The sequence below is a fragment of the Watersipora subatra genome, chromosome 3 (assembly GCF_963576615.1).
Source record: "Watersipora subatra chromosome 3, tzWatSuba1.1, whole genome shotgun sequence".
NCBI classification, from domain to species: domain Eukaryota; kingdom Metazoa; phylum Bryozoa; class Gymnolaemata; order Cheilostomatida; family Watersiporidae; genus Watersipora; species Watersipora subatra.
Window position 1 is genome coordinate 69,668,122 of NC_088710.1, and position 144,179 is coordinate 69,812,300.

Consider the following 144,179-nt stretch of genomic DNA (forward strand, 5'->3'; position numbering starts at 1 on the left):
TAGCAGGCATTTCTAAAGTGACTAATGGTGGCTTTGGTATTATGATGCGCACCACTAGCTCTAGATATGCCTTGTATCACCTAGGGTACTTTGGTTTGAACATATTGCTCAAAAGGTCACAGGTGGTTTATGTAAGCATTCTGATGTTTTAATAAGTCATGTGTGCCCAGGATTCTAGCAGGTTTTTAAGGAGATTTTTGCTAGCTAGAGGGACTTCATTTAGTTTGTAGTCATACCATAGTGAACATGATGCTTAATTATATTTGTGTTCGTTCTTTGAGCGGTTGTAACACAGGAATCTAGAATTAGTGCCCAACCAGCAAGTGCCCAACATACATCTTTTCGACATACATCTGCTCAGATGAACAGCACCCAATGGACAAATCCTCGATTAGGACATTTGCTGGTTGTTTTTGCTCCAATTTTTTTCTTTGTGGTAGACATTAACAAGATATAATAAAACAGAAATAAAAACAAAAGGATAGCGTTTTTATTTATTAATAAACAGTTAAACAATTAATTGAATATAGTTGGTAAAACAGTTCAGGCACTACTCCGAAGATACCATCACAAAACTACTCACTCAAAGATTGCAAGAGTTGTAGATCCTTTTGGTTGAAAACAAAAGCATACAGTTCTTACCAGGTCTACTGCCATATAGCAAAGTGCCAATCCATCTCATTGATTTTTAATGAACTCCATGGGTGCTTAAAAGTGTTCTTGAAGGTACAGTAGTTTTTATTATTGAACTACAAAAATCAGTCATGTATATGTAAATATTCAGGCAGTTCACTTTACTACTGGAGTTTCTTTATAGTTCAGTTAGTCTTACTGTTCCAGACAATGTCCTCATAGGGCAGTAGTTCTATTAGTTACTGTTCATTCCAGCAGATGTCTGTTGGAAAGATGCCCATTAGGCATTTGACCGTCGGACACTTGTGAATTAGGCTCTTGTTTTGTTACCATAATGTACGGAGGCTCTGTAATATAGGGCAAAGACCTTGCTTATCAACTTTAGTACCCTTACGATTGGGCTGTTTACCATCAATCATCGGTTTTACTTACGTATTCATATTCAGCGTGATGGGAAGTGGAGCCAGCCAGCAATCACCCAACTCATCACAAATTGTTGTCACATCATACCCGCAAACTGGGCAAACGCCTTATTATCGAGAATCGTTGCCCCCTTCTTTTTCCAACTATGCCGACACATCTAGAAGAGTGCCTGCTACTACACCTGCCAACCAGTTATCATACCCTGGATTTCAGCCTCCATATCAAAACAGCCATTTTTCACATTCACCGGTAACACCTCAATATACCTCTGGTATGCCTGCTCCATCATTAGAACAATCTCCCCCACCATCACCTCACCTTCCACCCTCAACAGCATCTCAACAGCATCGAGAAAGATATTCCACAAGTTCCGAGGAAGGTAATCAATATAGGCATATTGGTATGTTGTTGAATGACTTAATGTCAACTTTGCTCTCGAACTTTTTGTTGCTACTGGTTGGCCTTTTGGTCAGACGGTGTGTTGGTAGCAGTTGACTTTGTTAGCAACATTTCTAGCATATCATTTACAGTCTATTCTACTTGTGCTAGACAGAAAACAATAAGTTGAACTCTCTCTGCAGGTAAGATAGATGACCATGTTTAATTCGTAAACTCATAGTTGTCTTCTCTGCTAGGGTATGGAGAGCAAGACTACGACTTAAAAGAGATGACCTGGCCTATGCAGTCCTGTGATCTGCTACTCACAGATAAAGACTTGAGAGAAGGGGATGACTTTATTCAAGAGATGGAAGAGAAGAGAGTCGTATGTTATTTTTTGTTGCGCTGACATAGACTTGCTGCTGTATCTTCACTGTCATTGGTTATTGAAGGAGTAGCCATGTTTTAGATGTACGAGTCAATACAGACTGAGCTCTTGTCCAGACTGAAGACTTCGAATCCAGTAAACCTTGCAGAAATGCTGGAAATGTATGACATGATCACGGAACTCTGCGAGCTTAGTCATTTTCTCCATTCCGATACTGGTGATGAACTGGTGAGTGTTTTTTATCATGGTTTTATTACATATATACTGCTTCAGGTCTTGGTGGAGTTAAATTCTAGATTATTATATAAATTTTAGAGGTTGTACTCTAGTTTTGGCTGACAAAAATTTGATTTATCTCACAAATGACTGAACATACGCTGCTCTTAGATTTTTATCATGATCTAATCGTTTTGAAACATTATTCTATCTATTGTGTTTAAGGGAATTGAGTTCCTGCCTGCTGAAGACTCAGAAGAGGATACCTACATCTTGGAACAGCTGGAATCACTTACTAAAAGACATCATAAGGTATCGCTTGTTATTCTTGTCCTAAAAGCTAGCTTGTTTGCCAAAAAAGTTAAGCACACCAACTGAACAAGCTTATTAAGAGCTAAGTATGGCGCCTTACAGTGCCTCGCCTTGCGCGTTCACAACTCGAGTTGTACAACTCGAGTTGCCGTGTTGTACAACTCGGCCTGGGTTTTTGATGAACTCGAGTTGCGTTACGCAAAACTAACACGGGTTCGTAAAGAAAGCAAAGTGAGTAATTGGGGTGTCTCATTTACAGAAATTTAATAATAATAATTTAAATATGTATACATATTTAAATTATATATATATTGGCGAGATTTGCGCATATTCATTTCTATAAATTTAAAGAGACAAAAACAATTGTAGAATGTAAAAAGCAAACTAAAAACAATCTATATGAGAACCGAGCAGCAAAATTTTTTTTCCCAAACAGGTTTACATACGGCAGTAAAATTTGGGCTCATGATTGGCTTTAGTAATTGAGTTTTAGTAATCAAAACCTACATCATTACATTGAAAGTCAATAGTTATAATTAGAGAGGAACACAAAATTCCAAAATTTTATTCAAAATGGCTTTAATTAATGAGTTCTAAGTGAGCGCCTCTTACGTTTAAACAGCACTTTTTGAATGATAACATCAGTTTTGCTACGTTATTTAGAATTTTGTGTTCCTTTCTAATTATAACTATTGATTTCTAATGTAAGTTTTGGTTACTAAAACTCAATTACTAACGCCAATCATGAGCCAAAATTTTACTGCCGTATGTAAACCTGTTTGGGAAAAAGAAATTCGCAGCCAGCCGGGCAACTTCTTTTTCATTTGAAAAAAGGGTCATCTCTCTAGAATCTGACAAGAAACTGAATGAACACCGAAAATGAACATAGAAATTATTTCAACGGCGTTTAATGAAGCACCAAATTAAATTCCGTATATAGAAAATATAGCTAGAGAAAATAAAATGATGAGATGTTCTCAAGCCGAGTTGTTGAACTCGAGTTGCTGTTGAAAGAACTCGGCTTGGGTTTTGATGAACTCGAGTTGTGCAACTCGAGTTGTACAACTCGAGTTATATTTACAAACTCGAGTTGTACAACTCGAGTTCTGCAACTCGAGTTGTACAACTCGAGTTGCAAACTCGGCACAGTATAATTCCAATAATTCGCTATTAGTTCTAGTTTTACAGTACACACATAGTTTAATTTCTATTAGCTAACGGGTGCCTCTTGATGTACCATTGTTAATATAACCATATCTACGGTTATGCTACCGTAATACCAATATATTGCACCTTACTTTTGAAAAGTCGTGTTGCGCGTTCACAACTCGAGTTGTGCAACTCGAGTTGATCAACTCGAGTTGCAAACATGCAAGGCGAGGCACTGTAAGGCGCCATAGCTAAGACTAGGCACTCAGACTAAACCCAAAGCTCAGACAAGACACTCAGATTAGGAGTTAAGACTAGGCACAAGGACTAAGCGCAAAGGCTTTTTACGCAGAATAATCTTTGTCACTATTGCAATGTTTTTCACTTTATACTTTCCAATAGAGAATGTGAATTTCTAGTATGTAGTTATATCCCCATTGGTAATTTTGTGCTGCTTGGCTATATACTGCTCCTGAGACTTCCTGCAATGAGTGGTGCATTGGGTAAATATATGACCAGAGCACTCTTCTTCTACTTCTAAGCACACTTCACCTCGAACAAAGAGAAAGCAGCTGATTCCCAGGGTCTCCCAGAACAGATCACGTATATGTAAGGCATTCGTTTGTTCTCGGTACAAACTGCTGATCCTCTCTAGGCACCAGTAAAATCTGTAATAACAAGGCATGTTAGTTTGAGTTGCTGCACATGGCTAAATTGTTTGATCGATAGTTTCAACTGCGGTCGTTCCCTACGATGCATACGCTCTCATGTTTGTACTACTCATAGCAACATTGTGCTGCTGCAAAATTAGAAATTGTCGCCTTATGGTTAAAAACTCTCACCATATTCTAGAAACGTGCTAAGGTTTCTACTAAGCTACGGCAACACTCAATAGTTTTGGTCAGCTATGCCAGCGAATAGGCTCAAGTTGTATAATGCCAGTGTTTACGCATTTTTCCTTTTCTGTATAAAATGATTACTGCAAGATGGAAGATCATTTGGTAAATTTTAAATCTTTAAACCTTAAAAAATTTAGACTTCATTGTTTCTATTGCAGTAATAAATACTATTCAGGTAGTAGTGCGATAAACAAGCATATTAACTACACTGAATTAATTTTGTGTAAGGCAAACGCATGTAAGTTTTCTGCCAACCAGTCACATGTTTGGCTACAATAAAACGGGCTGGCAGCAAACTACGCGTAAGCTGCACTAGTCCATCAAGTTATCTACATTGACTAGATGATGGCTAAAGGCGTGCTTACTGTTGGTCACAATGACAGTGCGACTCTACTATAATGTTATTGTTGTTTGTGTAGCCATATATTGTTTCCTTAGCATAGATGTATAGATTACAGCTATCATGTTCTCTGCAGCAGATGTCTGCAGGATCCTCCCCTAGCTGTTGAAACTCTCCTTCCTGAGACCCTTTTCCACAGTAATTTGTACCTGGGAAGTCCAAACATAATTTTTTTTAAATCACTTTTTCTCTGAAAATTCTCTGCTGAATTCATATAATAAGGGTCAGAGAAGACTCTGTCAATTAAATCATATTCCACAGAGTTCATTTTAGTATTTGTGTATTTTAGTATTGGTAATAAAAAATTGAGCCAAGTCCTGTTTGATCCTGTGTGCTACAAGTACATAAGGTGTAAGAATGTTGTATACTAACCTATCCACATCTAGCAAGAGAGAGATGATTTCTCATGGTATTATTAGCGCTCCTACTTGATAAAACATTTGCATAGAAATAGTTTTGACCCAAGACACTCTTGTGACCTTGATAAATGGTGATCACCAAGTATTAATGTACTAAGATGTAAGTCAGCGCTGCTCGATTATGACAGCATCATGTTTTCATTCTCAAAAGGGATAAGCATTAAAATAGTTTAATTGTTAGTGCATTAAGACACAGTTGTAGCGCTAACAGCAGTTCAGAAGAGAGTACAAGACTACATTTAACTATAACATATAATCTGTTATCATGTTAACATGATAACATATAAACTGTTATCATGAAATTTTAGCAGAAGAGAAGTGACGGTGAAGTTTACCCTTTAGTCAAAAGTCATTAATCAAAAATTCGTTTGAAATGTTTTTTACATTTGTTTAAAAGAGGGCATCAAACTAAAGAAAATTACACTAAGTGTCGGCTTTCTAGATAAATAAAACCTTGTTACAAAAGTTTACAAAAACTGAGGTATAGTGAATAATATCAGTAATCTAGCAAATCTGGAATAGAGTTTTTTACACACCAAAGATTATGGGCACGTGCATTAGAAAAAGTTAGGAAGTGTAGATTTGCAAGCATTTAGGTATTAGTGCTAGTTATTCGTGCATTTTCATACACCATAATTGGCGACATGGCTTCTTCGCAGAGCTTTGGATTGTTCGGGAAAATTAACTTAATAAAAAGAGTTTCAGCTTAAACCAAGTTAATCACTTTTAAAGCTTGTCTTCTACTGTATTATATATTGAAATTTATTTAAAGGGGAAAAGTACTAATGTTGAAACAAAAATTGGATGTCATAATTATGATTTTTTTACAATATACATGTACGTATATGCACTAGAGTTGTCTACTCTTATTGTAACTAATCAATGCATAGTATAATTTCTACTGAATAAACATTTTTCACATGGATTACAATAGCAAAAAAAATTGCTAAATAAATTTGTTTCAGTACGACAAACAGTCTTTCATCACCTAACTTTACTGAGTTATAAGAATTTTGAGGAAATGTCAGATTTATAATTTGTTGGAGTAGCCTGCCCATTGCTTTTATGTAATGTGACATAGATTCAAGTCTCATGCAAGTGAGTAGATTTTTTACCAGGATATATCGCTAGTTGTCTTTTGGTTCTTTGCCTTTGGAAAGGTTTATCTGCAGCAATTTGAGGTAACGAATTGAAGCATTGAAAAGATAATTGTTGGAAGAGGTAAGCGATCTCCTGATCCTCTCCTTGTACTGTGCCGTTGGTGCTGTGATGATGCAGAGCTGCTGTCTTCCTTTTACCGCATCTGTCCCAGCTATGTTCAATCTGCTGGTGGCTCAACGGACTCCTATGTGTTATGAGTATGTAACACGGAGAGTTGTGAATCACTGCTGCCGAAATAAGTGTTGCCAAGTCCTGTGCTGCCTTTCCTCGTGCTTCCTTTACACAAATATCTGGCATAGCTCTTGTGAAACCAGCTAATATTACCCCTACAAAATAACTAAGTGATAAATTCATAGTCACTTCTTCCTTCCAAGCAAGTGCTCTCCTATTGCAGTGTTGTCTATACAGAGACGTGTAACTGTGTTCGGTATAGGTATGTCTGGTATGCTGAGCCTTTGGAGCTTGCTTTGTTTCTGTGAAGACATTCACAGGCTTTATTCAATGTTTACAACTTTTAATACTAAAACTTCAGTTTGCTATGTTGTTGCTATTTTCAAAGTAATCTCGCTGTTCCACATATGAGTGGCATTGGGGGATAACTTCTGACAATTACAGGTTTTCAACTTATTTCAATTTACGTGATATGAACAATTGTATAAAACCACTAACAATTATAATGAAAATATCATAGCTAGCTCCCTGAACAATGTTCCACCTAATATCCATTTAGTTAACAGAAAAAGGTATTTTAAACAGTACGTATCAATCCATTTATTTGATCTGTTGCCCTTTTTTGATCTGTATGGTTCTTGTAGGGCGTAATTGAAAAGCCATTTATGTTTGAAATAGAAGTATTGCCGATAAAATAATATATATCTATATGTTCTATTAAATCAAATCAAAGTTTCTTTAGAGCTGTGTCTATATGTAGCGGTGTGACAATATTGGAACTCTCTGCCGTGTCAATCATCGCACTAAATTGCTGTTTGCATTTCGACTGGCAGTTTTACTGGGTTTTACTGGAATACATAATTATGAATGGTGCCTTTCTGCAAATTATTACCATTAAAGGTAGATGTCTGTGATAGTAAAAGCTTGTTAGTCAGGTTAACCATCTTCTGAAAAACTAGCTCTGGAAACCTTAATAGTAGATTATTATGCAGCATCAGAAGTTGTTTTCTGTACCACCTACAGTATCTTGACCATAGTCATTATTGCCTGTCATACTCACAGTGATAGATGTTTCTAATACTTACCAAACCTACAGTGGTAACTCCGTGTACCATCTTCCTCCCCACTGTTTCAGTTACCGCCGCTTTTTGCGCTTCCTTTTATCTGTTATCAAGCTCAACGTGTCATTTCCAGGAGCTGAAGGACAGCGATAAGCGGTGCGCTGATCAGTTGCTCGAAGGGCGCGGCAGCAATATGACAGAACAAAAGTTGGACAGCATATTAGAGGAGCATATAACGCTGAGGAGTTACATGAGAACACGACAAACAAGAGAACAGATAGCCGCTTACAACCAGGTTAATAAGTTTGCAGGCACATGTCTGCGTGCCAAGTTTTAACCATGGTTATTTTACAGAATTTTGTAAAGAATATATTGTTTAATTTAGTCTGTACTAAACCTTTTTGTTTCTTTATCTGGTTGAAATCAGGGTATTGTGTAGATTTACCTTAAAACATGGTACAGTTATTTCACCTGTTAGAGCGCCCTTTAGCACTTTAGACTGTTAGCACAGTTTAGTGTGGTAAAAAGTGAAACAAGAGACTAATAGGCCTAAAACATTTCGGTAAAATTGGAATATTGATATCTGATCTGATAGACTGATATCTAATTTTAGCCTTTGTATGTATTGGAATGCTGCTTGTCATGTAATATGTGACTAGTACACCTGTAGGTGCTGTGTGTATCACAGTTCATATAATATATTATAGTACAGTACTGGTGACTAGTACACCTGTAGGTGCTGTGTGTATCACAGTTCATATAATATATTATAGTACAGTACTGGTGACTAGTACACCTGTAAGTGCTGTGTGTATCACAGTTCATATAATATATTATAGTACAGTACTGGTGACTAGTACACCTGTAGGTGCTGTGTGTATCACAGTTCATATAATATATTATAGTACAGTACTGGTGACTAGTACACCTGTAGGTGCTGTGTGTATCACAGTTCATATAATATATTATAGTACAGTACTGGTGACTAGTACACCTGTAGGTGCTGTGTGTATCACAGTTCATATAATATATTATAGTACAGTACTGGTGACTAGTACACCTGTAGGTGCTGTGTGTATCACAGTTCATATAATATATTATAGTACAGTACTGGTGACTAGTACACCTGTAGGTGCTGTGTGTATCACAGTTCATATAATATATTATAGTACAGTACTGGTGACTAGTACACCTGTAGGTGCTGTGTGTATCACAGTTCATATAATATATTATAGTACAGTACTGGTGACTAGTACACCTGTAAGCGCTGTGTGTAATATCGTTTATACTATATACTGTAGAAATTTTCATCAATTCAAGAAAATCCATCTGCGTTCAGCAAGGTTAGAAAAACACAAGCAAGCACTGAGGATTCGCAACCAGTTACATCAGTTGCCGCACATCCTATAGTAAATCGTCTCCCTCCAATCTCCCAAAGCAAGTTGAGAACGATTGGAGCGACTAGGGGGCGTACTCAAGTGGTTGACCAACATGGCCATGTTGTAAATTCTGCATCTACATCCAAACCAACTGACGCCAGCATCACATTAACTAGTTACGATACCGTTAGAGATGTTCCCGATATCAGACATAACCTAGGACAGGCCGGCGATATTAACACAGCATCTATATGGAGCAGAATTCCATCTGAAGATGAGGCTGGAGGGCAGGAGGATGTGGCTCCACCTCATACAAATCAACTGATCCCAACTACACTGCCCTCTTCTGCTGCTGCCAATGCAGAAAACCGGCTCAGCGACTCTCCTGAGCTGACTCTGCAGCAGACTGACCTAAATAGAACAGGTGTAATTTCTGGAACAGTGGCGAGCAGAATATCACAATTTGCGTTAGCCCCTGAGGAGCCGTACTACAGCAGTCACTCTGAGTCAGCTGAGGCTGTGTCAGAGTTGAAGATAGATGACAATGACGAATTAGAAGAGGAGGACGAAGACCTGGTGGGGCACTACCGACGCAGATTAGGCAAGTAAAGATTGATTTAATTCTGGCACTTATCCACATATTAAATTCAAAATTATAAGTTGGCCAGCTTCCAGCATGGCAATAGCTAGCTTACAAAAAGCTTTGTGTCGCTTGTCAAGCAGTATGTTTGCTTAATCAAGTGGTTAACACATTTGTGCTGAGTCATGCATTGGGTAACAGAGACTGAGTAGATTGTACTCAGTCTCTTACTCGCTCGACTTGGGTTCGGTTGATAGAAAGGCAAGAGTGGATAACTACGTTAGAACTGGTACAGCTTGATTAACATGTTAGTATAGCTGTTTTCCTCATTGGTCGCCATCTACTCCTTTGGACGTTATCATCTCTGAATATTAGCAAATTAGAGATACATGTAGCTGCTATTGTCAAGAAAGTCAATACTAACGTCATGTGTACTGTCTGACTTTTGGTTGACAGTGTAGTACTTTTTATTTCATATCAACAGTTGAAAATAATCGAAACAGTTTGCAATCTGTTAAACATTGAACTGTTTTAACAGCATTAACAGTTCATATGGTGATGTATTTCATTCTTTAGGCGCAGCTGTTCAACATATTTTTGTTTCATACGTTAGGTGGAGGAAACACAGAGGTTTCTAGTGATACTACAAGTGTCACTTTATCAGACAGAGCTGGATCACCGTTTCAGAGGTCTAGTGACACAGAAAGTGATCATGATTTTGACAATGGTAATAAGACATTGGTAAGGACAACAGCATTAAATTGAAACAAGGTTCTTTAGTATATATACAGTGTATGCTTGCAGCTGCACATTTTCTAAAATAACTCTCTTTGTTTTCTCAGTGAGAGATTTGAATAGTTTTGTTAAAAAGTTTAATAATACATAACGATTGTTCTGTTGACACTGAAAGGAATGTTCTAGACTATCTAATGGTCATTGGTTTAAATAAAAACTCACGGATTGTTTATAGTCTGCTACCCTGGGGAAAAAGTTTAAAAAGTTCTGGAGGCCTTTTTCAAGAGGGTCTAAATTTAGGTCTAATTTAGCATAGGAGCAATTGTGGTTGGATGCCCTATTTAAGACAACAGATTTTTAGGTGGCTCAAATCACTGCTTTACTGATCACAAGTTGGCACTCTAAGTACTGAGCCACAGCTGCTCCCTTGTTCATCACTTTAAATATTCTAACTGAAAAGCATTCAGAGGTCACAATTGTCCACATTACAAGTAGGCGTCACTGTTTGCTGTAGATGGCGAGCGCAAAGCTGAAACAGGAAGTATCTAAGGCTATATGGGAGAACCAAGATGAAATCAACCCTCAAACTTTTCATGAGCTGATCTCCATGTGGCAAGACAAGCAGAAGGATATTGCAGAAAAAGGAGATTATTCCGGTACAACTCCGACTGGCCGAGATATGTGGAAAAAGGTCAAGGAGAAAATACTTCATGCTGGTGTAGTAAGTAAATAATATTTACCATTACAAGCCTTGTTTTAAGTTGTTAAATGATTGTTTCACTTGTTAAAGTTTGGAGTTATCTAAACACGACACAGTACAATTAGTCAAAATCTGAATAAGTCCCATATTGCTGAAACGGTAAGGCAGTCAAATGTCGACTACGATCACCTCTACATATGATTTTTTGACATATAAAGTCAAATTTGAGCGCATATGAAATTATTTTCAACATACCATGTCCAAATTTTTTTTACTTATTGCAGTTTTAGAAGCAAAAGCAAACAACTGATAGAAATAAAACATAAGAAAAGCAGAATATATTAAGTAAGCTAATATCAGTTACATTCAGTTTAAGTTAGATTAAGTTGCACCACACATTTCTATCTCTCACTCTACTGTCGAACCCACACATTGCAGAGCCTACACTTCCCTTTTTCTATTTCTAAGAAAAAGTAACAAGTAAAACATAATTGTTCTATTTATCACATTATCGGTTTATTTTTTCGCATACTAGGTATTTAGCTTTTTACATTAATTTTTGTTAGTTTTTTATCCTGCATTTCTTCTAATGCTGTAGGTGGCTAATTTAAAATATTTATTATTGTGGCCTCTTGAACCAATTAAATAAAATACTTCGTACTTTTATAAGAACATTCGTTCCAACATATGACAATTTTGACAAACAGAGCTTATATTGCAATTGATTGACTTTCCACACCAAAGTACTTAATCAATTTGAATGTGCTAATAAACTTGGGACAAATCTTTTTTGGAAATACTTGAATAGTTGAATAGAAAAGGTTTTCTAAACATTTTTATCAACCACAAAATATATACATATATGTGTGATGCATTCTGGGGTTTGTTTCTCATATTCTGGGGTTTGTTGCTCATATTCTGGGGTTTGTTGCTCATATTCTGGGGTTTGTTTCTCATATTCTGGGGTTTGTTTCTCATATTCTGGGGTTTGTTTCTCATATTCTGGGGTTTGTTTCTCATATTCTGGGGTTTGTTTCTCATATTCTGGGGTTTGTTGCTCATATTCTGGGGTTTGTTGCTCATATTCTGGGGTTTGTTGCTCATATTCTGGGGTTTGTTGCTCATATTCTGGGTTTTTTTTCTCATATTCTGGGGTTTGTTTCTCATATTCTGGGGTTTGTTTCTCATATTCTGGGGTTTGTTTCTCATATTCTGGGGTTTGTTGCTCATATTCTGGGGTTTGTTGCTCATATTCTGGGGTTTGTTTCTCATATTCTGGGGTTTGTTTCTCATATTCTGGGGTTTATTTCTCATATTCTGGGGTTTGTTTCTCATATTTAAACAAGTGACATTGTTATCACATTTGCGTCGGAAGAAATACTGCAGTATTTGTCTACACTAAAGTGAACACTTTATCACCAATTATGTCTAAACTTGTTGAATATCCGGCATTGCCCGTGTAATAAAAGATTTTTTCAGAGAGTTTATTTTTATTTAACATATACAACATTTACCATTCTAACTATTAAACTTTATATAATAAGAAAAGTGTTTTGCACAGTTCAAATAAATTTAGAAAAAATAAAACAACTTTAAAAGTGTTTAAATGTAAAATAATTAGCGAGTAATGGCTAGATAGTCTATTCTACTGCCATGAAAAATTATTTGATATCGATACAATTACATGTAATACAAACTGAGAAAACAAAGAAAAATCATGAATGTGTTGCATTAATAATAACAATGAGTAAATAGAAGTGAGAATCTAAAAAGGTTACTGTTGCAGTAGAAGCTATCCATCAACATTTTGGATACAGCAATACTGGTACCTCTCCATACTGGTATAAACATAAAAATGAGAAATCGGTTTTTATTGTTTACAGTTTTTAGCGATTGCCCTCAGGACGAACCAGAAATTGAAGGTGTGTAATGACACATTTGAAATTGAAACAGTACATTTGAAAATGACAAATTAAAAAGAATTGGTGATGCTTACCCTATAAGGCTTTTAAAAAACTTTCAAAATAAAAGCAAGTGCAAAGGTAATATTAAGAATAAAAAGTACATACGTAGCTTGTAACCTGCAATTGCGATAAGGTAGATAAGATAATTACTATCGATAACAGCTTAGCATAGTGGGTAGAATGCCTGCAGACCCAAAAATTCTGAGTTCAAATCCAGTGCAAAGCAGCTTTTTATTGGTAGATTTAAATTGCTATAACTAGACACACGGATGACAGACAAACAACAAACAAACACTGATATATATATATATATATATATATTGTATACATGTACGTATATAGATTGTCTCACAAAGCATATTGCATATTTTCTTGCTTAACTTGAAATAAACATTGCAGCCAGAGTAATAATATGAAGTCAAGTGAACGAATTAATATTTTCACCGCCTTGTATTAAACACTAACGCTGTTTACTTCGAGGAATATATCAGTCAATAGTATATCTGCATCACAATGTAAATTGGAAGATGCATTACTCCTTAGATACATGTTAAGTTACTGTTGCAGTAGAAGCTGTATGTATAGTTGTATGTAATAGTTGAGTAGAGTTACATTACTCCTTAGATACATGTTAAGTTTATAGTATGTAATAGTTGAGTAGAGATACATTACTCCTTAGATACATGTTAAGTTTATAGTATGTAATAGTTGAGTAGAGTTACATTACTCCTTAGATACATGTTAAGTTTATAGTATGTAATAGTTGAGTAGAGTTACATTACTCCTTAGATACATGTTAAGTTTATAGTATATAATAGTTGAGTAGAGTTACATTACTCCTTAGATACATGTTAAGTTTATAGTATGTAATAGCTGAGTAGAGTTACATTACTCCTTAGATACATGTTAAGTTTATAGTATGTAATAGTTGAGTAGAGTTACATTACTCCTTAGATACATGTTAAGTTTATAGAACTCTCAATGCAAGTTTCCACTGAGTTTGCAAGCAGCCACTGAACTCAATAATGCCCTTTTGTATCAATTTACGCAGTATTTTTACATGGTTGTGTATTTTGACAAGCAAACATATGAGTTAAAGGTAAAAATAAGTGTGAATCAACTATCTGCCGATATTATGGAAAAAGAATAATTCAGATGATAGGTATCTTAAATATCACTTTAATTATATGGAGTTTGCAAAAATGTTCTTCAATATTTTTACTGATCGAGCATAATTAATAATCGGTTACTTCAGCGTGTTGAGCTGAGAATATCAACACCTTCGCCATGTCGCCAATCACTCTCACAAGGCTAGTATTCCATAAATTGTGTTACTTTTCAAAAAAAGCTGTCTTTTCAAATAAATATTTTGATTTTCTATTGATGCTTGCTCAGGTACATTAATGTTGATCATTCACATGCAAATAAATCATCCCAAAATCAATGCTCCTGTTCCTTTCTAAATATGACGATGTCTAATATACTTGCACCTTTCCAATCTTGTTCTGTCAGCAATGGTTTGTTGCTACTGTATAGTAAGATGGACAGCACTAGTAAGCCTATATGAGCAATCGTAATGCTATCTGAATGTCAGGTCAAGTAATCATACAGTTTCAATGGAAAAGAACAAATCTGATGTTTATTAAATAGAAATTCTTACTGCTGTTTTTATGCAGTTTTTTGTTTATTTAACTCATAGGTTTTATAGAAATTTTTAGGGCCTTTTAATTTTGTTTGTGTATTGCTATTAATATAGTATTATTAATAGTATATTTTACTTTGAAAATTTAAAGTTAGTGTAATAGAATGGTGCGTGATATCGGTAGGTGTATGAGTTCTGACAGCTAATCTAATAAATGAATATGAAGTATTATGTTATGTAAGAAACTGAATAATGGATTCTTTCTTTAGACCAGAGTGACTCATGATTCAGACTCTGACAGTGAGAATGAAGACAATCCTAACAGGTCAACCAGTTCTAGCAGCCCTATGACTAGTGCTTCAACGAGTGTCTCTAGCAGTATGCAGACGTCACTGACTCGAGGCAACAGCATATCTGTGCAGACAGATGCCGTCAAGTATGGAATGGATGCAGAGACCTTAGTTGATGAGTTTCTTGTTGATGACCAGGAAAAGAAGGTAAATGATCTCCTAAACTCAATAGTGACCTGTTCTTAGTTTTTGGTAAATGTGTGTTTGAATGAAGACATTCATGGAAATTGCTACTATCATGACCTCGGTGAAAATATAAAAGGTGCATGAAGCACTAACGGTGACAATGACACTCACAGTGACAGTCACAGTGACACTCACAGTGACAGTCACAGTGACACTCACACTGACACTCACAGTGACACTCACAATGACAGTGACACACACAATGACAGTGGCATTCACAGTGACTGTGATTTTGTGAGCTTTATCCTTCAGTCATACTGTTGATTTGCAGCCAAGTTGTCATTTTCGCAATCTCTCATATGTTTAAGCTATAATCATGTATTATTCGTTTAAGTTGTAGAATTAGTTCTCTAAGGCGCAAACACTCTGGAACATTCTTCTTAGGTGCATTAGTTACTCATAGTATACACTGTTAAATTTTTTTAGAAAATAAGGAAAAAGGATAGACAACTCCTGAACCAATTGACCAGCAAAGAATTAACTGACGATGAGCTTCGTAGGCTGCTGTCCAGCAACAGGCAGAACATAGAGAAACTGAGAAAGGAAAGGGAACTGAAGAGGCTTGTAGCCTTGAATCTTTTGGATGAGAAGAAAGCTAGAAGGAATCAGGAAGAGGTGAGAATTTCACTCTAGCTTATCTTAAGCCTTCGCGGGTTAACCAGCCAATAATTAGTGATAAGTTTTAACATTTTATAATTGGACACTTGAAAAAGCTACAGTAGGTTGGCTGAAATTGAATATAATTGTAATGGTAACATTAGGAATGGATCTCAGATGAGGAGACCAATCAGAAGTTAGATAAGATTGAAGAAAGGCTCACCAATAAGCTCCTGAAACACCGAGGTAAAGTCAGCGAAAACGATTTAAAAAATTTGTTGAAAGACGCTCGTCAACGGCAAGATGAAATCCTCAGACAGAGAAACATTGAAAAAGTACGACAAAATGAAAGAATGAGAGAAAAACTGCTAGAGAAGAAAAAGGCCAAGGTATGCACTGTTTGTTACTGTTCTTCTAGTTTTAGCCCTATGCCAGTTTTACATAGGTTATTTTTATTAAATTCTTATTTTTTAGGCTAAGCAAGTTGTTCTAGAGCGTCTTCATTTTATCAATATTATGTAAATGTGCTGCAGTATTTCTCATGTGTTGTAGGTTGATGCTGAGAAAGGTGGCAGCGGTGATGAGGAGGTAAGTAGATAGCTACATGCAAGTTATAAATATCAGCATGTTTTATATGGCTATGTAATTGGAGCACTTTATGATATGAGATTGTTTGCTTATACAGCTGTTTGATTTGAAAGACAAGTTCTATAAAGATCTAAAGAGTCAGCTGGCATCTGGTAACTTAAACCAGCAGCAGTTTAGACAACTTATTGATGAGCACCTTTCAAAGATGAGCAGCACCGCAAGCGTAACGACAGCAACAGGCAGCCACAAGGTACGCTCTAGCTGTAGCTCCAGTCCATACCTAACATCATACCTACCATAAATATTTTACAGCAAATCTATAGGCTGGTACCATAAAATTACAGTCACAGATGCTGATGTCTATAAACATGCAGTACTAACTACGCTGTAACCTAGTAAGGTGACAAAATAACAATGGCATGACTTACTCATTGTTGCTAAATGTGTAAAAAAGCTCATGGGCTATTTTAATATCCATATATAGGGGTAAATTTCTGTCATGAAGGAATAGACATGGTAGCCAACGCTTCATTTTGTGGATATTACATAGCGAAGTGTTATGGTTTATGTTAGCCTTCTTTGCTCATCTAGCAGGATATGAAACAGTCCAATGAAGAACTTGCTCAGCTCATCATCAGGCAAGGTGATAAAACTAACAAAGTTATTCAGGATGTGAGGCAGCGTCAGCGACAAAACGCTAGAAAAGAAGTTGAACAGAAACGACTATTGAAGAGAAAAAGCTAAGACTTGAGTAGACACCAGATGATGAAGGAATGTCTTTAACTAACTCTGCACCAGTATGTAATATCCTCAGAGTATACGTACTTATAACCACATAACACTCACATAATCTTATGTATCACTTTTCACTTGCTAGTGTAGCAGGTCTACATCTACAAATATTTTGTACTTATTAATATATTATTTTTGATCTATTGTTGACAAGTATTCTATTTTTTGTTTATATTCCTATATATGCAGTATGAATATATTTATATTCATTTGATTGCTATTGAGTGCTTGGTGAATGATGGATGATTCGAAACCATTGAGTACTGCAATTTTAAATGAATCCTTCTGTAACAGTGATGACATGGAAGTGAATAGTGAATATGTTACAATAAACTGCAACTACTGCTATAAACCAAGAAAATATAATATAGATCTAAAATGAGATATAGTATCAAATAAAGCAGATTGTGAAAGTTTAACATGCAATATTCTTCTACTTTGGGTACTGCCAGAGCAGTGACTGTGACATAAACCACAGACCTCTTATTTACTATTACTCAGTACTATGAATTGCTTGCAGTCTTGAAGCTTGAATACTTTTCATGTAGATGTTTCCTATAAGCCTGTGGCTTACTCCAAAGTTCTGCAGCGTGTGTATTCAGTGGACTTTCATTATTTGGTTCTGCAACAAGACACAATAAACACCTTTGGACAAACTGCCTTCTACAATAATCGACTCCAGAGTACGTTAAACCAGCTTTACGCTTGTAACAAAAATGAACAACTAAACCAACCTCCCAGAAGGCTTTGTATCGACATTAGCAAAGACTTTACATCATAGGCTGATGACCATTTCTCTTTCAAAATATCCAAGCAAATATTGCCAAACTTGTCTACATTGGGGTGATAGCAGTCTGTTATAAACTTGACAGTTGGGGCAGCATATGGGTAGTTGCTCGGGAATTCAAGGGATAGTTTATATGTAAGACCAGCATATACCTGAAACATAAATGGCTTCGCCATCTATGATTGCAAATCGTGTAGTCATGATGAATGAAATTTGACAGGTCATATTAGATGCGCATCCAGATCAGAGGGCTGCATCTATGTTATTTTATGAAGTTAACAACATCTTGCTTTGACTGAATGTAGATAGAGCTAAACAGACGTGTATAGAGCTGAGACAAATGATAAAATGTTAGGCTATGCCAGTAAGAATATTCCATCTGGCGATGTTAACATTCATTTAGGTAAAACTTTATTATATGCACAAATAATAATAATGTCGTACAACAGAAAATTTCAATGCTTAGAAAACAACTGTATATTCAAAGTAGTCCAATAACTTAACTGTATTCTCAGGGCCTTCAATTGTTCCAATCCACTTGAATAAATTATCACCATCCGGAAAGGCAGAAAGGCTTTTGCTACCACACATCATCAACGACATCAATTCTTGCTGTAGTCTAGCAAGTATATAAGATGTGATAGAATTATGTATGTTCTTAAAAGAGCAAACAAAACATTGGAAATAAAAGTTCATAAACCTACATCTAATATTTGCAAATTTATTACAAGTAGCTTACAATACAAAACACGAGCAAATTAAAAAAACGGGGTAAATCCGAGTGTAAGTAGATTCTCTAGACTAATGAGCAGAAAACCATTAAAGGTAGGGTATTAAAATTATAGTAAATAATAGTAAGGTAAAATATGGTTGATTTGAATGACCCCCACGCTTACTTTTTTCACGTTTACGGTTTACCATTAAATCACTGTATCAGGCTTTAAAACGCATTATATTACAGCCATTACGTACGACTTATAATAAGGAAATTAAGTTTCTAATTGTAGGCCAACTTATTGCGGACGGTAGTTTCATTTGGCAATCGTTCATTCGAATGTTTGTTTATTCTCACCTTTTACTGACGGAGTGAGTTTTTGACTGGGTGCTATTAGATGATGACGACTCCATTTTTTATCCTTACTATTGAACTTTAAGTTTTTAAATCAAGCTAGGATGAATGTGTGAACAGTTCAAATTTTATGGACGTTAAATAATTAGCGAATCGTTACATAGGTACAGATATAATAGGCCTACTTGAAGAATTCCTTTTTAGGATTGGTCTGTTAACGTCTAAAGTATAACACATCCGCAAATGAAAAGTGCAAATAGTTTTGTTGCTTTTGCAATGCGGAGATTACCATTTTTTGTAATGTTTCCGCCATGTTTATGATAAATATTTATACTTTTGAACGTTTTATTAGTTTAGCTTGGACATAGGTGTTTGGGGTGTAAGCTAAGCATTGCTCATGTTTATCAAGTTTAGAACGACTGTCAAACTGCACTAGAGTGAATGTAATGTATGCCCACCGTGGAATTGTGGGTATCCAATTGTTAACAGAGATAAAATAAAAGTTCCGCTTGCACTTTATTTTAATCTCTGTTAATAGTTAGTCTACGAGCAGACCTGCCAACCCAAGAGTGGGGCAATGCGTGAGATTTGGTTTTGGGGCAATTGATGTATCAATGATAGTATATATAAAATTGTGGAAATTCGGGCATAAATCTCACGCATGTTCATTTTTTCTTTGGGGTAATTGCGTGAGTCTCACGACCAATGCGTAAAAGTTGGCAGGTATGTCTACGAGCAGTAATCTCGGGCCGTACGCGAGAGGAAATTAGCACCCCAAATGAGAACGCGCGCGGGAGGTAGGAATAATGGGTTGTTGGGTTTACCCGGCAAGTACGCTCGTTATCGCGCTCTAAACTACGCGTTTTAAACTCGTACACTAAACTTGCATCTTCCCCATCTTGGAGAAAAGATTCTTTCAGCAAGCTTGAATCAGAACACAGAAGGAAACGACCTGCAACTTTATCAGCAATAATAAAGCATGTGAGTAGCAAGTGGTACATGCGGTGGAGTAGTTCAATTTCTGTTATTAGACGTAATTTTAGAGTAGGGTAAGTTGAGTTACATGGGAGATGTCTTGTGTCGGATTTCTTGAAGGCATGCAGTCCTATTGCTTAGATAGAGATCTTTCAAGAAATTCTCTTGGTTGAAGTTTTTCGTGGAGCAAAAAGTTACTGACCTTCATGAGGCTAATAATGCAGAGATAAGTTTAGCTCTATAAATCTGTCGTGATCGCTGGTGCTGTTTGGGATAACATCTGCCTTCAGTGGGGACAGGTTCTTACGTGTGATGATGGTGTCAAGAGAGTTTTGCCAGGGAGGGTTATCCTCGTGGGGCTTGTGATATTTTGTCTTAAATTTAGTCATTCTAAAAGTTCCAACATCTTTTTTTCTTGCTTTGGTCTGAGGCAGTGGGCAGTAGATCACAATTGAAGTCTCCCAGGATAACTGGAGTGCAATTTTTAAGTCCAGATATTTTTATTAAGCGTTCCTCAAGTATAGTAAGTTTTGCAATAATGACCTTACGGTTTTTTATGTATATATAATTTACTTGGTCTTTGCCGAAGGTGGGTGACCAGTATGAGGTTGTCATAGGGAAGACCAAGAGACTCGTCCAGGCTGACCTAGGTTTGTGTAGCTGCACTTATGGCAACACAGGAAACGTCTGTAAGCACCTGTGGGCTGTGATGGTGAGTGCATTTGAACGTGGAACAAATGAACACCACTACAAGCCACTCCAGCACCAAAGGGAGGATTTGTTTTGGCTTTCAACAGGTAATACCATGGGACTAATTACTGTTTTAAAATGATAAGAAGTCAACTAGTTTGCTTAGCCTTGTTAGATGTAAAGTTTGACTATTCACAGTGAACTCTCATAAAACATCCTAAACTATTTTACAGGTCAGAAAGCACAGAATGGCTGGTTGGAGCCGCTCCACCACAATACTTTTATAGATAATAAAACGATTAATACAGAAGGAGAAGTAGAAGAACATCTTGAATATGAAGAGATTGTTAAAAGGTACTGGCCTAGTATTAACCATCAATGCTTCGTAAAATGGAGTGGTCATGTATGACTAACAAAAGCCAGCCATAAAGCTTACTATTACTAAAGATTGGAATTTTTTGAGACCAAGAATTCATTCGAACCACTTGCAGTACGAATGTATAAATAATCTTTTTCAACTAGAACCTACTTGTGTTATATAATATAAAGTTTGGTCATATGTGGGTATGATTACTCAAACACTAAAATTTATTAGGTGGCTTGATATGTTACATTTTGTGAACAGTTGTTTTGTTTTTATCATTCTAGCGAGAACAGTTATTCAGAAGTGAATGTGATACCAAAGGTTTCTGAACTACAGCGCCAGAAATGGTAGGTCCCGAGACAAGGCACATGATCATCATATTTATACGTTTTTCATTTATAAGCTATTTTGTCACACATGCCTGTTATGACATGTCAGCAATCATCATGGCATAACATACCTGATGGTTATTATTTGCCACTGTTGTGATTGATTTGATAAAATCACGTCAGAAGCCCCGTGTCCTATGTTCTCTGTTCAACAAACTTACCACCTTCTGCTTCTTGCTTCATTACTCTAGTGGTGTGTTTACTCTCCTGCTCAGTTTATTCAGTAATGATTTTTGCTTCTGAAATGATTGTACATTTTATGATTCATGTCGAAGTAAATACTCTGTGTGAACAATGATGATTCAATAGTTAAAAGACAAGATTACATAACACTGGGAGATATTGCTGTTTATAATATGCACATCATGTACATATTATTGAGTTTTTTTTAAGGTAAGCAGCTATTGATGCATTCCACAAGAACATGTCGGATAAACTCGAAAACTACTATGAGGCGGCTATGTATGGTCCGGCCTTTGAGACCTTCATTGAACGGTGGAAGACCCGTACAGCGAGTCAGAAAATCACTCTCCTTAACACCCCATTGTCTTTAGGAGAAGGATAGTTTTACGCAAAAGAGGTGAATTTTAGGGTGAATTGGCAGGGTGTAGTATTACCAGTTTAGGTGACAAGTCAGTCAGTTATACATTAATGTACAAGCATGCCTCACATGGTATTCAATATTGATAGCTGTTTGATACATGCCTAACTATTAGGCCCACCCCCCAGCGGTTCTGGGACTAATAGTTTGGCTGGTGTCAGACACTCCTCATCAGATATTCTGGATAAATTTTTGTGATTAATCGAGGTATCATCAGATTTATACCATGTAAGACATAACGCAAAACATATTTCACATGAAAAAGAACAAATATCATAATAATTACAGGACTAAAATTGGAGTGCAGCCTTCAGCAGTGGCCAGAAGAAAAAGGCCACTCGGCACAACAACGAGCCAATGTGGAGGTTTCCATAGGAAGGCTGCTGAACATGCCTATGGGAAAAAAACCAAGAAGAACCATCCTGCCCCACATAGTTTATCATTCTGTATGGAAAGAACCATTTTTTAGGCAAAACTCACTCCAAGAAATGATACCGGTATGTTTATAGGTATAGAATAGTCTATGGCCGTGACTTGCGCTTTTAATTAACTGTAGGTACACACCAAAATTTATAAATGATGATGTCTTATGAATGATAATGGTTTCTTGTTTACACGTCCAAAGCTCTGTGAGAATGTCAGCAGGCCATGCATTTTTATTCACAGCTGTCTGATCCACATGTTTGAATGGAACATAGGTGTAAAATATTATAAATCTAAAAAACCATCTCCTTAAATCTTGTATCATTCAATCAATTTTATTGATCAGTTTTTGGAATTACTTTTCATTATTGTTGATAAGATGCATGTGAGTACATCTCAAGTCTCATTTGTTAGTTAACACTTTTGGATACTTTCTGTTAGTAACACTTTCTTTTGTTATTATTGTAGCAAATCTTATGACACACTGAATGATGATCAGTTGCCAGTGGCTCAAGAAGATACCATTACTACATCAGAAAATGTTCCAGCATCTCCCATATATGACATGGAAGCTCACCCCTTTGCATTATTTTGTTTTATAATTTTTGGTGTGTTAGGTGTGAGACTTCATCCTCGTACAGTCTGAATAGCATCTTACTGAGTATTTCCAAATGAGGTTTTTATATATTAAAACTTATTGAAAGAATACAATGAACATTCTGGATATACATTGTAAGTGTTTTCAAACTTAATCTCACATTTTATCACCTAATCCGCCACATCATAAAGCGGACATGATTCCTGGATGAGGCACAAACATGAGTCTTTTTAATGGTTAACACCAGACATTGTTAATCAAACTCTACTAATTTATGCTGTAGCAATAGTGAGGATTACGACGCTTTTGGGATTTGTAAAAAGATATAAAGGCACAGCCTGGCCAATTGTCCTACTTATATTTTTTGATACAGCTTGATAAAACTGAGCCTCTTGATGAGTTGATGCCTGCATTTGCGCCAAGAATTGTCTATATAGATCACAGCTGACTTGATTTGATCAAGAACTATTGGTTTGATATTGTTACTTACTATTACAACTGATCTGTTTCAAGTCACATGGTGAAGTGCGGATGTGTAAGTGAGTTGTGGCATGTAAAAATTCTGCACCAGTTGTATAGCAGCAGTGCTATTCATTCATCACTGTAAATAAATCCTTATTAGATCAGCCAAGCCAAAGGGGTTTTTATAGCTTACCACCCAAAGTGAGAGTATAAGTTCACTCCATTCAATGGTAGTGAACACACAAAAACTGAGTTAACTTTTGTTCTTTGCGCTGAGAAAAAAGATGATCAGTTTCCAAAATTTACATAATCTGCAGTGAGATTGATTTTTCTATAAACAATTGCTCAATCAAGAACTGAAGCTTAGAAGACAGAGTACCAAATATCAACAAAGCTACTTCCTTGTTCTGATCAGAGCCGTGTAGTTTCACAGAGTTTCGTGGCCAGCGGAAGCGTTTATGGGAGCTCTATTTTTATATAAGTTATACTGGAGAAGCCGCAACATTAACCAACAAATATCACTCTCATTGGCAGTTGCTTTAAAATTGATTGTTGTATCATACACCATTTGAAAGAAGACAAAATTTTCTACAATAAACTACAACTTTTTTTTGTAAAGAAATAAAATAAATGCAAAAAAGTGAGATGTTGAGAGCGAGGTAAGAATATTCCATTAGAGATCAGTATGTCGATCGGGTTTGTTTGGAAACAGCATTGTTGTTTCCGGTTCTTGATGCAGGACTCTGAAGCTATACGGCTTTGGTTGTGATAATGTCATATATCGCGGTATAATCGCGCTTTCTTGACTTCTCTCACGAGAGTTTTTGGGGTGCTAATTTCCTCTCGCGGGCCGTACATAGTACTTGAAGTCAAACTGAAAGAAATGATTAGTTTGCTCATGCGTTTTTCAATCAAATCACTTTTTCGTCAGCGAATCATTATTACCTTCTTATCGTTATTAGGAAAATAACTGACAGCAAACTCGGACAAGGTTGCAAAGATGATCAGATAATTAACGAGCAATTTTTTTAACAAACAGTTGAGTTTTTTCTTGCTGTTGGTAACAACACGTAGTATTGCAGCAAGAGTTGGCTGCAACACACTGTTGTTTTCAGCAGAGCACAAGTGAGCTAGTATCAGCTCCCTCTTGTCGTTCTGAACAAGTTGTAAAATAGGAAGTAATGGGTTCAGCGCACTCTGTTTGTTTTAACAGAGCGCAAGTGAGTTATTTTTAGTAGGGCACAAATGAGTTGGTTTCAGCAGGGCACAAATGAGTTGGTTTCAGCTTCCTCCTGTGTGTTTCAGCAATGATATATAGCCCCCCCAAGGATAGCCGACGGCGCTCATATGGGCGTGGTTTAATGATGGAGCTCTGTTGGGATTAACCCGAACACGGCACCCGAACAAACAAATATTCTGAATAAAGCACCTTGTAAATTCACAAATATTATGAACTAAAGTGGTTATTTTACTTATCCGTTGAATTCATTTTGTTGTCAAATAACTATAGTATCCCAATATTGTCACCGTTATGATTAGTCAGTTGCCATTCGCAAGCATTCGTGATATTAAAGATGTAGTTGCGTCAAAATTTAAGTTGATCTTAAAAGAAAGCATTTTTTTTTCTCTATCAGTTGATATGTTGTTTGTTGTGTTACGCGATCGCATTGCCAAGATATTTGAAGATTAAAACCGAAAAAATCTGATCGCCGTAAAAACGCTCAGGCCACAAAAACGTGCCCAGCCTCGCCAAAAATGATGTCACGCGTTTGGCAACCTGTCTCTATCCCTCGTATTCACATCGGCTATTTGCGATAAAAGTCTAGTCTTACGCGGCTCTATTGGCATATATCTTATTTTGTATTTGCTCATGTTAGCTAGAATAAAATTTTAAATCCTGCTACAGATGCATTATTATGAATGTTTCAAAGGCCTCAAATAACGAAAATTGAAAATTTGTTCTACTCACTTTCTCCAAATGTTGTTTAAACATTTGGGTACCGACTACCAATTCTACCGGTCTACGGTAATTCTGTCAAGTCACTTTATGTAGGACGCGGTCTTTGTATCAGCAGTTTTGCAGCTACGCTATACAGCCTCCCATAAGCCCCGCCCACATTATGTCGCCTATTACATATTGCCTGCGTACTAGTTTCTTGCTAGTAGCAATGATATACATTGCTGTATATCATTGCTAGTAGTATTCTTACCGAATACTAAATTAATGAAATAAGCAAGCCACCTCTTTGAAAAGAATATAGACAGGGATAGAGTTTTAAGGATGAGAAGTCTGCTGCAAACTGGATTTGAACTCACATTCTTCAGTTCTGCGGACACCCATATACCATATCCGATTCACTACAATATTCTGCAAATCATGTTTTGCATTATCTTTAACAATATTATTTTATTATATAATTTTTACAAGCAAAAATATTTTCATCTCGGCATAAAGCTTTTATTAAAGATATTCATCAAGTCGTGGCCACTCACATAGTATTAGCTGATACAATAAGACAAATTCATCTACTGCAACAAACTCAACAAAACATCATCCAGCACGCATTCAATTCTCGCTTTCTCCTTTATGGCAGTTTCCACACTGACAAAGCTTCTTCGGCTGGTGGGACGACATAAACATTCTGTAATCAGTAAAACAAGTAAATGTAAACAAAGTAGATGCAATAAATATGTCATTCATAGATATGTCATTCTAAAGCGTATCTATTGACAGCTTCCAAATTGGGAGTTGAATAGATTGCGAGTGTAATTTTAAAAACGAATAAACATTTAATAAAGGCGCAAGTACGCCAAGCCAACGATTCGAAGCTTTGGTTCTGGAAATTAAAGATTTGCAATGATCAATCGATTTTACCCACTTCCTACGAGTGAAAATAATTTGTAATCATGACTCTAATTTACCAAAGAAAATTCGAAAAAAATATTATAGCTAGGTAAAACGGCAGATAAGCTATGAAACGATGATTGGAGATAGCAAAGAATTATCATTTTATTAATTAGTACATGTATTTATGACTATAAAAAATATTACATTTACTAAAGTATAGAAGACTCTAAGTTAATTTACCTCCATTCTGTCTTCTTCTGCAGCAAAACGCTGCTGACGCCTGTCAGCTTTGGCCATAGGCTGTCTACTCTAATATTTTACTTAAAGTTGCTCAGAAAACTCTGAGTAGCGGTCGCTCGAACTTGAAGCCATTTTAAAACTATGTATAACTTAGTAATTGTTGAAACGCGTTGAATCAGAAACAACGATGAGAATCTTCGAGACCACAGACAACGCGTTTTACGAGTGATAACCTTTATTACGGCCTATATAAAAATTTCGCACGCATGATTGGCTAACGAATCGACCTCATTTTTATCGCTCGTGGTTTCGTTTCAGATAACAAGCTTGTTACGTCACGAAATTGGCACCCGCTGGAACGTGAGCTTTTTAACAGAGGGCCTCATTCAAACGCATATATCTCTGGACAGGGTTGGTCTACAAAGACAAAAATGGCATCAAATTGTAGCTGATGTTTTAGCCTTTTATGGGTCCTAATTTCATTTTTGACGCAACTACATCTTTAATAGTCGCAATCGTAAAATAGCTCAAATTCGGTTTTGCATTTACCCTACAGGATGAATTTATTCGCGGAGTTATATTTTGCGAAAATTGTCTTTTCATGCATATTCGCGGATGAATTTATTCGCGGCTGAAAACTGCCACTCTCTAGGAAAGGTTAACTCTATTGCGGCTAGTAATAGATATTCCTACGCATGCGCACACCGCGTGTTCCGGTTTATATTTAGCTTCTAACTGCGAGGCGATCATGCTATTCTACGGTAAACAATTTTTGCTGCGTCCAGAGGTTTTCACGAATATTCATCGCTTTGGAGGCCTTTGATAAGCCAACAACTTGTGGTAAGTAATGAGTTTTTTACATTTACTAAATTAGTTGAATTTTACTTTGGTTCTTCGGTAAAACGCAATACTAATTTTTTCCATCCCTACTGCTTCATTATTTGTTTTAGTGTGAGAGAGAGATTTTTCATCATACACCGAAGAACAATGATTGCAAGGGTGGTCGCTGTCATTCTTAGAAGATCACCAATCATTCAGGGAGGTCTGGATATTGAGGTTGAAGTGACCGCAGCTACTTACGAGAAGAATATACATGTATCTGTTTTTTAAAAAAGGAACAAAAACGCTTTTACGAGCACAAATCTTTCGTCAACCGGCAGAACTTTGCAATAGTAAGCCACGAGGAGAGTTCTGATGATAACTTCCTTACCAGCCATGTAGTAGCGAGAGAATCGCCTCCAACACCTACCCAAGACGGTGACAGCGACAGAGCTGCTATTACCAAAATAACTAGTCAGAAAGCACCATTACACGCTAGTATTCACATATCAATAGTACCAGTTTAATTTTATTGCTAGACAACTGCCATATGGACTAATCTGTTTATATTTACTCCAATCATCGTTTGTAAAATTTTATTTGTATTTGAAATATTTTATTTGTACACTCAAGTTTGTAATAAATTATAAAACATCTATACATGAAATAAAATATATAATTTGATCATGTTTGCTGCAGCGATATCAAGGAGTTGTTGTTGATCAAGGGGTCTAGGTTGACTGGTTGCTTCTCTGCCAATATTCCTGCCTTGATGAATATTACTACTTGTCTCTAGTTTTCGTAATCGGAGTAGGTTGTTTCATTCTCAATCTGCAGTAAACACAAAAAGAAAAAATATTAACGAGTGTTGAGGAAGTACAAAAACAATAGCTGAAGTATTTGATGAAAGCGATCAGTTTTTAAACAAAAGAATTAACTAATGCAGTTGATTATGGAAAAACGTATCTGCACTGCAAATCAAATACATACCATAATGTCCAGATCAGAATCATGATCGTCCTTGACTTCGGTATTAGAGATTGATGGAGTTGATTCTAATGTAAAAAGACTAGGAGAGCCTTTTTGCTATGCTGAAGCCATGCCGAATAACTTGTAAAAACCTTGAATAATTTTGTAAAGTTTGTAGCAATGGCAATAAAGCTCGAAGCCTGGCGATGATTTTAAAGAAGTTTTGGAACTCGGCTACGTTTAGTACTTCTGCCTCGCGGCTATTTTCGCGATGACGCCATTCTGCATATCTTGTGACAACCTCGAATAATTTTGTAAATAAATGTGATGCATTGCCAATGGTGTTAGCTCAAAGCTCAGGCAATGATTTTAAAAATGTTTTGGAACTCAATTACTTTTAGTATTTACATTAAAAACTAGGCTAGCGACTAGTTTTCAATTTGATGCAGTAGTTATTCTCTCTTGTGATTAAAAATAGAACTAATTATTCACTGAATTTAATAATTCGCAGATTGACTGTTCGCGAAATCGCGAATTTTTATGACCAACGAATATTTTCATCCTGTAGGGTAGATTTTGAGTATGAAAACTACACTGCACAGCTTTGCCTGCTATCCCATCTTATTGGCCAGGTAAAACAATGTGATAACGATGAAAGACTTTGTCATTTTATATTAGGGGTGGCAAGATATTAATCAAAGACTAGAAAAAAATGCCGTTGTTCGGGTAATTATATTCAACTTTAGGCATATACTACGACCTTTACCAATTTTAAAATTACTAAAGGTAGGTAATTTGAAATGTTTTATTTTGCATGGATCTATTATTTTAGTTAGGTATCACCCCTACATTGTAGAAATTCAAGGTTTTCTATTGTAAACCGCGGGGCCTACTGACTGAATCAGCTGATGAAACGATAACAGCGAGTCGTGTTTTTCAAAACCTAGCAAGGCAACGCGGTCGCCCCGCGAGAGTTGTGTTTGCTCCGAAAGCCAGGCTAGCACAACCCTAACAGAGCTCCATCATTAAACCCCGCCCATATGATAGCCGTCGGCTATCTTTGGGGCCTGTATATCATTGGTTTCTGCAGGTTGCTTAATAGGAAGCATTGAGTTCCACCTTCTCTGTTGGATTCAGCAGAGCACAAGTGTGTTGGTTTCAGCTCCCTTTTGTTGGTTTTAGCAAGTTGTACAACAGGAAGATCTGTGTTTAGCGCACTCTTTGTGGCTCAGCTGAGCACAAAAAGTTGGTACCAATAAAGAAACTTAGAGACCCAAAAAGTGAGAGTTGTTCCTACTCCATTTTATATAATTTTGCTTCAGTATATCAACACACCAATATTTTTTTCATTTGCGCAGTTAGATATGTAGATGTTTTAAAGTCAATGAAATTCCAAAACTGTTTATTCAGAACTAAGAAATAACATGGATACAAACGTTGACACTCAACATATATTATCAAATCTCTATTTGCTAGTTTTTTTCCCCTCGTAGTTTCTATGATTTTGTAAATTACATTCAGGGAACACATATAGAAATTCCTATTTCGCAGTTGCTTTGACATGTTACTGTCTCAAAGCATCTGTTATGACAAAGCAGTTGTATCTGAATTACCTAAATGTATCTCTAAATGCTTCATAATACATATTCAGGGTATTGTGTCATGATTCCTACTTACAAGTAGAACTTATAAATACCTAATAGGTTTTTCAACCACATACAGTAGACCCTCTTACAACGTAAATAACCCAATTTCCAGCAACGTTTAGGTTATAGTGATTTTACGTTATGCGAACAGTAAAATACATGTAAATTGCCTAATCTGTTCCAAGATCTTTGCACTCACCCCTTTGACCATACAAAAAGATAAGCTAGATTTCACTTTGTAATTTGTTGGCTGTATCGTAACTGTAGTATTATTAGTTTACATCAACAAGTTGTCTCCTTTTCTGATCAATTTCATAGGTTTTATAGACAATTATTGTGGTAATTTTACAATAAGTTGATAGGATTGACGTCCATTTCCAACGATTTGTTCATTTTCTCTAGACAGCAAAGTCTATTCTAGAAAGTACAACTAATAACAAATATTTTATACGTCTACAATAAAACACAACAAAAATATATTTTACCATAAAAATACCGGTGTCTGTCTACTTGTTCATTGTCTATCTGTATCCAGGGGTCAAGGTTAGGATAAAAGATAATTTTCGACGATACTCCCAACTCATGACATTCCGATTGGTAGACCGATGCTGTAACACCTGCACCAATCAATTGCCTTCAAGTATATATTAACAATTGTGTGGCTACTTATTGTCTGTTTTGTCGACACATCTGATGATCTATCACGACGAACTAGAATGTCATGGAAGTTGAATTTATATATATACAATTGTATATATCATAGATATTACACTAGAAGTATGTCGTTTTTTTTAAAAGCGCGGCGAGATATGTTACCATTTAAATTGAATTTGAGAAGTTGCATCTGTTTGTCACTTTATGTTGTATGGAATTTTTGACAGAGTACGACGCAAAAATTTTGCATAACTTTTTACGTTGTCTGGAATTCACGTTATAGGAGTGTCTACCGTAGTTTATATGGAGGCTAATTTTATTGAAAACCCATAAATATATATGGTGTTGCCCTAATTAGGTTTTAAAGCTTCTAATAGAAGTAATTTATTTGTTAATCACTTGGACAAACTGGCATTTCAAGTCAAGTCCAAACTCCCTAAAAGACGTCAATAATTGTCATGTCATGATGTATGCCGCGAGCCATATTGATCACATTGTATGCTCCAGTATACATTGTATACTCCAGTATACATTGTATACTCCAGTATGCATACACTTTAGCTAGTCTCCATATATTATACCTCATCTTAATGCTTTGCCTTGCCCAAAGATTTGTTGATATGTTGTTTTAAAATGCGAATAGCATTCTTACAGCCTATTTAAACCATAATTGTCACGTACACCCTTTACCGTGTTTTCTAGGTAAATCCGACAAGCTGATTTCGAATGTGTACTCAACATAAAGATTGGTTCACTACCCTTTAAAGTCATTAAGGCTTTTTTTAAAACGTTTCAATATCCATCTCAAAGACAACACAATTGGCATGACAAGCTCCGCCCATAAATATGTGACGATCCCTAGCTTTTTCAGGAATGGAAGTTAGGGATGTTTAGTCCGATTTAGAATAATAGAGATGGGTGTCTTAAAACCCATTATTATTTAAATCCAGCCTGTAAAATAATCTGTCTTTTATGAAAGGTGTATAAACTATTTAAAATTGCTCGTAGCATGTTACATGATGTTTAAATAGGCTGAATGCCGAAAAAAATGAGCTCAAAAAGTGCGGTTTCATCAAAGGCTAGCGTAATTATCGCGCTTTTTTGAGCTCATTTTTAAATATGCAACGTTAAATAGGTTCTCTACCTTTCAGAAAAGACAGATTATTTTAAGGCTGAATTTAGATAATAATGGATTTTACAACACCCATCTCTATTATTCTAAATTGGTCTAAACATCCCTAACTTCCGCTCCTAAAAATATAGGTTACGTCACGTATTTATGGGCGAAGCTTGTTGTGCCGATCGTGTTGTTTTTGAGACCGATATTAAAACGCTATAAAAAAAGCCTTCATTATTCTGAACGTTAGTGAACCAATCTTCATTTTGAGTACAAAATCGGAATCAATGTGTCTGATTTACCTTGTAAATATGATAAAAGTTGTACGTGACAGTTATGGTTTAAATATCCCATTTTTTAAGCGTGTTTAGGTTACACGCGTTGTTAACAACATGTTATGTCTTTCCATATAATCATCAAACTTCAGGGTATTCGAAGCATTAGTTTTAGTAATTGGCGTAAATGTACATAGATGCGTAAAACTTGAAAAATATCTACTTCTCTACTAGCTATTTGGTGATGTCTGTCCACCATTTTGTGCCATTGTTCACGACAGCTGACCAATGAATTGTCGGAGTGCCAACTATGAGTATAGAACAATCACACTAAACTGATGGTTGAATTTTTCAGCCATGCGGTCGAATAATGCTACATCACTGAATGGCGGAAATTGCACCAACCTGTCTTACTTCTCCTTGCATAATTTCTAATAATATGACTCTTTCAACGAGTCAGTATACTTTCAGAAATATACATTTGTTATGTTGGCGGGCATTTTCATTCAATGAAGCTTGTTCAAGTTCCTCTGAATCAGTATTACTTACAAAAATACTATGTCAAATAATAGTTTTTATTAAAAACATGCCTTTGATACCTGCACATGGCTTCATTTAAAGATTTGCGTGCCTTTTTATTTAAAAATAGTGAGTTTAATTCTGTTCTTGTTTTGCTACAGAATTCATGCACCTCACTCATCAATAAAAAAGAATGTATGTTTATTGTCACCTGTTTTCCTCCAGATCATTCTGTAGTCATAACTTACAGTACATTTACACATAAACTAAAATGTATTTGGTTCTCGTAAAACTAAAGCCTATATCAGGGAAGACACTTGTATGATCGGGAAGCAGCACATATTTGGCTTGCACAGTATTTGACATGTACAGTATTTGGCCATTGTGTGTCATTTATGATATTTGGAATGACTCTGCGAATGATTAGTCATTTTCTAGCATATTACCTACATTGTATATCGTTTACAAATACTTCACTCTAATCCATGTCTTTTGCATGTTCTGATTCACAAGTGTAGTTGTACATCATGGCTTTGACTAGTTGTTCTGGCATAAAGAAATAACACTTGGTTTTTTATAGATCTAGAACCCTGCCCTTGGTAATCAACATTATGCCAAAGGTCAAGAAACAGAAGGCTAGTCGTGATGCCGCTGCACCAGGAATCGTCTTCAACAAATCTTTTGGTCAGCATATTCTCAAAAACCCTCTGGTTGTAAAGAGCATGGTTGAGAAGGCAGCCATCAAATCGACAGACATTGTTCTAGAAATAGGGCCAGGCACAGGAAATATGACTGTAAAACTACTTGAAGTTGCTAAGAAGGTGATCGCGTGTGAAGTGGATCCTCGTATGGCAGCTGAGCTGACGAAGCGTGTCCAAGGAACGGCGATGCATTCAAAACTTCATGTTATGATGGGAGATGTTTTAAAAAATGAGCTACCTTACTTTGATTGTTGCGTTGCCAACATGCCGTATCAAATCTCATCGCCTTTTGTTTTCAAGCTTTTGCTGCACAGGCCATTTTTCAGATGCGCAATTCTTATGTTTCAAAGAGAATTTGCTCAGAGACTCGTAGCACAGCCTGGTGACAAGCTGTATTGCCGTTTATCTGTAAACACCCAGCTCCTGGCTAGAATTGACCATATTATGAAGGTCGGCAAAAACAATTTTCGTCCTCCTCCAAAGGTGAATAGTTTATAGGTTTCTCTATAATCTCTATACAATAAACCATGTATTTCTAAAGTTTGTAAGGTTGGGTAGTAGCTGGTAGACTGAAAACATTGAATTGTCCAATTTTAGGTAGAGTCAAGCGTCGTGAGAATTGAGCCACGAAATCCAGCACCCGAAGTGAACTTCACCGAGTGGGATGGTTTACTAAGAATAGTTTTTGCACGCAAGAATAAGACACTCGGGGCACAGTTCAGAAATAAGAGTGTTATAGACATGCTTGAAAAGAACTATCGAGTCCACTGCTCCATGAATAACCAGCCAATAGAAAGTGACTTCAATATGAAAAGCAAACTTACTCAGCTCCTCACAGATAATGAACTGGATGTGAAGCGTGCGAGAATGATGGACACAGATGACTTTTTATCATTACTTCATCTCTTTAATTCACATGGTATTCATTTTACATAAAATGTTATATTTGTCATTAATTAAAAGCCATGATTGGAAAGCTAACAATAGCAGTACAGTTGTGAACAATGTATGAGGAATTGTATAATATTTCTGCTTGCCTATCTCTTTCAACCTGTTTGTTGAATTAGTATATACCAAATTAACACTCATTAACACTCATTTGCAATTTATTTAGGAAAAACTCCGAACCCTACTAATTAATGTAGAAATTATGAAATTTAATCGTATAAAATGGCTAGGAGTATTCTATGTCTAGTTAGCAGTGTGTCTCTCTAGACTTCTTCACCAGTCATCTTCGTCAACATCAAAATCACTCAGCACCTAAACACAACAAAAGTCTATGCAATAAGTGGCACAAATGAAAAATCTAATGAAGACTACATAGTATTCTGCTCAGAATCAATAAATGAGATTTTATCTCTAAATAAGCTAATAACTAAATTTTTCAAGGAATTCCAAGAATTACATCGTGGCACGGTTTAACAGCACTCACATAACGCATAGACCTTTCACACATACAAGAATACTGAACAGCTACTAGTAAATATGTAGATGTTTGAATCACTTACCTCAATATCGGCTGGGTCATTTAGCAAACTGTTGAGTCCACTTACTTCTTCAAGATACTTGGCATCATTAAACGCTCGGAGCAGGAACTCAAAGCCATCGTGTTGATATTGCTTTACAACCTTTAGTAAAATAAGCAGGATAAGATAGGTATATATAATAGTAAATAGTCGAAGGGTTCAGTCTGCGAGTCTCAGAATGTTCTCCTAACTGTTGATATGGTAATACCTAGGTAAACCTTAACAAACACCTCGGTGGTAAATATGCTGTCGGAGAGGCTATCGATCCACATATTGTATGTAATGCATAGGTCATCATTCAAAGTAACGAATAGTGTCACACAAAAACATGTAAGGTTTCCTGGCTGAGTGACCAAGGCAAATGTCAACAGTTTATTCGAGAACAAAATTTAGCTTTTGTTGCATGTGATTATGCAAACTTGTGGTGCTTATGATCACATGTAGTTGAAGAAATGGTAACTAGAGCAAAAGCTTAACATTTTCCCAAACAGATAGGCATGTAATAGGCTTTGATGCTGTACAAAAATTCCTATCCAAGCAAAATAAATGTTTGCTACATCCGCTTCCAATTGATTCAAACTAGTTGTGCTAATTTTTAGCTGTGTTACCTTATACTCAGCTTATAGGTATTTGTCTGGCCTATTCCAGTTAAAGGTAATGATTAATAATTGATCACGGAAAAGCACTTTGTTATGATGCTGGAATAGCAAAGAAAAAACAGTTTTATAAATATACCACAAAGTTTTCATGGCCAAAGCAATATCTGTCTGTTACTAAACCCTCACTATATTATAACAGAGAATAGCCTGGATAAATGATTTTAAAGTTCATATTAGAAATCCACTGTGAACAATTTACCTTTGCACATACCGTAAGACCTCTAATTGAATGCCACGGCGCTCTATCTTTTAACCCGTTTTTGTAGAGGAGGTCAATTGAAGGCCACGTTCAAATAGAGGCTGGCGGTATATTTTTTAAATGGTTCGTCAAGAATCTTGGGAAGCTAAATTTAGCCCTTTTCCTGGCTAAGCAAATGTCGCCTATATTTTGCTTTCTTTTTCCGGTGAAGCGATATTAAACCTTTTGTATGCAATAAATCTTCTAACTTACTTCCAACTTGTCAAAGATCTCTTAATAAATATGCATTGAGAAACCAAGAAATATTTCTACTAGTTGATATCTATTGGTTACGATTAACCTGTGATGATCTAGCCTGTGTCCTCTGCAATTTGTTAGACCTTTTAATTTTTATTTCATTCTAAATTTGAAGAAACTTTTATTTTATATCTATATTTAACAATGTTGCATAAAAGCCCATTGGGATCATTGTTATGTTTGCTACAGTTTGCAGCCAAAACTAGCTTTTCAAGTGCAATAGAAGAGGAGTTACGAGTGTCGATCAATTGTAAGATCAGATTACCGCAATCACGCTATCAAATAATATGCTTTAAATCTGAAAAATTTAAAGTTATATAATGATAATCTAGCGAATGCTACAAATGTATATTCATAAACAAGTGATATAAACGAACCATACTTATATTATATGCAGGAACAAAAATTAATGTTTTTAAAACAAAAATATTTGCGTGGTTTGCTAGGATAGCTGCGTTCTCGTTTGCGTTCTCATTGTTGTTGTCGATGCAACGAACATCTTCTGGTTGTCCAATACCTTCTACAATGTCATCTGACCTCAACTCTTCTTCTGCACTGCTGAACTAGTCAATATTAGCGTTCAAACAATTTTTGGCAGAGCAAAACTTTCACGCGTTGCATTTAGCACAAATGCAATGTGTAAAGGTTTTGCTCGTTAAACGTAACCTTCAGCCCAAAACTTGCAAACTGTTTTTATACACACTGTACTTCGAGGTATCAAGACCGCGTTAAACAAGGAACTACTGTTAGCCTGAGACAGTTATTAACTATTTCTATGGTGATGATACTTTCAAGGTTCATCTACCATCTTTGCTTTTAAAGTTTTAACAGAAAAAAAGCGAAAGGTTTTGGAGTTGGACAACGAGAGAATTGAATGTTATTATTGTAAACGATTAATTAGTAATACGATTTTTTGGACACTTTTCTACTGATCACTTGATATTATGGGTTCATAAAGATCAAAGATAGCCAAATGGCCAATCAAAGTGGCGGTCAAATAGAGGTGGTGTTCAAATAGAGGGCGGCGCTTTATTTTTCAATCTTCTCATTGTGGCGGTCAAATAAAGGGGACGTTCAAATGAAGGTGGCGTTCAATTTGAGGTGGCGTTCAAATAAAGGTGGCGTTCAATAGAGGTGGCGTTCAATTAGAGGTTTTACGGTACATCGGTTTGTTTCCAGAATGCATTGACTGGTACTGGCACATTAGTACTGACTCACTAAAGTTTATTGCTTGTCGCCAGGCATGCCTGGTTAACACGGAAACAAATTTCAAACAAAAACCTAGAATGAAACTAGTTTTGTCCAGGTTGTCACACTCAGCCAAAATCCTAGCAACTTTGTCCGACTCTGATTTAGCAAATGATAACACAAGTTACATTCTGTGTGAGCCTAAACACAATTACTTTCGTGTTAACAACAACGTAGATCTAGCTTAGGGGTTCCCAAACTTTTTCATTCAATTTCTCCCTTATGCCTTTTTATAAATTTGATTCCCCACGCACTTTTAACCCACATAATTAAAAACAACCGGTACAAATTATAATCCCATTTAATTGTACATATCTAAACATATAATGACATATTATTTATTTTTATACAGCACGCGTGCAACACATAACAATACATGACCTTCAGCATGGCGGTGAATTGGTTTATGACTAGTTTAACTTACTATCCAATCAAAATCTGAATGATGTGTTCACATATATCTGGGTTCTGACTAGAAGCTCATTATCAGCAATTAGTATTATAGATAAAAACCGAAATGCTAAATGATGAAACCCAAACTCACACGGCTCTGCAGAACATAAATTAAAAATTGAACAAATCAGACATCTCCCTGTTCCCCCTTGTATATTCAAAATTCCCCTCTAGGGAGATATTCCTCCCTGGTTGGGAACCCCTGATTTAGCTTCATCCAATAGGGTGACAAAGGTCATAACTACCCTATCATATTGATCCTCTTCCCTAACTATTTTATGAAGCCTAACATTGCCTGATCACCACAGACCCATCACTTTGACTCAAAAAAATTTCATTACAAGTTTCCATTCTAGGGTCCGCAGGGGAGTTGTTCTCGCGCGAAATAGGCATTAATCTAGATAAGTAAAAGTTACGAAATCAAACTATTACAAATCCTTTCTGGGCTTGCATAAAAACAATTTGATTTTATCAACTAGTTTAAAGTTGATAAATATCCGTGCACCAGGAAACGTATCGCGTGCAAATATAAAAACCAAGTATAACAAAAGTCAGGCAAGGTCCTCCAATCCATATTAATAGGAAATCATAAACTCATCTGTTAGATTTGATGAGAAGGATGTATATAAACAATAAACTGAAATATGGAAAATTAATCACACCTGTGCAGAGCATGCTGTGCAGTGGTCGAACTTTTTCCCTACTGGTAAAACTATTTGATACTGCGACAGGTATCCTCGAATCTGGTGGGGTAAAGCACCCAGTATGCTTTCATCTGGCTGGCTGTCTTCATCAGCTGCTAAATGGGCTGGAGCAGAGCCTCTAAAGAAGAATAGATAGGGTAGTTTGATGTCAAACAATTCTAGCAGAGAATTCAAAGAACTACAAGGGGTGGTAGCATGGCCCACCTGAGTGGATGTTGAAGAAGAGAGACAAAAAGCTCTACAATCAAAGCTGAGCAGAGCATGGATAATCCAGGACGAGAGACTGTACACTGCTGGTCCAGAGCACGGTCTTTGGTTGACTGCAAGACGTTATTAGGTACCAGTAATCTTACCAATGCAGACCTCGAATTATGTCACATATTATAGGAAATGTACATCTTGTGTATTATCTCAAACCACATTCAATACATGTACATGTAGGTATATAGAAGTGAAATAAATACATCTCTTGGAGCAACAACATCATTGCAGTAATAACAGCCAAGGTCGGTTCCGGATATGCTTTCCTTACTGGTTGGTACTGTATCACCGACATCCTCGCTCACTAGCACTGACCTGCCATGCCTCATTGCCAACCAGGTATCAAACCCCAAAGCTGCTGTCATTACTATCTGCAGTATTTTAGAAAGATAAGAGAAATATATTGAGTCGCATAGCTAGTCTGTCATATGGAAAAGTAGGCTACACAGCCGTAAAGAGATCGGATAGCAGTGTGTTACGACTAAGAACATAAAAGTTGCACAGCAAGAACTTTTCACAAGAGTTGAAGTGAATCAAGAACTATCCATATCTAACGGAGAGTGCCATAGACAAAAATACTAGTTTCAGTTGAAATTTGAGGGTAAACAAATAACATGTATTACTAATTTTGTGGTATGGTTTGCAGCTGCCAGCAGCAAATGAGTCTATGAATAACCTTGAGAACTTCAGTGTAGAGCACTAATTTGTACTATTGGAAAACAGTCGTAAGTAGATAAAGAATATTATGATGGTTCCACCAGCAGGTACTCAGATAATGTAATGCTTGCAGCAAACGACATGGAGAGACAAACGATAGATGCTGGAATATAGAGAACCAAACAACTGAATGAAAATGTAGAATTTCACGTACCTTGTCTTTAGCAGCTCCAATAATCGATGGCAGCCATCGGCTTTCCCGTGTGTCCATAAGCAGGAACACTGCATCATGCTCTTCTATGAGAGCTTCGAGAACTTCCACATCCTTCTGCACAGCCTGAGCAGAGTTCGGAGTTACTGGGTGGCCGGGCATGGGTATAGCCAGTGATACACCCTTGGCATTCTACAAGCATTTTATCAGGTGTTTTTATGAACTACTTTGCAATGTACGGTTTTATACATGCACCAGGAGTTTAGAAGCTGTGATTATCTAGGGCCAAACAGATTATATCTCCTCAAAATCTTATAACTTCTCTAGCAACCCCATGGGTACCTGCTGACATGAGTCTCAAGAGACCCAATGGCTACCCGCCGACACACTTGATAATAAATATTGCAAAGACCAGAATAGCTGGGGATAATCAGCAAAAATGTCAATCGAATGAGTAGTCCTTGTAAAAGCCAAAATCACAGTTTTGATTTAGTAGAGGGATCTGTAAGATAATGGAAGAGTATGCTGAAACTTGGTGACATCAAGTATTGCGTGTAAAGCTTTAGTACATCAGTGGGCGGACCAGAGAACACCTTACTCACCACTCCAGGAAATATCAGCTTGAGGCTTTCAGCAGCGGTTTCTGCTTTGGGTAGACCTCCATCTTTGCAATGCTCAAATGTGAATAGAGATTGTCGAACAGGGTTAGAAAAAGACACAGTAGAATTATCCACTAACGTTATGGTTCTAACACCCCATCCCTACAATGTTCAGTAGCCAGTCACAATGCAGTCATCCTAGGTATATCCGTGGATATCTAAGATCATGATGTAAAAATGCTGAAATCTTTGTGTAAGTCATCAACACAAGCGCAGTCTTCCAAGCCTTCAGCAAACATTGATAAAGCGCTATAGTCAAAAGTTCGAGAGTAAAGAACAGCAAAATAAACATCAAGTGTCATAAAGAGTTGAGCAACTTGCCAAGTCGACAACGTGAGACTCCATGCTACTTTTAATCAGTATCTCAAGGAAACAGTTCAAGTATAGCATATCTGCTATTTATATCATTCGACGCAAATCCAGTGTACTTGCGGTGAGGTCTAAGCATGTAAATGCATAGATATAAGGAGGAGCAGCTCACCAGGAGATTACGGGCTACATTACAGCCGAGTGTACCCGCTCCTAACAACAAGCATTTTGTTTTACTGATGGAAGCAAGGTCTAGTTCAGGCAGCAGTCGCCATCTCATCAGTTTTAGATTGAGGTCAACGGCTGACTCTGCCACGTGCGCTGGATCCATACTACGACTCATATCAACAAAGCGTGGCAGCAGCTTCTGCTGGTGGTTTTTCTCCCAACCAACCACATTCCACATCACTAAAAATGAGCAAGCACTCTACCAGGAAGGGTCAACTGTGGAGGCTAACAATATACATTACAATATAAATGTAATTGCAATGTCAAACTTATATACAGAGTTTGACATTGCAACTACATTTATGTAGTATATTTTTATTAACTTATATACTTTGCACAGTTTTGAAATGCAATATACTTATATACTGCATTTCAAAACAGCAAGTGTGCAATCTAGCAATGCATGTTGAGGCCAGTCCACATGTAACAATTTTGTTTGCATTATGGGAGGTTACTTGTTCTCGCTTCAACTTATAATGCCTTCTCTGGTGACAATTGCTATGAACACAAGCATGCTGAGCTGTGGCGCCCTGCATTTCTTTTTCATGTGGTGGTTACAGTTTAACCATGTTTATGATATTTAGCCCAAATGTCATTACACCCTATTTGGTTTCTATCGAGTATAGCAAAGTCACCACTGAAGCGGTCATGGCTTGCGGGTCTAAATCACCAAGACTGAGACAAACAGGTTGGGATTTGGTTCCCAAGAAAGGCCACTAGTGGTGACAGAAAGGGCATCTGAGCTTAAATTAGTCCCTCTGCCAAATTAATAATACAGTTAATCTACATGGCCATCTAGGTGAGATTTGTAATAAAGTTATGCTTCTGTAGTCCACCTTGATCCGTTGGTACCATAAGCATATTTTCAACAATTTAAAACAACTACTAATATTAAAAAACAACACAAGCTTTAATTATATCACTTTACTTTTGACATAGTTTAACTTTAAACAAGAGAGCAACTTCTATTCATATAGTAGAACAAAAGAAGACCTGGCTATCGGGGGACAAAAGTAAACCGTGAGAACATGCGACTTACCTGACTCTGGTGAGAGTGGGGAGACGAGTGGCCTTACGTATATGCTATGACTTATGTCTCTCTTTCCATCAACTGTCCGATCCCTCAATCCAAGTAGCTTTATGGTGCACTTCTCCTTCACACTAAAACGAGTATCGCTGCAGCAAACTCACAAATATAATTTAACTGCATGACCTATGACCCCATTTCACTGCGACTTATATTTCAACAAAATTTCTCGACGACTTCCATCTACAGTGTCCACCTCTGACAATCTAACTCTACGTGAGTTGCTAGTGCTTATGAATAACATACATAACAGGTGCATAACACGGCACAGATGTATACTCTATGTAAATGAATATAGAGTGGAAACATTATATAACCTACAAGTGCCGGGCGATAAGACACAAGAAGTTGCGGAGAGTCCAGCCAGGGTGGCCGGCCAGGGTCGAAGGGTCAACAAATACAAAAACCAGCTGATCAAGCTGATGAGCAGGTTGGATAATCTCGTGAAGCCTGAGGAGCTTGATGGACTGCTCTCCATTCAAGTAGACAGCAAAGTACGGAACGTTGTCTGGCTTGAACTGACTGTCATACTGCAGCAACATCTCCCTTGTCTTCAATATGCAAGGTTTTATTTCAATAATGTGGCAGAGAAAGAATGGAAAAATACAGATATAAAACCTTACTTTAAAGCCACCCAAAGAGCTTGAATGCTGGCAAGTTTATACACGTACAGAGAAAATAATTACAAGACTATAGGAAAAAATTTGTCCCGAGCAGTCGGAGTCTACCTACCCATTGCGTACCTGTTCAGGGTTCAATATACCATCAATGCTCGAGTTTGACTCGGCCACCTCAACTGGTAATTGTGGACATAGAGCTGGAAATGCAAACCAATAGTGATACTGATGCTTCTTCAGGTTCTATAACAAAAAACATGAGATACTCCTTCGTGACATGTACTACAAGTCAGTCCACCCATGACTGACATGTACTACAAGTGGGTATCCATGACTGACAGGTACTACAGGTGAGTCCGCTCATGAGTCATGACTGACATGTGTTACAAGTAAGCTCATCTATGACTGGCATGTGCAGATGTGCTACAAGAGAGCTCTACCATGACTGATGTGCGCTACAGGTGAGCCTACCCATAACTAAAATGTGATACAAATAAGCCCACCTATGACTGACATGTGCTACAAGTGAGCCAACCCATCCCTGTCATAAGCAAAAAGTGGCTTCACTCGACTGATATGAGCTCCAGGTAGGCTCACCAAATGCAGGCATAACCTAATGGCAAACTTCAACATACAAAATCAATCTGTTCTAATATTTGCTTCGTATGTTGAAATCTTCATGTTGGAGTAAATATTCTCATACGAATGCTTTGCATTTCATTGAATTCGTTTCACAGTGCAAAAAACTTAATGCTAAATCCTTCAAGTAATTACATTCAGCAAGAAAACAATCGCATTTTATAAAATTGTCAAGAACTAAACGTGAAACTGAATTATTTGTAAAAACAAAATACATGAAGTAATAATCAATAAGAATATTGATTTTACTGAAAAAGACAAATGAATAGAGATGTCGACATGATAGTTCAGGAGGTGGACAGTGTCTAAATAGAGATGCTAATAGCGATACAAATCTAATCCAATTTATACAGCATAAACTTAAATTAACATATTTATATTTTCTTTTATTCTGGTTAGTTTTACATTTCATCTTTAATTAGGCCTCTCCACTTTTACTCTTCACTTTTACTAGTTTGAAGCTGTTTTTTTCATATCACTTTAACTTTCTGTTTCATGATAATTTCTAGATGGTATAGCAGATGTTTTGAAAACCTGATCCAAAGATTCCAAAGATGTTTGCTCAGGTTTACTCTATTAGTTGCTTAGTTATAAGAAAGTACTGCCTTTTCCCTTTTTGACTACTACTACTGCTCATACAATGCTTCTTGGACTCCATGATTTCAAAACCAAATGAGGAAGGAATAAAGCCGTTCAAAGTTACCTAAACTTCTGAAACCTGAACTGTATCACCAAGCTGTATGATAGAGAACCCCTGTGTACATATTTACTGATTCACTGCTATGAAAAATTTTGGATATGGTGCGATGGTAATCCCTCCGTGTGTCAAGGACAAATGCTCACATTTTACATTTGTAAGTTGAGGTGATCATAATCAGAGGTTTCATGCTATTGATGATTTCTGTAAGCTACACAAGAGATGATCTTATAATGATTACGGCAACTTAAATTTTGGAAGCAAAATTAAAAACGGCCATTATAGGCCTATTAGTAATTAGTAATATGCTTTCACATCTAATAAAATCTGATACGTTAACAAAAAGAATTTAAATAATAGATACCATTCTAAAAAACTTACCGCAAAAGTCAGTAGCGAAAATGTATTTAATTGTTTAGGATCTTCCAAAGCTTCCCCAGACATAATTGATTTCCATATCTAAAACAAGAACATACAAAAAAAGTTACAACTATGAAGGTAATATTCTTTCTTTATATAACCTAGGTGCATTGCACAATCAACATTAATACATTATGTAGGATTAGAGCCTATCTTTAAGCAATGCATAAATTGTAAGCTATCCAGTGGAGCTTCATCTATCATCATATAATATCAATTGAAAAGAGGCTGACATGAGATGAGCCAAGCTACTTGAATCAGAAGCGCTGCTGTGACTGTACAACCAGCAGTGTCAGCCAGCTCTGAAAAACACTTAAATGGGGAAACTCAACATTTAACTGCTGCAATTTCAGTACAAAGAATCATAGAAGCTCAAAACTATAAGCTTTTGTTTAGATTTTATAGAAAATTTGGTTTTGCTATAAATAAAAAAACAAAATTTATAGTCAGGAAATGGTAAGCAAAAAGTGTGACAAAGAGTGTCTTACAAGAATCTGACCTTGAAGAGAATTGACCTAGAGCTTATATTCTAATAGCTTGCATACTATTAAAAATAACCTTTTCTCCAGCGGTTCTGATGAGAGCAGATTTGTCATATGTCTTGAATTGATCAACTGTATTAGTGTTGACAAGAGTTCCCTCCAATACATATTGTCCGGGATGGTGATGACCTTGCCTATAGGAAACTTCGATGTTATTGTTTTGCAAAAGATGTGGTTTATTTTGAGAAAATAGTGAGAATTTATTAGATCAATGAGCATGACCAACTCATTGAATAAACTTAGCCAAAACACACCTGTCAAATGATGCATATTCCAAAGTGAAGAGGGCAGCTAAACCTTGAGCATTGGCTGAAATATAGCAAAAAATATGTATTATATCTGTGTACAGTAGATCATAATAAAAAGGGGAGGGAGGGACAAAGCAAGTAAAGAAAAGAAGATTAGATCTATAGACAGTCATAACAATGCATTAGGCTTTTGCATGGGCCAAAATCAACTTTTCAACTGTTTCAAGGAGAGCTTCAAATTTTGTCTGTACACGTTTGCTGCTAAATTTATCAGACTGAGCAGGCTTGTGGCTTTTGATAACATATTATTTATATTTAATATTCTTAACTTCTTTTATAAACTTGTCAATTTTTTAGTATGACTTGCTGTGATTAAGTACTGGCAACACAGGACCCCACAGTCTAGCACTTTCTTTTTACTGTGAGATGTGAGGTTGATAAAGTCTAAAAATTGACTATATTGTAGCCATTCATAGCCATCGCATTTTGTGTTGGAACGTGCATGTATTTTGGGAAGTTTTACCATGTTGCTCAACAACAGAAATTAGTTTTACTAAACTTAATCCAAAGTAGATAATAGATAAATCTCTACAAAGAAAATGATTGCTAAACGCAAAATAGTGAATTCTACCATAGCCATATTCTACCAAATCTAAAAAAGATGAATACTTTATCGTTTTATTTAAATGCACATGTGGGCCTATAAGTAAAATCAATGATATACAGCCTATATATCATTGGTAAAATCAACATTACTGTAAATATCACGAACATAAACCACTTACTATTGCTGTAACAACCGTATATAGAAACCGGTTCATCTTTTAATTTATACTCGTCTAGTTTTTTTGTAGAAAGTGCATGCCAAAATCCTGCGTCTAAAGAACTAGTAAAAGGCAAAAATTGCAAATTAGACATTGCACTACTAAATATTTCTTTCAAATGCAGGCAAGCTTTGACCGGAAGTTGATAGAAGATAATAGTTGCCTCGCTAACTGTAGCAAATCGTAACTTGTGCGGAAATGTTAGGCTTAGTCCAGCCTGTTGGTTGTACAGCGTATTATATTTCTTTTAAAAAGTGAACAACTACACAGTGGTATAACATCCCAGAGTCCTTAATAATAGACAGTTATGGGTTTTAAGTTTAATCAACATTAGATTGGTTTTAATTTTTCATCAAAGTGCAGGCGAAGAAAACTCTCTCTTATTGAAATTCGATAATCTCGGTCACATGACCATAACAAGAGGATAACTCCAACATACATGTATACGTACAATACATAATTATGCTGATTTTATGGCCTGTTATCAGATTTTGTTTGTATCTGTATTCCCAAACATTATTCTTTTAATAGTCAAACATTTTTATTTTTCTGTTATTGTAGTGTCGAGTAGATCTTAGATGAAAAGTTAAGAAAACTAACAACAAACTAACATTGATTAAGTCATACAAACATCGAAACAAACACATATACATGTACACGCATGTATAAATCAAATTAGAGTTACCTTACTGCACTCTACAATGCGAATCAGAACAAACATCTACAAGCTACTAAGCCTAATCATTGTCATCTACTGCACCAGCATATTAATGGCAAAATTATTTTATGCATGTGTTTTTTATAGATGTTTAACCCTGCTAACAATGGCCAGTGTGAGTCAGTCTTTTCATGTCTAGCGTATTTTAATGAAAGTCATTCATTCAATCAAATCATTACAAGCTGTTGGTTTTTTAGCAAGACGGTTAGATGTGTTATATTATTGGTAGATGTTTCAGATATAGTAGGAGGTCAATAAATGGGAAGCAATCTATGAAATAAGCAACAGCAAAATGTTTATTGACAGAAAAGCACAAAATGCTTGCCAATGGGACAGACTAAAGTATATCTATGGATATACTAAAACAATAATGGAAAAATAACTCTAAAGAACACACTACAACAAACTGGCTACCTCCATTCACTTTACTCAAAACCACTCTCAAAACAATAGATGAAGATGGCATTCTGTATCTTTTGGTGGAACTCCGCTGTTACATATATGTATAAATCATGTAACAGAAGAGCTAATTCCTCAAAAATGTTGATGTTAAAAAGGAGCTATTCTGTTTTTTTATTAGTTATAAGTGCATCGGCCAAGATGGTCAGCTTTTAAAGGTTGACTTGCAACAAAATTCACATTACAGTTATTTGGTATCAAAAGATTCACCATGTCTTACTCTGCTGTGTAGTAGGTGCAAAATATGTGGAAATGTGATTACAAGCTCTTAAAAACTCAAAAAGGAACAGTTAATCGCCGCTATCACGAAACCGCCGTAGATTAGAATCTCTTTCCAAAATGGCTCAAATGGGGGGCAGATGAATGAGATGGCTTCTGTTTACACTTTCATGCAACCTCATTCGTCGAAATATTTTTGCAAATATACTTCACGCATTCAATAAAACCATGTCTATTGTTCTTACGCGTCTATTTCATCGTCATTGTAATGCTGTCACTTTCAGCACTGATATCTTACAACCTATCGTGAAAATTCATTTAATTTTCTACCTTAGCCCGAAGGAGTACATATCATTGTCTGATAAACATGACGAGCCTGTTGGTCCCCTGTGATAGTCGAAAAATGCTGCAGAAATTATTCGCGCTGTTTGGCAGGAAGTATGAGTCACATGATCAGATTACGACTTGGCGATTAGACCAAGCCGAAACAAAACTGTAAAGTAGCGAGCATCTATATTTGATACGGGGTCTTCGGTAAAACCCGAAGTGTTTGTCATAAACTAGTGTTACGAGGCATTTTATATTGAGCCTTTTATTGGCCTTTCAATTCACGTGAAAACATCACGTGTCAAAACAATAACCAAATTGACTAACTACGTCAGAGAAATAAACTGGTTCCGATCTACGGCGGTTTCGTGATGGAGGCGATTAACTGTTCATTTTTGAGCTTTTAAAAGCTTGTAATTACTTTTCCACATATTTGGCACCTACACCACAACAGAGTAAGACATGGTGAATCTTTTGATACCAAATAACTGTAATGTGAATTTTGTTGCAGAAAACCTTTAAAAAAATCTCATCAGTTTGGCAAATAGAGATACATGTACCTTTATTCAAATGTTACCACAATCCATTTGTCTCAATAAATCTTTTGCATTGTTATTTGTCAATATATATTTACCGTATTAGATATAGAGCATTTACCATGACCATAATTAAACTCAAGTTGCACTCAACTAATACTGCTAATAGTATCAAATACATAATAAATGGCAGCGCGTCATTTGCTAAGCATCGTAGCAAGTATTCTATGGCAATATTTTTGCCTGACTTTAATTTTTTTAACAAATACATGTGGTATTTTATCTCACTAAAACAGAATTAATGCTTTCTAATGTCTTGAAAAAATTGACTATTCTTTAACACATATTTACAAAGCTTGTTACAAAAGTTCAGGTTATTTAAATTGTGGAAATTCATCAATATTCATCAATATTCATCAATATTCATCAATATTCATCAATATTCATCAATATTCATCAATATTCATCAATATTCATCAATATTCATCAATATTCATCAATATTCATCAATATTCATCAATATTCATCAATATTCATCAATATTCATCAATATCTCACATTGAAGAAAAAACTGAAAGTACCTAAGCTAAAATTGGGGTGAATTGGCTGACTTGTCAAAAAGGCAACAAAGTTTATCTCTGTGGAATAAAGTATGCAACTTAGGGTTCTGCCTTCCTTGCAAATGAGCTTAAAAAACTTGTCGTATGAACTCTCAACTTTCTATAGTAGTCATAACTCCAACTGTATTACTTAAGTTATAAACTATTTCAGGAGTTGTCTACTAGTTGACCAAGTTGAGACAAACTCTACAAACTGATTAGTGGCTTTCTCCTTTCCTTGCACACAACATTACAAAGATTTTGTGATAACTCTGAAACTATATTTAGGCAACAAAAGTTCAGACACATTGGTAAGATAGAATTGTCCACCAACAAACTAATTGGAATTTCAACACTAGTCTCTGAATGTGGGTGCAGCTAATAAATAATTCATAAGTCTATTTTATTATTTTGTTGATGTATTATTCTATTTTGCAGATGCTTTTTTTGTGTCAGATCATTCAAGTACTACAATATGTAAAGAATAAGAAAAAAGTATACAAAAACAAATAATTTCCCAAATATAAGGCCAACTCACTGTCATTATTGTTGTTGTTACTTATCATTATTGTTGTTGTTACTTGTACATGTTTTTTAAACGCTAGACTTGTAAGATTATCTGTGGAGGAAGTCATCACCTGCCCTACAGAGTCACAAGAAGTCATCACCTGCCCTACAGTGTCACAGGAAGTTATCACCTGCCCTACAGAGTCACAAGAAGTCATCACCTGCCCTACAGTGTCACAGGAAGTTATCACCTGCCCTATAGAGTTACAGAAAGTCATCGCCTGCCCTACAGTCTCACAGGAAGTTATCACCTGCCCTAAAGTGTCACAGGTGCTGATTAAAGTGTAGAGCAGGCGAATGTATGCTAGCGGTTACTGGAGGCTGCAGTCTTTGTAAAGTTGATACAGGTAATAACAAGTCCATTGCCAAACCAAAAACCAAACACTACTGACCAGAAGTTTTCCTTGTAATAACACAAAAGGCGTATTTTGGCAACTCAAGAAGCGTATACAATAAGAATGTCAAAAAGTTTTTGTAAGATAGTTCGTGCGATAGTTGCATGCGATTCATAAATTACGCAACAGTTTTTAAGAAGATAGAAAATAAAGACCTCCTGTTTTGTTGCAAGTCAGCTGAGCTGTATAAGAAGATAAATCTCTCAGCCACACGCATTTTCACTTTACAAAAGCATACAAAGTGAAAGTGAGAAGTCTAGCTAGTGCAGTTTTTCAAATAGTAAATTAGCATCTGAAAGTGTTGGCATGGAAAGGTCATTTAATGTTTAGATTAAAATGCAATAAGCTGTTTAATTATATGTCTTGATGTTTCAATAAACGAAAAAGGTTGCAGCGTCTCAATAGTACTATCAGGCAAGTATCAAGCTTAGCCGCTGCCAAATCTAGCTGACGCTTAACCTAGTGCAGAATAGCTGCACGTGTAGTTAAAAATGGTCTCATTCTAAGGCGCAGTGGAGCTAAGGCAGCACTGTGGCATCAGTTGTTCACAGAGAGACGTTTTTATAGTATTTTTCTAGCATTCTCAGCAGACAGCTTATTAGGCGTAAGTCTGGTTTGAGACTAACAAGATGGGCCAATAGTAGAAGTCATTCGAGTGTTATGTATTTGTTATGGTTAAGTTATGTTAAGCCTAACAAGTGTTATTTAAAAGTGACATGAGGAATTTTATATCCAGACACTTGATTGTCTAAGTTGAACTATAAAGTATGCCACCGATTGCCTCAGACTATTTGGGCCACAGAATAAGTTCAAAGCGCCACATATTTGAAGTAGCCTGCTCTTACAGCTGATGAAGTATTCAGGGATGGTTTGCTATGCTACTTGTGACACCTGTGACACTTGTGTCAACTGATAAGGTTAGCTCGCTGTCTATGGTCTTATGACTGACCTGCTGGCCTGCACTAAGGCTACATAGTCTTCCTGATTCACACGATTTAAAAGCCTAGAAGCTTACCACATTGTACTTTGTGGGTTGAGTCTTGAAATAACATTGTGCAATAGCTGCAACCTCCGGATGTTCTCTCTACCCTCACTCAGATGTGCATCATAACAATTGTATTTTTTACGCTATCCTTGAGCTCATGTTTGCTGCTGCCAGCTGCTGCCAATGATCATTGACGTGAAGGTTGAATTGCAAGAATAGTTGTTATTTAGTGGAAAAGTTCTTTCGCATATTTTACTATATTTAGCTTGCTGCTTTCGCAATAATAATATTATAACAATTATAACAGCATTCAGCTCTCCTTACAGGACATGATGCCCGATTTTTTATGTTTTGATAAAACCAATGATCCCGAAGGTTATATTGTTTTGCAGGATTGAACTTTATTTCGCACTTGCTTAATTGCCAATTCTTGGTAAGCGATTAGCAACTACCTTTGTCTCATCAACTGGCCAACCAGTCATGTGTGTCCAAGTATTTTTATTTGATTAAACTGCAAATATATGTATCGGGCACTTGAAAATAAATTATATATTTGCAATTCAAATTGTGCTGAGGTCTAGACTAGGATTGCTGATGAGCTTGGGTTTATTTATACACGGATGCTTGGTGCAGTTATTATAATGGTAATTTTGACATGAATATGGGTGTACCTCTGCATTTAGGTGACTCAGAGAGACGTCTCAGTTCCAGAGCGTATGCATACCATTACTAATGCATGCTAACTCATATTGACATGCATACCATTACTAATGCATGCTAACTCATATTGACATACATGCTTATTGAAATTCAATTTTTTTGGAATTGATCCGAAGTTATATTTTTGTGTTGTGTGTGTTTTTAAACTAAATAATATTCTCAGCAAGTAAATAAAAAGCTTTCTGTATGTTTATATTTGCTTATTGCTAGTATCTAGCCATCTCTATAGTTTGTTATTTGTATAAACATGATCATACTTTTACATCAGGTAATTAAACTGAGTGAAGTATTTAACTGTGGAGAGATTAGTGCATTAGTGTTGGTATATGCTATTTGGTTACAATGATTTGGTTGAATAATCTTTCATTACAAACAGAAATTATGCTGTGAAATAATGATAAAATATTGCCATTAGCGACATGCGTGTACAGTTGTATCATTAATGTGTTTTTAGCATTCATGCAATCCAACGAGTAACTGAACATAAAATAAATTTAAATAAGAAATATGTCTAAATAAGAGCTTCCATGATTCAGGTAAATAATTTAATAAATTAATATATTTAATAATACTAAGTTATTCTAAAGACAACAAGTATTGGTTCATTTAAGGATAAAGCTTATTTGACAAATGTTTTGGACCGAAATAAACTGGCCTTTGCAATCACTAACTCTGAACTCTGAACTACCCAACTTGTATATTTGTTCATACGAAGAGCATAATTTCTCCAAGGGAAGTTTTGTTGTTTTAATGTTTGTTCTTGGGACTTGTTTATGGAAAACTTGGTTGGGAATTTCAATCTTTTAAATTTTTGAATTGTAAATCATATCTGTAGGAATTCTAGTAATGACAAATACTAACATTGGAGTTGTGGATTACTTACAAAATATTGAAAGATGATCTACTAATACACATGCCAATGTTGTCATAACATAGCAAGTGAAGTGGCTATCAGCATAACAATAAACAGTTCAACAGTTCAGTAGTATCATAGAATTGACCTATCATGTATTTGTACATCTAGACGGTTTGGAAGGCCACTTTCATCTAGGAATAAAAATGTTTGTCATTGATCAATACTGGATAGATATATACATGTACCAGTGGAATGCTCGGCGTTGCATGGGCATTAAAAATTAGCTTATAAACAATGAGAGGTAATGTAGTTGCCTGCCACTTGCTATTAGTCTGGCACATTGCCAATGGCTAATGTGAGTAAGCTTACTAATAAAAGCTAACTACTTGCTCTCATGATTGAGCACGCATAAAAATACCGCTCTCCATGACGTTGCGCCTTCACGTTGTGCCGTAACAGAGAGCGGTAGCGTATTCGCATCCATATAACAACATATATCGCCCAATTAATCTATCAAGCTCGTGTGGCTTAATTGGCAAGGGTTGGGCTGGTGAACAAGAGGGTCTGAGATCAAATCTTCTGTGCTTCGGATTTTTTATTCCAAAGATTTTAATAGCTAAAGCTAATCAAACAGACACATCAACTTTGAGAAATATATAGATAAGTAAAAATTCTCTGAAAATGTATATTGAGAAATACATGTTTAATAAATAAAATAGTTCTAGCCCCTCAGCTTTTCACAAGACCATTGACTATGGATCTTGCCAAGATATAATTACTGACTAATTTGCCATAAAGCTGAGTGCATAAATCACTGAAACGAGTTCGGCTGAGTCATAACAGAGCAAACCAACAACATCATCTATGATCAAAAACAGCACAAGAACCATAATCACTAAATCTTTGCTAAAAGTTTAAAATTGCATTGCCAAGAAATTAGCTCATAAATCTGACCAACTTCAATCTAAAAGGGTTCAAATACTATAAGATTATTCCGTTACGTTGAGAAGATAGTGAAAGCAGCAGCAACAAATTACCATTTTATTTTTGCTGAACAAAGAATGATGCTCAGCTTTACTTGTCAATAATTTCTAGACTTAGTAACTTCTTTATAAATGCAGAAGTTACTGAGGAGTTTCATATGTTTGATACAAAAGAAGCTAGTGTTATCTGATTGACTTAATTATCTACATATATTTGTCAACAAGTTTTGCTAATGTTTTTATTAGCAATAAATTACTGCATTATTTAAGGTTGACTCTACAGTTTTAAATTACAATGTAAGTGCAAAAAATTTAAGATATTGTAGAAATTCAGCCTAACTAATAAAGAAAATTTGACACTAGTCAATTATACAAGAGTATAAGTGTTAACATATCTTGTGCAATACTACAGTAACGTTTACAAATCAGTTCTGGCACTAGAACATGAGTGTAGTAGCAGCTCTCGTTCATGATTCATTCTCTACACACGTTTCAAGGATCTTAGATCTTTTTCCTATCAGAACATCAGCACACGGAGATGGCCTGCCCTTTTTAAGTTTTCTGTGTTCTGGACATGGTTTTTTCAGGTAAAATTCATGGTACTATTGAGTTGTCCCCTCATTAATGCATGCATTCAACCTACTTGAGTGCGGTACATAGTTCAGGTCTCAGCTCCACCCGACAGCTGCATACAATAACTCTATAGGCCTTACATATACCAACAGTGGAACCTGCTTGTTTCTCCTCAGATAATTCTGCGGTTTTCCAAAGGGGGCACAAGCATTTCCTTTCCTGTAACTAAGTTCTTTATCAACCCTAGTATTACCAAATACAGTGCTACCCAGGTATCTGAATCTGCACAACGAGAAGAGTGCCTCTCTATCTATCAGAATGTCTGTGTGTTCTGGTGTTGAATTTAGGAGCTTTACAGGTTGATAGTTCTGTCTTCTTAATGCTTGTTTGTCTTTGTGTTGAATCTCAACATTGCTCTGGCAGAAGAATCTACAATCAGTTGCATGTCTTCACCTGAGTAGTCAATCAGAGCCCTTTTATCAACAAACAACATCTCACTGACAAGGAATTTGGATGCGCCTCATATAGATTTGAACTGAAAGACTCTGAAAAGATTGGTATTGCATCTTGTCTGAATGGTGACTGCTTCATTGATGCCTTTAAAAACAGCCTCCAAGATAGCACCAGGATGTAGTAAAAACAGGAATGGTGCCTATACCAAGCCCTGCTTCACACCATCGGGTCTACTGCAAATTTATCTCAAGCTAAATTTGACTGATCTACTTGGGCTTTCATTCCACTGTGTAAAGATTCTACCCGTTTACCATTTTGCCTACAGCCAGAATTGCTCTGAAGTATACAAAGACCCTGTTTTGAGATTGTATCAAAAATTTTGGTGAAACCAACGAATATTTTGGTTTAAACATTCGTCCAGTACTTGACAAGGTTGAACACTAACTATATTCATTGTACTGCTCTCCTTATGAAGACCACACCGAGTCTCAGGCTGTACAGTCGGAGATTGTTGCATGATGGGTTTGTGGGACTCAGGCTACATTGACATCTGAAATCATGGCAGTTGCGGGTAATCACGGCAGTTATGATAAGTTGATAAAGCCATGGAATTACGTGGTACTGGGCAGTACATAAGCGAGTGAAAGAAGATGCAACGTTCTATGTGACTATACATATGAGTACCTTTCTTCATATAACAATGATGTCACTGTATTGCTCATGTTGATGTCTATGACCTTTATAGCGATTGACAAGAGAGATATACTTCCACAGTTTCCGAAGTCTTTACAAGAGACACTATTCAGACTGATAAGAAACATGGGAGAAAATGCTACTGGATTTGGATGCCATAATTCTACCTGAATCTCAGAAATGAGGTCAAAACTTCTATAGTGTCCTTATAGAGATAAAGAACTCCGTCCAACTGATTCAGGTTCATGTTGTTTATTGAAACCCAAACCGTGAAAGTGAACATCGAAAGCATGACAAGGCGATTTAAAATATTTTGGTGTATGTTTATATAGTGTTACGCAAGCAGGCAATTTATAGCAATTTCAAACATTGTGAAAATCCCATGTCATTAAAATTTTGACAGCTAAGTATAAATACTGTTTAATATAAATCTGCAGAGCTTATGTGCTAGTGGCTGAAACATAAACAACAATACAATTTGTTGCGCCATGATTCTCCAACAGCTGGAGTTACTAGCCTTTGCTAAAATTGTACAAAAAGAGCTATAAAAGGGACAATTTGAATCACACGCAGCATCAGTGCGGTCTACATGCATAGATTATACAAATAACCATTACCAAGCTTTTTATGTTATTTTATTGTGGTTAACTCAATAGCGATCTCACGCCAGCATCATAGTCATTGCGTCAGTGAAAGGTGAATAACAGTTTGTTTACTACAACTTCTGACCACCATATTTTCATATATCGTTATTATTGACATTTCTACATATTAATGTAAAATGTAATGTTCGCAATATACATTCTACAATGTTTCATAAGTTTTTTAATAATTTTGTTTGTTAAATTTTTTTATGTTAATTATATTTTATTATTTTAGGTTGATTTAATGTTGGTCATAAAACTAGTAATTTTCTTTCAGAGTTTTGCATTTCCCTTTAACGTATACTACTCAATGGAATCAGCTAACCAATGACCATCACACAAGTATTCAATTCTGTACACCTCATATATGAGAATAAGCTAGAGCTTATAGCTCATGTCAACCTCAGTTTCAGTGTATGAAGAACCATCAGTATATTTTCCAAATATCTCTCAAGCGTGAAATGAGAGAGAGGAGAAAGTGAGGAGAGAAGAGGGAGAGGGAGAGAAGAGGGAGAGAAGAGGGAGAAGGAGAGGAGAGAGCGAGGAGAGTGAGGAGAGCATCATTATTCAGCTCAACATGTTCACAACAAATTTCCTACCATGCCTTACCAATACTAGATTTAAAAAACTAAATTTAATGTTTGGTTACGGAATGTTGTATTCAGCTCTGAGAAATAATGTTACCATTAAAGTGAGACCATCATGATAATGAGCCATACAGAATATATAAGTGTTACTATTAAAGATTGGTTAGTTTCAGTAATATTTTTATTGAGTATTCTGTGTGTTATTCATAATCTTAATCTTCTGTAGTAAAATACTAGTTTATGTGCAGATTCAAAGTTTTGTACTTGAACCATCAGTTTTGGATTTCTTTATTGTAGATATATCTTGTAATTCTGTAATGATTGAAGTTGTTATGAATGACTTCGATTGCCGAGTCAACATGATTTGTATTTCCCGTGAGGTGAGTGTGATTTTCAGGTGGGTGTTTAAATGTTAACTATGTCTATTCTAAGACATTCATTAGAGGCTTCTGATGATATCGAATAGCCTTGGTTGTCCGTTTGTCCATCTGTCTGTCCATTTGTCTGTCCGTCCATATGTTCGTTCGTTCGTCCATCCGTCCATCCGTTCGTACATCCGTCGGTTCATTTGCTCAAAGCCACAGTTGAAGGTAGGGATAAAAGATCCTACCATGTTGGATTGAACTCATAACTTTCAGAATAAAAGATCATACCACGTTGGATTGAACTCATAACTTTCAGAATAAAAGATCATACCATTTTGGATTGAACTAATAACTTTTAGAATAAAAGATCATACCACGTTGGATTGAACTCATGACTTTCAGAATAAAAGATCATACCACGTTGGATTTAACTCATAACTTTCAGAATAAAATATCATACCACGTTGGATTGAACTAATAACTTTCAGAATAAAAGATCATACCATGTTGGATTGAACTCATAACTTTCAGAATAAAAGATCATACCATGTTGGATTGAACTCATAACTTTCAGAATAAAAGATCATACCACGTTGGATTGAACTCATAACTTTCAGAATAAAAGATCATACCACGTTGGATTGAACTCATAACTTTCAAAATAAAAGATCATACCACGTTGGATTGAACTCATAACTTTCAGAATAAAAGATCATACCACGTTGGATTGAACTCATAACTTTCAAAATAAAAGATCATACCACGTTGGATTGAACTCATAACTTTCAGAATGGTGGACCAATGGTCTAATAACTACACCCATAGATATAGTAAACCCTAGATATGCGAATAATCAAAACAAGTGAGGCCTATAATTAGCATGACGCAACGTCATGGTGATGTGCAAAGCGAATCAGCTGATCTATTAACTCCTATTGACTTGGCACTAAAAACTGCTCAATTTTTCCATAGTTTGTGCATCTGAGACTGCATATTTTATTGAAAATATGTAAAACTTATTTGCGGTAATACTTCAACTTACGAGTGCCCTAACGTACGAGAAACTTGAGGTACAAGCCAGCTTTTAAGCAAGTTTTAGCACTAAAATACGAGCCATGTTTGAAATACGAGCACATGAGACAGTTGCCAAGTATGTCGGAGGTGTTTTATGAGAACAGCATCACTCTGTATTTTTCAACTGCTCAGATTATACTTTTGTACCATGTTTTTTGTGCGCGATTTTCAGTGCAGAATTATGTGAATTAAAAGTACCGTGCGTAGACCGAAAGTTTGCCAGTAAAAGGATAGATAATGCAAAGAAAAAGCGAATGATAACAATTGATATTAAATGGAAAATTATTGAAAAATATGCAAAAGATGTATGCGTGATTGAGCTTGCTCAACAATATGACAGAAATACATCCACAATTATCAAACACAAGGATTATATTCAAGGCATTTAGTCTGCAAAAGGACTAACCATAGTTTCTAAACGATGCAGCGATCTTCACGACCACTGATGGAGAGACTGCTCAGGTTTTGGATAAAAGACAAACAATTGGCCGGTGACTGCATAACTGAAACGATGCTACGTAAAATGGCCGGTGCTATCTATCAAGACTATAAAAAATAGACATTCGGACAAGTTGGCTAGCGGTCGTGCATTAACCCTTGGTGACAACAACTATGTTCGTCCTGATCGCAACACGTTGAAAGGGCGACAAAGGCAACCGTCCTTAGATAGGTTTCTCTTAAAACGGTCGGCTGGTCGTGAGAACGAAACAAAAAAAAATTAGCTAACCAGCGAGAAACTTAAAACTATGAACGCCGAAGAAATTTTAATTACGTTAAGTTAAAGATGAAAGTTTGCTTTTAAATTTGCTTTTAATTTTGTCTTTTAAGACTTGGATAAAATCTAAATTTATCAAAGTCAACTGTTGTAATGGAGGATAACTTATCTCTCCCTCTCTGGCAAATGCTAGCGTTAGCCGCTATTGTATGTATTTAATTTTACATTTTAATTAATCACATTTCCTTGCATTATTTTTATTTGTTGCTTTTTGAAAGCATGTGGTAAGTTAGGACAACAACCAACATGTTCTTTCTGTTACAATATATTGTGTTGAGTGTTTTATTTGCATTTTCAGAGTATGAAAACCTATCAATATATATTTAATTGTTCTATATATAAATAAATTGCACCAACATGCGAGTAAATTGACCTACGAGCTCAGTCTCTGAACGCATTAAGCTCGTAAGTCGAAGTATGACTGTAATGACTTTGGATGAGAAAGGCAAGAATCTTACACACATGGTAATGAATAATACCAATGATTTAGAAGCTTTTATATTATTGATAATACAAAGAGTGACCAAATAGAAATTAAACTAATAACAAACTAATGAATCAAATGAGGTTTGGAAGGAGTTACGCTGGACCACTGTATTAAACACCCATTAGACATGACTGAAAATAACTAGACGAGATAGTTTTTGTCTAAGGTTGGTTGAACTAGATTCCTGCTTTGAAGTAGCATAGTGTTTTCTGATTTTAGTATAGCGATTTACTATAGTTTTGAGTAGACTGTTGGCATGCACTGTACATGTAAAACCTTGATGGAGGTTATGTAATAAGACATATATGTTACTGTCTGTGATGTTACTTGTTTAAAAGCTTTCTGTGTGATACCACAGCTCTCCATGTGTGAACGTAGGCACTTTTCTGCAGCAATTCATATTCGGCCTATCAATCTGGTCACCAATCCTCCTCTGTTTTTAACTGAGATTAGGGTTATGTCATCACTATTTCTACTTCCCACTACTTCGACATCGGTCAAGAACTTGATACGCTCATCACATTTGAGTTAGAAAAAAATCCTCATCACCGAACTCCTCATCTTCACCTTCCTCAGCTTTTGTCTCTTCTTTCTTTTTCTTTCTAGCCAGAGAATGTAGCAGGAGCTGGCCAGTTTTTTTAGCCCTGCTCACATCCAGATCAATACAGTTAACATTGGAACTTGGTGTGATATCTGCTTTTATGAATGGTGCTCGAAGTGCAGATCTAAAGCACTGCACATCCGGGTTATTGTTATAGCCACCCTTAGATCGTATTGTGGAAAACAGAATCTCAATGTGATCCTGGTTGATCTTGAAGGTTAGGAAGTAGTTGACGTAAGGGTAGTTGCTGAAAAGATATTGAGTAATGTCATGTACAGATTTGGCTGCTGACTCAAAACCAATGACGAAATGATGATGATTTTCCTATTATTTTCCACTAGCAGCTTTCAGCTTGGTGTCCTTAATCGGCATAGATAGCTTATGATATTGTTGAGAACTTCTTGTTTTGAGTTGAAGTTCTATTATGTTATGGGCAATTCAGGATATACCTGGGGTGTTGTGGTCTCTTCTGATGACATTTCACTAAGAATTTGGTCTTATTGTTATGTTTATGACTTAAAAACTAGCATACCAAGCGTGGTTCCACTACTAAACTTATTGCTCAATTGAAGGCTTTGATGCTGTGATGCACATCACTACGACGTAACGTCGTGAAAACAACAGCCAATTATAGGCCTCACTTTTGCTCCATTGTATTGATAGCTATTCGCCAATCTAGGGTTTACTATATCTATGACTACACCACTCAACTGCTTGCTGGTAACACGGAAGGAATAATTCTACATATAGTTATTACACCTGCTGATTTCTCCAAGCATCTTATGTAGACTGCCCGGGTACTAGCGCTGCATAATAATCCCAATTATCCACCCTGGAAAGAGTGTGTCAGGATAACATCAGGTAAATAAATGGTATTTAGTGACCTCTAAAGTCACACCAATGACGTATATGAGTGATTACTATAAATAAACTACAATAGGAAGACTATGACCAAGCAATGGCCTTGTGAGATGTCAGCCAAAAGGAATAGTGTGTACAGTTAAGTATGAATCTATAACCCAAATGAAAGCACATTTATTAGTAAATATCGTGCGCAACCAAACTTCTGCATGCGAAGTTAATCTGTTTATATGTTGGAGTGAATCTATATACAGTGAAACATGGATAACTCAAACTTCACGGGACCGAGTGAAAGTGTTTGAGTTATCAGAGCGTTCAAGTTATCAGAGCACAGTCACAAGTGAATGTATTTATCAGTAGATACATATACAAACTACATGTATATATAAAACTAAAGTATAGGTTGTTTGTTGTAAGTTAAAGGGCATCTGATGTAGAGTTTTAAAGTATTTATCAGAAAGTATAGATATTTTTATACACTTGAGATTTGTGTGTTGTTTTAGGTGATGTGACGGCCAGAACTTTTTCAGATTAAAATTGGCAAAACCTAATCGCGGTTAAAACGCTCAGAAGACATTTTTTCTTCTGAGTGTTTTACTCGAGATCAATTTTGCCAATTTTAATCTTAAAACGTCTTGTCAGTCACATCACCTAAAACTGCAAACAAATCTCAGCCCAATAGAAAAATATCTATTCTTTCTGATAATTTTCAAAACTGGACATACATGTAAGTAAACATTCATGACCAATGCAAAAAAGCATGCTTTACATCTGATCAGTTGTTTCATTTAAAAAACTTATCGAGTGTAGTCTGTGACAAGGTATTTTTTTGACAAAGATCAACAGTGTGACTTATTGTAGAAATAGATTTTAAACAGTTATTATAGTCCTTAAAAACTTGTTAGCCTTTTCTAACAAAATTGGCCTACCGATAGGTACGCCTTCACTACGCACTTGTCTAAACCAAGTCAATAATACACCATCCAAATCATCGTGCGATGTTGAACGATCTCTTAGCCTTGATGAATTTTGGTCACATAACGATCTTATTCTTTCTTTTTGTTTAATCCATGTTGACACTGTACTTTTTGGAAGATTTTCTCTTTTGATAATCCTAATAGCTTTTGTTCTCCTTTGATTTCCTCGAGTACTTTAAGTTTGTCAGAAGGTTTCCACGCTTTTCTTTGCTTGCGTGATGCCATCATAAAGCGGATGTCTGTTGTAGCGGAAGCCAAGCCACGAGCCTATTTGTGACATTTTATCTTTATGTATCTGCATTTAACCACTGTTACAATATGTATTTTGCATGCTGTGTCTATCTTTATTAAATTTTTATCGCTAATACTTTCTAACGTTTATAGCTTGGCCGTAACTAAGCGAACGTCTTAGCGACCCTATATTAATCATTTTTATACGATTTCTTTTTCGGTTCCATTATACGATACGGGGGAAAATATATGTACACTACGCGTATAACAAGCGCTTTCGTTAAGAAAGCAGAGTAGTCTCAGCTCCGCGACTAGTGGAAACTCCTTCGGAATAAATTGAACGTAAACCACGTTTGTTAATTCGGCAAAAAAATGTTCGAGTTAACGGTGCCGAGGTCGAGTTATATAAAGCCATTTATCATTGCGTGGGAACGGACCAAGCAGATCCATTCGAGTTAACCATGTGTTCGATATATCCGAGGGCGAGTTATCCATGTTTCACTGTATATATTTCTCAAAGTATGTCGCATTTGTGTATGCATTCCGGCTATGGATCTTAAAAGCTTGGATTTAAGAATTAGTACCAAAGAAGGTTTGATACCGGACCCTCCTGTTCACAAGTCCGATGCCGTACCATTTAGGCCAGGGGTAGGCCACCTGCAGCTCCGGAACCACATGCCGCTCTTTCATCCCCTCACTGCGGCCTCCTCTGACTTTGGATTTTTTCCTTTTTCACCATATGCCAAGTAATTCATAAAAACATAGATGTTTTATCACTAGATTTTGTACGGTAATATAATTTAAAAAATGGTAATAAATCAAACATTGTCGCTTGTTATGCGTCATTACTTATGTTAAATTATTATTAGTACCTTATCACATGATCGTCATGTGGCTTTAACTTTAAAATAAAAATACAAAAAATGTACTACCGGATTCGTGCGGAGGGCTAGATCGCTACAAGATACTTTCTGATATTATGTCAATGAACTGGGTTAAACAATCAAAAATCTAGTAAGGCTGGCCCGCAACTTAGGTCCGCAATATTGTCAACAACACTACTGACAAACAACAACGCTAAAACAGGTAGTACACCTTAGAACAATTTTTGCGCCAATAAAACTGTCAAAATGATTTTATTGTTTTTTGCAAAAGTGTAATTTTGTTTTCTCAGCAGTTAAATCAATATACATGCCACACCTTTTCGTTTTATGGTGTAAACATGGTATAAAAGCATCAAAAGCTAAACAAAAAAGTTACATGTCGCAGTATTTTTTTAAATTGAAAGTATCAAAGGTGGTTTGTGGCTCCCACTGCATTTTTTCCTGTAGAAAACGGGTCAAAATGGCTCTGAGTGAAAAAGGTTGCCGACCCCTGATTTAGGCCATAGAGATTGATTCTTCGCTAGCTGATACATGTCACTATATGAGAGCAAATCCCCAACGGCTCTGCGTACGACGCAGGGTCATAGCATAACGTCACGAGAAGCTGTTGGCTCTCATCATTAAAGGTTGACTTGCAACAAAATTCACATTACAGTTATTTGGTATCAAAAGATTCACCATGTCTTACTCTGCTGCGTTGTAGGTAAAAAACATGTGGAAATGTGATTACAAAGCTCTTAAAAGCTCAAAAACGAACAGTTAATTGCAGCCATCACGGAACCGCCGTAGATTGGAATCAATTTATTTCTCTGACGTAGTCAAACAATTTGGTTATTGTTTTGACACGGCAATGTTCTCACGTGAATTGAAAGGCCAATAAAAGGCTCGATATAAAACTTTTCGTAGTACTAGTTTATGACAAACACTTCGGGTTTTACTGAAGAACCATTACCAAATATAGATGCTCGCTAGTTTGCAGTTTTGTTTTGGCTTGGTCTAATCGTCTAGTCATAATCTGATCATGTGACCCATAGTTCCAACCCAAACAGTGCGAATAATTTCTGCAGCATTTTTCGACTATCACAGGTGACCAACAGGCTCATCATGTTTATCAGAGGATGATATGCACTCCTTCGAGCTAAGGTTAAAAAATTAAACAAATTTTTACGGTGAGTTTTGAGATATTATTAGTGCTCAAAATGACAGCATTACAATGACGATGAAATAGGTGCATAAGGACGATATACATGGTTTTATTGAATGCGTTAAGTATATTTGTGAAAATATTTCGCCGACTGAGGTTGCATGAAAGTGTAAACAGAAGCCATCTTGTTCAGTTACATCCCATTTGAGCCGTTTTGGAAAGGGATTCTAATCTTCGGCAGTTTCGTGATAGCGGCGATTAACTGTTCGTTTTTGAGCTTTTAATAGCTTGTGATCAGATTTCCACATATTTTGCACCTACAACACAGCAGAGTAAAACTTGGTGAACATTTTGATACAAAATAACTGTAAAGCGAATTTTGTTGCAAGTCAACCTTTAAGCGTACTCAAATTTTCCATTGGCAATGTGCCAGACTAATAGCAAGTGGCAGGCTATTCTCATTGCTTCTCATTTTTTACAAGCTGATTTTTATTACCTGAGCAGCGCCGGATAGCACAGCTAGTATTCTTAAAAAACACTGTAAATCATTTAATTTATCACACTGTCTAAAACCTACAATTAATTCTTAATAAATATTTCATGTAATTTTTGTAACACTAAACTACATGCTTTATATAAAACTATATGAACATTAAATAAAAGGGCTAAAGTATACTTAACATTATAGTCATAAAGTTGTGCTTGATAAAAAGACAATCTTATTGTCACGTTACGTAAGTGACACGTGACAACAAGTGACACGTGTGAACAGAAGTACAGGCTCAGTGGATGCAAAGCTTTTAGGGATGAAGGTAGTAATAAAGATGTGTAGAGCGACTTACTTTCACTTAAATTAGACTTAACTCAATTTCACTTGAATTAAATAAAGATAACTTTGTTTAGTCCTAATTATTAATTTTGTATGTTCTTAAACTTTATGTTCATTTACGAGCTGTTTCAATGTTTCTGGAAACTTCGAATTTTGTATGATGGAAATTACTTCAATTTTGGAGACAAATATCAATAAAATTTACTCTGTAGGCTATGTTTAAAAATTGTATGTCATGGTTTGATTGTATATCAAATATCGGAAAACTTGACGACATGTACCTTGTTATTGATAGGAAAAAGGCAGGACAACTCTTATGCTCCTGCTAATTTTAAACAGACTAGTTGCTTGTGCATCAGAAATGTTTAGTTAAAGCCGGCAGTCAAGGATAGGAGCAAGGGCTGATTATGCAGTGTGATTCTATCATAAATATGAGCAATCAACTGTCAGGCTAGTTATGGACATATATAATCTCTTTCTTACTAGATTATATTAATTGCTGGAATGATTACTGCTATAAACTCAGGCAGAGTGTAATAATACCAGTCACCAGCACATTATTAACATTGTATGGATCTGTAATACCTTACAGAATTATAGCTATATATAAAGCTAGGCTACCAAGGTCTTTCGACAAATAGTGTTGCATTCTCATAGTTAGAGTTGCTTTTCCCTGCGTTAGTTTAAGCAACATTGCTGACTTTTTGAATCAACAGACGGTTGAATAGAGCAAGACAAGATGTTAATGAATTTATCTCTGAGCTCCTGCTGGTTGTAGGCTGGGTGAGCTGTATGAAATATCTTGAGTGACTGATATATATAGGTGGTGAGTCTTCTGACCTCGAGTGAAGTTGTTATTTAAACAGTCTCAAGAGAGATAACTTCCATTTAATTTATTATTCAACAAACAAATTTGCATGCAGACTATTTGAAGAGCTATTTAGAGCTAACCATTTTTCATCTTGTGGCCCTTTGCTTGTCTTTCCTTTGGTCTTCATTAACTCTGTCTATCCTTTGATTGTAATGTTGACCATCAAAAGCACCACATCAGACAAGCTCACCTCATATGCTGCCTGAAAGCTAAAAGAACATCAGGTTGGTGTGCTGACCGAGTTTAGCATTCAAAACATTTAGTAAATATTGCGAGAGTTATTAACCAACCTGCTTAGAATCACTTGGACTGATCTTATAGGAAGCCAACCTGTCCGCAGTAAAAATTGTTGAACAAGTTTCTCTTTATTAATACAGCGACCTTAAAAGTTGTCTTCTCCTGCAATAAAAAAGCTTTTGTCAAATAATTCTATTTAGGGAATCAGTGTTAGTAAGTTCCTTTTATTCTAAAGCCCTTTGTTAAAAACAGTTTTATGTATATCTTAGAGTTGGTGGCTTTAGAGCAGATTTGGTTAACAAGAGACCTGCAATGGAACTTGTACTACCAAGTCAATATTTTGTAACCGTATGAACAGTTTTATTATCACGCACAAATATACATGTACTAAAATCGCATATTATTATGATAATAGCAGGCAATTTGATTTACCCAACACAGAATAGATGATATCCATGACCAGCTCTGAACTGCTAAAGACAAACAACCAGCATCGGTAACTTTTCTCTTCTGCAAATTAAAAACATGTTTATTATACGCTCTTTTGAGTAAAAAAATACAACCTTGAAAACAAAATTGTAAAGTTAGGATACAGATTTTTAATAAAAATGTCAATTTTTCACCTTCAAAGTGTGAGAGAGATTCAACCTCAATGTATTTTAATGGCTACGACAGCATACGAAAAGTCTCAACTAACTCATCACTGAGCTCTATTTGTTTGCTGCCAGAGGTTGAACTTTTGAGTTATTGATTTAGATTAATACCTGGAACCTCGGTGAACATGGTGTAAAAAACTTTGAACAGCGTTACAAAAAGTAACTGTTGTGAAAAATTAATAATTGAATTGCAGTGATAAGGCAGGCATTGTCTTAAAATGTTTGTAAGCGAAGACCTTCTGGATTTTTGTCAAGGTCAGATTTGGTCAAACAAATGCGCCCTCCAAATTGATAGAGATTTAATGAGTTCAAGGCAAGCAGACTGGTTCACGTCTTTATGTGCTCTATTACTCTCTAGGGATGTTATCTTAGCCTAATATATTTACGGAATAACCTTAATTAAATCTACCTATTGTCTATATAAGTGCACCGATTGAGTCTCTTGCCAAATTCTCTGTTGGTATGCAGCCAAGCGAGAACTAAAAGTGCAGCGAAAGTGCCTTGCCGAAGTGTGACATCGGCTAGTTGGAGATTAGCTGACCGCTAACCGGCCTTTGATCAGTTCAACCTGAATTGTTGATGACAGACTCCCGGCATTTAGAGAGCATTGCAATCATCTGCTCGTAACGCCCTCCACTTTTCTAAAATGTCATTTTCGAAATGGCTGTGATTTTTCCTAAGTTTGATCTAAATAGTGATTATTATAGAATGATCAGTTCACTAAAGTCTAAGGTCATGACTTTGACCAATATATTTTTTTTGATAACATCTACATGTATTCTTCTCCAGGCTGGAAGACAGTGCCTTTGTTGTCGGTGGCTTTAGAATTGCAGAAACAGTCTGGCAGAACATCCAATAGTTTGAATACTGCTGTGTCACAGCCACCAAGGTGACTGTTTGCGTGTTCTTGATTTTTTAGCCAGTCGCTCCTACAGACATCTAGGAAAGTTTCTCTAAAAAGCTCTAAAAATGTGAATGCAAATCTTATGTCATGCTGTGCAATGCGCTCAAAAGCATACTTTGCTATAATGACGTAACTGTGTCGCAATGTCGTCTTGAATGTTTGTGCTGACAGTGTATTTGATACAAAGGATGTATAAACCAGCTGCTATTTATGGTTTGTGTACAATGAATATAAGAAGTGCTTTTTTATCAGGTACATTTGTGTTAAGAGACTATCTCAGTTCTTATGGATGCCTATGCTGTCAGTTTGCAACTTTTGTAAACAAAAAGTTGGAAATGCTGTCGGCGCTCACAAGAATAGCTCATGATTCATTTGGGACCCAGACAAAGATGAGATCTACTTAAAATTAAACAACCGCAAAAATTTGTTATCATCGTCTAAGTAGCGGAATGAGTGCTGCTGGCCGGTGGTAACCAGAGTAGCTGCCCAGTGCTGGTCTTGTGGTTGTAACTGAACACCAACTTGTCTAGCCAAACTTTGCTTTTGTTTGACACTTCTTGGCACATGGCCAATGCTGTCATAGGAAAAGGGCCATTGGATAAACGGTGAGTATTCAAATCCATGCCAGACTTTGACCACCGCGAAGGAATGCAGCTTGTATATGTAGCTATGTTTTCACTGTATCTATTTATTGAGAAATGCATTTCATAGCAAGGCTACTGCTCGGGTAGACAGATAGAAATACGGATAGTCTTGCATGGTCTGACAACTCTAGCACTCACCAAAATAAATGCTGGTGCTATTTGTTCGCCTCAATGGATGAACTTTGTACCGCTGCCTTTAATTTAAGATAAACTTACAAGAAATGTTGGTAGATTTTATCAGAGAATATCAGTGTTTTTCTATCATTTACGATTGCTTTTTATATTTGAGGTATTCTGACTGCCAGGATGTTTCAAGAATAAAATCGACAAAACTTGATCGCTTTTAAAACGATCAAATCAAGTGAAAGAACAATTGTGGCGTCTGTACGTAGTTGCAGAAAACTGACAGAACAGGAAGGGGTAGCCAATATCAGCTAGATTGCAGCTAGATTACTTCAAACTTTAAAAAAATCGCAAATAGTGGAATAATACGGATACTTTCTGATAGAATCTACTAAAACTCTTTGTAAGTTCATCTTTAAGTTTGTAGTTGAAGACAAAAACTTGAAAGCTCCGGATGTTGTTAAGATATAACAGTATGTGATAACAGTACGTGATAACAGCACGCGATAACAGCACGCGATAACAGCACGCGATAACAGTACGCGATAACAGCACGCGATAACAGCACGCGATAACAGCACGCGATAACAGCACGCGATAACAGCACGCGATAACAGCACGCGATAACAACCTGCGATAACAGCACGCGATAACAGCACACGATAACAGCACGCGATAACAACCTGCGATAACAGCACGCGATAACAGCACGCGATAACAGCACACGATAACAGCACGCGATAACAACCTGCGATAACAGCACGTGATAACAGCACACGATAACAGCATGCGATTACAGCCTGCAAAAACAGCCTGCGATAACAGCATGCGATAACAGCATGTGATAACAGCATGTGATAACTGAGCTTTCGTCTATGAATATCTCTTTGCTCTGGATACTACGGATAGGCAAGTTAGTAACATGTGAGCTGCTGCCAGTGTGTGTTAATCTCCAAATTTTTTAACAGCCGTTAGCTGCCTCTGTATGGTTAACTTCATGATTATTTTGTGTACATCATAGAAACAGCTATAATTTTATTTGTCTAGTTTTAGAAAAATATTAAGTTCAGAAAGTGAAAGGTTTTCTTCGATTGTTGTCAATAGCTGACAGCTGACAGCTTCATTAGCTTGCTGAAATAGGTTATCAGGTCTGATTTTATCGTAGGTTATTTACAATTCTCTCTTCATACCAATAAGAAAAAAATTTAACACACCAAATAAGTGGTTATTATTATAGTGTGTTCATAATAAGCATGTTCTGCAGTCAGGTGGATGAACTTCAGTAGATGATTATATGACGCGTTAGTCCGAGGTTGGCCAACGCGAGGGTTAACACTCAGGAGTTTATATCTGAGGGAAGTGGAATAAAGGCTTGCTGTTAAATATTGTTGCATTAACAGTAGCAGATAACATTATAGATTGGGGTTTTAGTATATTTTTGTGTAATTTACATAAAGTGGGCCTACTGGGTTTTATCAGGACTTCCCATTCATAAAATGAACAGAAAATTAGGGATTTCTGTGCTATATTGAATGAAAACAGTTGCGATGCTGTATAGCTATATTACAATCGCTCATTTTCTGAACTAGATTATCTAAAAATTTTCTTTTCCTTATTTATAAAAGCAGAGTACGTGCTAATAAAGTTTAAACAGGTGACTCCCGACAATAGCTAATTTTTACAAAAAATTCTTTTTAAATGTCTGTTTTTGTAAATGAAGAACTTTTTGTCATTGCACTCCACGAGATGAGACACGCAAGACGATTAGTGTTACTTCATAACCAATGCTAGCAGTCTATTGTTTAATGCGGAACATACAACAATGATACAGAATTTTACAATAATCTGGAATCAGCTTTGACCTTGCGCTATTATATTATCTGACATGCTGGGTAACCAAAGTGTCGCAGTGTAGATGACTAGAGGGAACAATGTATTAGAATGGCGGTCAACAGAAGCGATTTTGGCTTGCTTTCACACATTGTACAATAGTTGGCATTGACATTATAATACATGTGTTTTACCAAAACCTTTTTATGTCACGGCTTGGAGCTTGCATCGAGAGTTTTTTGTTTCCAAAACTGGTTGTTTTCTTCCATGATCAAAAATCATGGCTGTAAAACTAAATATCATGATTAAATTGGTAAAAACAAATGTAATTTTAAAATGCTGTCAATTAACGTTTAAACTGTAATGGTATAGGAAATTATTTTTTGTGGGAAATCAAACAAAATAAAACAAAGTTTGTATTTTTTCCTCTCTGATTAGCAGAAAATCCAGTGTGCTGCACAGCTTATATGTCATGGCTGGTGGTCACATGACTGAGTGTCACACGACTGGGTGTCACATTATAACTGGGTGTCAAATTGCGACTAGGGGTCATAGGTGTCTGTCTGTTAATCATGGATAAGATTGTTCATAAATAATTTTCTCTGCCTAAAGCTAGTTTAACCCTTTGGGTGCCAATTTCACATTTCAGCACAAATGCTTAAATGACCGGAGTGCCAAATTCACATTTCTGCGAATCTTTGGCTCAGAGCCGAAAAGCGATGAAACTTAAGGACAGATAAATGAGCCTAATATGTTTACAAAATATTTACAAGTCTGATATATTCGCAATAAAAGTATATTTTTATTGCCTGTGAAGTAGTTTGTTAACGTCCTAACTATCTAGAATAACATTTTAGATAGGGGTTAACAAACTGCTACATAGGCAATATAAATATACTGTATTTATATAAGAGTATTTGAGTAAGGAGAGTATTTAATCAATAGTGCTAAAAGAAATGGATACGGCCAAATAGCCCCATTTAATTGCGATGTTGCAAACACTTGTAAAATTTATTAACAATTTTAAAACCTTGTGACAGCCTTCTTAGCTCAAGTTCCAACACAGTATAAGCTTCTATACATCTATGAAATATTTAAAGAAAAAGCTATTTTGGTTGGTAATTGCTTTTCTCACCAAAAGAAAAAAATGATGTTTTGCAAAAGCAAATGATCCGAAAACGTTCACTTCTATAAAAAAAGACGTACGTTTCTGTATGGTGTTTTATGTCTAACATTGCTACAATGTCTTTTAGGTTAAATTTGAGACCTCTTTGGGCTAGAGCCCTCATTGTCTTTAATTTTACAAAGTTTCCGCTATCGATAATCATATTTTGAACAATACAAATTTATTTGTTAGTTAATCTTACGTTTTTTTCGAGCTCTATTTCCGGTGTGTTAATATTCATATTACGTTTATAATTCTGTATTTATTTATTCTAGCTTGTCCAAACTGTTTTTGTTATCTTAACATTTCTAGCAGCAAAATAAAATAGCTAGCATTTATGAAATATGAAGTAGAGACCAGACAGTTGTATTTTTATTTAAAAAACAAGCGTTTTTGTGTTCGACATCAGCTGGTTTGCTGTACGGTCACCCAAGACAGGTACTATTGCTTATATTCTGTTGTTGAAAGATGATGGTGTATAATGATGTATTGCCAATTTGGGCTAGAGAGACAAGCAATGACACAGCAAGAGCCAAAACAATATGAGGTGGTTTGAGTGAAAAAATGCGCCGCCGTAGCACTTGGCACAACTAATAATGCGGCAGTCAAAGGGTTAAAAGAGTTGCGACAGCAGCTAGGCTTATGCGTTTTACAAAGATGATTATGGGTAGACAACTCTACTTTAATAAAGCGTAATTTCTTTGTGAAATAATTTATAACTTTTCAACACACTAGTGCATCAGCATTAATGTAGCTCTCTAACACATTTTTTATTGGTTTTCGCTCTTTGAGGCGTTTAAAAAACTTTGTACAAGTCAACTTAATATTCATCACGCAAAAAAATCCTAGTCATATAATTAACGGTGTGTGTGTATTAACTCTCTACACATGCATGCGCATAGTTAAGGATCTATGTCTATTGCCTGCTGTTCTCTACTAATAATAGCAGCATTATGCTGCCATAACGATAGCCTGAGAGCCAACAAAGTTTAGCATTAATTAAATTTTTTATTCTGTTTTCATCAGCTGTATTTAAAACAATACACGTGAAATCTTTTGCTTTAATTGCATTAAAAATAAAAAAACAGTCAAAGTTCTGGTTTTTATTTATATAAGCATATTTAAAGTAATCTGTAGTTAGCATATTAACAGCCAATCAAGTCTGTTGATGACTTTGATATAAATTTGTGTATAAAGTAATTACAACTGGCTTAAGTCACTGAAATTCTCGTCTCAGACCTCCAATAAGAAAGCGGGACATTTCAACAGAGATTAATGTCAACAGGGCTATTGTAGCTCATGGAACTTTCATAGAGCTGACAGACAAATGAGTTTATATAGTTATAAGATACTTTCATAGAGCTGACAGACAAATGAGTTTATATAGTTATAAGATACTTTCATAGAGCTGACAGACAAATGAGTTTATATAGTTATAAGATACTTTCATAGAGCTGACAGACAAATGAGTTTATATAGTTATAAGATACTTTCATAGAGCTGACAGACAAATGAGTTTATATAGTTATAAGATACTTTCATAGAGCTGACCAACAAATGAGTTTATATAGCCATAAGATACATTCATAGAGCTGACAGACAAATGAGTTTATATAGCCATAAGATACATTCATAGAGCTGACAGACAAATGAGTTTATATAGTTATAAGATACTTTCATAGAGCTGACAGACAAATGAGTTTATATAGTTATAAGATACTTTCATAGAGCTGACAGACAAATGAGTTTATATAGCCATAAGATACATTCATAGAGCTGACAGACAAATGAGTTTATATAGCCATAAGATACATTCATAGAGCTGATAGACAAATGAGGTATCTTATAGCCATGAGATATGGATTAGTATCAACTGCTCAGCAGTGATTTATTGCAGCTTTATCATCTATCCTTTTATGGAGGAGGATGGAGCAGGCTCTGACAGCTACTAAAACTTGAAGAATGCAAACTTTCTAGGTCTATGGCAGCGGTATTAAACATATTGTGTTTTCACTACTCTACCAAGGCCATATATGCATGTACTATTCTTATTCCAAAGATCCTAGAGATCAATGTTAAAAATCTTTGCAGATTTTATAGTGTCGCCCAAAATCTTTTTATTTTGAATTCAATGTTCGTTAGAAGCAAAACATCCGAATGTCTAATCTTATGTGTTCCCAGTTTGTTCGGCTGGCAGTAAGATTTATGTCGATTTAATTATCAAAATTATTTATCGTGTTAATATCTATTGTTGAATTTAATAATGAGAATTACTTGAAAAAGTTTCACAACTATTTAGAAAATTTAACGCTTTTATTTAACGCCCCCTTGAGTTAAATACTATCATTTCAATAGTTTGCGAGAAAATATTTTATAAATGCCATGTACAATTTTTCAAATAGTGTAAAACGTGTTCTATTTGAAGCTAAAGGAATTTACTCATAGTAAAGATATGCTCAACCACATGCTAATAGCAAGTATGTGGTTGATGGCTAGTTTTCCTGGTACTAGCAGTGCTAATGGCACTAATAAGTCTTGCAAAATGACTGTTTTTGCAGTTTTTTGGTAAACAATGAATTGAGAAAATAAAAGTAGTTTTTATGGAAACCTCCAACCTCTCCTATTACTCATGTATCCCACATTTGCATGTTACATTATATGACAAGCTTACGTAAGTGCTTGATTTTAAACCAAGGAGGATTAAGGTGTCAATACCATGACATCACTAATAAAGTACACTGCAAAATGATTCTACATGGGTAATTCTACACCTGAGCACTGCACCCATACACTCTCTATTATCCGAACATAAAACCTCCCAGCTGTCTTGTTTACCCCACTAGATCTGCAAATCTGCAGGCTTTTGGAAGAGGAATGTTGAGTAAACATTCAATGGGAGCAAAATCTGGTAGGATGGCTGCCATCAAATGTCACTACGGCAGCTCTATATAACAAATTACTTTCTTCAAAAAACAAGATTGTTTCCGTTTGAAGTGTCGCCACTGTTATTCTTCTGGTTTTAGTCGCTGCCAATCTGTATCGTGTGACTGCGAGTTCAACATTTGCGAGATACAAACTTGGTTGGTTATGCGGGAAGTAACCCCGTCTCTACATTTGTAAAAATGATTATGAAGCAAATATTTTATTGTAGCTTGAAGCGATGTGAATGAGGAATAAATTGTTATTCCTTTAGCATATGCTTTTGTCCAGTATCTCCATAGAAGTTTGCCTAAATATCATCACCTTTTGATAATTATGGTGATCTGCTGTTGAAGCACGGCCTCACCTGAAAGTCCGCATGCAATTGACAGCTAGGGCAGCGATAGTGACCATGTTATTCTGCAATTACCATATGTCAAGAGTCAGCAAAGTTTTATCTTTATTTATATATAGGCTAAAACAAGAAAATTTTGTGTGTTTAGATAATCTAAAAATATAAAAACCGCCTATTTTTAAGAAGTTTTCAATTTTTGGCCATTTTGAACTATTGCAGAGGCAGCTGCGCAAACATGTAGTTGGCAGCGATTAGTTTGTGCAGAAGGTCAAGGTGCGGGTCAAGGTGAATCTAAACTCATTTTTAGCATAAATCAAAAGAAGAAAAAGCTTTCACTTTTAAAAAACCTTCAAGAGATCCTTTCAACCACCTTTGAATTGACTAATTCAGATCTTTGATGTCCATTGCTCAGCTGGTTATGCTCATGAGGAGAGGCCTTGAGCTGGCTGTTTATGCAGAAACTCTATACACTGACTACAACATTTGCTCTACTTTCTCTTGGTTCTATGCCAAGAAACTTCAGGCTTCTATTTTTCTTGATTTGATAGCGGATCTGATACTGGTCTGCCACAACAAGTCACGCTATGCAATCCGGTAAGCAACCATGAGCACAATCTCTCCTCTCCAGCTTCTACACCCGAGTAAGATAGGAGAGTAAAGACAGAAAGAAGTAAATAGTGATTATAGACATATTCAGACTGCTCTTGAGCAAGGTCGAAATATCTGAGACTTTAATTTCCATTAAAATAACAATCATATCTGAACTGCAAGATATGGCGACAGCTGGAATCCTACTCAGCTGCGACGAAACATTTGATAAATGATCCGTGAAAGCTTTGACATCTATTTATGTACTTGTATATTATTATACAAATACACTAAAATTTTAATTATTCTTGCGTAACAAATGCGCAAATTTAATTGAAATGTTTATTGAATTAAGACAGTTAAACTGGCATTTAATCTCCTGCTGTAAGAACTCCTGCTTAATGTACCCGCTGATAAGAACAACATCTCCAAGACTGTTTGTTTATGTCACGCGAATGACAAGGCGCTTGTCTATAGTAATGGTTGGCTAGTCACCGCAGCTATAGGTGGCTCGTGTACTCTTAGCTAGCTTCTTATCATCTTATTAGAATAATAATTTTATACAATGAAAGAGCAGAAAGTACACATGATACGCGCGCACGGTGTAGCCGGCGCTTGATTCGTCTCCTCTCGCTCTTTAAGACCCCTTCAAGCATGAATAACATAATTCACTATAAAAACTTAGTCTGTATGTCTAATATTATAGTAATGATTTTTATTATTATTGTTATTTTAATGCTATTAATGCTGCCAGCAGTCTGTTATTGTAATGAATGCACGGAGCGTCAAACAACTTCTTTATATTAAACCCAGACACTTATCAAAGTAAATCTCTTTTTACTTGGTAAGTTACGCCATTGTCTTCACTTACATCTTTCCTATGATCATAACAGAGATATTGTGTACTCATACATAGTCTTGTGGCAGCTGAAATTACTGTAGTACAGATGTCTGATAGCTGTTTGTATACTTAACTCGCAAATGAATGTAAGTCTTTCTTTAATGCTACATTTCTATCAGCTTTCACAAATCCGTGAAGGCTGTCATTAAACGTCTTCAGCGGTATTAAAATTTATTTTTATAAATTATAAATATAAATATGAACTGATAAGATTTATAAATGTTGTTTGACCTTTTTGTAAAGTCATTTAAGAGGATATATCATATTAATTTATCATAACTTTTCACACAGTTTTAGAACTTTGAATAAATATTCAGGGTTTTGAGATAGAACGATAGTCAGCTTTCATTAATCTATTGTTATGTACAGATAGTGCTGCCTATGTTTCAGGAATTGGAAATGAAAGGAGATCTCACTGTATATCAGCTAAATAACCTTCTCTCATGTTAGTTTTCAAAAATTTTTGCCTAATTTTGCCGGAAAATACCGCAACTTGGTTCCTACCTAAAGCGGGTATGGTCTTACGTGTGAAGCTTCAAAAATTCTTTCAACAATAAAATAGCAGCGCACCATGATTTTAGTCCTGAGAATCAATTAGAAGGCGATAAAGATTTCTTTTGAAAGAGGTGACGAGTATAGGAATGTGCATGCAGGTCTGTTGAGACTTTGGACAAACTCTGCACCGTTCATATAACAGTTAATTACTATACGCATGAAAGTTGAGTTCGCTGAAAAAATTTTTAAGTGACCACTTTGGTAATTTGGAATATTATAACCAGACGCACGGATGTTGTCCACTGACATTGCTGTATTTGAATTGATCAGATAGGCCGAGCCTTTATATCTCCGTTATAATTTGTTTTATCGCTCAGTAGCCCTGCTCACTCTTCCTCTGCACATTTAGTTACATCTGTTGCGTGACGCTGTTGCCTCACTCACAGATAGTATCTCGTGAGGCTCAAGGAACTCTGGCTACATCGACTGTTCTTCACACGATCAGCTCCAGCTCATATCCTCTGTCATTAAGAGAGACAAACGGGCCTCCATGGCAGATGTGGTTGCAGGCTGATAACGCCTACCCACTTGTGTCTTCTGAGCCATCTATGACAGGCAGTCATCAGGATATATTTTTCCTCTCAACTAGACGAGGTTCTTTAGACTCACTGAATTGAATCACTAGTCATCTCTTCTCGTTTATAAAGTGAGGTGGCTGGTCATGACCTACAAATTTCTAGACTCCTTTTCCCTCATCGCTCATTCATCACTTTCAACGTGTATGACAGTTCATGTTCTCTCTTTACCTTTTCTGTTACAAAATCTTTATCAAGTTGAAATTTTTGCTAGACTCTACCATAAAGCAGGATGGAGGGTTGAGGGTTTGAACAATAAAATTATAGTTTACGTCTCACGATTACCCAGCACTACCTTTTCAAATCCTCACAGTCGCCTTTTTTAAACTTGCAAAACAACAAACAGAGTGATACACACACGAATTGCACAGCAGCAGATGAGAGAGCAGGTAAGAATGGTGTTGCTCAAACACAGCACGCACTAGGTACTGTTTGCACAAAGAGAGCAGTAAGAATGGTGTTGCTTGCACACAGTGCACGGTAGGAATGGCACTACTTGTACACAGAGATCGATAAGTATGTTGCTGTATTAACTAGAGCAGTAGGAATGGCAAGTGCAAACACTGAGTAGTAGGATTGGTACTGCTTAAACACAGAGATCAGTAGGAATGGTACTGCTTGAACACATAGAGCAGTAGGAATGATACTGCTTGAACACATAGAGCAGTAGGAATGATACTGCTTGAGCACATAGAGCAGTAGGAATGGTACTGCTTGAACACAGCTATCTGTCTCAATTACTGCTGATGGTCAGGTAACGAATTTGCTTTATGTTTGGCATAAATTTCAACTTGGTTATTTTTTCTCTAAATAATTGGAAACTCTGTGAAAAAACAAGGACTACTGAAGTGTTTTGTTTCCAGTTGAACTGTTTTTCAGTGTAGCGTCAGATTGGCGCCTGTGCTGGCCGCGAAATCTGACATTTCTAGGAATTTTATAGGAAGACTGACATATTGTCAATATGAGAGAATACAAACCTTGATGAATGATGTATACTTAGTAGTTCCCTGCAATAATCTCCCACGCTTTATTATTAAATGTAACCAACTAAATGGTATTGACTTCCGACCCGAAAGCTGAGGATGAAAATTATAACTCAGAACTTACTTTTCTAAACAGTCTTTTGAATCAATTGCTGCTGTTGTTTGGTTATCACAGCAACTTTATCAATACATAACAGCAATAATAATAATAAATAAATAACTAATAATAACCTACCATTCGGTAATTCTGTATGTGACTTCGAGGGCTTCAAATACTATCGGTATTATTTTTATTATTACTATTGAGCCAGTTTTATATCCAGCAACAGCTGTGCAATGACTCAATAATAATAATAATAACAGTAATAATAATAACTATAATAATGATAACAATTATTATTATTGTTGGTAATAGAAAATTATTATATTTATTAGAATAATTAATATTATGCTAATGATAACAATATTATTATAATAAAATATTTATATGATGATATTGGTTTAAATATTGATATTAATTATTATTGATTATTATAATAATAGCTATTATAATAATAATTATAATATTATAATTATATTATTATTATAATTCTTTTCAAGCATCTGAAAGAGGAGCTGATCGAACTGAATGTTGACTGGAAGAAAATCACAAAAGTGCAATTTGCTGCACTGTTGAGATCAGCTAGAACCCTAAAGAATGTTTTGGATCACCCAGCTTAGTTATTCTAACCCGAGTTCCAAAGATATCAAAACCAGTTTAACATCATGCTGTGTTAACTACTGCCATCACTAATAATAGTAATAGTAATAATAATAATGAGATTGTGACACTGATACACACAGTGAGAATCTTCAGTGATGACATCGGTATGGAGTTTGGATTAGATAAGTGCGCTACCATCACCATGATAAGAGAGAAACTAACTGGCAGAGGAAATATCATGCTACCAAATGAAACAGAAATCCATGAACTAGAAGATAGTGAAAGCTACAAATATTTAGGAGTTATGGAGACAGATGACATGAAACAATCTGAAATGAAAGCTAAGATCAAGAAGGAATACATTCACAGGCTCATGAAAGTGCTGAAATCAAAGCTGACTGCTGGAAATCTCATTACCGCTATCAATACATGAGCCATGTCCTTGTACAGATGCGGAGCAGAGATTATTCAGTGGCCGAAGGCTGAGTTACAGCAACTGGACAGAAGGATGCGAAAACTGATGACAATGCATAAAGGCCTTCATCTAAGATCTGATGTAGATAGAGTATATGTTGAAAGGGACCAAGCAGGAAGAGGATTAATGAGTGTTGAGGAAACTGTGAATTGCAAAAGTCACAGCCTGAAAAAGTACACAGAAGGCAGCCCAGTCGAATTAATAAGAACAGCAGGTAAGATCATAAATACCAACAGTGAAGATGGAAGACAAGAGTATAGAAACCATCAGAAAGCTGAACGAAAGCAAAACTAGCATGATAAGCCAATGAACGGACAACATCTAAGACAGACAGAGGATCAAGCAGCAAAGGAGACATGGTAATGGATGAAGAGGGGATGTCTCAAACGAGAAACTGAAAGCCTGATCATTGCTGCTCAGGATCAAGCATTAAGAACCAACTATAGGAAGGCCAAGATAGAAAAGTCAACAAACGATCCGAAATGCAGATTGTGCAAGCAGAAAGATGAAACAGTGTTCCACATAGTCAGCAAATGAGGTAAGATCGCACAGACAGAATATAAAGGGCGGCATGACAAAGTGGCAAGTGCAGTGCACTGGAGCATATGCAAGAAACATGAGTTGTCCCACACAGAAAAATGGTACGACCACCGTGCAGAAGCTGTATTGGAGAATGAGAAAGTGAAGCTGCTATGAAACTTCAATGTGCAGACAGACAAGGTTATTGAAGCTAGAAGACCAGACCTGATACTAATAAACAAAGAAACCAAACAGTGTCAGGTCATAGACATAGAATACCTGGAGACACAAGGGTAGTACAAAAGGAAGATGAGAAGACTGGTAAGTACAAAGAGCTTGGGTTCGAGATAAACAGACTGTAGAAGGTGAAGACCAAAGTGATACCAATAGTAATTGGTGCACTCGGAACAATATCAATGATGCATATAGCATACTTGGCCGAGGTGGGATTGAACATGTCTTTTGAGACTATACAGAAGACAGCCATCTTAGGAACAGCTCACATTTTGAGGAAGATCCTTTCTTAGTGAAATTGAGAAAGATGTTGGATCCTTTGGCCTTTTGTTAAGACCCGGACTCAACACGAACTAAAACCAGTCACCTACCACCACACGACTGTGAAGAAAAACTTTTACAACAATAATAATATTAATAGTAACCTAGCAAGGATTCTAAAAATTGTGTTGGACCTCTCAGAAAATGATACCTTAATTATGTAAACAGAATAAAAGCTAAAAAACACAAAAAGCCAAAAAGAAAGAAAACATTTAGAACTAGGAATATAATCGTGAAGTAGTACAAGTAGTGAAAACACTTGAACAGAGGCTTTAGGCAACAGCAGGAAAGATCAGGTAATGAAATGATAGAATAAAGCGGTATCAGCACAACAAGCTATTTGAAATGAATAAGAAAAAATTTTATTATGAGATCTAGGAGAGAAACATGCTGTGTTATAATAAACAATAAGGCTAAGTACTTTGAGATGAACCTTTGGAGACAATACACATGATACAACATCAAGAAAAAGTAGATAATAAAGTGGGAAAGCATCTGGATACAAAAAAAATCTAAAACACCATTACTAGACCGGAGCAAACACTACAGGCTACCCTCAAGAAACTACCAAACTGGAAGTACCAGGACCTAATGGAGTAAAAAGTTCTGGATCAAGACTTGCTCACGATTTCGTAGTAAGCTGTGCATTACCTTGATAAATGCTTGAACAAGGAGAGGCTTAAATAGAAGACAACAGAGAGAACTGTACTCACACAAAAAGAGGAAAAGACTAAAGCAAACGCACGGCACCAAATAACTATAGACCCATAACTTGTCTACTTACTGTCTAGAAGTTATTGACCTCAATGGTTGCTGATGAAGTCTGCCAGCATTTAGAAAACAATGCCATTATAAGCAAAAACAAAAAGGTTGTCAGTAAGAATATAGAGAAACATAAAAATCATCTGATACAAGACAAGACTATATTGACAGAAGGCAAAGCAAAACTTACAATTCTGTCAATAACTTGCATCGATTATCAGAAGGGAAATAATTTGAGGCTACATCTATAGATACTAGTGACATAGACAAAGATAAAAGCTTCAGAGAACGTCAGAGAATTTTTGACAAACAGGAGACAATGGACGACCCATTTGGAATCTAATCGAGAATACCTTGAAACAGTGAAAATCAAGAGAGAAATAGTTTTAGAGCCTCACTTACTGCTCTCCTCTTTGTCTCATACTGAAGGTTGTACTACTTTGAAAAGCAGAATAGACCTACAATCTGAAATGAACTATTTATGAAAACAAAGTGAATCACCTGTTACAAATGGATGATGTGAAATTGGATGAAAAGCACAAGATGAAGAGCATAATGCAAACAGTTAGAATATACTTACAAGAGATGTGAGAATGAGGTTTAAACTAAACAAGTGTCTGGTGCTGACAAAGAAAAGAGGAAAATAGGAAGACATGAGAATCTTGCTGCTTGATGGAAAGAGAAAGGGAATCTAAAAGAGAGCAAATACAATTATTCTTTATACTGGATGCAGAACAAATAAAAGAATCTGTATGAAATGAATACAAATACAGAGTCTGACTACTGATAAGAAGAAAACTAAATACATGTAGAGGCTATATCATAAAATCCATCAATATTTAAATTTATCTATACTCAGATATACTGCTGGATTCCTTAGTTGGACAAAGAAAGAAATACAAAATTTGGACAAGAAAAAAATCGAAAAGAGTACAATGAATAGGATGCTTCACCCAAAAGCTAATGTAACCAAGCTGTACTTACCAAGAGATGAGGGCAGCAGAGGACTGATACATTAGCAGAGACTTGAGTATATCAGGCTATAGCAAGAAAAAGCAGAAAGGTTACAACAAGTTTTTATCTGTTATTGAAAAGCAGGAGAAAAAGAGAGATTACAAAGTGCAATGAAAAAAGGTGAACAAATAAAATTTGGAAAAAAAACTATTTCATGAACAATACCCCAAACTACGGACTGATTAAAACTCAAAGAAGACCAACCATGAATAAAATGTGGATATATAGGAAGAGACTGAAGGCATGCTCATCATAGCTCAGGACCAGCCACTTCCTACGAGACAAGGAAAGTAAACTTAGAAGATGGAAAGGGATCATCAATGTGTAGGATGCGTAATGCGAGACCATAATTTGAGTATTGTGTGAATTCCATAAACTTTCAGGTACACAGTAGAGAACGCGTTAATGATGTGCTTTTCAAATATGTAAGAAATGGTAAGACTATCCAACGAAGACGAAACGGATAGACAAAAAATTTGTGGGATACAGCACTGCAGAAGGACCATGGAATTGTTGTTACATGAATACATGAATCCTACAACCAGATGTTGTAGGAAAAGATAATCTTCTAGCGCATACATGATCGATTAATGTGGCAAGAATGAATGACAAGAAGAGTGAAAGATAAAGATGAAGAAAAGGTAGAGAAATATCAATAGTTAGCGATGGAAATGAGGAAACTCTGAAAGACATCTGTCAATGTGATACCGATTGTTATTGCGATTGGAGCGCTTGGCACAATTGAGAGTTTGGAGAAGCTGACCACACTGATCGTAGAGGAAATGAGATCATAAAGGTGCACCACTGGGTTCAACAAGGGTTCTGAGAAAAAGGCTGGACCTCTCAGGTTATTTGTTTTCGCCCAACGTCAACAACACTAAGCAAACCAGCAGATCAGCTGTGCAAAACCACAATAATAACAAACCAGAGGTCAGCAAAGATTCTGAGAAAAGTGTTAGATCTCTCAATTTAGTTGTTTTAGTCCAAGGTTCAAAACCCTAAATAAACCCGCAAAACCTCAGCTGCGCAAAATCTCAATAGTAATTATAATATTGAGATGTTATGAAATGGTTAGTCTGAACTACTCAAAGATTCTCTAAAGACATTAGAATGTGTCTCGAATGTGATAAGTCTGCTACAGTCAAAATTGTATGTCAAAACCAAAAAGGGCAAAAATAGAACTAGAAGAAATTCAAATTGAATTAATAAGAGACAAACCATAGAAATAGGTTGTTTGGTATACAGCTGGTTTCCAAGACTGAACAGCAGATGAAATGCAAGAACTGAACAGAAGCGAGACATCATGAACATGAAAAAGGCACCAAGCACTTGATACAAACTTTAAAAAAACAAGGATTAAACCTTCAAGGAAATCTGCCTTCTGTACAATGTGCAATAAGATAAACGAGACTTTCTCATGTAAATTAGGAAGTGCAACAAGTTAGCTCCAAAGGTGTATAAGGGCAGACCTAACTCCATGGCTGGATCATTACAGCAGAGCCTTATGAGAGCCTTTAGTATACCTCTTTCTTACGCCTGGTATCAGCATTGAGCAGAGAGTCTTGTGGTAAGTGGGCATGTCAACATCCCGTAAGACTTTAATACCTGGTGAACGAAAACATATAAGTGAACAGACCAGATATGATTTTGTTGAAAAAGAAAGAAAATGCATTTTGTTAAAAAAGCTGCTCTAAACTAAGCCCATGTCCATAGCAAAGCAAATAAAAAGTTGGAAAAACATCAGGGCCTGGAGGGAGAAGAGTCAAGATTGCAAAATCATCAGTAATTCCAATATTCTTCGGTGCCCTTGGAACTAGCACAGAATGAGTTGTACTTTTTCGAACCATCTTAAAGGTTGACTTGCAACAAAATTCACATTACAGTTATTTGGTATCAAAAGATTCACCATGTCTTACTCTGTTGTGTTGTAGGTGCCAAATACGTGGAAATGTGATTATAAGCTCTTAAAAGCTCAAAAACGAACAGTTAATCGCCGCCATCACAAAACTGCCGTAGATTAGAATCCCTTTCCAAAATGGCACAAATGGGACGTAGCTGAACAAGATGACTTCTGTTTACACTAACATGCAACTTTATTCGTCGAAACATTTTCACAAATATACTTCACGCATTCAATAAAACCATGTCTATTGTCCTTACGCATTTATTTCATCATCTTTGTAATGCTGTCATTTTGAGCACAGCTATCTCAGAACCCACTGTAAGACTTGGTTTAATTTTTTAACCTTAGCTCGAAGGAGTGCATATCATCCTCTAATAAACATGACGGGCCTGTTGATCACCTGTGATGGTCGAAAAATGCTGCAAAAATTATTCACGCCGTTTGGCAGAAAGTACGGGTCACATGATCAGATTACGGCTAAACGATTAGACCAAGCCGAAACAAAACTGTAAAGTAGCAAGCATTTATATTTGATACTGGCTTTCCGGAAAGCCTCGAAGTGTTTGTCATAAACTAGTGCTATGATAAGTTTTATATTGAGCCTTTTATTGGCCTTTTAATTCATGTGAGAACATTACGTGTCAAAACAATAATTAAATCATTTGACTACGTCAGATAAATAAATTGATTCCGATCTACGGCGGTTTCGTGATGGCGGCGTTTAACTGTTCGTTCTTGAGCTTTTAAAAGCTTGTAATCACCTTTCCTCATATTTTGTACTTACAACACAACAGAGTAGGTAAATCACATGGTGAATCTTTAGATACCAAATAACTGTAGGCCTGATGTTAATTTTGTTGCAAGTCAACCTTTAAGAGTTGATTTGAGATTTCGCAAAATTAAGCTTTGCTTAGAAGTGCATGAACATTGAGAGAAGTTTTAGGAAATAACCAAGTTAAACTTTTCAGTTACCTTAGAGCCTCAAAGAGCTTCAATCTAGTATTTACAGAGAGGATGTTGCACTTCCCAACTAGAAAGCATCAGGTCCAGATACTGTGCAGAGATTTTGGAACAGAAATTTGACTAAACAGCATTGCACAATCATGGAATATCTAGATCAGTGGTTCCCAACTGGTGGTCCATGGACTCCTAGGGGTCCACAGGAGGTTTTGAGGGGGTCCACAGGCTGGTGTCAGTGTTGGTTGGTCTAGCTAGATATTTACAGCTATTTCTGTCATAGTGGTTGGATCAATGATATAAAACCCTAAAAGGATAAGTGACGTCTATCATATGGTTGGGGTTTAATGATCGGAGTCTGTTGGGGATGTGCTAGCCTGGGTTTCGGGGCTAATGCAATTCCCGTGGAGTGATCACCCTGTCTTGTTAGGTTTTTGGGTCTAGACTTTTATCACCTACATGTATGTTCGTCAATCGCTGGATAGTACCTGATTTCCGGTTAGTAGTACAAAACAACAACTTGTAACCAGCAAACACATAATTTTCTCTTTCCCTCTTAAATTTCAGTGATATACTAAGATCCATGGAAAATAAAACATTTCAACTTACTTATTTTTACCAATTTTCTTATTTTTTTCAGGAGTTTTGATATATGCTTAAATTTAAATATAATTTACCCGAAATCACCCGAACAACGGCCTTTTCCCTAGTTTTTAATTAATATTTTTCCACCTATAATATGAAATGGCAGTCTTTTGTCATTGTCACATTGTTTGACCTGGTCAATAAGATGGGACAGCGGCAAAGCTGTGCAGTGTAGTTTTCATACTCAAAATTTAAATGTAAAACCAAAATTGGGTAATTTCACGATGGTGACTATTAATATCACGAATGCCTGTTAATGGCAGCTGACTGATCATAATTGTGACAATATTTGGCAACTATATTTATTTGACAACAAAATGAAACCAACAGATCAGTAAAATAACCAAAGATGTTTATGAAAATAAAACCATTGAAGAATTTTGGCCTTCCATGATTCATTCATAACCGCAGACAGCCAAACACGCCCTTCGAACTCTGCTCCCATTTGTGTCTACATACTTATGCGAGTCCACTTTCTCCTCCATGTTTGTTCTCAAATCGAAACAACGAAACCGACTGGGACTTGAAGATGACATGCGATGCGCTTTGTCAACCATTTCCCCAAAGATTGAGAATTTGGTAAAAAATAAGAAGTACAATCTATCCCACTAACAAACTGACTACTGAAAATTAACAGTCAAAGCAATTTAGTATAGCATTGCTTTATATAAGTAAATAAATAGAAACATGTCAAATCTATTGACTCTTATATTATTTTAATTTATAATGTACACCAATTTACAATGCATTGTTATAAACACCATATATTACGATGTTTATAAAGGTGTCCATGACTTTTAGATAAAGAGCTCAGGAGGTCCATGGCTCCAAGGTAGTTGGGAACCACTGGTCTAGATGATGCTTGGAGACAGCCTGGAAACAGCACAAACATCTGATTGGAAGGCATGTTACAAAACTTTGTTAGTACAAAAGAATAAGAAGAGAAATATGATTGCCTCTCAGTATATTACAACCTCTGATGCTCACTGATTTGTAATGATTGTGTCCAATAACACCTTCAAGTAGCTCAATTAAGAACACATTTTGAGATGGCAAAAATGTTTTTTATGAAAAAATGTATTCATTGCTCAATGGTTTGAACAGTTCAGCCAACCGTTCAGGTTTGAACGGTTTACTTCCCCATTCACATCCACGTGAAGTGTTCGTGTTCACAGGTGCATATAATTATAGCTTTTTAATCCACTCTTAGGGACCTTATCAATTCACCACAGATTGATAGCTTTGATCACACTCTAGAAGAAAAACACATCCAGCTCAGCGCTACTCAGTCCTATGGCTTCTAAGCCTGCTGTTGATGCGATTTCAATACCAAAGGAAATAAGCTCATCATCATTCAGCCTGTCTAGGTAGTGGGTCAAAGAGTCAACAACCAAAATTTCAGCGATCAAAATGTCGACACATAATAGGCTAAATGTTGACGGACAAAATGGTGGAATTTACAAACTTTTACACTCCTTCCTGAGGTAATTTCCAATAATATAGATTTTGTTTGTTTATAATTTATCTTTGTGGTCGCTGTCGCTTGTTTTATGTGTTGACATTACTCCGGCGAAATTTGGTTGTCAACATTATGTCGGTTGAGACTTTTTCAGCTCGCTGCCTGTCTATAAATTTTTTCAATATGTCTAAAAACGCACTGAGTATAAAGCAGACTCGCGCCCCTATAACCGAATATGTAGCAAAATGAGGCACCAATAAAAGTGACAGAGTTGAGGTAAGCGCTTTGGGCAATCAGACTTCTGTGTCTACACCGGCCAGATAACTAATGGATTCAACTTAAGATCAAATCCATCAGTTAGCATTTATCTTTTTTATGTATCTTTTTTATATTCTCTGGTAGGAGTTACACAAAAAAATAAAAACTCTTTCTATCTCAGAAGAATGTCAGTAATCACAAGTAGTCAGTCAATTGTCTACAAATGAAGTTAATTTGTGTCTAGATTTGTTTTATACGTTACAATCATTGCAAGTAGGAGCAAATGTTTCCATAAAATACCCTGCAATTCCTATAATTCCTTGTACAGTCTTCAAACTTGATAAAACTCCTTAGTGAAAACAATATGCGATCTTCAAGCGTGTGAGTAGTCACCAAACAATTATTCCACAATATGGCAAGGTGGCTGTGTGGTGTAGTGTTCAACGCCACTCTCTGACAAAGCGGAATTTCCAAGTTCAACTCCAGTGCGAAACAGTTCTTAACATATTTTAATTGCTATAACTGGACATATCGATGCCAGATAAACATACAAATACTGAGATTTATATACAGTGAAACTCGGATAACTCGCCCTCGGATAGCTCAAACACATGGTTAACTCGAATGGATTTGTTTGGTCCGTTCTCACGCAATGATAAATTGCTTTAGATAACTCGACCTTAACTTCGTTAACTCGAACAGTTTTTTGCCTAACGGCTACCGAGACGGTTGTTATCGCTTTAGAATATCACTTTACACCAAGCCATAGAGATAAACATCAAATTTTAGTAGTTCTTAGGCCATCATTACCACTATTGGCAAAATATTTTCGTTAACGACTTTTCTAAAGGTTTGCAAAAAATCAATTGTTACCAAACATCCGCTTGGGGATAGCCCTCCGTAAGCAAGGAGAAGTGAGGTAACCTTCAGATAAACTTAAAGAAAGATCAACAAAACTGTCTTTTGTTAAAACGCTCAAAAGAAAATATGTCTTTTTTTCTGAGCGTTTCAACCGCGATCAGGTTTTGCCTATTTTAATCTAAAAACGTCCTGGCAGTCACATCACCTAAAACAAACAAACAAATCTCAAGTAATAGGAAAATATTTATAATTTCTGATAAAAATTGTTAAAACATTACATGAGAGGCCCCTTAACTTGCAACGAGCAGTCAATGCTTTTGATTTATGTATAGTTTGTATATCTACTGATAAATACATGCACTTGTGACGGTGTTCTCATAACTTGAACGCTCTGATAACTCAAAAACTTTCTCTCGGTCCCATGAAGGTCGAGTTAGCCGAGTTTCACTGTATATAGATTATTTCTATATACCGTACTTTCAATTTTTATCTTAAATCTTTACCAATGTTTTTACTTTAGCTTACAGAACTGCTGTTTCAAAAAACTGAACATTGCATATTGTAAATCAGTTTATGTGTAGCATCAAATATTTGCTCAAACTTTTCATCGTACGCCATCCGCCCTTCTTTATTTCTTAGTATTGATATAACCATATGTATTCATTAGACCTACTGCGACCTTGACAGTTGGATGTTCATGTGCTCATTCTCTGATAGACTAGCCAAATGTTATTAAATATTGGGTAGCAATGTCTGCACAAGCAGCGCCACACTCCCATGATGCTTTTCAAGCCTGCAGTTTGTTAAGATAGTTGAAATTTATATAAATTAAAATTGTTTTCAGCATCTCTCATGAGTTGTTCTGACATGTGGTTACAATTGAAGCACCTGCCTAGTGTGACAATCTTACCTGACAGCAAATTTATCAAGCCTACACTTAACTTTGCAAGTTCATAATATTCTCTATGAGCGTCATACTATATGAATTAATTAATAAAATCTCCTATGCCATATGCTCAAGAGTGGCTCATCTATAAAAATATTCCAGGCAGAGATAGTTTTGTCTGCATGTTGCCTATCACTCAACATTTCTTTAACGTAACTTATGATTGATGTCACAGGTCGACACGGCGGGTGCTTGTGAGTTATGATCATTCTTGTTTGTTGTAAATAATAAATAAACTCTGTATTCCTAAGAAAGATGTCTGATAGATGAGAGGGAACCATCAACGATCAGATCTATTGAGAAAATTGAGCGCTTATGACGGAATTAAGCCATTTATTATTTAGACAAAACTGGTAATCTGCTATGAATATTTATCTCGTCTCGTTTCTCCTCAACTCTCTCTATTGCTTTTTCTGTCTCTCTCATGCGTGAATGAATAATTAACATTTCAGTGCCTTGCAGACAATAATGTTTATTTATTTTTTTTTAGTTTACTCAAATTTACCGCCATATCACTGGGCATTAGACGTCCTTACATAAGCAGTTATGTTGACAGTCTGTTAACTCTCTTGGTTTCCCTCATAATGTTGACAGAATGCATCACGCTAGCCAGAGTGTTTCAAGGCTATACAAGGATGTATCAAGGCTATATAAGGATGAACAGATAAAATACAAAAATCTTTAAAAGTATCATAAATATCTCATGGCACTTTTTAAAACACCATTTTGCATATTTATTAATGCTGAAAGTCTTTTTCAAAAACATGAAAGAAGCCTGTTTGTCTACGGCCATTTTCACCGAAATAAAAGAAACATGTTTATCTAAAAAAAGAACAGCAAATATTGAGGTGGTTACCTTTCGCTGGCAATTGCTAAAACAACTGTCAGTTTAGGGAATTACATGTATTGCATGTCTATGAAAGTCAATGGCTATATCGTACCCTTGTGGGAGAGAGAGAGCGTAAAAGAAGAAAAAAATAAACAAGAGAGTGAATAATGAGTAAGTGATTGAGAGAGAAAGGGAGAGAGAGAGGGATAGAGAGGGATAGAGAGGGATAGAGAGGGATAGAGAGGGAGAGAGAGGGAGGGAGAGGGAGAGGGAGAGGGAGGGAGAGAGGGAGAGAGAGAGAGAGAGAAAGGGAGAGAGAGGGATAGAGAGGAAGAGAGGGAGAGAAAGAGAGAGAGAGAGAAAGAGAGGGAGAGGGAGAGAGAGGGAGACAGAGTGAGAGAGAGAAAGAAAGGGAGAGAGAGGGAAAGAGAGGGAGAGAGAGGGAAAGAGAGAGAGAGAGGGAGAGAGGGAGAGAGAGAGGGACACAGAGTGAGAGAGAGAGAGGGAGAGAGGGAGAGAAGGAGAGAGGGAGAGTGGGAGAAAGAGAGAGAGAGAGAGGGAGAGAGGGAGAGAAAGAGAGAGAGAGAGGGATAGAGAGGGAGAGAGAGGGAGAGGGAAAGAGAGGGAGACAGAGTGAGAGAGAAAGGGAAAGAGAGGGAGAGAAAGGGAGAGAGAGGGAAAGAGAGGGAGAGAGAGGGAAAGAGAGAGAGAGAGAGAGAGAGAGAGAAAGAGAGAGAGAGAGAAAGAGAGAAAGAAAGAGAGAGAGAGAGAGAGAGAGAGAGAGAGAGAGAGAGAGAGAGAGAGAGAGAAAGAGAGAGGGAGGAAGGGAGGGAGGGAGAGAGAGAGAGAGAGGGAGAGAGGGAGAGAGAGTGAGAAAGAGAGAGAGAGGGAGAGATAGGGAGAGAGAGGGAGAGAGAATGAGAGAGGGAGAGAGGGAGAGAGGGAGAGAGGGAGAGAGGGAGAGAGGGAGAGAGGGAGAAAGAGAGAGAGGGAGAGAGAGTGTGTGTCAGGAGAGAAGGAAAGAGGGATGAAGAAATAGAGGAAGAAAAAAGAGCGCGAGAGAGGAAGAATATGGAAAGGAAAACCGAGGGAGAGAAAATGAGGAGAGAGAGAGAAAAAAAAGAGAGAGGGATAGAGAGAGAGAGACAGAGAAAAGAGAGAAAGGGAGGGTAAGGAGGGGAGAAAAAAGAGAGGGAGAGATAAAGAGAAAAAGAGGAAGAGAAAAGAGAAAGAGCGAGGGAGGGTAAGGAGAAATGAAAAGAGAGATATGGAGATGGGGAGAGGAGAAGAGGAGGAGGAGAGGGACAACGGAAGGGAAAAGTTTAATTCATTCACTAAAAATATGAGAGTCATGGATAAGAACGTTTTCTACAAACCAATAAAAAAAGGCTAAAAAAAAGGTTGACTGGCTCAGCAAGATACCACAAAGTACAACGAAGCATTGACTAGATCTCAAGCGATAACACCAGAAATGCTGCTGCCCTAAACTGTTTGGACACACCATATATACCTCCCATTCATGCATGGCTGCTTTAACTAACATAAAAAACTGTTTCGTCATAGAATTGACACATGTTTTTTCCTCTTTTGGTGTTTATAGTGGCAAGGTCTCCTTACTTAGGCATTGCATCATCTATCATCCTGTGTAGGCAGGATAGAGTGAATATTCTTAGTGGATTTTTCCGGATACTCTGAATGTCATTAATACACTGGTAATCTGCAGCACACTACTCAAATGTTCACAGAGCCATCTATGTTTCATAGAAACATGCTCTTGTTGAAATACTAGGAAACTGGAGAAATCACTGGACAAAATCTATGCGCAGCAAAGAACTTCATTTACCCTTTTGTACATAATTCTCTCTCTCTCTGACTATAATAAACCATGCTGTTTCTGTTGTATATTTCATTTGCTAATTTAATATTTCATCTACAAATCAACTAAATGCAGCGAATTTTGTTGAAATCTGTTTAATTGTAGCTATAAAATACATAGAGATAATTACGGTGGAACCTCGGTTCTCGAACACAATCCGTTCCAGAAGGTTGGTCGAAAACCGAGTTGTTTGAGATCCGAAACAGGTTTTCCCATTAGAATTAATATATATAAGTTTTAATCCGTTCCAACACCCTGAATGTTTTTTAGTATTTTAGTATTTTATACAACCTTTTTAGTATTTTATACATTATTTTATGCATGAAATTGCACATTAAAATGCTGACCAACACATAAAAAGCAATGTATATCTCAACAAATGTTAAGCAAAATGGCAAAGACACAAATAACATAAACATAAATGTAACCCAGGCTAATCGTACGTTCGTGTTGTCGTAATCTTCCATACGAAAGATTACGCTAACATGAACGTGTAAAAATAAAAAAAAGGATAAAGAAAAGAATTATGAATAGGATTTTTTGCTTGGCTACAGGATGTTCTTTTCTCTTAAAATATCTATCCAATGACACTTGCTTCTGCCTTCTTTTTAGCACTTTTCGGAAGTGGTTCATGATAATGTCGTTAAAGTCATTGATGACTCTGGTGGCTGCAGTTTTATCGGGGTGGTGGAGTTCGACGAAATTCTGTAACTTGGCCCATTTGCTACACATTTGTTTAATCTCGGACAATGCGACAACAGCTGGTCACGGAGAGAGCGATCTACACCCGTACGTCGCTCAGCATCCCACCCTTACGTACGCACTCACGCGTCGTACCGGCGTTCGAACTCCGATTTTTGTTCGAACTACGAAGCAAGAATTTCTCGAATTTTTTGTTCGGACTCCGATTTGTTCGAAATGCGAGTCGTTCGAAAACCGAGGTTCCACTGTATAACGACTCAGCAGGGCTGAACTCTAACACTCTTGCTTCTTGATCATATTCAGTAGATCCTTATGACATTTAGCATCTACATCCTGTTAGAGTTAGACTGAGTACCGAACATAAACCTCTATAATGCATACTTTTTACCGATTTACTACTTTATTACTTAAAAGCTAGGCTATGTGTTCGTCAGAGCAGGATAAATAACAAATTACTCTTAAAAGGGTGGCTAATAGAAACCCAATGCTTTAAAGGGTGGCTAATAGAAACCCAATGTTTTAAAGCAGCAGTATTTACTATAATAAGAGCCGTGTCCATCCGGAAAAAAAATTGTGTCCGGTAAAAAATGATGCTTGACACAGGGATCAAACTTCCATGTTTGTCTTACTAGCAGGCACACTACTAACTGCACCACTCCACCACCCTACATCTTTGTGGCAAGATAGCTATTACAGATGCTGATCTCTCACTGTGCGCCACTTAACTGCCAAGGTACTAGTGTCAGATGAAGGAGGTCCTGCCAGTGTGCCAGGGTCTACACAGGTTGAGCAGGCATGCTAGCTTCTGCTTCACCATACTTCACACACTGCTATTATTATTAATAACACGCTATATGAAGATATCTTGGCCCAGGCTCAAGGCTATTTTTAAACAACCCTTCATTATTTTTATTTGTCACAAAAAGGTTTTTGTTTGGCTGGTTTATTGTTTTCAAAAACGCATCAAATTGCAAAAAGTCCATTTATAATATCAGAGTTGGCTAAGAAAATGAAGTATTACAAAAGTCCATCAAACCAGTTAGACCAGCTACACCATGCTGGGTCTATCTCCTATGTCATTAAAAGCATGTTAAAAATGTGTCAGTTCCCATATGGCTGGTGCATTGGCGTCGATAATGGTGTCTATATCGATGTACATACCAGTGTTCACATAGGCAGCCACATAAACGGCCACATTAGCGTCCACATTAGTGTCCACATCAATGTTCACATCAGCGTCCACAACAGCATCCACATGGACATCCACATCGACAGAGTATGCACCTATAAAACTCCATTTGTAGTCCATACTTCTTGAAAAGCAGTTCAGTCAACTAAAGAAAATTACAACAAATCTCGGCCAACGTTTTTACTTCTGCTTACAAAATGCAGTGTTTAAAAATATGTTGAGCATGGCATAGTAGAAATCAGTTTGGGTGTAGCATCAAAATATTTGCTCAAAATTCTCCTCATATGTTCAAAATTTGTGAGATGGGCTTCAGTAGTAGTTTGAGTTTATCACTAGTGAGCAGCATATTATCACACAAGCCCTTGTTATACTGAAGTTCAATTATGAAAAACTTCAAGGAAGTGGCCACAAATAAGCCATGACCACCGGCAATCAAAAACTGTCACCAGCACACATGCCTGATCCGCTAACAGCACCATGGAATATTAGCCGATATTATGACTCAGTGTCTTGGCAGGCTATAACAAGTGCTCTAAATTGATGGTTGGGTAAATTGAATACTTGAAGTTTCATCACACATCGAGTATTTTTTGTAGAGTCCTGTTGCTACCAACAGTTGATCTCACCCTGCGATAACAAAGCTTACCTACGTTGTAAAAGTACTTCCCCATCTCCTGAATCCGGTTATGTGAGATTCAGCAAAAAAAAGATAAATACTTTGTTTTCTGACGCACTAAAGAGTGCCTCATGCAAATTATATAAAAATGCAGTTTGTAAAACAGCCAAAAACAACAACTGTATCTGTTGAAAGATCTTTAAGCCGCTTACTAAAGTTTACATTTTTAAAAAATTAAAATGGCTGGTTGATAAATATAGCAAAAAGGTAGGGCATAAATTAATTGTGCTTTACAAAACAATAGAAGTTTTTTAAATTTGCCGATTTACTCTTCGGCTTAATAATGATTTGGGTGGCATTAGACATTTTAGGTGGGAGAATGTGCAGGAGATTCCTTGAAGCTGAGGAAGTAAGTTGATATTTTTATAAGACTAGAGAGCTTTTAGGGGAGCAGCTGACAGTCAAATTCACCAACAATGCCCTACCAACACAAATTACTAGCTCTGACAACCAATCACTGCTCTAAAAACTTTTCAATAAATCTTATTGAACCTGTCAGTGAGCTCCGGGTTTAACTAAAACTTTGAATCCCGGCTACCAGTATTTCATTGCGTCCGTACCCCATGCAAAGGCTACGGCTCAAGTATTTGTTCATAAAGAAACTTTTGAAAAGAGAGCTAGCTATAAAAGTTATAAAGGAAAGATTATAAATAAGAGTGAGTGCCTATTTAAACAGCTGGAAGATTTGTCTAAGTTCTCCTGAAGATGGCGTGACACCATTCATAAGGTGATTGTTATTGCACAAGGCATCAATCATGAGTTGAAGAGCCACCAGAACCTGTGTGACAGTATTAAGTCATCCTTATACCTCACAGCAGCCTATTCTCGCTATCTTACGCATATGTATGCCAAACGAAATAGGACCAGACACGTCTGAACGAGTAAATATTGTAAAGATATGAATAAAACACTACTTTGTCTGAAGGTCTAAGAAATACATTATTCAGTTATAAGCTGTCAGTATTGCAAGAGATTTTACCTTTTATTACAGATTAACTGCTGTTACAACATCCCTGTTGACTCTTCCCAATAATTTGTGCTTCAAGCGGCCAGCTAAAATGTATTTTTTAATTAAAAATCTGAAATTAGTTCCATTATTGCAAGCAAAAAAGCTATGCTAGAATTAGTAAATTAGAAGAGTGACTACTCAGCTATAGCGGCAGACAAAGCTTTTTTACAAACTTTGTTATTCAAAACCGATTATGACTGGGTTGATAGAAATATTGCAGACACGTGTTGGTGCTTGTCATATTTTTTTTGCTCATATATTCCTGTACTAAGATTTTTATGTTTGATTCTAATAGTTTAGTTGTACTAAACGATTGCACCACCAATCTGCCGTACTACAAATTTACTGCACTATAGATAAATTCTACTACAAATGTACTGCACCGCAAATCTATTAAACTATGAATTTAATACAATACTACTGCACTACAGATGTACTGCACCACAAAGTTACTGCACTACAAGTTTACTGCACTAATTCTGCACCAATACTGCACTAATGCTGCACTACTACACTAATACTGCACTAGTACACTACTGTACTAGTACAGTATTGTATTAGTGCAGAAACATAGAAAACCATAGATAGTACTAGAAAAATAGTAAACCCAGTTAATATAGGTTAACCAAAATAACAACTAATCAGAGTGTAGGTAGTCAGCAGTAATTGGCCTGTCAATGAATTGACATGGCGGAGCAGGTAACAGGCCTCAAGTAAGAGCTGAATCCTCAGCTTAAAGTCATTGCTGTTTTACAATAGATGTGACTATAAATATTCTCTGAACCACAGGCCAACTTACAAATTGAAAAGCCTAGAACACCTTCAACAATTCTAAATGTCATATCATATTTTAGATGTTTTATATAAGCGATTGAAGTGTGAAAACTTTCCTTCTTCATAAAGTTTATATTCTGCATAACTGAAAGATGAGCAAAAACCAGTCAGTAAACTTGAAGTACAGTCACTTTTAGTGCAGCGTTAGTGCAGTAGTGCAGTATTAGTACAGTAATGCAGCATTAGTGTATTAATGCAGTAGTAGTGTGATATTAGTGCATTAATGCAGTAGTGTATTAATGCTGTATTATTACAGTAGTGTATTAGTGCAGTATTAGTGTAGTAGTGCAGTATTAGTGCAGTATTGGTGCAGAATTAGTGCAGTAAACTTGCAGTGCAGTAACTTTGTGGTGCAGTACATCTGTAGTGCAGTAGTATTGTATTAAATTCATAGTTTAATAGATTTGCGGTGCAGTACATTTGTAGAAGAATTTATCTATAGTGCAGTAAATTTGTAGTACGGCAGATTGGTGGTGCAATCGTTCAGTACAACTAAACTATTAGAATCAAACATAAAAATCTTAATACAGGAATATATGAGCACCCCATCTAAGGTAAAAGGTCATAATGTATATATATATATATATATATATATACATGTATATATATATATATATATATATATATATATATATATATATATATATATATATATATATATATATATATCTCAAAGTTTGTCTGTCGTTCATCTGTCTGTCGTTCATCTGTCTAGCTATTAATAGCTGGTAAAGTTTTAGCACGGAAAATCACCTTCATCCTTAATTGAAACTCATGACATTTAAATTGGAAGTCTATTAACAGGGGCGCTTAACTACAAGGCTAAGCCATTCTTATCACGTCCATCGCTCTTATCATAATACTGTATATTTTCGCTATTGCACACGCTAAAAGTCCACTTCCCCTTTATTATTAATTAATACAGTCCACCCTCGAGTCATGATGCCCCTGTTATGAGATATTTTTTCGCCTTACTATGTGGATCACGATAGCTTTTTCTGTGACGAAATTTTTTTCCGATGAGGCTACAACGAGGACAAAGTTTTTTTACTTTTTTTCTGCCAAACTAAATCAACAAAAAGTTTTCTCGTAATTAAAATTTGGCAGTCGGTGTCCTAATTACGACAAAATAGTGCATGAAAGAGATATAAAATTCTGGCTATCACAGTTTACTGTCATTCGTTACAAGTTATATGAAAAACAATTTAGAAAACAAATAAGTTTGAAAATTTTAGTCAATGACCAAGTTGAAGTTTAGTTTACTACAATACATACTACAATACATACTACAATACATACTACAATACATACTGCAATACATACTGCAATACATACTACAATACATACTACAATACATACTACAATACATACTACAATACATACTGCAATACATACTGCAATACATACTGCAATACATACTACAATACATACTACAATACATACTACAATACATACTACAATACATACTACAATACATACTACAATACATACTACAATACATACTACAATACATACTACAATACATACTACAATACATACTACAATACATACTACAATACATACTACAATACATACTACAATACATACTACAATAAATACTACAATACATACTACAATACATACTACAATACATACTACAATACATACTACAATACATACTACAATACATACTACAATACATACTACAATACATACTACAATACATACTACAATACATACTACAATACATACTACAATACATACTACAATACATACTACAATACATACTACAATACATACTACAATACATACTACAATACATACTACAATACATACTACAATACATACTACAATACATACTAAAATACATACTACAATACATACTACAATACATACTACAATTTAGCTTTAGTTATATGTTTAGTAAGCTAAATTCATTTAGGTTAAATTCAACATTTATTTTATGTGTCTGTATCAAAGGTAAGTACCCCTGACAGGACGTACAGCACGTAGTACATCGTAATGTTACATTTTCCTGCAGACCATATCCGCTAAATACACTAAAGTTACTGTAGTTAACTATAGTTACTGTAGTTAACTATAGTTACTGTAGTTAACTATAGTTACTAAGGTTAACTATAGTTACTAAGGTTAACCTATTCTTTTGCTACTAGTTTTTAATATGTACAGTACGCATATAAAATTTTGATTATTTTTATCATGGGGTGTTCGCATTAGATAATTATCATGGGTTTCTATACCGCTCTATTCGATATTTTCGCCTTACGATGCCAACACTGAAACAAATTAAAAGCATATCAGTTTACACCAAATAATTTTTCATTTTAATTTTAGCAAAACAGACTTTATTTAGCCATTACTTGCTAATTATTTCACATTTACATTTAAACACCTTTACAGTTGTTTTATTTTTAATCTTAATTTATTTGAACTGCACAAAACACTTTTATCATGAGATGAAGTTTGAAAATCAGAATGGTATTTTTTTATATGTTAACTGAAAATAAATTTTCTGTGGAAAGATTTTTGTTATTACCCGGGGAAACGCCAAGCATTCACCTAGTAATTATATAAACAAGGATTATGTTTTATGACCTTATGACCTTACATCAAAGTTGCTGTTAGAAGCTTTGTTAGTTTGACACAGTACTTAAAAATTGACTGAAAACTTTGCAGACAACAGGACAACAGGACAACAAGACAACAGGACATACAGACAACAGGAAAACAGGACATACAGACAACAGGACATACAGACAACAGGACAACAGGACAACAGGACATACAGACAACAGGACAACAGGACAACAGGACAACAGGACAACAGGACAACAGGACAACAGGACAACAGGACAACAGGACAACAGGACAACAGGACAACAGGACAACAGGACAACAGGACAACAGGACAACAGGACATACAGACAACAGGACAACAGGACAACAGGACAACAGGACAACAGGACAACAGGACAACAGGACAACAGGACAACAGGACAACAGGACAACAGGACAACAGGACAACAGGACAACAGGACAACAGGACAACAGGACAACAGGACAACAGGACAACAGGACAACAGGACAACAGGACAACAGGACAACAGGACATACAGACAACAGGACAACAGGACAACAGGACAACAGGACAACAGGACAACAGGACAACAGGACAACAGGACAACAGGACAACAGGACAACAGGACAACAGGACAACAGGACAACAGGACATACAGACAACAGGACAGGTTGTCATACGAAAGTATTCCATAGCAATTTTTAGCAATTTAAAGAGCTAAATGCTGCCGATGCCTTACGCTGCCTCAAACAAATATAATTTCAAATATATATATTTCAAATATAACAAATATAATTCAGGTAAAGCCTGATCAGAGTACAAAATATTCTAGGTCAATATTTGGTACAATCCTTTTTCTTAATAACCGAACTTTGTTTTTTGTCTGCTAATGCGTTTCACTTCATGGACTCGTTTACTCCAACCATATGAAATTGCATATTTAACTTTTTATATCACTTCCAGCATGCATTTCATTACTTGAATGTCAAAATAATTTTTTCATCGAGCTAAGCAACTTGTTAGTCACACTTATGTTTAGTGTAGCGACACATCGCTTCCGTTGTGATTCAGCACAACTGTATAAAGCTGAAGGCGCTGCCGACATCACATGGTAGACAAAGGCGCCATTGATGTCATCAAAATAAATGAGCAAAAAATTACAAAAGCCCAGATAGTTTATTTCCATAAAATTCATTAAACGCGTCATAAATTATATTACAATTGTTTTATATTTAATCATCTAACATACCATATTTAAAATTGTAATATTAAATTTGGCAAATGAATGATAAATTTTATTTTCAACAATTATTGCTATTCAAAAAACTTTGTTCTGCAGACTTGTCCTGTATTGCCTTTAGTTTATATTAAAGCCTCGTCTCAAATGTTTGCTGCAGACTTGTCCTGTATTTCCTTTAGTTTATATTAAAGTCTCGTCTCAAATGCTTGCTGCAGACTTGTTCTGTATTTCCTTTAGTTTATATTAAAGTCTCGTCTCAAATGCTTGCTGCAGACTTGTCCTGTATTGACTTTAGTTTATATTAAAGCCTCGTCTCAAATGCTTGCTGCAGACTTGTTCTGTATTGACTTTATTTTATATTAAAGTCTCGTCTCAAATGCTTGCTGCAGACTTGTCCTGTATTGACTTTAGTTTATATTAAAGTCTCGTCTCAAACGCTTGCTGCAGACTTGTCCTGTATTGACTTTAGTTTATATTAAAGTCTCGTCTCAAATGCTTGCTGCAGACTTGTCCTGTATTGACTTTAGTTTATATTAAAGTCTCGTCTCAAATGCTTGCTGCAGACTTGTTCTGTATTTCCTTTAGTTTATACTAAAGTCTCGTCTCAAACGCTTGCTGCAGACTTGTCCTGTATTGACTTTAGTTTATATTAAAGTCTCGTCTCAAATGCTTGCTGCAGACTTGTCCTGTATTGACTTTAGTTTATATTAAAGTCTCGTCTCAAATGCTTGCTGCAGACTTGTTCTGTATTTCCTTTAGTTTATACTAAAGTCTCGTCTCAAACGCTTGCTGCAGACTTGTCCTGTATTGCCTTTAGTTTATACTAAAGCTGTCTCATCTCAAATGCTTTCTGCAGAGTTGTAAGCATTTGGTTCAAATGATAAATGAAAAATTGAAACTGTAAACTTATAACATTAGAATGACGGAAAATTTAATGTCATTGCCCTTAATGATTTGAGATATAGACCTACCTGTATTTATACTAGTTTAACTAATTAAAGTTTTATGTTATAAAAACTGATTTAAGGAAGTGTACGGTGGTTGAAAGACAATTTAGCCAAGAACAGTTCTGAAGTTTCGTGCTAAAAGAGTAAAATCATAAATAAAATAATAATAATTTATAAGTATTCAGGTTTCACAAGCCGATGTTTGCAATGGGAGTGTGCACTGTTGAACAACCAGCAAGTTATGTACATTTTCTGGAGTTATTTTACTTCATGATCGGATTAAATATAATATGTCTGATTTACAAGTATAATAATAATAATAATAATGACTTGATAAATAACAGAATGACTCATCAGCTCTCATCAGTATGTTATGTTCAGATTTTATCATTTTTGACGAGAGTAAACTGTTAACGTGATGCATTCAATTCTCACCTTTCCGCAGCCCGATAAAAAATAATGAAAAACAACTTTTATCAATCTGTGCCAGAAACACAATCTTTAGCGCTGCCTACTATCTATTAAGAGCATATCATACACTATGTCTGACCTTTGCTGAAGCTCACTATATCTGTAACTGCAGGTGATATAACATCAATTGGCAGCCGTACCACATCACATACCAAGTCCTTGTGAATTGTGATTATCAGCTGTATTATTCATTATATGAGAACTAATATATATTCCTCTACCTTTGTCAGTGAAGTCTGACCTGTATATTATTATTGATGTGGTTTGTCTGGCCTTGTGGGCATAAGCTCGACATCAAACTAAACTTACGTCACTTCCCACCACCGCTATTGTTCTTCCTTGATGGTCATGTTTAACTAGAAAGCTGTGTCTTGTCTATTTTTTAGGCAATTGATTTTGGCTCTGTAAACCGCTTGTCTATTTTGCATATTTAGGACACTTTCCCAATGAGTATTTAGTTTGTCTAGATACCGATTATATAATCATTACTTTCTCATTTTATCTCACAGACGATGATGGGATTAGGTTAGGAAGTGAGAAGCAAACAGCCAGCGTCTGTCTGGCCGGCAGTCACCTTACGCGTTCGCAGACAGTAATATGAGGTCAACGACCTACCGTGTTCACTCGGGCGTTGTGGTCATCTTTCTTCCTGCGGCTATTACTCTCCCTCATTTCCATATTTCCTACAGCTGAGTTTATATATTCATTTCATATAACAAGTGAAATCTTGCATATAAAAAATGCGTTTGTCAATCTTGTTGAATGTTAAAAGCGTATTTACAATGATGATGATAATGTTTTGCCAGTTTACCAACCAACTTTGATCCATCTCCAGAAAACTAATCAAACATCCAACTTCCACTGAACTGACCAGCTGAACATTTTAGAAATTATATACAATATTTATTACTTCAAATTCAGAGTTTGTGACTTTAATATTATTATATTATTATTATATTATTCACTAACTAAACGCTCTATTGAGTTAATGAATCCTCTTTTTCATAAATGAAAGTAAAAAGACTCACTATTATTCAAACTGCACATTAATTGGCTGTCAATAGCTCTGATCGATCAGTGGTACATTCTTGTCAGTCTTTATTTTCTATGTTACTGTTTACATTACACAATTTTGTAAAAAATGAGTTTTCTCTCCAAAAATCTCAATCATGACCAGAAGTTGAACCTACCTATAATAAGGTAAGTTATATAGGTGAGTTCATCGGAACCACAGAGTGTAGTTGTAGGTGTGTTATCATTTGGGTGACCTCAAGTTTTCAATGTACCAGGTGAGACAAATGCAACGTAATTCATAACTACAATGTAATTATATTGGTTGCTTCATTATAATATCACAGATAGCAGCATTTTATGTTTAAGCAATCCAGTACATTTAGCTGGTTTATGAAGTCAGCATCATAAATGGAAATATACTTTCAGCTACAGAACAGCTTGGAACTGACAGTAGCAATGCTAATATGCCAGCTAGTATTTCAAACAAAACGTCTCATAAGCCTTTGTTCCTTAAATGTTCATCGTAGGACCTTGTGATCAAGCATTTTAATGTGAATTTAATTGTTGAAATATGGAGTTGTCTGTCTCATCAAAGAGTATGTTTATGCAGTTGGTCTCTTAACTTCAAGAGAGTGTCACATTGTGACTCGATCAAATACCAAATATAATTAGTGCTTTAGTTTTCATTCCCTATGGTGAAATCAACAAAAAATATTCATAGTAGCGCCTCTTCTAGACTGCACGTATGTGTAGATGTGATTACTACAGTCATTTGGATTGAAACATACATTTTGATAGCTTTTCTACAAATAATAGAGTTGTATATTTATGTTACTTTTGTGTTTGTGCAAATAAAATACACTATTCTGCACTATTCTCTACTATTCTGTACATGACCAACTTTTGTAAATTGTGACTGCCACTATTGCTAACACAAGTATTAAACTAAAGCAAAAAAGAAATGATTGCTGCAGAGCTACAGGGTGTTGTCTGCTGCAGAGCTATGGCGTGGCGTCTGCTGCAGAGCTACAGGGTGTTGTCTGCTGCAGAGCTATGGCGTGTTGTCTGCTGCAGAGCTATGGCGTGTTGTCTGCTGCAGAGCTATGGCGTGTTGTCTGTTGCAGAGCTACAGGGTGCTGTCTGCTGCAGAGCTATGAAATGTTGTCTGCTGCAGGACTACACTTTGTTGTCTGCTGCAGAGCTACAGGGTGTTGTCTGCTGCAGAGCTATGACGTGTTGTCTGCTGCAGAGCTATGGCGTGTTGTCTGCTGCAGAGCTACAGGGTGCTGTCTGCTGCAGAGCTATGACATGTTGTCTGCTGCAGGGCTACAGCCTGTTGTCTGCTGCAGAGCTACAGGGTGTTGTCTGCTGCAGAGCTATGACATGTTGTCTGCTGCAGGGCTACAGCTTGTTTTCTGCTGCAGAGCTACAAGGTGTTGTCTGCTGCAGAGCTATGGCGTGTTGTCTGCTGCAGAGCTACAGGGTGTTGTCAGCTGCAGAGCTATAGCATGTTGTCTGCTGTAGGGCTACAGCCTGTTGTTTGCTGCAGAGCTATCGCGTATTGTCCGTTGCAGAACTATGGCGTGTTGTCTGCTGCAGAGCTATGGCCTGTTGTCTGCTGCAGAACTACGGCGTGTTGTCTGCTACAAAGCTATGGTGTGTTGTCCGCTGCAAAGCTATGGTGTAATTTCTGCCGCATATCTAAGATGAATTCATTTCTATAAACCTATAGCATGGAGTCTGTTACAGAGCTGTAGTATGCTGTGAGATCAAAAGCTATGGTGTGTTATTGAATACAAAGCTTTCGCAAAGGTTGACAGGTAAGTTTGCTGACTTATTTTCTAAGAAAAACCCTGCAAAGTGCCTAGAAATAAAATTTTGGCACAATTAGAATATTCCCACATGTATTTGCAAACTGCAAAGTTTCTAGCTGCCCGTCGCAACCAGCCGCTGCCTGCCTATTCCTGTCGCTGTCTGCCACTGCTTGCCACTGCCTGTCGCTACCGCTGCCTGATGTACATAGTGCACAGATGTATGGCAGAAGTTTACTCAAGTACAAAACCAGGATTAGCAAAAACAATCAAATGATTTAGATCGTTGATTCAAATCATGATTAAAACCATAATTTTTTTCTAAAAAAATCCTAGCTTTTTTTATTATTTTGGTTTTTTCATAGTTTTGCAACAATCAGTGTTTCTTGTCAGACAATTTTGTTTTGATGCGTGTGTATTAAATCTGTAAAAACTTGTCTACCATGAATTAGCAAATGTGAGGGTGATAATTGACTGCATGTGTAGTATAATGCTACAGAAGGGCCTTTGAAGTTAGGACCTATGAGTTTATTTAGTAAACCTCAAAGTAGGATTAATTGTGAGGTATCGACTGTAACTGGTACAGTTTTCTCTCACTACTCTGTTTAATAAATCACATTATGACATCACATCTATCTCTTTACTGCAATCAGCCCAAGTGCAAGCATTGAAGAGTATGCTTTACTTTTGGTTTCACTCATTAAAAATTAAGAAACCAACAGAGAAAACTGGCAAACTGGTATTTATATTTTGCATGGTCAACAGTATCGATCACATCGAGGAAGAATGTGCTTAAATATTTTATAGTACCTTTTATGTCTTTGGCTTGAGTTTGTACTCAGTGTAAAACTGCTAGTAGCTCCGTTCTACTAACCTTCTACATGTAATTTGTACATTATAATCTTATATCACTGTTAAAACATGTAATTAAAGCATGTAAATAACTAATACAGAAAAGCGGGTTCACCAGCATTCTGGTGTGCAATGTATTTTTCAGATAACTTATATGAGCAAAATGTACTGAAATATCAATTTTATAAAAGTCTCCAAGATTGGTCTAGTTCGAAAAAATCCGATTTTTTTCGATAGAAAAAAATCCTAAATTTTTCCAACCCGGCCCAAGATGAGAAGATTGGATTGACCAAACACTCCCCAAAACTCCTATTGACACTTATTGCCAGAATGTTTGGGTGAGTTCTGCATAGTCCTGATAAGAATCACTTCCCCATTCAAAACAGCAATTTTGAGTTTGTTATTAGTTCAATACTGGCTTCTCACGCATATAGTTTCCCACAGTCTACTACTCATTGTATAGATTTGTATGCTGTATTTCCATGAGAACTGGCATGAAGGAAGTTTACATCTTATAACAACTATGACCATCAAAATGTGGGAGTAAATAAACCAAAGACTGGCCAATCTATTTACTACAGCTTATCCCACTGTAACGTGTCAAAGAACTGAAGTAGTCCATGTATACTCAGTGAGTCCATGTATACTCAGTGAGTCTGTGTATACTCAGTGAGTCCGTGTATACGCAGTGAGTCCGTGTATACTCAGTAAGTCCGTGTATACTTAGTGAGTCCGTGTATACTCAGTGAGACCGTGTATACTCAGCGAGTCCGCGTATACTCAGCGAGTCCGCGTATACTCAGCGAGTCCGCGTATACTCAGCGAGTCCGCGTATACTCAGCGAGTCCGCGTATACTCAGCGAGTCCGCGTATACTCAGCGAGTCCGCGTATACTCAGCGAGTCCGCGTATACTCAGCGAGTCCATGTATACTCAGCGAGTCCGCGTATACTCAGCGAGTCCGCGTATACTCAGCGAGACCGCGTATACTCAGCGAGTCCGCGTATACTCAGCGAGTCCGCGTATACTCAGCGAGTCCGCGTATACTCAGTGAGTCCATATATACTCAGTACAGTCGTATTTAAATTTATATTTTAATAAAATTAGAGCATTACTTTTCTTTTTTATATTTAGCAACATAATAAAAATGCTTAAAAAATTTTTACTGTACAAAAAACTGCATTGGGGATTTTCCTCTTGTCCCAGCCTTGAGAGTCAGTAGAAGGCAATCTATATCCTGTTCTTGGTAATGGTGAGTTTACCAAGATTTATAGTAGGTACATATGAAGTGTGTTTACACAGCAGCTAACTTGTGATAACATGGTTGAAGAAGTCACATAAAAACCCTTAGTATAACTGTTTATACAGAAGCAGTAATGACCATGTCAAGGAACTTTTGAAAACTTTAAGACAATGTTTTGTAATACCATGATTTGCACATTTTTTAATTTTTTTCACTGTGGATAAAGGTTACACAGCGGGTAAGGGTAAGACTGCGCGATGCACTCGACAGTGTTTACCAAAGACATAGAGAGAAGGCAGCCTGGGCAGCCTGAATGTTCTATTTGCAAACTGCACAGAAAGCTTAGATATTTCTATTGGTGAAAATGGTCAATAATGTAGTTCCAGGAATGATTAACAGCTTGCAAATATGCAGCATGTAGATATTTAGTTCAAAGTTTACTAAAATACATACATGTATGTATGTTAGTAAACTTTGAACCAAAATTTTATTACTCATCTGTTTGTGAACTCGTTTTTAACATAACGGATAAAACTGAACTGAGATACAATCGCCAAATCTTCATTTCTGGAGGAATTATTGTTGATATTGTTCTGCGGAAAACAAATTAGCCTTGGTATGAAGAGGATGAAAAAAATTCTATGAAATTCTATCGTGTTTCTATGAAACTACGAAACTCTATCATGCTTCATAGAATTAATAGAGTTTCAATTCATATGTCATTTAGCGTGTGAAATTGAAAAAGGGTGTATAAAGTATATAGTAAGAAGTAGGAATCGTAAGAGCCTTTGTAGACTTGTGATTAGATAATTGGATTACTAACCTGTAGTTGCAATCTTCGTGAGTTCCAATCCAGCAAAATGTGAGATTTTAATTCCAAGATTTTAATAGTTATAGCCAGACAGATATCCTAACAGACGACGACAGATATCCTAACAGACGACGACAGATATCCTAACAGACGACGACAGATATCCTAACAGACGACGACAGATATCCTAACAGACGACGACAGATATCCTAACAGACGACGACAGATATCCTAACAGACGACGACAGATATCCTAACAGACGACGACAGATGAACAAACAGTGAGATTTATACATATAGATTATATGAAGTTAGTATAAGTATATACAGTTATAATATGAAGTTAATATGTACAGTTATTATATGAAGTTAATATGTACAGTTATTATATGAAGTTAATATGTACAGTTATTATATGAAGTTAATATGTACCGTTATTATGTGAAGTTAATATGTACAGTTATTATATGAAGTTAATATGTACAGTTATTATATGAAGTTAATATGTACAGTTATTATATGGAGTTAATACGTACAGTTATTATATGAAGTTAATATGTACAGTTATTATATGGAGTTAATACGTACAGTTATTATATGAAGTTAATACGTACAGTTATTATATGAAGTTAATATGTACAGTTATTATATGAAGTTAATATGTACAGTTATTATATGGAGTTAATACGTACAGTTATTATATGAAGTTAATACGTACAGTTATTATATGGAGTTGATACGTACAGTTATTATATGGAGTTGATACGTACAGTTATTATATGGAGTTGATACGTACAGTTATTATATGGAGTTGATACGTACAGTTATTATATGAAGTTAATACGTACAGTTATTATATGAAGTTAATACGTACAGTTATTATATGGAGTTAATACGTACAGTTATTATATGGAGTTGATACGTACAGTTATTATATAGAGTTAGTATGTACAGTTATTTTATCAAGTTAGTATGTACAGCACTTAGAGAAAGTTAATACAGCTGGGGGTCCTCCCATGTTTTCTGACGATTCTGACGACCCGACGACAGGGATATTTAAAAAGTGACAGACGAGACGACCATTTATCAATGTAGGTGACGATGATTGTGTAAGTAGGATTACTAAAGGTACGGCTACACGTAACGAATTTTTCGTTGGTTCTGAGTTCTGGCCGAAATCACGAAAAACGCAGAATAAATCGGTCGAAATTCACAGAATTATTTGAGCTGTGCATGCCCACCGAGTTCATCGACAAAACGCTTTTAACATATTAAACAAATTATTAGCGAGCACGATTCTAGCAGCTTTAGCAATTAGCATAGTCCAAGACGTGTATCGCGACACGCAATAAAAATACGGAAGCAATTCAACATAGAACACACGATGTAACTGTTTAAGTTGCGCTATTGTTGGTTAGCGAGCGCGACTCTAGCAATTATTAAGATATATGTAGTCTGAGAACATAATGCGACACGCAAGAAAAATATTAAGAAAATTCACCATAGTAAATACGATGCAACCAACTTGATTGCGCTAAAGATGGCAACATTTTCCACCACAAAACTGTTGCTGCTAAAAAGGAAATATAATTAAAAAATAAACAATTTGTAGCTATAGCGTCCAAACAATAAATACATCCAATAACGCAATCTAAGCAGTTGCATCTTGTGTACTATGTTGAATTGCACTTATACTTTTGTTGTGTGTATTTATACGTCTCTTGGACTATACTAATTGCAAAAGCTGCTAGAATCGTGCTCGCTAACACGATTCTAGCAGCGCAGAATAATTCTGTGTGTTTCAATCAGTTCGTGATTCGGTTAAAACCAACAAAAAATGTGCTACGTGTAGCATAAATCGACACGTTCAACCGAAACTTCACTAGTTTTGGTTTGAAGCATCTGGCCCAGCATTTATGGACTGCCGAATAATTAAAGTAAACGGCAATGTAATGCCACGACATTGACAGCAAATCCGTTTCCAAGTCTGTGACTGACAGTGATTATTAAAGACAATCTCGGTCTATTTTCAGTACAAGAAATGTAGCCCTAAAAACCTAAGACGGCTGTCACTCTTCGCGGAGTAATCAGCAAGGCTCCCAAACATCACTAATAAGTTTGTGAAGGTCGCTGGTTGAGCCAAGCTTTTGATTAGCAGAAGTTCAGGCTTAGCTTAGTTCAACTTAGCAAGTTTCAGGTTTTTAACGCGACCCAGTGCCACCAGAATGGATATTTGTATTAAAATAATGAATGTGAAGAAATAAGTTGTCTTTGTTACCAACTTGAAAATGGTGATAGTGATTTTAAAAGTGACGACAGTGATTTTAAAAGTGACGACAGTTATTTTAAAAGTGACTATTCTGACGACGACTTTGTGTGGTAGGACCCCCACAGCTGTTATATGAAGTTAACAAACAAACGGACTATAAATTTATACAACTCATAGTTACTATGATTTAAAGCAAGCCTTTGTATCCTTTGAACACATAGTTGTAGGCTGTTCCAACCACCGTTCCAACCACAGTTTATAAATTCTAGTCTACTTATCATAAGTACCCAAAATAATAAACTGTAGAATTCATCTTGTGTGTCTGTTGACATTTTCTGGTTGTTTACCAGTTTACGGTGTCGATGACCCTTTTCTGAGCTAACTGTAACATCTAGGTAGTAATAGACTTATTTACATATTTAATTGTAAATTAAAGTTACATTAACTTGATCTTATAGCTTACTAATATGATCGGTGGGGTAACAAACTAAAACAGGATATCACTAGAGCAGTAGAAATTTTCAAAGATTATCATTTCCATTCATCGAAGGGTTTTTGTATGAATAGTTCTTTGATGAAAAACGTCATTAAAAAATCCTTCGATAGGTCAAGTCTCAGTAGGTTTTTGTAATTTCATGCCGAGAGTGATGCAATGAAAGATGAACACATTGAATGGTAAAAGATGATAGAAACTCAGTGCATTAACAAGACTGAGATCTAGGAAGGAGTTAGTGCTGATCTGAAGGGAAAATGCTATAGCCCTTCCGTGAGTTTATTAATTTGCTTTATTTAATATTTTCAAATATGCTTCATTATCATGTTTGTAATAGCCTTTGCTCCCGGCATTAGTTTTACCTTTTAGCCTTTCTTTCTACAACTCCTAAAAATTCTCTATATTGTAATGTAATATAGACAGTAGAACTCGGCCATACGACATTAACTCGTTCCGGTGTTGGCATCGTAAGGCAAACATGTCGTATAGAGGAATATAAAAACCCATAGTAATTATCTAATGTAAACATTTCCTGGCAAAAAACATCAAAATTCTAATAACAAAATAGTGTGTTAACCTTAGTAACTAACTATAGTTACCTACAATAACTTTAGTGTATTTATTGTATTTAGTGGTTATGATCTGCAATAAAATGTAACATTACCATGCACAGTACGTACCGTATGGAGCTTTTACCTTTGAGCCAGATGTATAGCATAGACTTTGAATTTAACTTAAATGAATTTAGCTTACTAAACACACACTTAAAGCTGAATTTTAGTGCGTATTTTAGTAAACTAAATTTTGATTTTGTCATCGTCTTAATTTTTATTACCTGTGTCCGGTTTCATTTTCACCATAACTTATAATGAATAATGCTGAACTGAGAGTGAACAAGTATCATATCTCTTTCAGGCATTGTGGGAAGGGTTTTGGCATATCAGCATCTTTGTGATTCTGACATATTCAGTACACCGACAGCCAATTTTAAAATTCAATAAACATTTTTGTTGATGTCGTTGGTGAAAAAAATGCTGTATGGAAGGACGAAAACCTGTCGCGCTCCACATTGTAAGGCGTAAAACCGTAAAACAGGGATGTCATAACCCTGGGTGCACTGCACTGTTATACAAACTGCTTCAGCCATGTTGGTTGTAACCTGCATCTTGTTTGCAGGACATCAAAGTAAAAAACGGGCACTCTGGTGATGTCGACTGATAGTGTTTAGGATATCACTGAAAGTAATCAGAACTATTAATGTTTATCGCTGCCTGAATTAGACGTGAAGAGTGCACGCAGTTTCACCATTGCAACGACAGCTAATACCCTGATCAGTTCCACTTAAGCCCTGTCTATACAAAGCGATAGTTGATGGCAGCGATGTTCGACGAGAGCATCTTATCGATGCTGGCTGGCACCACGGGCTTAGTATGTACGCTAGTCTCCTCTTTATCATGCTTGTTCACATCCACTATTTCCTAATAACGCTTTTCCTCATGACAATTCTATTTTTAGTAATGAAAAGTAAGACCATAATACAAGTGCGTTCCCCGCAATAATCGAATTAGCCAACAAGATGCAAAGATGTGAATGCATTCCAAGGAAATACATGCTTAGTACTAATAAGCAAAAACATTAATAATTGCATCTGTGCCATGGTTTCATATTGCAGCATTTAAAAACCTCTACCGAAAATATCACTCAACTATGATTCTCTGGACCTCAGGCTTTTCTCAGGTTTCTAGTCACTGTACTTATTTCTGGTCTCTAATCATGTTTAATCCAGGCCTATGGTCAACAGGCTAATCTCAAGTCTATGATCAACAGGCTAATCTCGAGTCTATGGTCAACAGGCTAATCTCGAGTCTATGATCAACAGGCTAATCTCGAGTCTATGATCAACAGGCTGATCTCGAGTCTATGATCAACAGGCTAATCTCAAGTCTATGATCAACAGGCTAATCTCTCGTCTATGATCAACAGGCTAATCTCGAGTCTATGGTCAACAGGCTAATCTTGAGTCTATGGTCAACAAACTAATCTCTAGTCTATGGTCAACAAGCTAATCTCTCGTCTATGGTCAACAGGCTAATCTCTCGTCTATGGTCAACAGGCTAATCTCTAGTCTATGGTCAACAGGCTAATCTTGCTTTGCATGTTTCCCTCCCTCAGGTTTCTCACAACATCTTTGTGAGTAGGAGTTCATGTTTTTTATGAATTCCATGCTTTCAGGTATGCCTTGATGGGAAATCTGATGAGATGTCAAGACCTGAAGTGGAATGTTCTAATCGTATCAATGAATAGATGGCTGGGTGCCAAGAATTAATTTATCTTATTATGAAATGCATTGCAAAGGAATTTGAAGCCTTATCCGCATCCCATGTGGTATTTGTACACAAACAAGTGGCACTGTAATCAGCTATACTCTAATGCGTCACTGCTAAAGCAAGTTTTCTTCGGATGGGGCGCTACACTGACCCTTGAACCTATGTAGGCTAGCTTATGGTAAACAAACGGCTGACAAGATTAGCAGTAGCTTCCATCCAATGAAAATGTAAGATTTTTGTTGCACTTCAAATTTCATGATGAGTGAAGTTTGAGCACTGAATAAGGGAAAGCGGTGCTGAGCATTTGTTACACACGCTGCTGAACATTGCGAGGGCCTCGTGTCTAATTGAGAGGAAAACTAACTACGCAAGTACTATTACGCAATGGCCAACCAATAAAAGACCTAGTGTCAGTAACTAGCCAATTGGATTGGCTGGCCTGACCGCTTGACAAGCTTTCATAGGTTTGTTTTCAGTTGAAAGATTGCCAACATGACATAGGAATGATGAGGATAGGCTACTACTCCCCTGAGTATTTACCATCTTCCTATCGTTGATTAGAAACTATGGAACTCGTATTGATTTCTATAGCCACTGCTTTTAGGGAGTAGTTTGAAGCAGCAATGGCAGCGTGCTCGTGCCCGTGCCTCACCACCTACTAAATGCGTGCATCCTAGTGCGGGCGCAGCTGAATAGGTTGTTATTGTTAGCCCGGTCAGTGTCAATGTGTTGGGTCATGCGCATTGTACGGGCTCATTGACTAGCCAGCTGTAATGTGCCAGAGCTCCGCACTGGAATCTATTTCTTCATCAATCTCCAATCAATCAATGCTTAGCTGGTAAGTGAACATATTCTATTCATAGATTTATCCTTTTTCTCGCTAAAGTAGACATCACGGTAAACAGCTGCTGCCTCTACTGTGTCCGCTGCTCCTGCCCACTGGCTGAGAAATGGTATGCTGAAAGGACACTCGTTCCATTCCTTGGCAGTAGAGAGACATTTCGTAATGTTTGGAAAGTATTTGTGAGATGGAACTGGGCCAGAAGGGGAGTAATCTCGCTATTGTTTTAGTGTGTATCACACGCTCATGCAATGTTTTGTTAGCGTGGAAACAAATTTGATGAGGCTGTCACCCGCAGCACACCTTGATGAAATTTTTGCCAATAAATTCCAAATTCAGAATCTGATTGGCCACTGCTGTATAATTTTATAAATAGTGCAGGGCTGAGTGGGCGTGACACCCGACTATATTAGCTACCTTCAGGTAGAAACCTGAGCCATTGGGTCTGGCAGGCTGTATAAATGGGAGGGTTTCGTGTCTAGATGACTAGATCATTTCTGCTCTCCTCTCATATCTTCCTGCCTGTCTATAGTGCAGAGTTTTCCTGGCTATAAAATAGAAAGCGGGTGAGTCTATTTAGATACAGCTTTAAAATTTTCAGCATTAGGAACTCTTGCTACATTATCTAAGGCCAGTCTGCAGACGCATGGGCCATTCGAGGAAGATTCACCTGCTCTGTCTAGCTACATCCCAGAGCTGTTCAGTTTGCCTGCTCAGTCAGAATGCCTCACGCTCATGTTTTGTTTGATTAGGTTTGTTGGTGCATCAACTAACTAATAATTCAGATTAGGCAAACGTCTCATGGTTATTGAAAGAGAGCTCTAGCAAGTTTTCGATGAGCGCGTTGAGAACCGAGTTGTCTCTCAAGCTGCTCTAAATTTCTTGGTTCAATTGTTGATCTGCTCGGCATGGAAACTCCTGCCAGCTGTCAGCACATGTTCAGCGATAGCAAATTTTCCGCTTCAGTAGGCTACTGCTCGCATTCTTCTTCAGATAAATTTCAGAGTTTCATACTTGTCCTTCGTTAAACTGTCGGTGTTTATCGCGAGTAGTCCTTTTGTACTCAGAGCATAACAAATAAAAATTATTGTCACATGATTTAATGATGGGATAAGTCAATCCCCCATCTGCGGTCTAGTCAGATAAAAAGTTGGTTAGCGAATTCGGATCTATCCGGCGATTGCTGGTGCTTACGTTAGAGACCATGTCCTAGTGAGATGGCTTCAACGCTCAATCCTACATCTACAAAGGAATAATTAGCCACCTTATATCACTATAACTGCGCACTATTATGCATCTGCTGCTCAGGCCTTCTCAGACCCTTCCATAGCCTCTAGTTCCTCAGCTATTCTTTAACATTCAATATTCCGAAGCAATAATTCCTATGGTTCAGATTGCAGCTGGCCTTGAGCCTATCATACCTATTTCTATTGGGTTGGACCTCTACATCTCTATATATGTATCTATGTAATAGGCGGCCCTTGACAGGTAATACCAATTATTTACCTTCTGCTGCAACCAACTGCTGTCACTTGTAGATATCTTACCCCAGCATGGAAGAAATACTAGAAAAATTTGGAAACCCAGGAAAATATCATATTCTAATAGCTATCATGCTCTCAATAACCTGGTGGTCGGTCTGCCTTGGAACAGTGGCGATGTCATTTTATGGGACAACGCCAAATTACACTTGTGACATCGAGTTCAGCATAAAGCTGAACAATGAGACGTTCTCTTCCGATGTGTCGCTTTTAAACATTACGGAGTCAGAAGACCACTGCTCTTATGCTTTGGATGGCCATGACAGGAAGCTGTGCCATAAATGGATATACTATGACGAAGGCGCAGGTAAAGAAACCGTATCAACCGAGGTTAGTGTTATTTTCTAATGTTACCCCCTCAGCATGTTGCTATTCGTCACGTCACTTGTCAGACTAAAAGACCGCTGTGCCTGCCATATCTTCATAGCACACTTACTGACTTATTTTAGTGGGATCTCGTCTGCGGCGATACCTACAGGGTTTCTCTAGCGAGCACGCTCTTCTTCTGCGGGGTATTCGTTGGAGCGCTCGTATTTGGGTTTGTTGCTGATCACTTGGGACGAAAGAAGACGCTGGCTATATGCCTGTACACACAGATGCCCATCTCTCTAGCTATAGCCTTCATGCCGTCCTACGTACCTTTTACAATCATGAGATTTGTTCTTGGAATTTGGCTTCAGGTTAGTAGATTGCCTGATGAGTGCATGCTGTGGCACAACATGTGTTCAGCAACAGCATTACATTATAAAGCAGGCTCCTCACTCTCCTAGCTTTGCGTTATACAAAAAAGTAAAAGCTTATCCGTAACATCGGCGGATGTTTCTCTCATGGCATCTCACCGCCCGACAATCTTACATAAAGTTTAGCTTGCTTCAGACTTTCAAAAGCAATAAATTCATTTCAGTGCAATATTTCAGTTAATAAAAGTGTTAGATGAGAAAAATATTGCAAATTTTGTTGTTATTTTTTTAAAACTAACATAACATAAACCTCTTCCAAGAATAAAAGCAGAGCCAGCAACTGACTACTTTGTTAGCTCGGGTTTTATAGTTTGTTGTTCAAATTTTTGCATTCCTTTTCAGGTTGAAACAATCATTTGTAGGTAAAACTGAATTGATCACTTCCTTCCTTTGTCAGCTCAAATCATGTTAACATTGAAATTAATAGTTTAGAAAAATGCTGCCAAGTTGTGTTGATCTTTTGCTCATGTAATGGACAAACAAGTTTGATTGGCAGTCACTCTTTTGCACTAAGTTGTTCCCTGTCGTGTCAATGAACTGGCTGTGGAATCTCTGCGCTATACAAGTCGTGAACAATGAGACACAATGCATTGGGCATTTGGCATTCTTCTTGAAATATGTTTGCTTTTCTATGACATGTTCATTGCTTCCCTAATATCCAATGAGCAACCATCCCAGCTCTCACTGCTCCAGATAATGACGCTCCAGAATGATGACGTAAAACAATTTAAATGGACTAGGTTACAAATGTAAGCGGTAGGCTATTCGTAAGGCATTAAGGATGTTCACAAGTGGTGCTCTCGCTGGTTTCAAGAATCCTGTTTTTCATGTACTTTTCAACCCTTACCATTATGAACCGTAGAATCACGGCGAGTGTGAAAATACCTTTTAAAATGTATTCTTGAAATGGATTTGTATTTTTATGACTTTCAGGGGGTCTCTAGTGTGGCCTTTCTCCATTGCATAGAGTTCTTCAGGCAAAAGTATCGGGGCGTTGTCATGGTTGGCTTCGGCATATCTTGGGCCTTTGCTCAACTTCTTGCCACTGGGATCGCCTATTTCGTCACCGACTGGAGACACATGCAGATTATAGCTTCAGGCCTGGCTCTGGTCACTGTTCCATACTTTTGGTAAGCTGTTCCTCAAACCTCCTTAGGCATGGCCTAGTTCTAGTCTCTTGATTGTCAAGTGTATGCAAGTTAATGTTACATTTTTTATATCATTGGGGCTTATAGCGGTGCTGTTGTTTGAGCACAAAAACACATACTGTCTTTGTACTGTCTGTGTACTGTCTGTGTACTGTCTGTGTACTGTCTTTGTACTGTCTATGTACCCTCTGTGTACTGTCTGTGTACTGTCTGTGTACTGTATGTGTACTGTCTGTGTACTGTCTGTGTACTGTCTGTGTACTGTCTTTGTACTGTCTGTGTACTGTCTGTGTACTGTCTTTGTACTGTCTGTGTACTGTCTGTGTACTGTCTTTATACTGTCTTTATACTGTCTGTGTACTGTCTGTGTACTGTCTTTGTACTGTTTGTGTACTGTCTGTGTACTGTCTGTGTACTCGGGAATGAATGGGCTTTCGTTTTTTTTGTTATATAAGTATTTTGTTGTACCCAGGTGGTTGCCGGAGTCACCAAGATGGCTGCAAGTGAAGGGGCGGCATACAGAAATCACATCTGACTTCATCCCGAAAGCTTCTAGAATGAATGGGTTGAATGTGACAGAAATGGTAGACTGGTGTGCGATACGTCTGCAGGAGTTGAGACAGTCGCAGACGGGTGCTGGTAGTTCGGAGAGCGACCAATCATTTGTTAGGATGCTTAAGACTCCGGTGCTCTTACTCCGACTCGCCGGCATGTGTTTCATGTGGTAGGTAACACAACTTTCATAATGAGGACATGCTGTGGAGGCAGTTTCTCTGTATTCATTGTTGGACTGTTACTTGCGACGTGACCCGTGTGTTCTGTCCGGTCTCCTTCGGATTTGGCAGAGGCCAAACAGTACCAATATTAGGGAATGTAAAATACAGGAGAGTTCGATTTACCCTGATGAGGCAACTTACTAACCCTACTTGAAGCGTGTTAAAATAGACACACTTGCTTTCAACTTGCTCCGCTTCAAATCGGGCTTGTGAGAAAATAGTTATAATTGCCGCTATCTTGTGTAGATTGGCTAAACTTCTAGGAGCAAAAAAGCAAAGAGTGGACAAATGATAAAATGAACAAACAATGTCACGCTGCCAAATTAAATACGTAAAGATTTGCTGAAGTATGAAATTAGTATATAATGGCTGAGGTGAGGGTGCGGAGTGAACTGAAGGGTTCAACGGTCGTGTCAACATGTCACTCAACAGAGTAAGGCAAACTCTTCCCGTCCATCGCTATACCAACCAATACCACAAATATGTGTGTTTTTACTTTTTCTCCGGCCATTTATGTACGATTAACAAACCTTTGCCAAAGATAAGATTCCCAAGGTTGTTTCATTGCCAACTGCTGCTTTCTCATTTCTAGGTATGTTGCATCCATGACTTACTACATTTTCATCTTCAACACAGCCAATCTCGCGGGAGACCAATACCTCAACTTTGCTATCGGTGCAGGCCTTGAGATTCTAGTCAACCTTTTCATGCTCTATATATTGGCCAGGTGGGTGCTGCCTTAACAATATCACCTATTATCTTTTACCCGTGTAAAGTTGGCTTTTTGTCAGCTTATTGCATCAGATCTATTCTTAATGATAGGACCTTCTTACTCCAATTATATTGTCTGATATAACTGGTGTAGTTTAGTGTCTGCTGCTTCTCTTCTCAAGCTTACGTGTCTCTATCCTTGCGGCAGCGAGAGGTATTGGTGTGCACAGCGAGAGGTATTGGTGTGCACAGCGAGAGGTATTGGTGTGCGCAGCGAGAGGTATTGGTGTGCGCAGCGAGAGGTATTGGTGTGCGCAGCGAGAGGTATTGGTGTGCGCAGCGAGAGGTATTGGTGTGCGCAGCGAGAGGTATTGGTGTGCGCAGCGAGAGGTATTGGTGTGCGCAGCGAGAGGTATTGGTGTGTGCAGCGAGAGGTATTGGTGTGCGCAGCGAGAGGTATTGGTGTGCGCAGCGAGAGGTATTGGTGTGCGCAGCGAGAGGTATTGGTGTGCGCAGCGAGAGGTATTGGTGTGCGCAGCGAGAGGTATTGGTGTGCGCAGCGAGAGGTATTGGTGTGCGCAGCGAGAGGTATTGGTGTGCGCAGCGAGAGGTATTGGTGTGCGCAGCGAGAGGTATTGGTGTGCGCAGCGAGAGGTATTGGTGTGCGCAGCGAGAGGTATTGGTGTGCGCAGCGAGAGGTATTGGTGTGCGCAGCGAGAGGTATTGGTGTGCGCAGCGAGAGGTATTGGTGTGCGCAGCGAGAGGTATTGGTGTGCGCAGCGAGAGGTATTGGTGTGCGCAGCGAGAGGTATTGGTGTGCACAGCGAGAGGTATTGGTGTGCGCAGCGAGAGGTATTGGTGTGCGCAGCGAGAGGTATTGGTGTGCGCAGCGAGAGGTATTGGTGTGCGCAGCGAGAGGTATTGGTGTGCGCAGCGAGAGGTATTGGTGTGCGCAGCGAGAGGTATTGGTGTGCGCAGCGAGAGGTATTGGTGTGCGCAGCGAGAGGTATTGGTGTGCGCAGCGAGAGGTATTGGTGTGCGCAGCGAGAGGTATTGGTGTGCGCAGCGAGAGGTATTGGTGTGCGCAGCGAGAGGTATTGGTGTGCGCAGCGAGAGGTATTGGTGTGCGCAGCGAGAGGTATTGGTGTGCGCAGCGAGAGGTATTGGTGTGCGCAGCGAGAGGTATTGGTGTGCGCAGCGAGAGGTATTGGTGTGCGCAGCGAGAGGTATTGGTGTGCGCAGCGAGAGGTATTGGTGTGCGCAGCGAGAGGTATTGGTGTGCGCAGCGAGAGGTATTGGTGTGCGCAGCGAGAGGTATTGGTGTGCGCAGCGAGAGGTATTGGTGTGCGCAGCGAGAGGTATTGGTGTGCGCAGCGAGAGGTATTGGTGTGCGCAGACTATGCTTCTCGCTTTGCTGCATTTTTCAACCAATCGCAAACAACCATCAAGGTCATATGATGCTCGGTGGCAAGGGTATATCTTTCTGCGATTCATATTACTGCTTGCAGCTTTTCATGCCCTGGATAAATAAATACCTTACCTCGCCTAGGAAGTATCGGATTGCTGACTCTGACTGTACATACCCTACATGGCATCACCTTCTTAGGCTTGCGTACAGTGATTAGTGGCATGTGATCAAATTTATTCACCTGTTACTAGTTTCATAATTTACTCTGCATATAAGATGAGTATCATGCATGCTTACAGCTGTTTAGACACCACTCTGCTGGATGTTGAATTGAGAGGCTCAATTCAACATCCAGTTAGCTTCATTTCTAACCAGAAAAATTTTATGGGTGGGACTATTCACGCCTGCCTCATCAGAGGCCTACTAAGAGGTCAACAGCATATTTGTACTAAAAATAACACAGAGGCTTGTTAAAGGTTGACTTGCAACAAAATTCACATTACAGTTATTTGGTATCATAAGATTCACCATGTCTTACTCTGTTGTGCTGTAGGTGTAAGATATGTGGAAATGTCATTACAAGCTCTTAAAAGCTAAAAACCGAACAGTTGATCGCAGCCATCACAAAACCAGATCGGAATTAGTTTATTTCTTTGATGTAGTCATTACATTTGGGTATTGTTTTAACACGTGATGTTCTCACTGAATTGAAAGGCCAATAAAAGACTCAATATAAAATTTATCGTAGCACTAGTTTATGACAAATACTTCGGGTTTTACCGAAGACCCCGTATCAAATATAGATGCTCGCTACTTTACAGTTTTGTTTCGGCATGGTCTAATTGTTTAGTAGTAATCTGATCATGTGACCAATACTTGGCGAACAATTTCTGCAGCATTTTTCGATTATCACAGGTGACCAACAGGCTTGTCATGTTTATCAGACAATTATATGTACTCCTTCGGGAGAAGGTTAAAAAATCAAATGAATTTTCACGGTAGGTTATAAGATATCACCGCTGAACTTCACAGCATTACATTGTCGATGAAACGGAAGGACAATAGACATTTTTTATTGAATGCATGAAGTATATTTGTGAAAATATTTCGACGAATGAGGTTGCGTGAAAGTGTAAACAGAAGCCATCTTGTACAACTACGTCCCATTTGAGCCGCTTTGGAAAGAGATTCTAATCTACGGCGGTTTTGTGATGGCTGCGATTAACTGTTCGTTTTTGAGTTTTCAAGAGCTTGTAATCACATTACCACATATTTTGCACCCACAACACAACACGGGGAGACAAGGTGAATCTTTTGATACCAAATAACTGTAATGTGAATTTTATTGCAAGTCAACCTTTAAGATTTGATGTCACAATGGTGTATAAGAAAGAGTCATGGCAATGTAACAATGGCTGTCTTGAGAAAAATTAAATACAACGATTACATTATATGCAGAGTAATGTAGATAATTGTCATTGAAAAGGTTGACTAACAGCCACTCATGAAATATATAGTATATATAATATAGTAAATATAGTATTAAAAGTATAACACTAGTTTAAAGGACCATGAAGAGTGCATCGAGGACACTGAAGCAAGTACAGTCTGAAGGTCAATTCACTCTGTAAATATGTTCACAAGTTGTCCGTACTCTTAGAAGTAACTGCAATGTAACATGCCGACAATGTGTGTATGTGACAATGTGTGTAAACACTATTTTATGATTTAAGACATGATTTAAGACGCAATTTAAGACATGATTTAAGGCGTGATTTATCACATGATTTAAGACGATTTATGACGTGATGCAGCGCTGTCTCACATGATTTAAGACATGATTTATGACGTGATGCAGCACTGTCTCACATGATTTAAGACGATTTATGACGTGATGCAGCGCTGTCTCACATGATTTAAGACATGATTTATGACGTCATGCAGCGCTGTCTCACAAGATTTAAGATATGATTTATGACGTCATGCAGCGCTGTCTCACATGATTTAAGGTCTTCAGTCACATCTTAAATCGCTTCCTAAATCCTGTCTAAAATGAATTTAGTGTGTTTTTGTTGGCACTTGAAGGTGCCATGCGTGAAGCTCTACCCTACAGTTGCTAAGAATAGAAATAGGAGTTGACAATTAGTACGACATCACCTCTTTCACAACTACATTAAGGTTTCCTTTTTCAAGGAGTTGTCAGGGCTGGAGCCAATCTGGTGTGATTTTTAGTAATATGTGTTTTCATTTTAGATGGAACAGAAAGTATCCTTTGCTCGCAGCTTGCTGCCTTATTGGAATAGTCTGCGTCATCTCAGGGGCAGTCCCAAAAACATGTGAGTAATAGGATATACGCTTGGTGTGCCCAAGTTGAGTACTTGAGAGGTACAATTGGTTCCTTGGCGTTGTCTCACTGCACAATCTGATTTTTGACCCTTCAGCAGTTTTAAAGCGAGTCTATACCGATTCTAGGATGTTAACAAGGCTTTGACAAAAAATTAAAGGGGCTCTCAAATTAGAATAATAATTGTGCGTATTAATAATATTTATTAAATAAATTAAATAATTGAATGAATAATTATTTATTAATTAGGTCTATTGTTTAAAATATATATTTCCATTGGTAAATTAATCATGGAATAAGAAACAGAGTTTATACGAAGGGAGTCTCCAGGCCCGTATTCCCTGAGGCGGCTGGCCGGCTGAGCCGCTCCAACTTGCAACTGGGTAATACAGGCCTGTGAGTCTCAAAAGAGCTGTTAGAGGATAGTAAGGAATCAGCAAAGAGCAAAATGAACACTTTTCCGAGTGTTGCAAAGGGAGCACAACTCTAGGATCACATGTTTATGCCTCACTTGTTTACACTAAAATCTTTGACTATATTTTATTTTGTTTCTAATAAGAAAATTGAAAGCATATGTAAGGATCTAACAAAAACCATTAGGTTGCAATATCAACATGGCAGATATACTGTTTGGTAAATAATAAGTCCAAATATTATGCTCTAGTGTTGGGCGGATAGCTTAGGCTGCTGCTCGAGTGCTTAATGTCAAAAGGTAGGAACTGTGATTCGTCGTCTTTTGCTAACCTGAAGGGTTTTTTTACATTACTCTGTTCTTATTCTTCTTATTCTATAAATACTTCCTCTGGGTTGTCAACCAGTTTTGTCAGGCTTTTGGTTACTTCAAATGGCCAAAATCGATTTTAGATAATCACGGCTCAACGCACTTGCTTTTCATTTGTTGGTTACTTGTGAACCTAGAATTATGCAGGTCATGCCAAGGTGACTAGGAAAGACATTACAGTTGTGTGAATTACATATGTACAAACTCAGTTTCTGATAACTTTGTTTTAATGTGAAGTAAGTGCTGGTTGATAAATTTATTACTTGTTAGTGTACATATATATACAAACAAAACAATGCATCGTATTTGTGTTTTGTTCTCTTCTTCAAAGGTTTACTTGCAACAAAATTCACATTACAGTTATTTGTTATCAAAAGATTCACCATGTCTTAGTCTGCTGTGTTGTAGGTGCAAAATATGTGGAAATGTGATTACAGCTCTTAAAAGCTCAAAAACGAACAGTTAATCGCCGCCATCACGAAACCGCCGTAGATCGGAATCAGTTTATTTCTCTGACGTAGTTAATTCATTTGGTTATTGTTTTGATCACGTGATGTTCTCACGTGAATTGAAAGGCCAATTAAAGGCTCAATATAAAACTTCTCGTAGCACTAGTTTATGAAAAACACTTCGGGTTTTACCGAAGACCGCGTATCAAATATAGATGCTCGCTACTTTACAGTTTTGTTTCGGCTTGGTTTAATCGTCTAGTCGTAATCTGATCGTGTGACCAATACTTCCTGCCCAACAGCGCGAATAATTTCTGCAGCAGTTTTCGACTATCACAGGTGACCAACAGGCTCGTCATGTTAGCAGACAATGAAATGTACTCCTTCGGGCTAAGGTTAAAAAATTAAACGAATTTTCACGGTAGGTTGTAAGATATCAGTGCTGAAAGTGACAGCATCACAATGACGATGAACTAGACGCGTAGGAACAATAGACATGGTTTTATTGAATGCGTGAAGTATATTTGTGAAAATATTTCGACGAACGAGGTTGCATGAGAGTGTAAACAGAAGCCATCTCGTTCAACTACGTCCCATTTGAGGCGTTTTGAAAAGAGATTCTAATCTACGGCTGTTTTGTGATGGCGGCGATTAACTGTTCGTTTTTTAGCTTTTAAGAGCTTTTAATCACATTTTCGCATATTTTGCACCTACCACACAGCAGAGTAAGACATGGTGAATCTTTTGATACCAAATAACTGTAATGTGAATTTTGTTGCAATCAAACCTTTAAGGGCACAGCTAAATCTCGACTTATGAAGTTAATCCATCTTTGAGATTTTCTTTCTATGTCAAAAGCATTGCGTGCTGGAAGAAATCTTTTTGTAAGATGAAGCTGAATTTCATTGAATTTGTTTCACTGCAAAAAATGTAATGATAAATGCTTCATGTAGAATTATACATCACATTACAGCAAATACATTATGTAAAACTATGCAAAAAACTAAATTATATGTTAAAAAAATTTATGAAACAAAAATCATCAAAAAGAGGTTTTTATCGGTATTTTATTGATATATTAAAAACAGCTGAACCTAGATGTAATCCTGGAGATGCAGAAAACAGACGGTATGTAGGTATTGGGTCTGGTACGTAGGTACTGGTGGTGATAGAGGTGCTGAGCTAGTCTAACTTAGAGTATGTGAATTTTGAGCTGACAAAAATGTTTTTTGTTTGTTTGAATTTTTTTTATTTATCCTTGTTATCACTGCATTTTTACTCATGTTCAGCTTTTTTCTGCAAATCATTTTTATTGTTCCAACTTAAAATAACCACTAATAAGCTTTGAAAATTTTGAAAGTAGATGCTTGCTTATATTTTTCTATTTATTCTAAAAAACACTGCTTTCTTTTTTATCACTAATATTGTTGACACAAGTTTTTTTAAGAATTAATGATTTTAAAACTGGAAATAAATTCGTTATTTGAACACAGTAGAATCAATCTATATGAGGAAGAACTGTGTACATAGACTCATTTACAAAAACGCAATATTTTTTAGAAATGCAGTGTTTTGAGATGCTGCATGTGGAAAATTACTTTTGAATTTCGAGTCTAGTATTTGCTCAAACTCCACGTCACGTTTAAAAAAGAATTCCTATATCAAGATGATTGTAAGGCAAGATTTGTGTTCTTTGAATATCGTTCTTGTTTGCAGTTAGAAGCAAGCTAAAGCTGAGGCGTTGTTTTTTATCTAAGCTAGCCCTCGCTCTCTTCTTCCATCCCATATAGTATAACCTTATAGTATAACCTTATAGTATAACCTTATAGTATAACCTTATAGTATAACCTTATAGTATAACCTTAGCCCATCTATTCTACTTACAGGTTGTGCAAATACTATAAATATAAGCTGGATAGTAACAGCCTTTGCTCTCTGCGGAAAAATGGTGAGTGCAGCATTTCTCTGCCTCATCTTCGTATACGCAGCAGAACTCTTTCCTACCTTTGCCAGGTAAGCTGCCGGTTCTACCCTCTATAACTACCTACTTTATAAATTATTCACTCTTTCTAGTATTGAAACATATAACATAAAAAATTATAATGGTGCTGAAAATAACTTTCGCAGACAGATCGAGCTGTTGAAAGACATGTTCCTACATTTCTCTTTGCTATTCATGAATCTCAGGCCAGGTCTGCTACACTAGATGATTATCAGTGATTGTTTTTGTGTTCAGTTGAGAATGTGTTGAGTTCTCTCTCTACAACAAGAGTTCGCTTTTAGTAACCTTTGGTTGCCAATTTAATGAGCAAGACAGGAAGCTTTCCTCATCATAACTCTGAAATTATTTGAGTCAATTTAGCCGGAGTATGTTAAGATACTCCTTTTATCCATTTATCAATTTTCAACAGGCCTTATTGGTATAGCTTTATTAAATTTTCATCTTTTATGTTTTATAAACATTTTATCATTTCAGATGATTTAAAGAGCAGGTTTGATTGCATCAGAACTTTTTTCAATCTAATGTTTAAAGTGTGTAGATATTTTTCCTGTGGCAACAACTGATACTTCTGACTGTTTGCAATAAAAATTTCACTTAGAGTAGAGTAGATGCTCCCACAATGTAAACAATCCATTCTGAGAACATTTATGTTGTAGAGGTTTTACGTTAGATGAACAGTAAAATGCATGTAAACTGTCTAATACGTTTAAAAAAAAAAATTAAACTTAACTTTTCAATTTAATGACTGTACAGCAACTGGGATATTATTGGTTTGTATCGACTACTGTACTCTCTTTTTCTTTTTACCTTCGCCTGAAACTGTAATCTTGGTTTAAGATCCATAATTACAGTATTATTACGTTGAGTTAAAGGGAACGCACACCTTCAATGTTTCACTCGATTTTTCACTTTTTCTATACAGCAAGGTCGATGCTGAAAAAAGGTTTATATCTAAAATAAAACAAATATATTTTACTATAATAAGGGCGGTTTCTGTCTTTCCGTTCGTTCGTCTGAATTCAGAGTTGAAGGTTATGATAAAACATCACATTCCGTGAGACTCCAACTCGTGACATTCGGCTGGGTAGACCGGCATGCGAACACCTGCACCAATCGACTGCCTTTCGGTATTTATGTATAGTATATGTATATATAGTATAGTATATGTATAGTTGTACAGCTACATGTACTTCTTACTATCAGAGCTTTATTGCCATACATGATAATCTCTCACAGCACACCAGACTACCATGGTACTAGTACTAGGTACTAGTATATATAATAGAGATACCTCTATAGACTACCATGGTACTAGTATATATAATAGAGATACCTCTATAGACTACCGGGGTACTAGTATATATAATAGAGATACCTCTATAGACTACCATGGTACTAGTATATATAATAGAGATACCTCTATAGACTACCATGGTACTAGTATATATAATAGAGATACCTCTATAGACTACCATGGTACTAGTATATATAATAGAGATACCTCTATAGACTGCCGGGGTACTAGTATATATAATAGAGATACCTCTATAGACTACCATGGTACTAGTATATATAATAGAGATACCTCTATAGACTGCCGGGGTACTAGTATATATAATAGAGATACCTCTATAGACTACCATGGTACTAGTATATATAATAGAGATACCCAAAGATACCCGTTGTTTTCTCTCTCGAGTCCGACGAGAGAAAAACAATACTTGAAGTTTGAGATTCTTGTAATTCAAATCGAAATAGTTAATTTGCACCGACTCGACGCTTTACGTTATATGGAGGTTTTTACCTAATAGGAAGCCAAAACTTAACATAAATTCTTACGTCAAGTGGAATTTAAGTTAGGGGATGTTTACGATATAGGAGCGTCTACTGAATTTTTATACCCAGTTTACACTCTCCAGTTCTAGTGCACACAGATTTTTAGCATAGTGTCACTTTTGCTGTGTGATAAACTGTCTCTCAACAAAAGAATTTGTTTAACAATAAACACTTAGATCCTTAAGCTGTCTAGAAAATTCTTTTTTAAATTATCACTCTTAGGAAATATGTGGGTGAAACTGCTAAAGCGGTGTTTGGTTTGAGGGTACATGCCTGTGTTTGTCATACAAAACACAGATATGTATATCGATCAACGATGGACTGATGGTTAATACTGTTGGGCACGTTCATTACAAACCTTTTTTAATTTTAGGGGCAGCTGTTTAGCTCTGTGTGGCTGCTCGATGCGAGTGGGTGGGATTGTTGCACCTCAGGTCTTATATTTGGTAAGTACCAACTTTCATTTCCGATTTGATGAAAAGGCGCATCGAGTTACTTGAATTTTGACGATACATCTTCCAAATTTGGCAATGACATGACTAGAATTAATAATTCATGAAGCGCGCATGTTTAACATGCATGCTTTTTATAATAACTCAGTTTGACCAATATTGCTCTACATAGTCCATATCTGTGGCTAGACAGCTTGGCATGTAGGTGTCTAATAACATGAAGAATTATGAATAGCTAAACAGTTTGTCTCTTGCAGGCGGTAAAGACATTCGACCAGTTCCCGTACGTCGTCGTAGCAGTCAAGATTTTTATATGCATAGTAATCACATTATTGCTTCCTGATACCTTCAAAAAGAGCATGCCAAATACGATTGAAGAAGCTGTGAATATGGCTCCGGAACCTACGAGTGACAGAGTAAGGGGTGGCAACTCTCTTTTATATCGCTGCGGTAACAGCCCAGCGAGTGAAACAAGCAGCAACTCCACAGAACCAGAAAAACATAAACTTGTTGAAGCCTAATTGGTTTAGTGTTTAAATTTAGAAGAGAAGACAATTTCTGAAAATGGCTTGTATGACCATCACCGAAGTAAAATATTTGCCAATGTCACATCTCACAGTAACACGTTATGCAAGCAATGGTTTTTTCACAAAATGGGAAGATATTTTGTAAACGAGATTAGTCATATTTTATACGACATGTAGCCTTCGCAATTCTTTAAAAAATCTTTTTTTTTGTAATTCAGATTCTCGCAATATTTCCAATATGTATATAAAGCTCTAAATTGTAAGCTTTAAGCAATAATAGAATAAATACTATAGAGGTTAAAACTGTCATTTAGGGTAACTTTAAATATTTATCCCTTTGCGGCTTACCTAGTAAAAGCTTTTCACCTGAGTTCATTATAACATATCATTCGCGGTCATCAATCCAATTTCAGAGTTATCTTCTTCTATAGGACTATTTTCTACTTTTTCTGTAAATAAGTTACAATATCCAGCTGTGTATACTAAGTTTGAGATTTATCTCCCTTGCCAAATAATGTACGGTCTAAACGTGCATGAAGTGAACTCTTATTCAAATTTATAAAATAAATATTTTTATACGCGCTGTTAAAACACATTTGAGTCATTCCTTTGCTAATATTATAAAAATACATAACTTTTTTTATTTTCAAACCTAACAATTTGTCTGTTGTAAAGGTGCAATTTTGACTATTGTTATTATAATGAGTGAAACTGATCTATAGAAGACCAGAAGTCAAAGCCGGTCTTTCTTTAAGGAAAGTCACATGACTACTACGCTCTCCTTTAAAGAGTCTCTTTGTATTGGCCGTGATCATAGATAGCATAGGCATAATTCAACTGCTTGCCATAGAACTTATTAAAATAAAAGAAATCTACCACAAAATTGTCTGTCAAACTTCATGCTTTTTGCAGACTTCTTCTGGATATGAGCTCGGACTGCAGAAATAAAATCTTTGAAAATGATTGCAAACAGTTTTTATTCAGAAATCTCTCATGACAAGCGACTGGAAAGAAATTGATAGAAGGAAAAGCTTCTTCACTCAAGTCTAGGGTTTTGAGCACCACAAGAAACCAAAAAGCTTTTTTAAACAGAAGCAGCACCCTTTTGAGCTTCTAAAATTAAACCTTTTTTACCGAGATGTTTCTAACTAGAGGTATCCAATTAGTAAGCCATCAAATGTTGGAAGTGATTGTACTCCATTGCTGATTCATACATTCCCCTCCCGCTAGGTTATCACTAACTGAAAGTGTTTATGATATTTAAACTGTTAAAGGGTAAAATTTGCTGACAGCTATTAAATAAAAATAAACTGCTGAAATACATCCATCACTCCTGTGATTCATTCATTCAAAAAACATTCATAGAGACCATGACACTCAATAAGAAGCTAAATAAAAGAATTATTAAATAAACCCCCGTAACACTACAAGAGAAGATAACCTGTAACACTACAAGAGAAGATAACCCGTAACACTACAAGAGAAGATTAGGTTGCTGAAACTAGCACAATCATACAGATATGATATGATGTCTTGCATCATGTTAGTTTGCAAAGCCAGTAACCACTTAAAATACATTTCATTTATCTGAATTACTGCATATCACAACCAGGATGTTGAGTAGACACATAGAATGCGAGCGAATTCAGATATGAAGATATTATATTAGGGGCGCCAGCAAAACTGGAATAATGAAAGCATTGTGTTGGATTATTAAATATTCATTTATGCAAATTAGGCTTTTCCTTGAACATGCTTAAAGGTTGACTCGCAATAAAATTCACATTACATATATATGGTATCAAAAAGTTCACCATGTCTTACTCTGCTGTATTGTAGGTGCAAAATATGTGAAAATGTGATTACAAGCTCTTAAAAGCTCAAAACCAAACAGTTAATCGCAGTCATTACAAAAACGCCGTAGGGTGAATCTCTCAAAATGGCTCAAATATGATGTAGTTGAACACGATGTGCTTCTGTTTACACTTTCATGCAATCTCCTCAGTCGAAATATTTTCACAAATAATATACTTCATTAATAATATATTATAATATTAATATAATTTTAATATTAATATTAATATTAATTAATATTAATATAATATTAATATAATTTTAATAATATATTAAAATAATATATTATACTTCACGCATTCAATAAAACCATGTCTATTGTCTTTCCACGTCTATTTCATTATTATTGTAATGCTGTCACTTTTAGCACTGATATCTCAAAACCCAGCCTAAAAATCAGTTTAATCTTTTAACCTTAGCTTGAGGGGGTGCATATCATCCTCAAATAACTATGAGCCTGTTGGTCACCTGTGATGGTTGAAAAATGCTGCAGAAATTGTTCGTCCCATTTAGCCAGAAATATGGGTCACATGATCAGATCACGACTAGATGATTAAACCAAGCTGAAACGAAACTGTAAAGTAGCGAGTATCTATATTTGATGCGAACTTTTCGGTAGAACCGAAGTGTTTGTCATAAACTAGTGGACCAAGGCGATATACATTGAGCTTTTTATTGGCCTTTCATTTCACGTAATAACATCACGTGTCAAAACAATAACCACGTCGATTTGAGTACGTCATCATAATAAAGGGATTCCAACCTACAGCTGTTTTTTGAACTGTTCGTTTTTGAGCTTTTAAGAGCTCGTAATCCCATTTCTACATATTTTGAACCTACAACACAACAGAGTAAGACATGGTGAACTTTTTGATACCAAATAAATGTAACGTAAATTTTGTTGCAAGTCAACATTTACCTTAGAAATATTTGCTTTAGGAGTTGTCCACTCCATTGTTTTTCATGTTTGAGTTTTATCAAAATCCACAGTGAAGTGCATATCTTGTTTAGTTACTACTCGGCAATAAACTCAAAAGTATGTTGTTCTTATTGCAGTAGTTAGTAACTTATTACTAAACAGTAGTAGCTGAAAACAATACAAAGTATGTGATAACTATTCACAATTTTGTTTCAACACACAAAAGCAGCATTTTATAACGCAAAAAGACTATGTGATACTCATTAATAACAGTAGGCGTACAACAAAACAGTGTAGGTTATGTGATATATGTTCATTTTGTGCACCAGTTTAGCTGGTCCACAAAATGAAGCTTCAATTTTGTTCATCATTCAACACAAAACAGCTTCAATCGTCGAACTGCCCAGCGTACGCTAGACGGCCATACAAGTAGAGCAATTATAGTGTGCCACAAATTAAGGTTACTATTTTATATTCCAGAGCCAAATGACAAATGATGAGACGGATTGAAGATCAAAAATTTGTCTGTCTACAAATGCAAGGTCAACTCAAAGTAAATAATGCTTGACAGGTCATTGTCTAACTTGATGCTTGGGAAAATGTATGGACACGCATTGCTGCTCTGAAAGCGTTGAACTGGTAAAATCTATTATCCTTGTGATGTTTTAAATAATATTTTTAGCTTCCAGCTTCTGTTTTAACAAGTTGAAACAAAAAAACTAAATGAGTATGTCAAGGTCAACTCAAGTGGACACGAATAAAGCTTCTATCATGCTAGAGACATCAGCAAATAAACGACTTGTGCATAGGAGAGAAATTTGATGGCAACATTGAAAATTAAAGGTTTTACACCAAAAGTTGAGATGAACGCCATCCCTAATAAAGTAAATAAAATAGAGAAAGGCACTGGATTCATATCAGAAATTTCTGTGATGCTCAAACATCAACTCGGTCTAAAGCACTACAAAGTCAAGCAAAAATCTTTAGCCAATTAAAAAGAAACTCTAGATGAACTCTAGATGAACTCTAGATGAACTCTAGATGAACTCTAGATGAACTCTAGATGAACTCTAGATGAACTCTAGATGAACTCTAGATGAACTCTAGATGAACTCTAGATGAACTCTAGATGAACTCTAGATGAACTCTAGATGAACTCTAGATGAACTCTAGATGAACTCTAGATGAACTCTAGATGAACTCTAGATGAACTCTAGATGAACTCTAGATGAACTCTAGATGAACTCTAGATGAACTCTAGATGAACTCTAGATGAACTCTAGATGAACTCTTGATGAACATGTGTGTAACAACTTAGTACAAACTATTAAAAATATTGAGATGCACGTAAGAATTGCAGTTTTTGCTAAAAATTAGAATTGTTGATACTTATGTTATTCAGTAATGATATTGCTGGTTTTAATAACATGTTTAATTGCTAGGATGTGTTTAGGATGATTAGTGTTATACTGAATAAGGCCGTCTTGCACAGATTCTTAGAATATTTTTCACACTCTTTGACTTTGTTATACTTGTACAATGTACCATTTAATTACATGTATTTATATTGAATATCTGTTACAGGCATTTGCTTACTGAATTGTATTTGATGTGACACTTGCGACATCTTTGCGCTATCATTAAATAATTGTTATAAATTTATTACCTATTTTTGTCACACATAATGAACTGAATTCAACTCCTATACGCTTACTGTAATCAAAGTTGTCTTTGAAATCTGTGGTTTTTTGTTAAAAGTTTTCAACATTCTTTAATCCTTTGTGTTATTGTATCAGGTAATTATTGCTAGAGGTTGTTGATATTGATGTCTGTACAGCAAAACCATTACTATACGTAGAATCAAAATCTCCAATTAAAGGTTGAGCATGTCATCATATTAGCACTGTGTCACCACAGCGCTATACTAGCCATACTAGCACTGTGTCACCACAGCGCTATACTAGCCATATTAGCACTGTGTCACCACAGAGCTATACTAGCCATACTAGCACTGTGTCACCACAGCGCTATACTAGCCATATTAGCACTGTGTCACCACAGCGCTATCCTAGCCATATTAGCACTGTGTCACCACAGAGCTATACTAGCCATACTAGCACTGTGTCACCACAGCGCTATACTAGCCATATTAGCACTGTGTCACCACAGCGCTATACTAGCCATATTAGCACTGTGTCACCACAGAGCTATACTAGCCATACTAGCACTGTCACCACAGCGCTATACTAGCCATATTAGCACTGTGTCACCACAGCGCTATCCTAGCCATATTAGCACTGTGTCACCACAGCGCTATACTAGCCATACTAGCACTGTGTCACCACAGCGCTATCCTAGCCATACTAGCATGAATGCCTATGACATCTTGTCATGTCATATGTATTCAGTGACCTCATTCAATTTTAAAGTTTTGCTTGAAAAACTAATAAAATAATCCAAAATAGATCTTTTGATGCTTTAGTAATATTTTTAGTAATTCTTGTACATGAACTTTCTCAGCTCAATTTAAGTTTAAATACCACATTTTGCCACTTTTACATGCATCCTGACTAAACGATGCCGGACTTGATGTTTTGATATGCTCTATAATTCCATCCAGCATATTTTTACACATAAAGCAGTCACACGTGAGTTTGTTTTATTGGCCATGAAAAGTCTATGCGCTTTAAAGGACTGAATGTATATTAGCTCAGATTTAGTTTCTTTATCTTGTCTTACTTTGTATCGTTTGTGAACTGCAGATAGTTTAACAATGTTTTCTCAACTTGTCTGTAACATGACTTCTTGATAGAGACTCATGAACACACGGGCACCAGCAAACTTGAAACCCTCATCTTGTTTGCAAGGCGTGATAGATGATGTTGCTTGAACGACTTTGACTTTTTAGGTTAGGCTAGCCAACCTCTTTAGAGAATGTGCCACCAGGATATACAAAGGGTCAATAGAAAGAGTCAGTAGAAGGAGTCAGTAGAAAGGGTCAGTAGAAAGAGTCAGTAGAAAGGGTCAGCAGAAAGGGTCAGCAGAAAGGGTCAGCAGAAAGGGTCAGCAGAAAGGGTCAGCAGAAAGGGTCAGTAGAAAGAGTCAGTAGAAAGGGTCAGCAGAAAGGGTCAGCAGAAAGGGTCAGTAGAAAGGGTCATTAGAAAGGGTCAGTAGAAAGGGTCAGCAGAAAGGGTCAGCAGAAAGGGTCAGCAGAAAGGGTCAGTAGAAAGGGTCATTAGAAAGGGTCAGTAGAAAGGGTCTAGTAAATCTATTAATTGTAGAAATAAGATTATAAAGAGAAGTTGCATGGCAGCATATTTTTCTATCAAGTTTATCATCAGCAGCATCCCAGCTATCATCATCAGTTTTTGCACAATACTAGTTGAATGCCTGGTGTTGCATCAGTAATATAAAAAATTTTGCATAAAAAAATAATTTTTAATCAACATGTACAACAATTATCATTTTAACTTCTAAATAGAGGTATTTGTTTATTTTTGTATGTATCCGCCCAATAAATAATTCAAAATATTTGAAAGCTCAAGGCATAGCTAAAACAGATTGTTGAAAAACATTTCTTACTTCTTATGCTACACATTTGCTCAAGATGTAAAACAGCTTATAAACAGTGGCATGTAATGCATCTACCATTACCTGTTTCTTTACCCAAAAAATTTAAATAACTCAAGTTAATCTAAATATATATAAAAATTGTTTGTCATTTGTAGATTTTTATTTATATATTTGATTTTTCTATGCTTGACCAGAATGTTTGGGCTGGCTGACAACTACTTTTGTCATTTCTGCACCACCTAGTAGGTAGACAGATAGCACATTGCCCATTTTTTAGAACACTGGGTTCTCCAGTAGGTATATCAGCCACCGGAATTTTATACAATATGTGATATCTAAAAAACTTGATTGTTATACACGAAGTTCATTATATGAAAATGGAAATTTATACCCTCTAAAACTTAATACCATGCAAAAAGTGTTTTGCGCAGTGCAAATAAATTTAGAGAAAAAATAAAACAACAGTGAAGGTTTTTAAATAAGAAATAATTAGCTAGTAATAGCTAGAAAAAAATCTGTTCTACTACAGTGATTACCATAGAAAATGATTTGATACTAATACAATTAATACAAACTAAAAAATAAAAATCATGAATATCTTTAATTAATAATAACAATGAGTACATAGAAGTGTGTATGGAAAATGTTACTATTGCAGCAGAAGCTGTCCGTCAACATTTTAAATACAGCGATAGTCGTACAAATGTAATAATGAGATATCGGACTTAAATACATCAATGAATTTAATACATTGGATAAACGAGGGTAAACCAATGTTCTTTGTTTGATCGAATGGAAAAAGAATGTATAGGCCATTTCTACTGCCTACTCAAAATACTACAACATACAACTTTCAATGTAAAAAGCATGATGATGTTAGGATGTGAATGTCGACAGTTTTAGTGATTGACCTCATAATCTGTTGATAGGGAAGAAAACTTGTAGAAGTAGGGTGGAGACAGTTCGTACTTCTGGCGCATCTGCGCTAAACCCAACGCTTTCTAAAATACAACCTGTTGAACCCAACAGGAGGGAGCTGAACCCAACTCACTTGTGTTCTGATGAAACCAACAAAACGCGCTGAACCTAATGCTGGCGACGATACAACCTGCTGAATCCAACAGGAGGAAACACAACTCTTTTAAGAACAATAATATTGTTGATAGATATTAACAGTTAATGTTCATACTAGCCAATCACATCGTCGTCCCAACTGCTGACTTTGCACAATTTTCCCATTCGTAACAATAGAAAATTAATGAGTGACAATGAGCCGTTGCAGTGTAACAATCTAAAAAATAACAAGAAGCCCATAAAATTTTACATATACTAGATAGGGAACAGTACTTGTAGAAAAACAGTAAGACATGTTTTGATAATGAAAAGGACTAATTACAGAATCTTATCTCGAGAAAACGCATCAACAAAAATGGGAAAAATATTATTTAAATGACTTGAACAACTAATACTTAACTAGAACATGTACTTAGATTATTCTGCATGCAATAATGAGCATAAGAAAATTTTTCAAACGAGCGAACAGTGAGAATTAATTTATTAAAGATTGTTCAATGCGTACGAATTTTCTGTAAATCTTGATATCTGGTATCTGTTATCTTTACTACATGTAGGTCAACCACTGTCCCAGAAGTCCTTTCTCTATAAATATTGACTTGGTCGCCTCGTCTTTTCATCACTCCTTTGAAAACGAATGCTCATGGAGTTGCTTCCCCATGGCCTGTTGCAGGACCATCACTCATTTCATAGTATGCTCACTAGTATGACATATGGGATTTTTTTAGGTTGGCTACAATAGTCAATGCAAATGAAAGTCAAACAGAAAATTGAAGGCTTTTAAATTGAAATGGAAAAGAAGAACAAACGCAAAAGACAATATTAATTAGCAATAAAAAGTACATACATGTACCTAGCTTGTATCCTGCAATCGCAGCTATTATAAAACTTTTTAGAACAGAAATAATTTTTTCCTTACAGAAGGTAGTAATACAACTCCAATATGCTGAGCCAATGCAATTCCGAAAACAATGCAAGACCAATATTTTAATGTTTATTATAATCAGAGCCGTGTCAGCTTGCAACCAGCTCAGAGCGTTTAGAAAAAAAGATTGTACCATATGATAATTGAACTAGGATATTCAGGTGCACTGAACTGTAAGCCTGCTAGCAACTATAAGTTTTTTCCCAAGTATTTTAACATTGTATTTTAACCAATAGCTATTCACTGGGCGCACACACACACGCACGCATGCACACAGGTGACAAAAAACAGACACTTCATTTTATATACAGTAGGTGCTCCTACAATGTAAATAATCCATTCCAGGAACGTTTACGTTACAGGGAATTTATGTTATAAGAACAGTAAAAGAAATGTAAATTGCCTAATCTATTCCAAAACCTCTCCAAAATCACTTCTTTGGCCATGTAAATAGGAAAAACTTGAATTAGCTCTTTTAATTTGTGGGCTGTCCCGTAACTGCTATATTATTGGTTTGTATCGACAACTTTTCTCCTTTTTCTGATCAATCTCACTGGTTTTATAGACCATGATTGCAGTAATTTTTACAATAAGCTGACATGCCTACAATAAGGCAAAACTGCAAAATAGTTTTACTATAAAAAAGCGGTTACATGTATTTATGTCAAATAAGTAGTACCTTGACCCCACCCCTAGGTATTTACTCGTATCTAGGGAAGGTCAAGGTTAGGATATAAGAGAACTTTCGACGATACTCCAACTAGTGACATTCAGATCGATAGACCGACGCTGTAACACCTGTACCAATCGATCGCTTTTGTATTCGTGAATAATTGAGCAACTACCCTATTCTCTGTTTCGGCGACACATATGACGATTTATCACGACAAACTAGAATTGACAAACTAGCAAAATTTGTATATATTGTAAAGGTTTCGTGCGCTACCCTCTACTACTTCACCAACATAAGACTCAGTGTGAATAGTATATATATACAGTGAAACATGGATAACTCGCCCTCGGATATAGCGAACACATGGTTAACTCGACTGGATTTGCTTGGTCCGTTCCCACGCAATGATAAATGGCTCTATATAACTCGAATTCAACACTGTTATAACGAACTGTTTTTTGCCCAATGGCTACCGAAACGGTTGCTATCGCTTTAGACAATCACTTTATTCCAAGCCATAGAGGTAAACCTCAACTTTTTGTAATTCATAAGCGTCGTTATTACCTCCATCGGCAAAATATTTTTGTCAACGACTGTTCTAAAGGTTTGGTGAAATTTGATTTATACTTCTATACGATGAATAGCACGGGCTAGTCGGGTCACGGGCGCAAGGATTTTCGCCACGCACATACAAAACAAAAACAGCATGTTGTTTTTGTTTTGTATTTGCGTGGCGAAAATCCTTGAGTGCGTGACCAGGCTAGCCCGTGATGAATAGTTTTCCGACGTTGATTCCGTGTTGAATTAACGTCGGAATGTTGAATGTTTAAAACGTCTTAAAAAATGTTGTAATCAAACGTATACGTTGTCTTAGCTAAAAAACTATTCATCGTTTGACCTAAACACAAAATACGTGTGTACATTCAATAAGTATCCATTCAAAAAGCCTGAGTGATATACAATGTACCGTAAAACCTCGTAAAACTTTTAATTGAACTGCCTCGGAGTGTTGCTCTTAACGAATCCCAGGTAAAGTAAGGTAATCTTTGCAAAAACTTCAAGAAAGATCGGCAAAATTGATCGTGGGTAAAACGCTCAAAAGAAAAAGATGTCTTTTCTTTGAGCATTTCAGCAACGATCAAGTTTTGCCAATGTCAATCTAAAAAACGTCCTGGCAATAACATCACCTCAAACAACAAACCAATCTCAAGTGATAGAAAAATCTCTATACTTTTTGATAAAAACTTTTTAAACTTTACATTAGAAGCATTTAATTTGAAACAAGCCATTTGTGCTTTTGATTTATATTATAGTTTGTATATGTTCATGTATCTACTAATAAATAAGTAAATACATGGACTTGTGACAGTTCTCTGATAACTTGAACACTCTGATAATTCGAACACTTTTGCTCGGTCCCTTGAAGTTTGAGTTATCTGAGTTTCACTGTATATGTATTCTGCTTTAATCATAAGTAGATACAACGATAATCATGCAACAGTCAATGAAACAGGCGCAGACAGCTCTGCCTCTCTTCTGCAAATGTTCAAGCTTATATAGCGGGTAGCCTCTTGTTCCTCTCGATTGGACTCGGCTCATACATACAGTCCATCACACACTCCCCCATTGGCGACTATGGTCTCCAATTAATATCTTGAGGGAGAGCTAGCTGCGCCAGGGCTTCGTGCTGGCGGGCACCATAGTGGAGGCGCTCCACTTCCTCTAATAGAAACTGGCGTTCTTGGCCCTCCAACTTCTCCCTGTGCAATAGACTTTGCATGGCCATGGCAGCTTTTCTCTAGTCCTGTGCATCCTGCGATAACATTTGAGCTTTGCTACGCTGGGTTTGCAGGAGCCCCTGGCTAGCGGGTGCCTGGCCCACCACCTCGGCCAGAGTGCGGTGGTTGAGCCGGTCCTGAGTTGTTTGACCCAGCCTTATCAGAACAGGACGTGTCCTAGCTGGTGAATGGAACCGTATTGTGGGCCGCTGTGTTCCTCTGAATGGGCTGTGTCACATTTTCCCCTCTGGTAGTGAGGGTACATGCAGCCATGGGTAGGGAGCCTCGAATATTCTCTAGGCAGAATTGCTCCCACGTGTCCTGATCGACCAGGTAGACCACTGGGTCAATGTCTCCTGGCTTGTGTGTTGCATGATGGATCAGCACTTGGTGTCTCGCGACACGTGTTGCCAATCACAGGGGCACACAAACACTGCAAAGTGTTGCAGGATGGGAAATCTGATCTGCCGGTTGCTAGTAGTAAACCGGCAAATCCGGCAACTCTCTCTCTGCACCTGCTCTTCCACTCGTGCGGTAGTCCGGGCAGACAGGTATTTGATTGTTCTTCCTATCGGTTTCTTGGTGGGAGGATTCTCCCTCTGTCCTATCTCTCTGACAACGTGCTCACGCGGAGTTTCCCAGCCAGGGGAGAAGAGGGCAAGTCCAGGGAGGGTGGCTCAATCCTTCTTCTTTTCGTTCTCATGGCCTCCACCCGGCAATCCTCATCCTCGTTTCCTGTTAGAGTCTCATCTAATAGTGCTTCGACCCCCGAGTCAGTCAGCTCCAACACGGCGGGTTCCGAGTAGCCCAGTCCTCCTTGTGTCGTGCCTGTTTCTCCACTACTTCCCTTGTAGGCCACCACATTTACTGGTGTTGGCCTATCTAACGTTTCTCCAGCTTCTTTCATGCTAACTGTGACCAAAGTCAGTAGATCCTGCAGAGAGGTATTCCATACGTTGTCCATATTTTCGAGCTTACTGACGTCGTCCGGAGTAAATGAATGCTTTAAAAGGAAAGCTTCGGTAGCGGCTGGGAGAGCCGTTTTACTGCTTTCCTCTTCGACCTACGGACCGTTTTCTGGCGGTCCCATTGAGTAGCACATTCTGTTCCCGTACCGTTCCGGCCTCCTAGTAGTCCAGGCCGGCCTCGGGTAGTGTCGGACAAAGTTCTGATGGGATCTTCGGCGTCAGAGCTGTTCCGGTTTCCTCCGGGTTTGACTCAGGCTATCCCGGAACTTCTCCGACTGTGACCGGATCAGTCGTTACTGGGCTCGGTTCTTGATGATCCTTCTCCTCCAGTCCGGCCGAGTTTTCTATGGGAGTTGTCTCCTTCCCTTGGGTTTTTACGGCCTCCATCAGCAGTTTTTCCTATCTGGGGGTGGTATTACTGGTAGGAGGTCGTTTTTGTTTTTTTCCGGACTTTTCTCCGCCTTGCTGGGTTGAGCTCCTTTCATGTTAGGGCCCCTTTTTGACTCCAGGGTGGCTGGGCCCTGCCCCAGCTTCTTCGGACAGGCGTGGTAGGGCTCAAGTCTTGCTTCGCTCTGAATTGAGGACTGGCCCTGCCTCCCTACCAGATAGGTGTGGTTGTCCCAGGCTTCAGGACCTGGTACGGTCCCACGAACTTCGCCTGTAGCTTGGGGTTCTCCCCCCTTCCCCGGCGTTTGTTCGTGAGCCATACTCAGTCGCCTGGGATGTACAGTTTGGGCTCCTCTTGGTCCTTCTGTCTGATCTTTATCTGGTTCTGCCATAGCATTTCATGCACGGTTTGCAATCTTCGCTGCACTCCGAGTGCATGTTTGGTGAGTAGGGAAGAACTCGGTTGATGGAAGGTGACTCTCCAGCTGGTCCGGCAACCTCAGCTCAAATCCCAACATCAGCATAATGGCTGTTTCCTCGGTTGCGGAGTGGGGTGTGCCTCGGTATGCTCTCATCAGCTGGGGAAGCAACAGGTCCCACTCGTCCTGTCCTCGAGCTAACAGTAGCACCCGCAGGGAGTTCCCAAGTCCACAGTTATTTCGTTCTACAACTCCATTGGCCTGTGGGTAGTAAGGAGTAGTGTGCGTTTTCTCCATGTTTTAGAGTTAGCACAGTTCAGCCATTAGTTGGCTCTCAAACTACGCCCCCTGGTCCGTGTGGATCTGCTCTGGTAGTCCCAGGTAACAGAACACCTGGTCATCCTGAAAGTTTGTGATCACCGATGCCGTGGCATCGGGCAGTGCCAGTGCATCCTGCCATCGGGTGAAGTGGTCTGTGAGGACCCACACTCACTTGTTTCCCCTTGGAGTGGCCGGAAGCGGCCCGACCAGATCCACGGCCACCTTCTGCCAGGGTCTTTTGGTATAGAGCCTCCGCCTTCCTCCGGCCGCCTTCGTCCCTCCATTCTTTGCAGCCTGGCACACCTCCCAACTCTTTACGAGCCGCCCTACAGTGGATGTCAGTCCGGGCCAATACCAGGTCAACTGGAGACGGCTTGTCGTCCTTTCCATCCCAGAGTGGGTCAGGGCATGCCTTTGCCACACCGTGGTTTCTCGCATGGCTGGCGGACAGATGGCACACTATCTAGCGCGGCCCTGCGGGCCATGCGTGCCTCTAGCACACCATCCTGTCTGATGCGCAGGGAGCCTCGCATGTGGCTCAGTATGTCCAGCTCCCTGCTCCCTACTTCCAGGTGTTTCGCAGGCACCTCCTCTACCGTGGCGATTGCACAATACATGACGGCCACTGGTCCCTGTCCTGTGGCCTGTAGTTTTGCCAGCTCACCTTTTGGTCCTGGATTCCCGGGTGGGGCTGGTAGCCCCTCGAGGACACCACCAGCATTCAGGTTCAAACCTGCCAGGGTTGGAGCGGAGGTCCCAAGCGAGCTACCGGTTGGCACCCTGGGGTATGTGATGATGCCCAGGGTCAATCCCGCTCTGTCGAGAGCGGGAGTCTCATCCAGGCAACTGGTCGATACCCATGTGGCCAACGGCCTCTGTTTCCGAGCCAACTCTCTCCATGATGGGCCTCCATCCCTCTTTTCAATGCTCGCGCATTGTCGGCAGTCCTCGAAGGTTTGCCTACTCAGCCCAGCTGCGTTCCTGTGCCGGGTCCCTGACCGGTGCTCTAGGGTATATCGGAACTCCGCCAGGATCTCGAGCCACCGGACCACTTGGTTCGAAGATTCCCTTCTCCCAAACAACCATCGGAAAGATGTGTGATCAGTCTGTAGAAGGAACTCCTGTCCATACAGATGGGGCCGGAAGTGCTTTACTGCCTTGACCACCGCAAGTAAGTCTCGTCGAGTGATGCAGTAATTGCGTTCTGAGGGAGAGAGAGTTTTGCTGTAGTAGGTAATGACTTTCTCGCAGCCCTCTTGTACCTGGGACAGCACAGTCCCTACCCCGCATCCACTGGCATCCGTATCTAGAATATACTGCCTCCAGGGGTCCGAATAGCCCAAGATCGAGACGGAGCTGATGCTGTCCTTCAGTTTGTTGAAGACGATCTGCTCTTCCTTCGTCCATCTCCAGGTCTCTCCTTTTGCCGTCAACCGGTTCAAGGGATGTACTATCGTGGCAAACTCCGGAATGTATTGTCGGTAGTAGCCGACTGTCCCGAGGAACCCTTGGAGTTCCTTAATTCCGCGCGAGTTTGGCCACTCCGTGACTGCTTGGAATTTATCGGAATTTGTGGAGACTCCATTCTTGCTTATTATGTGGGCCAGGTAGCATACCTGGGGCTGTAGTAATTTGCATTTGGAGGGTTTCAACTTCAGCCCTGCCCTGTGGAGTCTCTGGAAGACCTCCTCGAGTTAGTGCAAGTGTGTTGAAATCCGGTGCAATGACTATGATGTCGTCGCAGTATACAACAACATCCTCCAGTAAAGACTGTGCAAGACGCGTTCCATGAGCCTTTGGAAGGTGGCTAGAGCGGAGGTCAGCCCGGAGGGTAACACTTTCCACTTCCACAGCCAAAATCGGGTCGAGATAGCCGATTTCTCTTGAGCCTCTACATCTGGGGGCACTTACCAATACCCGCTCACCAGGTCGAGCGTGCTGAAGTAGCGGCTGCCAGACAGAGCGTCTAGGCTGTCATTGATCCTGGGTAGGGAGTAGGCGTACTGCTTGGTGACGGCATTAAAACGCCAATAGTCTATGCAGAAGTGCCCCTTCCCATCCTTCTTCCGGAACAGCACTACGGGGGAGCTCCAAGCCCCTCCAGCTGGCTCGATAAGACCTCTCTTGAGTAGGTCCTGGACCTGCCTTTCGGCATCCGCCTTCTTTTCTGGTCTGAGTCTGTGGGGTGGTTGCCAGATCGGCGGAGTGCCCTCATTAAGCGGAGTGGAGTGTTCCACTTTGGAGGTCCTACCTACGTCATCATCGCCCGTGCTAAACAAAGTGGCATATCGACTCAGCAAGGAGGCCAACCTCGCCATCTGGCCTGTCTCTTCACATTTCGGTTGTACTGACTGAAACAACTCCTCAAGGTGAGCCGGCACTCCATTGGTTGAAGTCGGACCGGCTTCACACAATAAGGGGTTGTTCACTTCGACCTGTGGGGTGTCTACCCGAGAGATGTGCCGATAGTTGCTCCGGACTGGAGTGTCAATGGCCGTTCCGTTGTGTTCATGCATCGGGTGATGACATGCCCTCTGGGTCCGGGCTGATTTAGGCTACTTGCCACTGGGGGTCCGTCTGGAAACCTTTCGATCAGCCCCATGGGACAGTAATTCCTTGTAGTGATGCGACAATGTATCGCCATCTCTGTCGGGCTGGCAACACCACTCCTCTGATCACCTGCACTTTGCTCTGTAACAGCTTTCCATGCCAGTCTGTGCAGACTAGCTGCCTGCCATCCACTCAAACCACCGGCCGTTCAAACTTGAAAGAACATTGATGGGCCACGAAGAATGGAATGGCATACCCAATTTTGCATCCTCGCTCAGGAGACTGACTACAAAAACTTCCTCCGTCCTTACGTCTCTCAGACGAATTGGCAACCGGATTATTCCACAGAAAGGAAGCTGTGTCTCGTCAGCCAGTAGACCGTGGCTGTCGTTCTCTTCGAGCCGGTCTCTTACAGCTCCAGGTAGCCGGTCGAAGACCTGCTTATTTAGCAGATTCATGGTGCACTCGGTCTCCTGGAGAAACTGAATGGGCCGCCCCTCCACTCTTTCTGGTAGGAAATAGTTGGTTGAGTAAGATCGGCTGAGGGCTTGAGCCATAACGGCATCTTCCGGGTTGTCTTCTGGGGGTCCAGGAGAACCCTCTCCTTGTAAAGGAGCGTAGTCGGTTCTTGGGGTCGTCCCACATTCTGAGTTGACTGGTGGCCCCATCGGTTGTCGTTCCTGGGGTGGAAGAGGTACCGGCTAGCCTGGGCATGGCTCTTGTGGGGGATTGGGAAAGAGAGCCTGGGACACATAGCAAAAAGAAGGTAAGATAACTTCTGCAAAACTAGCGACATATGTTACATATGACGCTCAGACTGATACTAATGGATGTGTGTCGTTAGATTCAGATCTCACGATATATTAAACGTGGAGCGTTTAGAAGTCTATCGTCACGGTCACGTGACTCAATCTAGTAAAAGGCAGTAGTTCAAGGTTTGCAGTTTCATTACATTTCTCTAATAAAAAATGGAGCGATTCAAAGATCATCTATCAAAGCTAGGCATAGTCACACTGAGACCAGAACAGTCTCAAGCTTTACAACATGTTATCGCAGGTTTTCACCAATTTATAGTTCTTCCTACTGGCTTCGGAAAGAGTATTTGCTATTAGATGGCACCGTTTTGCAGTGGTAGGTCTGAGTTGTTTAATCAATCATCATCAAATTAAGACCATGCTTTCTTCGAGCTGGGTACTGGGTTTAACACAGCATTGAATCTAAATTGAGTACTTTCTCGTTCAGGGATCAACAGCCTAAATTCATGGCAGGTGGTATCGTTCCAAAAAAGTTTTGGTAGCCGGTTTTGAGTAGCTGGGGCAGTTTTTTCGAATGTGCCCTGGCCTGCCACAACCC

The 144,179-nt window shown here is 37.3% G+C and overlaps 6 protein-coding genes across 12 annotated transcripts; 4 read left to right on the forward strand and 2 right to left on the reverse strand.

The window, feature by feature from the left end:
* The first annotated feature begins 1,083 nt into the window (after nt 1-1,083).
* On the forward strand, nt 1,084-17,087 carry LOC137390943 (inner centromere protein A-like). Its single transcript, XM_068077256.1, has 14 exons — nt 1,084-1,435; nt 1,692-1,819; nt 1,904-2,050; nt 2,264-2,350; nt 7,744-7,905; nt 8,912-9,590; nt 10,183-10,310; nt 10,819-11,025; nt 14,880-15,107; nt 15,573-15,761; nt 15,908-16,132; nt 16,296-16,331; nt 16,429-16,581; nt 16,923-17,087. The coding sequence occupies exons 1-14, from the start codon at nt 1,084-1,086 to the stop codon at nt 17,073-17,075; spliced, it is 2,874 nt and encodes a 957-aa protein (XP_067933357.1). The 3' UTR covers nt 17,076-17,087.
* A 178-nt stretch (nt 17,088-17,265) lies between these two features.
* Nucleotides 17,266-19,169, reverse strand: LOC137391112 (ubiquitin-conjugating enzyme E2 C-like). Its single transcript, XM_068077476.1, has 4 exons — nt 18,983-19,169; nt 18,415-18,529; nt 17,858-18,062; nt 17,266-17,745 (listed from the first exon to the last, which is right to left on the reverse strand). Exons 1-4 carry the CDS (start codon nt 19,036-19,038, stop codon nt 17,627-17,629), a joined length of 495 nt encoding a protein of 164 aa, XP_067933577.1. The 5' UTR covers nt 19,039-19,169; the 3' UTR covers nt 17,266-17,626.
* A 123-nt stretch (nt 19,170-19,292) lies between these two features.
* On the forward strand, nt 19,293-34,205 carry LOC137391111 (probable dimethyladenosine transferase). Of its 3 annotated transcripts, XM_068077474.1 has the most exons (4): nt 19,293-19,358; nt 29,540-29,637; nt 33,149-33,752; nt 33,867-34,205. In XM_068077474.1, exons 3-4 carry the CDS (start codon nt 33,180-33,182, stop codon nt 34,203-34,205), a joined length of 912 nt encoding a protein of 303 aa, XP_067933575.1. In that variant the 5' UTR covers nt 19,293-19,358; nt 29,540-29,637; nt 33,149-33,179. The 3 variants fall into 3 exon arrangements, with proteins under 3 accessions (XP_067933575.1, XP_067933576.1, XP_067933574.1); XM_068077475.1 differs by lacking the exon at nt 29,540-29,637 and having other exon boundaries at nt 19,320-19,358; XM_068077473.1 differs by lacking the exon at nt 19,293-19,358 and having other exon boundaries at nt 29,084-29,637.
* A 184-nt stretch (nt 34,206-34,389) lies between these two features.
* Nucleotides 34,390-45,880, reverse strand: LOC137391110 (ubiquitin-like modifier-activating enzyme ATG7). 2 transcript variants are annotated; one of them, XM_068077471.1, is made up of 15 exons: nt 45,716-45,880; nt 44,937-44,991; nt 44,699-44,816; nt 44,102-44,179; nt 42,511-42,627; nt 42,089-42,318; nt 41,720-41,841; nt 40,625-40,860; nt 40,087-40,245; nt 39,488-39,676; nt 38,820-38,987; nt 38,560-38,675; nt 38,314-38,473; nt 34,778-34,897; nt 34,390-34,529 (listed from the first exon to the last, which is right to left on the reverse strand). In XM_068077471.1, the coding sequence occupies exons 1-15, from the start codon at nt 45,846-45,848 to the stop codon at nt 34,491-34,493; spliced, it is 2,040 nt and encodes a 679-aa protein (XP_067933572.1). In that variant the 5' UTR covers nt 45,849-45,880; the 3' UTR covers nt 34,390-34,490. The 2 variants fall into 2 exon arrangements, with proteins under 2 accessions (XP_067933572.1, XP_067933573.1); XM_068077472.1 differs by having other exon boundaries at nt 38,820-38,983; nt 39,484-39,676.
* A 48,334-nt stretch (nt 45,881-94,214) lies between these two features.
* Nucleotides 94,215-99,047, forward strand: LOC137390944 (A-kinase anchor protein 5-like). The gene is made up of 2 exons (XM_068077257.1): nt 94,215-94,280; nt 98,451-99,047. Exons 1-2 carry the CDS (start codon nt 94,215-94,217, stop codon nt 99,045-99,047), a joined length of 663 nt encoding a protein of 220 aa, XP_067933358.1.
* Nucleotides 99,048-112,333: 13,286 nt separating this feature from the next.
* On the forward strand, nt 112,334-128,697 carry LOC137389510 (organic cation transporter protein-like). 4 transcript variants are annotated; one of them, XM_068075530.1, is made up of 11 exons: nt 113,120-113,236; nt 114,209-114,541; nt 114,661-114,891; nt 115,885-116,081; nt 116,572-116,823; nt 117,468-117,602; nt 121,248-121,330; nt 124,455-124,581; nt 126,780-126,852; nt 127,116-127,274; nt 128,298-128,697. In XM_068075530.1, exons 2-11 carry the CDS (start codon nt 114,224-114,226, stop codon nt 128,331-128,333), a joined length of 1,611 nt encoding a protein of 536 aa, XP_067931631.1. In that variant the 5' UTR covers nt 113,120-113,236; nt 114,209-114,223; the 3' UTR covers nt 128,334-128,697. The 4 variants fall into 4 exon arrangements, with proteins under 4 accessions (XP_067931629.1, XP_067931631.1, XP_067931628.1 ...); XM_068075528.1 differs by lacking the exons at nt 113,120-113,236; nt 128,298-128,697 and adding an exon at nt 112,334-112,667 and having other exon boundaries at nt 127,116-128,271; XM_068075527.1 differs by lacking the exon at nt 128,298-128,697 and having other exon boundaries at nt 127,116-128,271.
* Nucleotides 128,698-144,179: the final 15,482 nt, after the last annotated feature.

Excerpts from the sequence above, each read along its gene's own strand:
- LOC137390943 (XM_068077256.1), top strand. The coding sequence starts at position 1,084 with ATGGGAAGTGGAGCCAGCCAGCAATCACCCAACTCATCACAAATTGTT. Across the intron at positions 1,436-1,691 it reads TTCCACAAGTTCCGAGGAAG|GGTATGGAGAGCAAGACTAC; the intron begins GTAATCAATATA and ends CTTCTCTGCTAG. Across the intron at positions 10,311-10,818 it reads ACAATGGTAATAAGACATTG|ATGGCGAGCGCAAAGCTGAA; the intron begins GTAAGGACAACA and ends TGTTTGCTGTAG.
- LOC137391112 (XM_068077476.1), bottom strand. The coding sequence starts at position 19,038 with ATGGAGTCGTCATCATCTAATAGCACCCAGTCAAAAACTCACTCCGTC. Across the intron at positions 18,063-18,414 it reads TTGAAGGCCCTGAGAATACA|GTATATGCTGGTCTTACATA; the intron begins GTTAAGTTATTG and ends TTTATGTTTCAG. Across the intron at positions 17,746-17,857 it reads GATACAAAGCCTTCTGGGAG|AACCAAATAATGAAAGTCCA; the intron begins GTTGGTTTAGTT and ends GTCTTGTTGCAG.
- LOC137391111 (XM_068077474.1), top strand. The coding sequence starts at position 33,180 with ATGCCAAAGGTCAAGAAACAGAAGGCTAGTCGTGATGCCGCTGCACCA. Across the intron at positions 33,753-33,866 it reads ATTTTCGTCCTCCTCCAAAG|GTAGAGTCAAGCGTCGTGAG; the intron begins GTGAATAGTTTA and ends GTCCAATTTTAG.
- LOC137391110 (XM_068077471.1), bottom strand. The coding sequence starts at position 45,848 with ATGTCTAATTTGCAATTTTTGCCTTTTACTAGTTCTTTAGACGCAGGA. Across the intron at positions 44,992-45,715 it reads ATACGGTTGTTACAGCAATA|CCAATGCTCAAGGTTTAGCT; the intron begins GTAAGTGGTTTA and ends GCTATATTTCAG. Across the intron at positions 38,676-38,819 it reads ATGTTGTTGCTCCAAGAGAT|TCAACCAAAGACCGTGCTCT; the intron begins GTATTTATTTCA and ends AACGTCTTGCAG.
- LOC137390944 (XM_068077257.1), top strand. The coding sequence starts at position 94,215 with ATGATTTGGGTGGCATTAGACATTTTAGGTGGGAGAATGTGCAGGAGA. Across the intron at positions 94,281-98,450 it reads GATTCCTTGAAGCTGAGGAA|ACAACAGGACAACAGGACAA; the intron begins GTAAGTTGATAT and ends AAAACTTTGCAG.
- LOC137389510 (XM_068075528.1), top strand. The coding sequence starts at position 114,224 with ATGGAAGAAATACTAGAAAAATTTGGAAACCCAGGAAAATATCATATT. Across the intron at positions 117,603-121,247 it reads ATGCTCTATATATTGGCCAG|ATGGAACAGAAAGTATCCTT; the intron begins GTGGGTGCTGCC and ends TTTTCATTTTAG. Across the intron at positions 124,582-126,779 it reads CTCTTTCCTACCTTTGCCAG|GGGCAGCTGTTTAGCTCTGT; the intron begins GTAAGCTGCCGG and ends TTTTAATTTTAG.